This window comes from Leiobunum rupestre, chromosome 2 (genome assembly GCF_980474605.1).
Source record: "Leiobunum rupestre chromosome 2, qqLeiRupe1.1.hap1, whole genome shotgun sequence".
In the NCBI taxonomy this organism is placed as follows: domain Eukaryota; kingdom Metazoa; phylum Arthropoda; class Arachnida; order Opiliones; family Sclerosomatidae; genus Leiobunum; species Leiobunum rupestre.
The window spans coordinates 71,793,743-71,909,984 of record NC_143385.1 but is presented as its reverse complement, the minus strand read 5'-3'; the positions used below and the strand labels follow the sequence as shown (position 1 = coordinate 71,909,984).

The 116,242-nt window shown below is 31.4% G+C and overlaps 5 protein-coding genes and 5 non-coding genes across 15 annotated transcripts in view; 6 read left to right on the top strand and 4 right to left on the bottom strand.

The window, feature by feature from the left end:
- Positions 1-1,067, bottom strand: part of LOC149958950 (uncharacterized) — an 18,355-nt gene extending 17,288 nt beyond the window's left edge. The window contains exon 1 of the mRNA XM_090165098.1: positions 932-1,067. The gene's annotated coding sequence lies outside the window, so the exon portion shown is untranslated. The remainder of the gene's footprint in view (positions 1-931) is intronic.
- A 9,689-nt stretch (positions 1,068-10,756) lies between these two features.
- Positions 10,757-19,826, bottom strand: LOC149958949 (uncharacterized). The gene is made up of 4 exons (XM_090166320.1): positions 19,449-19,826; positions 13,237-13,628; positions 12,798-12,979; positions 10,757-12,207 (listed from the first exon to the last, which is right to left on the bottom strand). Exons 1-4 carry the CDS (start codon positions 19,698-19,700, stop codon positions 12,053-12,055), a joined length of 981 nt encoding a protein of 326 aa, XP_090022446.1. The 5' UTR covers positions 19,701-19,826; the 3' UTR covers positions 10,757-12,052.
- Positions 19,827-25,279: 5,453 nt separating this feature from the next.
- On the top strand, positions 25,280-31,432 carry LOC149958948 (nucleoside hydrolase-like). Of its 3 annotated transcripts, none has more exons than XM_090166307.1 (5): positions 25,280-25,516; positions 26,750-27,084; positions 28,873-29,284; positions 30,872-31,008; positions 31,068-31,432. In XM_090166307.1, exons 2-5 carry the CDS (start codon positions 26,902-26,904, stop codon positions 31,419-31,421), a joined length of 1,086 nt encoding a protein of 361 aa, XP_090022433.1. In that variant the 5' UTR covers positions 25,280-25,516; positions 26,750-26,901; the 3' UTR covers positions 31,422-31,432. The 3 variants fall into 3 exon arrangements, with proteins under 3 accessions (XP_090022433.1, XP_090022434.1, XP_090022435.1); XM_090166308.1 differs by having other exon boundaries at positions 25,280-25,554; positions 26,832-27,084; XM_090166309.1 differs by lacking the exon at positions 25,280-25,516 and having other exon boundaries at positions 26,756-27,084; positions 28,873-29,167.
- Positions 31,433-32,004: 572 nt separating this feature from the next.
- LOC149958947 (uncharacterized) lies at positions 32,005-39,065 on the bottom strand. The gene is made up of 4 exons (XM_090166310.1): positions 38,741-39,065; positions 34,474-34,913; positions 33,794-33,948; positions 32,005-32,255 (listed from the first exon to the last, which is right to left on the bottom strand). Exons 1-4 carry the CDS (start codon positions 39,023-39,025, stop codon positions 32,119-32,121), a joined length of 1,017 nt encoding a protein of 338 aa, XP_090022436.1. The 5' UTR covers positions 39,026-39,065; the 3' UTR covers positions 32,005-32,118.
- A 346-nt stretch (positions 39,066-39,411) lies between these two features.
- MESR3 (misexpression suppressor of ras 3) lies at positions 39,412-109,289 on the bottom strand. 4 transcript variants are annotated; one of them, XM_090166303.1, is made up of 4 exons: positions 109,092-109,289; positions 46,541-46,734; positions 42,784-43,016; positions 39,412-41,438 (listed from the first exon to the last, which is right to left on the bottom strand). In XM_090166303.1, exons 2-4 carry the CDS (start codon positions 46,587-46,589, stop codon positions 40,623-40,625), a joined length of 1,098 nt encoding a protein of 365 aa, XP_090022429.1. In that variant the 5' UTR covers positions 46,590-46,734; positions 109,092-109,289; the 3' UTR covers positions 39,412-40,622. The 4 variants fall into 4 exon arrangements, with proteins under 4 accessions (XP_090022429.1, XP_090022431.1, XP_090022430.1 ...); XM_090166305.1 differs by lacking the exon at positions 109,092-109,289 and adding an exon at positions 84,279-84,296; XM_090166304.1 differs by lacking the exon at positions 109,092-109,289 and adding an exon at positions 59,358-59,631.
- On the top strand, positions 71,396-71,467 carry TRNAQ-UUG (transfer RNA glutamine (anticodon UUG)). Its single transcript has one exon. It is a non-coding gene; the product is annotated as a tRNA-Gln (tRNA).
- On the top strand, positions 71,634-71,705 carry TRNAQ-CUG (transfer RNA glutamine (anticodon CUG)). The gene has a single exon. It is a non-coding gene; the product is annotated as a tRNA-Gln (tRNA).
- Positions 81,521-81,592, top strand: TRNAQ-UUG (transfer RNA glutamine (anticodon UUG)). The gene has a single exon. It is a non-coding gene; the product is annotated as a tRNA-Gln (tRNA).
- On the top strand, positions 82,107-82,178 carry TRNAQ-CUG (transfer RNA glutamine (anticodon CUG)). Its single transcript has one exon. It is a non-coding gene; the product is annotated as a tRNA-Gln (tRNA).
- TRNAQ-CUG (transfer RNA glutamine (anticodon CUG)) lies at positions 83,300-83,371 on the top strand. The gene has a single exon. It is a non-coding gene; the product is annotated as a tRNA-Gln (tRNA).
- Positions 109,290-116,242: the final 6,953 nt, after the last annotated feature.

Here is a 116,242-nt window from a genome sequence, read left to right as displayed (position 1 = left end):
AAACGTTTGTTCTGGAATAATTACCACTACAAACGTTAGTTTTAGAATAATTACAACAACCAACGTTAGTTTTAGATTAATTACCACTAGCAACGTTAGTTTTAGATTAATTACCACTAGCAACGTTAGTTTTAGAATAATTACCACTACAAACGTTAGTTTTATGAAAATTTTGAATAATTACCACTGCAAACGTTAGTTTTATGAAAATTTTGAATAATTACCACTACAAACGTTAGTTTTATGAAAATTTTGAATTATTACCACTACAAATGCTAGTTCTAGAATAATTACATCTACAAACGTTTGTTCTGGAATAATTACCACTACAAACGTTAGTTTTAGAATAATTACAACAACCAACGTTAGTTTTAGATTAATTACCACTAGCAACGTTAGTTTTAGATTAATTACCACTACAAACGTTAGTTTAAAAAAGAAATTACAACTACAAAAGTAAGTAAGCCCCAACTACTAAAGGTAGTTGTACAAAAGCACCAACTACAAAAGTTAGTTTTAGAAAAGCACCAACAACAAAAGTTAGTTTTAGAAAAGCACCAACTACAAAAGTAGGTTTCAGAAAAGCACCAACTACAAAAGGGAAAAAGCTACAAACATAAATAAATATAATAAATAAATATCAATTAAAATATTAATGAAATGAAATAATCCATGAAGTAGCAGTCTGTTTTCATGATTATTTGAATTTGTAAATTTACCATGCAACGAAATTTTTACATTTATAACGAGGAATATAAATTTAGACGATCAAAAGCTTTATATAATTCAAATTACATTTTTGGAATTACAAACAGTTACAATTTCGTACTATTATTATTTATAAATGTCGAATCAACATTTCTACTTTAGACCAACCTTAGTTTAAGGTTCTACTCTATCAAATAATTTAAAAAATTCGTTTAAAACGTACCAAAATTCCCAAATGTAGTCGAGAGCTAAGTGTCGAAACTCGTAAATACGCAACATAACCAGAATAAATTCTTACGCGCCTAATCGTACCACACAACTGCCGCGCAATTGACGAAGCATTCTTTTCGAACTGTACTCTGTCACGCCAAAGGAAAAATTGTGGAATATAAATTTCCTCACGGAGATATGTTTGGACTAGTCACTTCCGGTAATGAGATGGCTTAAGGGGGCCGTTCATTAATTAGGTAAGCCACTAAGATGGAGGTTGGGTTACTAAAATATGTGGCTTTACTGAAATATCTGACGTCGCTGAATCTAGGTGACGCCATTGTAATAAGTGTCGTCACTGAAATACGTAACAACGCTGAATCTAGAAGACATTTTTGTAATAGGTGACGTCACTGATGTATGTGACGTTGCTAAATCGAGTAGACGTTTTTGTAAAAGGTGACGTCACTGAAATAGTGACGTTGCTAAATCGAGTAGACGTTTTTGTAATAGGTGACGTCACTGATGTATGTGACGTTGCTAAATCGAGTAGACGTTTTTGTAATAGGTGACGTCGCTGAATCTAGGACTCTAGGTGCCGCCATTGTAATAGGTGACGTCACTGAAATATGTGACGTCACTGAATTAAGGTGACGCCATTGTAATAGGTGACGTCACTGAAATATGTGACGTCGCTGAATTAAGGTGACGCCATTGTAATAGGTGACGTCACTGAAATATGTGACGTCACTGAATTAAGGTGACGCCATTGTAATAGGTGACGTCACTGAAATATGTGACGTCGCTGAATTAAGGTGACGCCATTGTAATAGGTGACGTCACTGAAATATGTGACGTCGCTGAATTAAGGTGACGCCATTGTAATAGGTGACGTCACTGAAATATGTGACGTCACTGAATTAAGGTGACGCCATTGTAATAGGTGACGTCACTGAAATATGTGACGTCTCTGAATTAAGGTGACGCCATTGTAATAGGTGACGTCACTGAAATATGTGACGTCGCTGAATTAAGGTGACGCCATTGTAATAGATGACGTCACTGAAATATGTGACGTCGCTGAATTAAGGTGACGCCATTGTAATAGGTGACGTCACTGAAATATGTGACGTCGCTGAATTAAGGTGACGCCATTGTAATAGGTGACGTCACTGAAATATGTGACGTCGCTGAATTAAGGTGACGCCATTGTAATAGGTGACGTCACTGAAATATGTGACGTCGCTGAATTAAGGTGACGCCATTGTAATAGGTGACGTCACTGAAATATGTGACGTCGCTGAATTAAGGTGACGCCATTGTAATAGGTGACGTCACTGAAATATGTGACGTCGCTGAATTAAGGTGACGCCATTGTAATAGGTGACGTCACTGAAATATGTGACGTCGCTGAATTAAGGTGACGCCATTGTAATAGGTGACGTCACTGAAATATGTGACGTCGCTGAATTAAGGTGACGCCATTGTAATAGGTGACGTCACTGAAATATGTGACGTCGCTGAATTAAGGTGACGCCATTGTAATAGGTGACGACACTGAAATATGTGACGTCGCTGAATTAAGGTGACGCCATTGTAATAGGTGAGGTCACTGAAATATGTGACGTCGCTGAATTAAGGTGACGCCATTGTAATAGGTGACGACACTGAAATATGTGACGTCGCTGAATTAAGGTGACGCCATTGTAATAGGTGACGTCACTGAAATATGTGACGTCGCTGAATTAAGGTGACGCCATTGTAATAGGTGACGACACTGAAATATGTGACGTCGCTGAATTAAGGTGACGCCATTGTAATAGGTGACGACACTGAAATATGTGACGTCTCTGAATTAAGGTGACGCCATTGTAATAGGTGACGTCACTGAAATATGTGACGTCGCTGAATTAAGGTGACGCCATTGTAATAGGTGACGTCACTGAAATAATAACGTCACTGAATTTTGGTGAAGATGGCGCTACCCAACACTAGGGGTCTTTGCCGCTTCTTTTTTATAACGACACGCGACCCACGCTTGCTGTCACGTGAGCCGCGTTCGCACTAGACACTTTGGAAACGTTTTAAAACGATTTCGAAAGATCAAATAAAACATTTTCGACGACAACTGTATTTATAGGCATACGATAAATAAATTCGACACCAAAATTTAGCAATTTGATCTTTCGAAACTGTTTTAAAACGTTACCAAAGTGTCTAGTGTGAACACAGTTGTGTTAAGTGTAATTTGACACCGAACCCATGACGCGTGCCGTTATTTAATAAAAGCGGGAAAGTTCCCTAGTGTTGTTTAGCGCCATTTTAAGCATGGCGGGAGTTTTGGGAACCAATGAGAAACAAGGTTGATTTTATTTGCTTACTGCAACGCTAAGGAATCGACACTCACGTGTAGATATAATTTTTTTAATATTTATGGTTAATTTTCTCACGGCCAACTTTGATCTCGCGCTATAGCGGCCAAACCATTCGTTGAAGTTTCTACTAGCAAAAGATATCTGTATGAAATGAGCGCTCGTAGCGGAATATTATTTTTAGAATAGTTTTTGCATTGAAACAATATAAAAAACTGTGTGTGTTCAGCGCCACGCTCGTTACAGCGGAAAAATCCAGGCTCACGGAATTTCGGCGAATGGGTTGGCCGCTATAGCGTATTTGTGACGTAAAAAATAGGATGGGAGGGGCGTGTGTCGAAATATTCGACTTTGTTTACGTAATTTGTGAACGACCCCTGACGCCATTTGGAAGCAACAGTTTTTTGTTATATCCAAAATAACACGTACGCCTCCCCAACCGAATACAAAGGAATGACATTACTAATAAAATGTACCCCAGTACAGTTGTTCTTTTACAGACGCCAAATTGGCATTAACTAACCGTCAAGTTTTCAGCTACGATTGGTTGAAATATGACCCCCGCCAACAGCCCCGCCGTTGCAGGTGTTTTGCGAGGCGATAGCTGGTCGAAAAATAAACTCATATTCAGCGGATCATATTAAAAATTATCGTAACGTCCATTGTTATTGACGCACGGTTGCTAGGATGCTGAATTGTGATACCGACGCGACGGCTAGTAGCCGATCTTACGCCGGGATTTGCATAGCCATATTGTATTATTGCGTTTCTATATAATAATATTTCATATTATATATTACACTACATTAAATTATATTATATTGTACTGCATTGCATTGCATTATATTATGTTATGTAATGTTATGTTATGTTATATATTATATCACAATATTATACTATGTTATGTTATATATTATATCACAATATTATACTATGTTATGTTATATATTATATTATGTTATGTTATATATTATATTATATTATGTTATGTTATATATTATGTTATGTTATATATTATATTATATTATGTTATGTTATATATTATGTTATGTTATATATTATATTATATTATGTTATGTTATATATTATATTATATTATATTATATTATGTTATGTTATGTTATATATTATCTTACATTATATTATGTTATGTTATATATTATGTTATGTTATATATTATATTATATTATATTATATTATATTATATTATATATTATGTTATATATTATATTATGCTATGTTATATATTATATTATATTATATTATATTATATATTATATTATATTATGTTATATATTATATTATGTTATGTTATATATTATATGATATGATATGATATAATATGCTATGCTATGCTATAATAATCAGCTAGGCTAATACCCAAGGCACCACCTTAAGCCTAAGTCATCATGCGACTTTTACAATGCGTAGGAGGGTGGTGGCAAGACCTGCATGCCACGCGTTCAAGCAAACAGCTCCCTACACTAACTATTACCGTTAACCTCAACAAGTGTTTGTGGAAGGGGAAACCGAAGATGCTATGCTATGGTATGGTATGCTATGATATGCCATGATACACCATGATATGCCATTCCATGCTATTCTATGCTATGTCAGGCCATTCCGTGCTATTCCGTGCCATTCCATGCTATTCCATGCTATTCCATGCTATTAAATGCTATTCCATGCTATTCCATGCTATTCCATGGAAACATCTATTGAATTACGTTATAATATTATATTATATTATATAACATTATTTTACATTACATTACATTACATTAGATTACAGTACATTACAATACATTACACTGCAATACACTACACTACACTGCAATATACTGCAATACACTACACTGCAATATACTGCAATACACTACACGACACTATATTGCACTACACTACACTACACTATATTACACTACACTACACTATATTACAATACAACACTATATTACACTACACTACACTATATTATTATTATTAAATTATTATTATTTATTTTATTTTTTTGCTAAGTGGTGCTCCAAAAATAATTTACCAATCAATCCCCTTAAATCTGTGTTAATCTCTTTTAGTAGGAAAACGGAAATAATTCGGTACTTTTACAAAATTAACGGTGACACCGTCCCACGCCAGGACTCGGTTAAAGACCTCGGAGTGTACCTCGACCAAGGACTATACTTTAGAAAACATATTCAATACACTGTCAAAAAATTAATTCTAAATTCCACTATATTTTACTGTATAAAAGTCTTATCTTCTCGAAGGTCATGTACGGCTCTTTGGCCTGGGGAGGCTGTAGCACTTATCTTTTATTAAGTATCGAAGCTATTCAAAAGAAGTTTATCGAATATCTGCATACTAACTTCACTAAAAGTCATATTTACAATTATAATCTATTATTAGAAGACCTAAACATGGAAAAACTCAATGTAACTCGAGAGAAATCCGAGATTATCTTCCTATATAAATTGTTCCATAACTCAATCCCAAGTGAAGACTTACTGTATAATATCAATTTTACCGTCCCAAATTATTCTATTAGAAACGTAAATCTATTTAAAACTATTAAAAGCCCCTTAAATCCTATCTCTAGAATCTTAAAAACTTCGAACAAATACGGTAGAGATATTGATCTGTTCAGCTGTACAATAAGAGACATAAAAAATCTCCAACCTCACTAGCTTTAAGACACTCTCTAAACATTTGTAACTATTGTATATATTTTCATTCTAATTGTGTTTATAAAATCTTTTAACCTTCTCGTTTTTTCCTTATTTATTTTTCTTACATTGTGTATCAACTTGCTGATGCTGTAACTAGCATTGTTTTGGTGCACATTAAATTTAATTTCATTTCATTACAATACAGTACAATTTAATACACTACACTACATTACATCACATGAAACGTGGCGCCATCCCTAGATTCGTTGCTGAACTATTTATTAGAAACGGTCGTCTGCTAAAAAGTGATGGCGGTAGTGTAAGGACCAAATTTCGTCTGCTATGAAAGGAAATGACTAGTGTTTCCAACGAACTCTCAGCTAACAGTTGCGTTCTCAGATCCACAATAATGTTTTAATTCAACTTCAGTTGAATGCTGAGATGATTTTGAACGTTGCACCCAATCTCCCTCACGTTATAGCAGTAAGATCCTTCTCCCTAAAACTGACGTGTTCGGAAAATTAGTGGGGGCCTGTTTCAATAACACTAGTGCTCAGTATTGGGAAATGGATACTTCTGTGGTAAGAATTATATTATATACTTCTGATATAATATAAAAACACGTATCGTAGTTTTTCAGTCAATACGTTGCCTATGAAACCAAATATTAATACACATTTATGCGTTGTTTGGTCATTTTGTACAGCCTCTGGGGAACCATTACTACAAACTACTTATTACCTTTAACCAGAAGTAGGGCCTATATAATATATATCGTGATGTAAAAATAAAACATAATTATATTTATGGTTAATGCAGAAAAATATTAACTTTATAATGTATTTAATAGAAGATTATAATATATTTCTTAAATACTATAAATGTTTTATTAATAATAAAATAATATTATTTATTATGGTGTATGGAGATAAATATTAACATTTTAACGTACCTCAAAACGAAAGTTTCTAGTATATATTTTAATTATTATTAATAATAAATGATATTTTTTATTTTGGGGTATGCAGATAAATTTTAACATTTTAACGTACATCAAAACGGATGTTTCTAGTATATATTTTAATTATTATTAATAATAATAATAAATTAGGTTATTTATTATGGTGTTATATTAACGTACCTAAAAGCATAAGTTTTTAGTATATATTTAAATTATTATTAACGATAAAAGTAATATTATTTATTATGGTGTATGCAGAAAAATATTAACGTACCTAAAAGCATAAGTTTTTAGTATATATTTAAATTATTATTAACGATAAAAGTAATATTATTTATTATGGTGTATGCAGAAAAATATTAACGTACCGAAAAGCATAAGTTTTTAGTATATATTTAAAATATTATTAACGATAAAAGTAATATTATTTATTATGGTGTATGCAGAAAAATTATAACGTACCTAAAAGCATAAGTTTTTAGTATATATTTAAATTATTATTAACGATAAAAGTAATATTATTTATTATGGTGTATGCAGAAAATTATTAACGTGCCTAAAAGCATAAGTTTTTAGTATATATTTAAAATATTATTAACGATAAAAGTAATATTATTTATTATGGTGTATGCAGAAAAATTATAACGTACCTAAAAGCATAAGTTTTTAGTATATATTTAAATTATTATTAACGATAAAAGTAATATTATTTATTATGGTGTATGCAGAAAATTATTAACGTGCCTAAAAGCATAAGTTTTTAGTATATATTTAAAATATTATTAACGATAAAAGTAATATTATTTATTATGGTGTATGCAGAAAAATATTAACGTACCTAAAAGCATAAGATTTAAGTTTATATTTTAATTATTATTAATGATAAAAGTAATGTTATTTATTAAGGTGAATGCCGGAAAATATTAAAATTTTAAGGTACCTAAAAGCAAACGTTTCTAGTATATATTTTAATTTTTATTATTAATAATAAATTATATTACTTATTATAGTGTATGCAGAAAAATATTCACTTTTAATGAATCTAAAAGCAGGAGTTCATAGATTGTAAATATACATATGAACGAGAAACCCTAAGTTACTATCGATTAAATATTTTTTAAGGAAACCTTTGTATGTTGTGGCATAACGATGTCTCAATGTTGTGCTATTATTCCATTTCCAATATTCTAGTCACCATATAATATATCGACTTTCTGTTTAGCTATTATGAGCTAAGCATAGTAAAATTGACGAACCAGACAATGAGGTGGTTGAAAGCATGTACCCGATGCGTCATGAACTACGTCATTGGGACGTTTACCACAAAGCGCCGCGAATATGCCGAAATTCTTAAGAATTTTCTAAGCAGTTAGTGGGTTATGAAATTTTTATGAAAATAATGAAGTTTAAACTAGTAGATAAGCTTTTGAACATTGTAAGTGCTAAAATTATAATTTTGTATACGCAAGTCCTAGATTCTTCGTGGATTTTCTGGCTATAAAGGTGTGTAATATTGAATTAAAGCAAAACTTAACTAAGGCTTAGTAATCATGGGTTAAACTATAAAGCCTGGAGAAAAAATTTAATCGATATACTTGGTTAGCATTGATTAACTTTTTAAGTTCTAAATGTTGATCTTGGTGGAAATTAGACAAGTGAAAGGAATAATAATAATAATAATCAGCTAGGCTAATACCCAAGGCCTAAGTCATCAAGCGACTCTTAAAGCCATTAATTCAGGTCAGGGGCGTAGGAACCGGGGGTGGGGGGCAATGCCCCTCCCTAGAATTTTGCTGGGAGGGGCAACTAATGTTATTGCCCACTTCTAGTCAGATTTCAGTATTTTCCCGCCAATTTACATAGCAGTAAAAAGTACACGTGCATTCGGAGAAGCTACTCTCCATTAAAAATTCAAAACCATTCTACAGACCCCTTTTCGTTTCTCTTTGCCCCCTCCAACTTCTAGAACATTCCTACGCCCCTGATTGCCACGCGAGCCAACAGCTCTCTGCACTCACTATTACCGTTAACCTCAACAAGTTCTTATGGAAGGTGGAACTCGGGGGGAAGCCCCTTAAACCAGTGGGGAGAGAACTTGCAAACTCAACGCAGAAGGAGTTGTTCCGAGTTTTCACCCAGTGCTACAAGCTGAGATCGAACCCGGCTGCTCTTGCTGCGAGGCGAAAGGGCTAACCACTCCGCGAAGACCTACCAATTGTTGACAGTAGCGATGCCTGGATTTTTTCTGGGTGGGGGGGGGGGGGGGTGTAATGATAAGCGAAAAACGTTTTAAAAAGGCTTCGGTTATGCTTATTTTCTTCTTCCCCTGCTCACGGGCGGATTTAGGCATGGTCTTTATGGTCTGCAGCCTAGGGCCCCGTTCAATCAAAGGGCCCCCGTCACGGCCCAAAAATAAATAAAAACAATTTAAATTAAAAATTAAAAAGGGGTATAAAAAAAGAAATTTTTTACAAAATGGCGAATGAGTTGGGTAGGCTCCTAACAGTGTAAGTCCAGGGCCCTTCTGCCTTCCTGGGTACGCCACTGATTGTTGAAGCTAGCTATACATACGGTAACAACTATAAGTATCATAAACGTGAAGGTAGCTTCATTTAAATTTCTTCTACCTGAAAGCATAAGTTAATGGGCGAAATACTATAAAGTCCATGCGGGCTAAAACGATGGTGACTTTGTAGAGAACCGCAGCGCCATCTATCCTAAGATTTACGAACTATTATTCGTTTAAATTTTGATCAATTCATCTAAATTATCTAATTATTATTATTATTATATAAAACATCTTGTAATTATGTATAAAAATTAATTTAAAATACAAATATCATTACTTATAAAGTCAAATTTACGAACAACGATGCGGAAAAACGGCTTAGCAGGCGACGCTCCACCAGCTTATTAGCTTCTCGGGTTCACCGCTGCGTGACTCTATGCAAATTGAAAAGGCTAATTGCTATAACAACATTTAAACTCTCTTATAACCGATTGACGCGCAACAAAATTTAGTATGCCGATAAACATTTTTTTCGAAAACATTTCTTGATAGAGACGCTAACGCCATCTTCGGAAGAAATTAATATTTATGTGTAAAATATAATGACATCGGAATTTATGGGTCTTAATGTGGCTATACTTTAAAGCCATTATAACGGAGCTAGCGCCATCTAGGGGTTTAGTCGACAAATACAATTTTTTTGTAGAAATGTTATGGAATTATATATTAATTATATTGTGGAATGATAGGCTCTGGTGAGCTTTCCGAAACCATTGCCAGAAAAAAAGACCAAAGGCGCACTGGTCTACTGGAAAACAGACAATTTTATTAAATACTGGGACCAGTTAATACTTTAGAAAACACTGAGAGGGTAAATTTCTCCGCGAGACCACTCAGACCAGTTTATTAATTAGAGGTTAAAAACGAATACGATTAAAAGTTAAAGGCCTAGTATTTCTTCTGCCTATTTTCCTTTAAGTTTTTTTCCCGCCGCGCAAATATCCTGGTGGTAGGCCAACCGCAAAACACGTTGGCCTACCACCAGGATATTTGCGCGGCGGGAAGAAAACTTAAAGGAAAACAGGTAGAAGAAATCCTAGACCTTTAAGCCTTCTAAATATATATTTATTTTATTAGTGATAAAAATACTACACTTAAATTTATTCAATCCAATAAAATTATTTTATACGAAATCGTCCATTTTGTTGACGCGAAAATATACTACACTTTGATCTTAGCAAAAAGAAACTTACTATCCAAATTTTCCAATAAAATATTATATACTAACAATGTAAGTCGTCCATTTTGTTGGCGCCAATATATACTACACTATGATATTAGTCAGGCAATGTAAATTACACAAAAAATATATATATAAATATTAAATACATGTTTAATAACTGAAACGAAAAGATAGTACAGTTTGATCTGATCCAAACGAGGTAGAAGTTTATTATTCAATTTGTTAAACTAAATTATACTAACAGACTACCCGAGGTGGTTATCACCGATTTTGTTGAAACTTGGGGGTTAGACAGACCCTATGGTAGTATGAAAATTGCCAAAGGGAAAAGTTGCAATGGGCTTTAGTTTTCCTATGGCAATCGAAAATGTTTTTGACCTCACCATTTAAAAAAGCATGGCATTTTCTCGATTACCCTAATTTTGTTAAAATTTAACCAAAATCCTTGATCAATTTTACCCAAAATAGGTCAAATTCATAGGGCTGTGCGAGTACCCGACATATTTCTATGTCGGGTACCCGAACTCGTAACTCGCTTAAGAAAAATGCAATACTCGTCGATTATCGAGTATCGAAAATTTACATATTCGGGTACTCGAATACTCGAATAAGCTCCCTTGCTGAATTCGTCGGGTTATTATTTTCCCCATCAGGTTCGGCTACTCGACTATTCGACGAGTATTTTACAAAATTTTGTGTTTCCGCCGCAATAATTTCAACGCGACGCTCTGATAAGGTATCAATTTAGGAGTTTAAATGTTTAATAATAGAGTTAATCAGTCAACTTATCTATGAATTGGTAAGTTTTAAATTCGTTATCAAATTTAATACAGTTATGAATAATCAAGAATACCATTATTAATAATTAAAGAAAATTACCCGAAAAAACTCGATCGAGTACTCGAATAAAGAAATTTTTTCGCTTAATCGAGTACTCGATTACCTGACTCGATAAAAATACTACCCGACTCGACACTCAACGAAAAGGTTTTCAGATACTCGGTACCCGACTCGATTGCCTAAAACCACTACTCGCACAGCCCTACAAATTCATCTTTTTTTGTAAGTTTTGAAAATTTAATTTAATGTTATTAAAAACCCTGTGAAACCGAGAAAATCTCATGCTTTTTTAAATGGAGATTATTTGTTTTGAGATATCAAAAACATTTTCGGTTGCCATGGGAAAACTAAAGCCCATTGCAACTTTTCCCTTTGGCAATTTTGATACTACCGTAGGGTCTACCTAACCCCCGAGTTTCAACAAAACCTGTGATAACCACCTCGGGTAGTCTCCTTGTAAGTCATTTACACATAAATGTTTTTTATTAACGTTTTTTAAAAGGTGTGCTTCATAATGACACCAGATCGATTTCTAGTCTTCTATTGTCCGTCGTCCTCAGGGCAGTATTCCAAACTCTGTTCAAGAGACAACTGATCTCCATCGTCGTCAGTGCAGAATAAGCTGCTATGATCGAACCTCTGATTGTCTGTTATCCAAACGTAGTCGCATTTGCATTTGAAAACTTGAACGGGTCCTGTAGACAGAAATTGAGACAATTTTCAGGCTATATTTTTCTCTGTTGACCAGTGCCACGGTCACTAAGGGTTACGATGTCATTAGTGTTAAGGCCCTGACAACACATTTTTAAAATTGGAAAACAAAATAAGGGCAACAAACACAGATTTTTCCCTATTTCTAACTACTTCAAAGTTCTAATTATTCGCCCCCTTTGGTTCGCCATTAAAGGCTAGATAGGTTACAGGTAGCGGCTAAAGCAGAAGCAGACGCTATTAGTTTTCTCTCATCGTTTCAAATTCCCTGACTATTCCCTGACCATTTGGAATCATTTTCGAATTCCCTTACTTTTCCCTGACCTTTTGGAAACATTTTCAAATTCCCTGACTTTTCCAGGTATTCCAGGTCGTGTACGAACCCTGTGATAGAGCCGCCATTTGCCTTCCTGAATGAGTCTAGATCGCTTAAGATTGCAAAACTAACCCTATAAGTTTTATTTATTCGTTTTCAAAACTAAATAATGCAATTATAAATGATAAAAACAAGTACTTTTGGGGCTACTTAATTGGTTATGTACTCTCTATTTGTTTTTTTTTTTGTAATACCAACCTTGAAGGTCAATACGAATTTGCGTATTCGCTGATGTCGCTGCCAGAAGCGGCGTGAAAGTGGCCGGCTCTAGGACCGTAAGAGGATTCCCAGTTAGGAACAAAGTGAAACGATTTACATCGACAGCAAGTGTCTCCATATTGACGAATAAATCGCCAGGAAGTGATTCGATTTGGTTGTTCCTGTGGTGCGAATAATAACGCACAAATAATTAAATTTAATTTATTGTCAGGGTAGTTCAAAATGATTTTTTTTTAAAAGCAAAATATTTTCTTCATAACTCAAAATACAAAATGTAAAAGTGTTTTTGAATCTCAAATTAAAAATACAAAATTCATTTTGAAAATGGTTTTTTTAAAAGGAAAATGATTGAAATTATTAAAAAATGATTGAAATTATATAATAACCCAATTTGGCCAACCCAAACACTCAAAAGTACCTTAAATCTAATGTTGACAATTCCTCAAACTCTGCTCCGAAAACATCCTTTCTCAAGTGCTTAATTTCGTTGTTCGAAAGTGAAATTGTCTTGCATTTGGGACAGTTCAACGACCTGTCGTCCAGCCACCGAACTTGGCAATTTTCGACTGCAATTGATACGACGTCTTCACCATAGAAGGTACTTAACTCTGATGGTAAACGGCGCCAAAGACTGTTCTCAACTTCCAGATTCTCGATCCTAGCGAACTTGGCCACATCAGGCCAATTCCAGTTCTGTATTCCCTTCACACCACTCAGCTTCAAATAGTTCAAATGAAACCTCGATGTCAAATCTTCTTTGGCGATTGGAGATTGAAAGAATGGTAGTACGCCGTTTTTCAATGTTAGTACCTGCGGGTGAAGCCGGTCAATTGTTACTATTGGTTTGAATTTCTTATGTCCAAATCAAAAGTGTGGCAATGGAAACGTTTTTGAAATGACTGATTCTGAAAATTTTTGGAGGGAAAAAGTAACATACATAAGAAAAGCATGTCATTTTATAATTACCAAAAGTGTATCAAAAGTAGCAGCGCCATTTTAACCCATGGCAGGGACCCAAGGCTTCGAGCTTCTTTGGGGCCCTCGTCATCCCTCCTCTCCCTGGTGATCCATTGGCCCCTGCTCTTAGTAGGTCCCTAGTCTTTTACCTTCAATGGGGCCCTCAACATCCCTCCTTCCCCTTGTAATGCATAGTCCTTTGCTCTTCGTGGGCCTTTAGTCTTTGACCTGCTTTGGGGCTCTCGATATCCCTCCTCCCCCTGGTGATGCATGGGCCCCTGCTCTTGGTGGGTCCCTAGTCTTTTACCTTCAATGGGGCCCTCAACATCCCTCCTTCCCCTTGTAATGCATAGTCCTTTGCTCTTCGTGGGCCTTTAGTCTTTGACCTGCTTTGGGGCTCTCGATATCCCTCCTCCCCCTGGTGATGCATGGGCCCCTGCTGTTGGTGGGTCCCTAGTCTTTTACCTTCAATGGGGCCCTCAACATCCCTCCTTCCCCTTGTAATGCATAGTCCTTTGCTCTTCGTGGGCCTTTAGTCTTTGACCTGCTTTGGGGCTCTCGATATCCCTCCTCCCCCTGGTGATGCATGGGCCCCTGCTGTTGGTGGGTCCCTAGTCTTTTACCTTCAATGGGGCCCTCAACATCCCTCCTTCCCCTTGTAATGCATAGTCCTTTGCTCTTCGTGGGCCTTTAGTCTTTGACCTGCTTTGGGGCTCTCGATATCCCTCCTCCCCCTGGTGATGCATGGGCCCCTGCTCTTGGTGGGTCCCTAGTCTTTTACCTTCAATGGGGCCCTCAACATCCCTCCTTCCCCTTGTAATGCATAGTCCTTTGCTCTTCGTGGGCCTTTAGTCTTTGACCTGCTTTGGGGCTCTCGATATCCCTCCTCCCCCTGGTGATGCATGGGCCCCTGCTGTTGGTGGGTCCCTAGTCTTTTACCTTCAATGGGGCCCTCAACATCCCTCCTTCCCCTTGTAATGCATAGTCCTTTGCTCTTCGTGGGCCTTTAGTCTTTGACCTGCTTTGGGGCTCTCGATATCCCTCCTCCCCCTGGTGATGCATGGGCCCCTGCTCTTGGTGGGTCCCTAGTCTTTTACCTTCAATGGGGCCCTCAACATCCCTCCTTCCCCTTGTAATGCATAGTCCTTTGCTCTTCGTGGGCCTTTAGTCTTTGACCTGCTTTGGGGCTCTCGATATCCCTCCTCCCCCTGGTGATGCATGGGCCCCTGCTCTTGGTGGGTCCCTAGTCTTTTACCTTCAATGGGGCCCTCAACATCCCTCCTTCCCCTTGTAATGCATAGTCCTTTGCTCTTCGTGGGCCTTTAGTCTTTGACCTGCTTTGGGGCTCTCGATATCCCTCCTCCCCCTGGTGATGCATGGGCCCCTGCTGTTGGTGGGTCCCTAGTCTTTTACCTTCAATGGGGCCCTCAACATCCCTCCTTCCCCTTGTAATGCATAGTCCTTTGCTCTTCGTGGGCCTTTAGTCTTTGACCTGCTTTGGGGCTCTCGATATCCCTCCTCCCCCTGGTGATGCATGGGCCCCTGGTGATGCATGGGCCCCTGCTGTTGGTGGGTCCCTAGTCTTTTACCTTCAATGGGGCCCTCAACATCCCTCCTTCCCCTTGTAATGCATAGTCCTTTGCTCTTTGTGGGCCTTTAGTCTTTGACCTGCTTTGGGGCTCTCGATATCCCTCCTCCCCCTGGTGATGCATGGGCCCCTGCTGTTGGTGGGTCCCTAGTCTTTTACCTTCAATGGGGCCCTCAACATCCCTCCTTCCCCTTGTAATGCATAGTCCTTTGCTCTTCGTGGGCCTTTAGTCTTTGACCTGCTTTGGGGCTCTCGATATCCCTCCTCCCCCTGGTGATGCATGGGCCCCTGCTGTTGGTGGGTCCCTAGTCTTTTACCTTCAATGGGGCCCTCAACATCCCTCCTTCCCCTTGTAATGCATAGTCCTTTGCTCTTCGTGGGCCTTTAGTCTTTGACCTGCTTTGGGGCTCTCGATATCCCTCCTCCCCCTGGTGATGCATGGGCCCCTGCTCTTGGTGGGTCCCTAGTCTTTTACCTTCAATGGGGCCCTCAACATCCCTCCTTCCCCTTGTAATGCATAGTCCTTTGCTCTTCGTGGGCCTTTAGTCTTTGACCTGCTTTGGGGCTCTCGATATCCCTCCTCCCCCTGGTGATGCATGGGCCCCTGCTCTTGGTGGGTCCCTAGTCTTTTACCTTCAATGGGGCCCTCAACATCCCTCCTTCCCCTTGTAATGCATAGTCCTTTGCTCTTCGTGGGCCTTTAGTCTTTGACCTGCTTTGGGGCTCTCGATATCCCTCCTCCCCCTGGTGATGCATGGGCCCCTGCTCTTGGTGGGTCCCTAGTCTTTTAGCTTCAATGGGGCCCTCGACATCCCTCCTTTCTCTCTTAATGCATGGGCCCCTGCTCTTAGTGGGCCCCTAGACTTCTGCCTAGTCAGCCTTATAGATAATGTGGCTCTGAATCAAGCGTTTTTGTAAGTTTGGAGCGTATAGATTGGGGAGTTAATGAAGATCGAAAGTAGAAAGTGAGTCTTATTCGCGAGAGCAGTGTTCCTAAAAATTAACTTTTTTGTTGAAAGGTGCTGGCCAGTAGCAATAGTAAATGGTAAGCTTCTGGTAATTATATCACTTTTGCAATGATCATTTGTCCGCACTTTAAAAAAATGGATCAAATGTGCAAAATGAGGTTTTTAATGTCCCAAAATATTTACGTTTTTCACTACTTTCCACAATGCATCACTATGTATTATATATTGGTTACGATTGTCGAACAGGGACAATTACTTCATCTAGACAAGAATGATTTTCAAAACTATTTCACAATCATGGTTTGGTTCTCAGCACAGAGCCCCCTACTACTACCAAGGACTATTGAGTTCAGTCACCATTCCAAACTGGAGCTAGGTTAAAGTGTCAGTGTTGAAATAAGTCGCTTGATGACTTAGGCCTTAGGTGGTGCCTTGGGTATTAGCCTAGCTGATTATTATTATTATTTTATTATTATTATAAGGTTTGGTCAGAAAATCATCATTAAAACAATAGAAAGTAACTAGTGACCTTGTATCTTGTGACATCGTACCTAATGATATTTTCTTATTAGAACCTAAAAACCCAAGTTTCGTAAATAACAAACCAAGAATCTTGGAAACAGAGGCTTCAATTGAATAGGCCATTGAATACGAACATATTATTTTTTATATTCTGTTAAATAAATTTAGGAGATACATATGAATATATTTTTGAAGTGCCACCAATAAATGTTAATTGTTCTCGTTCGCTCTAGTTTAAACTCACTACTATTGTATTCCACGAATGAAGTGGCGAGAGTGATTGAAGTTAATGTGATTTTATTTAAAGGGGAACGGCCAAGCTTTTCCAAATATGGCCTTATTTCCGTATCAAAAGATTAACAAGACGTTCAATATACTAACACGTACCTTTTTTGTCTTGAAAAAATAGCTTTTGGCCCAAAAAGTTGAAACGAAAAATAACGCCAGGTGTTTGGGTTTGAATTTTCGCCGCCATCTTAGGGGCTGCCGCCAGCGCGCCTAACCCCGTATGAGCGATTTGCGAACTATCCTAACTTTTAAAATCGCGCAATTTAGGCTTAGGTCTCTTAAAACTGGAACGCGCCGCGCGTGCAAAACAAATTTTTCGCGTCTTCAGCAGCACGCGCTTCTACGTTGTTTTCCTGTCTCACCGACTTCTCACCAGGTGTCGCGGCGGACGCGCGCCTTTCGATTTCCCGAAATTTCTTTATTTTATTAAAAATTAACCACTCAATATTTTTTGATGTGGTTTTCGCCATAAATTTTATTTTTTAATGGGCTATAGGGCTATCTAACTGGTTAAAGCTTGACCGTTCCCCTTTAATGAATACTGATGTATCGGTTACATTTGGGACAGTTCAACAACCGGACTAGTCACTAGCGCTTCCAACCAATGCTCAGATCATAGTTCCGTTTTCCGAGTTAATAATTGCGATAGATCAGATTATCCTTATTTAGATCAGATAATTTAAAAGACTAACTATGTTAGAATATTTGCCAATTACAACCTGAATAACCTGGAAAATATTCGGAATACGATTAGTATACTCAGTTGCGGGTTAAGAAATGCAAAATATCTATAGTACATTTGGCGGGAGGACACTAGCACAGTAAATCGGCGAATTTGTCCGGTTTACGGTTGAATTTTTAAGTTATATAATTTTCGAAAATATCGTCTATTGCGTTGTATTTCAAAGTGATCATTAATTAATTAACATAGATAAGATATAAAATCAGTTGTAATAATTTATTTTTAGTGAGGCATACCTAAAAAAATCCGTTTTGGCGAGTCCAGGGTAAGTATAGAACGAGTAATACCGAGATTACCACGTTGACGTACATAATCGAGCGATTTGACGATTGTTTAGGAGCATAATACTAATAATACGCTATAGTGAAGCTTAAAAATAATCATCTGCATTAAATATTTATTGATCACTTCGAAAATTCTAAAATGAATTAATATAACACGCGTAGAAACCTTTAGGAATTCAACAGAAAATAGGCGAAATTCGAATTCCCGCAGCGAATTTACCGGAAATTCGAGCTAGTATCGTTCCGCCAAATGTACTAGATATTTTGCCGTTCTTAACCTGCAACTGACAGAGTACCCGAGGTGTTTATTGCCGATTTTGTTCAAAGTCGGGCGTGATGTAGAACTATATGAGACATGAAATTTCCCAAAAGGAGACGTTGCACTACCCATTCGATTTGCCATGGCAACCCTAAATATTTGGGACCACTTAAAAACAAAAAAAATCTCCATTTAAAAAAGCATGGAATTTTCTCGGTTTAACACCTACGAAATTTAAAAAAAAAATGAAGTCACGAAATGGGTCATTTGGACCACATTTACGTACATTTCATCAAGTTTGGGTAAATTGGAATTTTTCGAGTAGAATTGTAAGAATTTTTGGGTAAAATAAGGAAATAAAATTTATTTTTTGTTTTAAGTGGTCAAAATATTATCGGTTGCCATGGCAACTCGAATAGGTAGTGCAACGTCTCCTTTTGGGAAATTTAATATCACATATAGGTATAAATTACGGCCGACTTTGAACAAAATCGGAAACAAACACCTCGGGTACTCTCTATCCAGGGCCGGATTAAGACTTTATGGGGCCCTAGGCCCAAGTTAATTTTGGTGCCCCCTTTCAATAGCGAGCGAAGCGAGCTAGGCGCTTCTTCAATTTATAATTGAGAAATGGAAGGAAAATTGAATTTTGCTGTCAGATTTAGTATGTCGTCAGGGGCTAGACAGAGAATGTGACAATCAAACGTTTTGGTTCATAGGGGTGGACGCATTTACTAAAATTTATCAGGAAAATATTTTGTGAAAAGCAAATGATTAAAGTTTTGTACTTTTATTTTTTTTTCGATCCCGCTTGGTGCCCTAGGCCCAGGCCTATTCGGCCTATTGGTTAATCCGGCCCTGTCTCTATCACAATTAGGTACGCAAGATGTGTAGCACTAAACAAATTACAGAATCCATATCATTGTTTTATCTCAACAAAATAATTATTCCCTCGATCCAAAAATGACGGAAATCCTGACATTCGCGTTGTTAAACTTGTTTATGAGCAATAAAAATCTTACTTCTAACGTCACTCCGTCGAACTCCGAGCCTGGCGGTAAACAAGGCAATTCAGTAAAACCATCGAAAATTAATTCGCTCACTCCTTGGTATTCGGTTTGAAATTTCTTCAAGACGTCAATAATGGAATTACGGCCCTTCTGATTGTTACACGTTAATCGTATATTTTCGAGTTGACATTTCGCCTCTTGCGCGGTGGTCAACCGTCCGACTAACGCAAAGATGACCACCACGAATACGGTTAGCGCCCGCATGTTGTAAAAAACAGGCGAAAACTATTCTTCAAACCATCTCGAAAAAGGCCGCCGAAAATCGTATCTCAGGTTAAACGTCTGACGCAAATGCAATTGAAAAGTTCAATAAATGCGGTTTCCCCTTCACATTTTACCACCTGATAAGGGAACATAATTTGCTAACTGAATCAGAGAATGCAGTTGTAAAAGATTTGATTACTCGCGGAATTTCTGAAGTGGTTTACCGTGGATACGCGATATAATTGCACATAGTCATTTTCTAAAAGTATTAAAAAATAAATTCTTGTTTGTCCATAAAATGTCACTGATTTGGTGAAAATTAAAAAAATAAAACACCTTAAAAGGGGAGCTTTGATTTGCAAAGTGCATCGTAACTTTGATAAGATAATTAAGGGCTTTATCATAAGTGAATAATTATATATTTTACGTAAGTGTGTCAGGTATCTATGTTTCGAGCGTTAGATTTTCAATGAGAGCCAGTTTTAGAAACTTGTGGCTAAATAGTAGGTGGTTTCGTTTCGCTTGTCCCAGACGACTAAAAGTGTACTCTTTTTACCCTAAAACGTTTTATTCGCCTGTTCCGGGGATGAGAATTACTCCGCCCTATAAAATATTCGCTGGTTCCGGAGTATTAGGGCTACTCTTTTTACTCCTTCTGAAAAGGGGGTGTAAAGGTGTAAATCGGATTTTGGCGTCTGCTAGCCAGAATTTATCCGTTTAAAAGGCTACAGGCAGCCATTTTGGAAAAACGTTTTAACTCTGACTCAAACTATTCGCCACCATACAGAATCGGAGTAAAATGACGACAATTTTCATTGGTCAAAAACCTCTCGTAATCCAAAGCGACTTTTCGAGTCAAAAGCCTTAAATTATCTTATTTAACCTTAACTTCGTCACTACACACATAGCTATAAGTGGTTAAAAGGGTTTTACCCCAAGTTCTTCGGTTTTCTCTTTCCATAAAAACTTGTTGACTTGGTTAACTGTAATAGTGAGTCTAGGGATCGAGCTGAATTGTGGGCATTATAAGTCGAATGGTTTATGATGGTGCATTGATTATTACATATGTAACATAATTACTCATAAGTGTGCCTCTGTTTAACATCTCTGTATTAAAAATTAATATGAGACCTTGTTTCACAGCCACCAAAGAAAATACGGACTAACGTCGCGTAAAACCGTCGTCGACTGGGAAGTGACGTCAATTACGTCATATCCTTGCCACAAGGTCTCATTGAAAAAAGTTATTTTTGGCACACTTATGAGTGTGTTACATATGATTATAATAATAATAATTATTATTATTATTCATTATTTCAACTAACTGACATACTTATAGAACTTAATTATTGACTTATGGTAATATCGACTAAACATTTGGTTGTCGTTCTCCTATCACCTAGTAATATATTCGGATATCTAGATAAGAACAGAAATATATTTTATGACATCATTTATGACATAATTGGCGTTGGCCAGGTTTCATTATTACTGTATGTATATTTATGCAAATAAAAGTGTTGGTTTTGGCTTTAATTAAAAGTCTTGGAGTTGGCCTTGATTAATTAAGCAGGCTGTTACGTACCTTAAGTGTAAAGTTAACATATGTTTCGTTGAAAATGTTCTAGTAGTATAGTAGAGTTGATTCATCATCTATAAATTGCCACAAAATATTCCAACCATTTAATATGGGTTCGCAGAAGATGATTTAAAATTCGATTCCTAGCCATTGGTAAGCTGTACTGCTGGGCAGGAATATAGGACACTTCAACTTATTTGTAAACTTGATTGTTTACTGATTGTTCACTTGATTGTTCACTTGTTTCTCCACTTGATTGTTCACTTGTTTCTCCACTTGATTGTTCACTTGTTTCTCCACTTGATTGTTCACTTGTTTCTCCACTTGATTGTTCACTTGTTTCTCCACTTGATTGTTCACTTGTTTCTCCACTTGATTGTTCACTTGTTTCTCCACTTGATTGTTCACTTGTTTCTCCACTTGATTGTTCACTTGTTTCTCCACTTGATTGTTCACTTGTTTCTCCACTTGATTGTTCACTTGTTTCTCCACTTGATTGTTCACTTGTTTCTCCACTTGATTGTTCACTTGTTTCTCCACTTGATTGTTCACTTGTTTCTCCACTTGATTGTTCACTTGTTTCTCCACTTGATTGTTCACTTGTTTCTCCACTTGATTGTTCACTTGTTTCTCCACTTGATTGTTCACTTGTTTCTCCACTTGATTGTTCACTTGTTTCTCCACTTGATTGTTCACTTGTTTCTCCACTTGATTGTCATTGTTTGTCCATTTGATTGTGCACTTGATTGTTCCCTTGTTTGTGGAGTGGCTGAGTCAAGGTGTGGTGGCGGAGTGGTTAGCGCTTTCGCCTCGCCGCAAGAGGAACCGAGTTGTTCCAAGGTGGTGCCTTGGGCATTAGCCTAGCTGATTATTATTATTATTGTCAACATGTTTGTAAACCTAATGTTTTTGGTAGTGTTGTAAGTCGGAAAATTTTCCGCGGAAAATTACCGAGGCCTTTTTTCCGGAAAATTTTCCGTATTTTTCCGAATAATATTAAAAACGTTTTCATTCCATGATTTGTCTAATATATTGTTTGCAAATTTAAATAAAGCGGCATTTTCACCTCATTTTTTCTAATCTAAAAGTAAAACTAAACCTATAGACTAGTTTAAACTGGTTGAAATGTAACACTATTAATGTTTTGTAGTATTTTTACTGATATTAGTCATTTTAAATCGATAAAAAGTTTAAAACATTAAAAACCCTTGAAAAGTAATTTATGTTTCAATTTTTTATTTTTCCGATTTGCGGAAAATTTTCCGCAATTCGGAAAATTTTCTGGAAATTTTTCCGCATTTTATTTTTCCGGAAAATTAACAACCCTAGTTTTTGGCAATTATTCCGAGGAAAGTTAAAAATCGTAACAAAGGCAGACGGGATAACAAGATTTTTCTCTAATTTCTGCGCGCATGAACATAAGCGATTTTGGTGCGAGCTTTCGTCTCGTCAGCCAGCGTAAGCTGTTATAAACGCGTGGGTATTGGTACCAACTATTTTTATGGAATTAAAACGCTATGGCATGCCATCCAGGACAAAATTCTCAAATTAACCAATTTATATGTCGAAACGCCAAATCGAATTTTTTTTACATCGAAACCGTGAATCGCATTTATTTTTACATCGAAACCGCGAATCGCATTTATTTTTACATCGCAATGCCGAAGCTAATTTATTTTTACATCGAAACGTCGACGAATATAATTATCATTTCGAAGTTCACACACTCGCGTTACTCGAAGTTTACACTCGCTTTACACGAAGTTTACTCTGGCTCTACTCCATTATTTTCCCTATACAAGGACTGCCTACACTATAGATGGACTGCAAAGTTTCAACATCTTATGATGGATGGATTTATGAAAGGATAATGTTTGAAATCAATTTTATGTGGTCAATTTTATTGGAATACCGTGCTTCACCAGGGGTGGGCCCGGCTGATTGAGAAGTATCATAACGGCGGAGTCAAGGGTAGAAATCAGAGAAGTATCATAACGGTTATTTCCATGTGCAATAGATATAACATTTTTGAAAATCTAGGAGCACATAGAAAATACATCAAATTGATTCGTTTCTTTTATTTGTGGAGAAATAAGGTGGAGAGGAAATGATGGTATTTTCGTGCGTTGAGTTGAGACTCTTTTCACTCCTTCCGGCAGGTGAAGAAAATAAAGGACACGGCTCTTTCCTCGCATCGTGGAAACCGATAGCTCCGCCATAAAAGAGTCGCGCCCCCCTAGATAACAGAAGAAAAACTGAACAAATTGTACTGATTTACCTCGTAAAGAGCTTAAAAACAATCCACGACTTCAAGTATAATTAATTAATTAATTAACTATTAATTCATTCATTAGACAATATGATAGAGGCATTCACAAAAATGTCTAAAATTTCGGATCAAGATGGGGTGGTTAAAGTGACAATAATTTAAATATCGAGGGGGCAAATCTACAATTACACTTTAAAGTCTCAAATGGGGCTGAAAGTTTAAATCCCACCCGAAATAAGATCCTGGATACGCCCTTGTCAAATACCACCCAGTATGATGTTTATCGTAGTAATATAGTAATAGAAATCTTTTCGTTAAATAAAGTTTAATGTCTTCTGAAAAAAGGTGCGCGTTGGCTATGCTACAGCGCGAACCTCCGCACGCGCTCATTGTAATATCGGAAAGGAGGTCATGCATGGCTCGAGCTACCTAAAGCTCGGCCTGATTTTTTCAAAACGCCGATGAGGCCTTTTAAATGAGCCTGTTTTTGGCAGGTATTCCAATAAAATTGACCACATAAAATTGATTTCAAACATTATCCTTTCATGAATCCATCCATCATAAGATGTTGAAACTTTGCAGTCCATCTAAAGTGTATGCAGTCCTTGTATAGGGAAAATAATTGAGTAGAGCCAGAGTAAACTTCGTGTAAAGCGAGTGTAAACTTAGAGTAACGCGAGTGTAAACTTCGAAATGATGATTATATTCGTCGACGTTTCGATGTAAAAATAAATTCGCTTCGACGTTGCGACGTTTAGGGTTAGCTTTAATTTTCGGGTCAGATAGTCGCAAGCCAGATTCCCTGCGCGGTACCGATGAGGTAGCTCCAAATTTGGCGAAACCGGTCTACCGTTGGAAGTTCTGGCAATTTTAAAGGGGAATTGTCACCACCCTAAAATTGGTCGTCCGAAAATGGTTATACAAAAAATTTCATGTTCACATTTCCAGTATTTGATTTATTATTAGCAACCAAATTTCGTGTTTTATCTCCCCCGACTCGAGAATCACAGAACCACTTGGTTTAACCTACCTGCAGCGCCATCTCGTGAACGAAATATTATTTTCTCCGGTTGTATCGTTTTTGGGTCGGAGCTGTCGTCTGCTACGACATTCTCCTTGGCGTTTCAACCGAAGATAAGTCCAAGGATATTAATAATAAAATAACGTTTAAATTGTGATTAGATTGATTAAATCGTGATTAGATTTTAAATCTCGATTAATTTTTTTAATCTGGGATCACCCTGATTTAATCACGATTATCCTGATTAAATCATTTTTTTATGATTAAGACGCACCCAAAATGGAAGTGACCTGCCCCTCGCTTAATATGAATGTTTCGTTGGTTTGGGATAACTAGGGAATTTTAGGTCCGAAAAGGGAAATTTTAACGCGGTGAAAAGGAAACTTTATTTCCACGATCTGGCATCACTGCCAAAAAAAAGCAAATCTTAAAATCCAAAGTAGAGTCGTAGTTGCTAGTCCTACCGAAGTAGTGGTATATAGTCTTACGCGAAGGGATTTGGCGGCTTAGCTAGGAATTTAAAGAAGGAACTGTTGGAAGTAAATGAGCTAGATAAATTCCAAGCGTGGCCCAAAAGTAAACTAAGCTATTTTTAAATACGATTTCCCATTGGGTACCGAAATGTAGCTCAACCTAATAAAATCGCGAAAGGAAAACAACCTTAGATAAGCTTCGCGGGCGGATCTTCGTCAAACAGCTGACGAAAAATAATCAGAATATTATTTCACTTTCGCGTCCTGATACGCGAGTCAATTCGGATCTAGATACGCCTTGTGAGAGGCTAAACTATCTCCATGTTACCAACGGGAACGGCTACGGTTACTAGGTGCTTTAGTGGCGTTTGGTTAAGATAACTTTCCACTACTGCCAAAGTATTCTTAACTTGTACCCCGACTGTCATTGACGAATGTAAAGTAACCATTGACGGCTAAACCCTCAACTATCAGGTTTGCAACGTATACAGGGTGTTTTATTCCCTTGAAAAGTAGGTCGTAACATAAGTATATAAATTGATTTACAAAATAGAGTAAATAAGCTTGTTAGACCTAATAATGCAGAGGTAGAGCTTTTCGGAAACGTACTTTTGAAATTGGACAATTGTGCCCCCCCCCCCCCGAATTAGAATTCTTTAAATCTCAATGTACGCTGTGATTTTTCATTTTGTATCTTTACGATTTTGTTTTAACGTAACTAGCATCAGATAAACCTGGTGGCAAAAATGGAAAATTCGTTGATCTACCATAAATATCGTACTTCATACTCCCTTTAAGGCTTAGATTTATACTTCCATCGTAATACAAATATTATGCACTTCTGGTCGTAAAATATTGAATACTCCAATTTAGTATTTATTGTATTTATTGTATTTACTTATTTATTGTATTTACTTATTTATTGTATTTACTTATTTATTGTATTTACTTATTTATTGTATTTACTTATTTATTGTATTTACTTATTTATTGTATTTACTTATTTATTGTATTTACTTATTTATTGTATTTACTTATTTAATGTATTTACTTATTTATTGTATTTACTTATTTATTGTATTTACTTATTTATTGTATTTACTTATTTATTGTATTTACTTATTTAATGTATTTACTTATTTATTGTATTTACTTATTTATTGTATTTATTGTATTTACTTATTTATAGTATTTATTGTATTTACTTATTTATAGTATTTATTGTATTTACTTATTTATTTATTTACTTACTTATTTACTTATTTATGTATTTACTTACTTATTTATCTACTTATTTATTTACTCATTTACTCATTTACTTACTTACCTATTTATTTATTTATGTATCTAATTATTTATTTTTTACTTGTTTATTTACATATTTATTTACATATTTAGTTACTTATTTATTTACATATTTAGTTACTTATTTATTTACATATTTATTTAATATTTATGTATATATTTATTTATATATTTATTTACTTATTTATTTATTGTAATTATTTGAGATTAACGGTAATTGTAAGGATTTTGAGCTGTTTGCTCGCGTGGCGTGTAGGGCTGGCCACCACCCTCCAACGCGTTGTAACCCGGCCACCCGAATGACTTGGGCCATAGGTGGTGCCTTGGGTATTAGCCTAGCTGATAATTCTTAAACTTAAACCCTTGTCAAAGTTAAAATGGCTATTAATGTATTTTCTGCAGATGCAATCACCCTGTACGGACATTATCGCGTTGAAGGATTTTGGCAAAACTAATCGTAACGTTTCTACGGTTTGATTAAAAGATGGAACCCCAGCGACGGGGGCTGATATGAAGCGGTTGTAAACACCGAAGATGCAGGACTCTACGCAGACATGGACCAGAAGTTGTTGATCGTGGACACGGATTGCGGGGTTGACGACGCTCTGGCCATCTTGCTGGCGCTGTGGCCCGAAGATTGGCAGATTCTCGCCTTCACTTCCGTCTTCGGAAACACTACAGCGGCCAACGCGGCCAACAACGTCCTGAGACTGACCAACGCCACTAACCGCAAACAAGTAGGTTCTTCAATACTCTACACTTAAGGCGGGTTTTTTTCCATTTATTTTAATTATATTTTTAAAGAATACTTAAATATTATACAACATTCATTATAGATTAATTATTATATCATATATTATAAATTAATTATTATATCATATATTATAAATTAATTATTATATCATATATTATAAATTAATTATTATATCATATATTATAAATTAATTATTATATATCATATATTATAGGCTAAATATTATATATCATATATTATAGATTAAATGTTATAAATCATATAATATATAATAAATGTTATAAATCATATAATATATAATAAATATTATTTATCATATATTATAGGTTGAATATTATATATCATATAATAATATAGATTAAATATTATACATCATATATTATAGATTAAATATTATATATAATATATTATAGATTAAATATTATATATTATAGATTAAATATTATATATCATATTAAATATTATATATTATAGATTAAATATTATAGATCATATATTAGGGATTAAATATTATATATCATATATTATAGATTAATTATTATATCATATATTATAAATTAATTATTATATCATATATTATAAATTAATTATTATATCATATATTATAAATTAATTATTATATCATATATTATAAATTAATTATTATATCATATATTATAAATTAATTATTATATATCATATATTATAGGCTAAATATTATATATCATATATTATAGATTAAATGTTATAAATCATATAATATATAATAAATGTTATAAATCATATAATATATAATAAATATTATTTATCATATATTATAGGTTGAATATTATATATCATATAATAATATAGATTAAATATTATACATCATATATTATAGATTAAATATTATATATAATATATTATAGATTAAATATTATATATTATAGATTAAATATTATATATCATATTAAATATTATATATTATAGATTAAATATTATAGATCATATATTAGGGATTAAATATTATATATCATATATTATAGATTAATTATTATATCATATATTATAAATTAATTATTATATCATATATTATAAATTAATTATTATATCATATATTATAAATTAATTATTATATCATATATTATAAATTAATTATTATATCATATATTATAAATTAATTATTATATCATATATTATAAATTAATTATTATATATCATATATTATAGGCTAAATATTATATATCATATATTATAGATTAAATGTTATAAATCATATAATATATAATAAATATTATTTATCATATATTATAGGTTGAATATTATATATCATATAATAATATAGATTAAATATTATACATCATATATTATAGATTAAATATTATATATAATATATTATAGATTAAATATTATATATTATAGATTAAATATTATATATCATATTAAATATTATATATTATAGATTAAATATTATATATCATATATTATAGATTAAATATTATATATCATATATTATATATTAAATATTATATATAATATATTATAGATTAAATATTATAGATCAAATATTTTATTATGTATTAGATATTATAAAAAAGGTAATTATTTCTACGTCGGGAGATATACCATGTTGATATTATTTACTACTACCCTAAATTGTTATTTTGAATGAAGATGATAAGCTTAGTTTATGACAATAGATTTAGACCCAATTTGTCAACACCATAAACAATTAAAATTTATTCGCAAAGTAAATTGGTAACTTACGTTCGAAATACAATAATAAAATACAATTTGTTTCTCCTTCCTGCAGATACCAGTTTTCGTGGGTTGCAGTCAACCGTTGGTCGTGTCCAATTTGGAGGAGGAAAATTGGTGGGGTGACGACGGCTTCGGAGGGGTGTCCGAGCAGTACCCGACGGGAGAGGACAACCACGTCCAGAAGGAACCAGCCCCCGCGGCCCTGGTCCGCTTGGCCAGAGACCACCGAGGACAGGTCACCTTGATCGCCCTGGGACCCTGCACCAATTTGGCCGTGGCCCATCTACTGGACCCTGACTTCTCCTCCAACCTCAAGGAACTTTTCGTCATGGGCGGAAATGTGGAGGGTTCGAATTCGGAATATTTTTCTAAAAATAGGAATGTTATCGGGTTTACGGAAAATATGTTGCTTTGTTTTCGTGATTCCTGGAAGAGAGCTTACCATCTCCCTTACCGGCAGAATGGTAACCCGGATACCTGAATTGAAGGCACTAGATATCGCTAGATGACTTGGTCGTAGGGTGATGTTTTGGGTATTAGCCTAACCAAAAGTGACATAATTACCAAAAGTGTGACAATCCCTGTACTTTCGTATGCTAAAGGTTTCATGAATGCTCGACTCGAGATCGACCACATAAAAGACTATTGTCGCCTTTCTGGATCTTTTTTAGTCTATGGTATTAGCATCTCCACAGAACGACGAAAAATAAAAAATACACTACCTTTAACCAGTGCTACTTAGTTCCTCCGTTCCTCACTACGAGGCGTTATTTGTAGGTTTTAACTTCCTTCCCTCCCCAAGGCATACTTTCCCTTCTCCACTCCCAACTTGTATTTCGCTCATAACATTCATTCAGAAATAGGTCCGATTGACACACTTTTGATAATTATGTCACTTTTGGCCTAACTGATTAAAAATAATAATAATAATAATAATAATCAGGCACCACCTACGGCCCAAGTCATATAACGACTTATAATTCCTTTAAACAGGAAGGGCGTGGTTTTTCTTCAGGGTATCAAGAGGTGAACAGGATGTGCCAATCATATTCTCTGTTGAGCTGGATACATCCTGGTCACCGAGCAAGTAAGGTCTGCTAGTTAACTAGGAGCAAGAAAGCCTGATACTTAAATTGTGTGTCTGTTGGTTGAAACTTAATTTTTGTTTGAAACCCGACGCCATTTTGTAAATTTGGGTGAAACTGTTAGTATTGGTTGCACCTTGGAATGCTTGGATTAACAATAGTAGTTCCTACCTGGATATATCACTTGGAAAAAACCTGACAAGCAAATGGCTTTTGCGACAGCAGCGCCGCTTAGGCCAAGTTAGCGGAGAATTTCCGAAACTCCCGTAACACCTAGCCTTCTACAAGGCAGAACCCGTAACAAACACTTAGAAAATGCACGCGGAACGCTAGATCGAGGGGTAAGACAATTTGCGAACTCGATGTACACTGCCGTACCTTTGACCGTGCTAAATGGAACTCGCGAACTCTTGAAAATATGTACCTTTAACAGTGCTAAACGCACGAACTCGGTGTACAGATTATCCCTCGCGCTAGATGGATATATCCAGGTAGGCACTACTATTTTTAATCCAAGGTTGGACGTACCTAGCAGATTATTTTAATTGTTAAATTTCGGCTCCATCTTGAAAAATGGCGGATACAAAATATATCCCTTAAGCGATAACTGTTTTGTGTTCGTTAGTTTAAATCCAACGCCATCTTGGAAAATGTTGGATTCAAATTATATCCCTTAAGCGATAACTGTTTTGTGTTCGTTAGTTTAAATCCGACGCCATCTTGAAAAATGGCGGATACCAATTATACTTCTTAAGTGATAACTGTATTGTTTTGATTAGTTTAAATCGGATGCCATCTTGGAAAATGGCGGATACAAAATATATCCCTTAAGCGATAACTGTATTGTGTTGATTAGTTTAAATCGGACGCCATCTTGGAAAATGGCGGATCCAAATGTGTCGATCGATCCAGTAGTAGTATCGCGTGATTCAACTAAATCCTAGTTCAATATTATTTACGTTTCAGGGATAGGTAACATAACGGTCAGTGGCGAGTTCAACTTTTACTGTGACCCTGAAGCAGCCCAGAGGGTCATCGTAGACTTCAAATGTCCAACGACCATCATTCCGTGGGAACTATGTTTTCGACAAGCGGTTGAATGGGTAATTAATAGAAACGCTTTTGACAACCGTTTGAGTCGTTTCAATGATCATTTTTGAAGGATTGGTTCTCGACCTGGATCAAATATCCAAGCAAAGCGGCTAAGATCATCGGTGACGTCACCAGATTCGCCTTCGACAAGGAATGGCCCGAGTTGTACCCCCAGGGCATACCCTTGGCTGACCTTTCGGCTGTGGCTCTGGTTCTCTACCCCACTCTGGTCCTGGAGGAACTGAAGACGTGGGTCGACGTGGAAGTGACCGGGAAATTGACCCGAGGTCAGATGATAGTGGACAGGCGACCGGGAGGGGGCAATCCCAAATCTAGAAAGGGCGTTTCCATAATCACCAAATGTAATCTTTCCAAACTTCAAATCTACATAACCGAATTAACTCGAACCGAGTGGATTAAATGAAGTATTCAAAACCTGGGGCTATTTTTATTTCACCCGCAATAGTTATTCTTTTAAGAAATGTTAAGCATGAAGAACCAACTCAAAACTAGTGCTCGGAATTGTTTATTCATTATCCACAAATTTTCCGATTTATTTAAAAAACGTTGGTAAAAAGAATATCATTTTAACTTATTTAATTATGTTTTTTTACGCAACCAAGCATTTATTTGAATAAAAGTGGCATTTATTTAAATAATTGTTTGTTTTATTTAAATAATAGGCTTATTCACTTTCGATTATTTAAACATTTTACAATTTTTATTCAACTATTGCTCATTTAAATAAATATTATTTAAATATCGCCGAGCTTATTTTATTCATGGATAAAAATTAATCGAATGCCGAGCACTACTCAAAACCATACACATTTTGTCAATTTTTAAATCAATTTTTGTTTAAATGTCTAGTTAAATCTAGATTTGAATCATAATTTAAATCAAATTGATATAAATCAGCCAACCCTGGTAACTACAGCTAAATAAAGAAAATTAATATATATTTATATAATAATATAAGCAACTATTTTTTTTAAATGAATTATTTTAATTTAACTAGAACTTAAGTAACTTAATTTATAAAACAATGGAAAAAAATTATTTATAAATGCATTTTTTGTAAATTAATTTTAAGTAAAAGAGACTTTTGTCAAATGAAATGTCTAACATTTTTCTATTGTCCGTAAAGCTTTGATCAACGAGTCTTCGGGATATTTTTCGCATGAACCATAGATTCTGATTTGGTCGTTGTTATTCAGAATCCACTGCAGAGAATGGCAATCGCAATTTATTGGGTTATCTGCGATGAAATTAAAATATTAGTTATTAGTTATTTATTAGTTTTTAACTTAGGACAGAAGTACACTCTAAAAATGGTTGGGTTAAATATATATTTCGCTCTTATAATTTTTCAACTTTTTCAATCGACCCATATATTTGGGTATTTTAAACTACCAAGATATTTGGGTTAAATTAACAATTTAACTTTAAAATTTGGGCTATTTTGAATAATAACCATTTTTTGGGTTAATATTTTAGTACCCAAAATTTTGGTTAATTTTAGATTGACCCACATTTGGGTAATACTTTTTGCCCAATTTGGGTATTTTAAGGTTTGCTCAACTTTTTGGATAGGTGCAATAGTGACCATAGTATTGGGTAAAATTTGACCCAACCTTATTCATTTAGCTACCTTGCTAATGTCGATTTTTTTCAAAATATGATTTAAATATCCCTATATCCCAACGGGATGTAATATTTACAAATGACATCTTTAAGAAAAGTAATAATGACTTTCTTGTTTTAACTTCTACAATCCCAGCTCTCCAACCGAAGAGCGCATGAATTCATCCGTAGGCTTTGGCTGAACTATTTCAAGCCACGCATAAAATTAATTGAGAGGTCGTTGTTTAAAAAATGAACGCAGTCTTTATCAGGAAAACAAACAGTGCAATCAAAGATAATAAAACTACGTACCCTAGATTCGAAATCACGGCGTTTCTCGATAGCGCGTTTTCTCGTGAGGCTTTTACCATAGATATAAGAAATTTATATAAAGGTCTAGATAAATTTCGGGGCGTCTAAGCCTAACATAAAATACGGAATTGACACCTAGCAGACACCGAGGAACGCACGTGACCAAGAGCGCGAGCTCTCTTAGCATTTTAGTACTAAGCGCTTGACCTTTCCGCAGGCCGTAGTCTTTAGACACCATCTGTTGGTGACATTTAGAATAATTTTTAAGCAGGGAGGCATTGGCTCTCGCGACGATATCACGAGCTTTCTTACCGATAGATAGCGCTTTTTAGGGATAGCCTGCAGAAATTACGCGTTTCTGCTAGCTGTCACCTCCGTATTCACTCCCTTTGAAATATTTTATCTAGATATTTATATACGTTTCCTATATCTATGGCTTTTACTGAGTTCGCGCCGGAAGTCGGAAAAATCGGGCTCCATAGGCAGGGTGAGAAATAAGGAATTTCAAGAGATAACCCAAAATTATATTAGTCACCTTTAGTTTTCTTTCGTTGAGAAACATTTTTAGAGCTACAGGCATGATCCATTATTGTTTTAAAACAATATAACGCAAAAATATCTGGTATCTTGAAAACCGCGAGTCAAAAACCACGGCGCAATTTTCACTAAAACTTTAAGTTTTAACTAGATGTCGGTAGCCCTGCCAGCCCCATGAAGGCAGTTTTTTCCGACTTCCGCCGGGAACTCAGTAAGAGCCTGCGTTTACGTGCAACCAGCTTGATTTCGAATCTAGGGTACGTAGTTATATTATCTTTGGTGCAATGACAAGAAGTCACGTATTCAATTGAAAATTTTCATTACCGGAAATGTCAATAAAAATGCTTGTGATCGGTTTGGGAAGGGACAAAATGACCGCTTGATTGAAAGTGGTCAGTCGGTTTCCGGCCAAGAATACTTTACTCAGAAGTGCGAAATTGTCGAAGAGATTATCGGGCAGGTGACTGATTTCGTTGTACCTGTAGAAACGAAGAATTAATTAATTCACTGGGACTTTTCTTCGGTTTAAAATCTGTTTACTTATGTTCAGTCGTATTAAGATTGTACAAAGCGCAAACTTATTTTTTCTATATATAGCTGAAGTAGGCTACATGATGACAGTATATTTCAAAATATAACAATATTATGCATGGGATAGTTACGCAATCAACAAGATATCGTTATTAGACCGAATTCCATGGTTTGTTTAAACAGTTAATCGATAAATCGATTATTTATTATTATTAAAACAATTAACTAGGCTTGCGGGTTCGCCAGATAAGTGTCACTATGTTATCTTCTTTGCTAGCATTCCTGGTGCAATCTGAACAAATATTCAAACGGGGGTAAAACACTTGCAGATGAATACGACACTGAACCAACTGCGCAATTTCGGTGACTAACGGGAAATCTACTATCAGAAAACCAAGTTTCAGAAAAACCTCATTAGATGGCGCCACCATTGAAGGGTCAATTTCATCGATAGATTGTCCCCCCTGTTATACCTCAAATCTAGCACCTTCAATTTGATGCACGTCTCTCCATTCTTGACCTGTCGTTTGCAAACGGGCAGTGCCTCCCTCCTGAGTTTGGTCAGTTTGTTGCGACTAAGGTCCAAGATGGACAATTCGGTGAAAGTGGCCATCGAAAGATCGTCCAGACAACTGACGTTGCTATTGGTCAGTTGGAAAGACTTTAAGTAGGATCCATGGCCACCCGCGAAATTGGCCGTCATGGGCAAGGCCGGGAAGGGGCTTCGGTCGATGGTCAACTGGAACAGCGTCCAGAAACCCGCGAAGGCCCGGAACCAGTCCAAATGCTGCAGTCCTTCCACCGACTTCAATGCCAAGGATTGAACGCTGTTTTCCAAAGCTATTTCTTTGTCCAAGTGAAAAGTGTGGTCCACGTTAATTCGTTCCAGGGTCAGACTGACAGTTTCGATTCCCTGAAAATTCAATTTTTTAATTAGAAGTAAACCAAAATCTCTTTTACAAGATAAGTATTCAACTATGCCATCAAATCTAAAATATTTTCTTTAAATACCTTATGACATAGTATTACATAATATTTAACTTTGATTAAATTTAAAAAAATTAAACTTGAAATTTATTTAACTATTTAAATTAATAAGTAAAACTATGAAGTAACAGCTAGAATATACAAATAAAAAAATAGGTCATAAAAGTGCACCTTTGCCCGTTTGAATCAGCGAATTAGAACTCAATATATAGCGATACCTTCTAGGGCCTAAGAGTGCTGACCAGGGCCCTGCTAGACCGATAATTCCGGGCCCACGGTTTACCAATTTAGTATGTAAAAATTAAACTACGCAAGGGCATTTACTTATACAGGGTCTTTTTTTTTGCTCGGAAAAGTGTTTTTTTTCAAAAACTATTTATAGTACCGATTTCAAATTTGGAAGGTCAATTCTCTATACCGGGGGACATCAGTTTGAGAAATTTGAGCGTTTTCGGTAATGTTTTTCACCAATTTTGAAAAATTATTTTTCGACCACTAGGTGCGAGATAAAAAATTTCTATTATAAAGTTGTAGGCCGTCATCGAAAACCCTTAAAAATTGTTCACTCGACGAAAAACAATTTATTTATCAGTGAAAATTCGAGCTTGAAAAATTTACAAGTTGGTGAAGCCAAATTACGATTGTTTGAAACGATAATTGAAACCGAATTACCTAATCCAGTTGAAACTTTGGTTAAAAAAACGACCGGATTTAAAAAACACGAGGCTATAGGTCAATCCTAAACATGCATTGGGTATTTAAAGGAAAACTTTGGGAGATTATTATCAGTGTTTGATAATATTTCGAACAACGCCTCGTTATTCAGTAGCTGAGCGTACCGAGATAGTTGCCATTTACTATGGAGAAGCAGCGCAAAACCTTAGAAGAGTGACTGAAATCTTCGCAGAAAGACATCCAAATGGAGCACCATCTGTAAATACAGTAAGACGAGCAATTCACGATTTCAATCAATTTGGTCACTTGCAACCTAGGTTTCGCGGATTGGGTCAACCGGATTTAGACTTCGAGAACAATGTACTCGCGTACTTTGTGGCATATCCTCGTCACAGTTGCGCTAACGCCGCTGCTGATTTGGGTTGTTCTGCAAATCGTGTGTGGAAAATTCTTCGTAAGAATCGCTATCACCCATACAGAGCTACGCTCCACCAAGGACTAATTGACGGAGACCATCAAAGACGTTATGCTGTCCAAGAAGATAGACAATTTTTGCGCCATGTTTTGTTCTCCGACGAAGCGTCATTTTCTAGAGATGGGCCCTTTAATCATCAAAACAGCCATCTTTGGTCTGACATCAACCCACATTGGGGTTTTGAATATCATCACCAGGTTCAATTTGAACGGGTCAATGTTTGGGTTGGACTTGTTGGAAACCGTTTGATTGGTCCCTTTTTCCTGCCGACGAACCTCAACGGCCAAAGGTATTTACATTTTCTACAGAACGAACTGAGTGACGCAATCGACGACCTTCCATTGGCTGAAAGACGTCAGTTGTGGTTTCAGCAAGATGGCGCCACTCCGCATTTTTCCCGGCAAGTAACTGAGCACCTCAACAACGAGTTTCCTGAAAGGTGGATAGGGAGAAATGGTCCAGTGCATTGGCCAGCAAGGTCACCTGACCTAACACCGCTGGATTATTTTCTCTGGGGATTCGTTAAAGCAAAGGTATACGCCACGCCCATTGAAACTAGGGAGGAACTCATTAGACGAATAATCAGTGCTTGCCGAGACGTCACACCAGAAATGGTAGAGAAAGCGTTTGAGAACTTAATTGTCCGCGCACAAACCTGTGTTGCAGCCAATGGTGATATTATTGAAAATGTTTTGTAAAAATTTATGTGAATAAAATATCTGCATTTAAAAACCAAACGTGTACATTTTTTCAAGTGTGAAAACTCTACTACGTTTGTATTAGACTTGTTCCCTTTTCAATTATCGTTTCAAACAATCGTAATTTGGCTTCACCAACTTGTAAATTTTTCAAGCTCGAATTTTCACTGATAAATAAGTTGTTTTTCGTCGAGTGAACAATTTTTAAGGGTTTTCGATGACGGCCTACAACTTTATAATAGAAATTTTTTATCTCGCACCTAGTGGTCGAAAAATAATTTTTCAAAATTGATGAAAAACATTACCGAAAACGCTCAAATTTCTCAAACTGAAGTCCCCCGGTATAGAGAATTGACCTTCCAAATTTGAAATCGGTACTATAAATAGTTTTTGAAAAAAAACACTTTTCCGAGCAAAAAAAAAGACCCTGTATATAAACCATTGTATAATATTATATAGCATTATATTATATACGTATTTCGCCCTGCAATATTTGTATATTTATTTCTTTTTTATTTTTTTGTAAAACCCAAGGCACTACCTTAGGCCTAAGTCATCAAGCGACTTTTAAAGCCATTAATTCAGATGGCCGGGTTACAACGCGTAGGAGGGTGGGGGCAAGCCCTGCATGCCACGCGAGTCAACAGCTCCCTACCCTCACTATTACCTTTAACAGGGTAAATTCCCTGACATTTCCAGGTTTTCCTGACTAAATTGCCAAATTTCCCTGACCATTTTTGTAGAATAAATTTATGTTTTGAGGTAAAATCTTGAAAAATGTTATTTATGTATTTTTAATACATTTTTCAAAAATTTATTTGCCCGATTTGTTTTTGGGATCATTTTAAAATTCCCTTACTATTTCGGACCATTTTAAATTTCCCTAACTTTCTCCCTGACCATTGGGAATCATTTTCAAATTTCCTGACTTTTCCCTGACCTTTTGGAAACATTTTCCAATTCCCTGGCTTTTCCCTGACCTTTTGGAAACATTTTCCAATTCCCTGACTTTTCCAGGTTTTCCAGGTATTCCTGGTCGTGTACGAACCCTGTTTAACCTCAACAAGTTTTTAACTTCAGCGGGAACCAGAGAAGGTACATGCCAAAAGCGAATAACAATAACATTATTGTTGTTTCAGCGTTGCCAGACGTACGATAATGATCTTACATTTTCATATTTTCCAAGCAATTTTTTAGCCGTACGATAATTTTCAAATTTAGTCGAAAACCAGATAAAATTGTAACTATTAATATAATTTTTAAAAGTTTCCCCACTTGATTTAATCGTTGTTAAATATTTGATTTATTATAAATAATAATTTTCACTAATATTCCCCTCCAAATTTCAATTTACAGCAAATGTTTAATAATACGATAATTTTTTCCAGAAATAGATTATTTGGTGACTTTGGGCGATAATTTCATTTTCAGAATCTGGCAATGCTAAGTGGTTTAAAAAATACAATTAAGGATAAGCATTTAAAGCAACTCTCGGCTCTACGTGAACTAGATCTTTTTTCAACAGATGTCGCTAGCGTCGAAATTAAAACAAGATACTTAAGCTACATTTTGACACAAAAGGCGGGACATAAACGTACCCCTCGCGTTGATTGGTTGGCTTGTAAATTTGTCAATTAACCAATTTATGTTAAAGTCCACTAAGTAGAGTATAAGTTGTTATAATAATTATAAATGATTCTCTGACGACGTTATTGTTTCGCTATTTTGAGTTTTAGCTTATTTCACCATTAATAGATGGCACCACTCTCTCCAGTAAAGTCGCTTTTTTCGAAGAATCGGATAGATTCAAAACCATCTCTAATAATAAGGGCCTTATCATAATACAAGTGGCAATGATAGAGCCGACAGTTGCTTTAAAATAAAACAGGAGTAAATTTACAGTACCTTAAACAAGTTATCTGGATAGGGTATCAAGTGACCATCGCTGATGTCAATAGTAAAGAATGTTTGACCTCTAACAACGTCCAAAGCACTGACCAAACTTTGCACACTCTCGAAGGCGTTGCAGGTCAATCTCCTCGGGTCGCCGCTGTTGGCGCCTCCGAGACATCGACAAGGATGACCGTTCTTAAACAAATGACAGTTGTCCAGTTTGGTCTTCCATATGTTCTGACCATTGCATAAAATGGCCGAAATGACCAACGCTAAAAAACCCAACAGAAACGTCATACCTGTTGCTAAGATTACAACAAAACACTGCTTCAAATCAAATTTCACCACCTTTCTACTTATCTCGAGAAAAAACTATAAATTTGTACAGCATTGTCGAGAATGCTAACGTTAAAACGATATTTAGTGTAGCTCCTAGTCCACCGCAAGCTCTGACAGTAAGTTCTTCCCTTTCAGAGTCCATTGAGTTCTCATTGGTTGCCTAAACCCCCCCCCCTCATAGCGCTGGAAATCTCGACCATAAAACCCGCGGATTGATCGACCTAGGCATTCCTCTTAAAAGTACCAATTAATAGATTCTTGACAGCTCTAAGACGTTTAGCATACTCTAAAAAGACAATATCTTATCTTTAATATTTGATAAAACTTTATTACTTTAAAGCCGCGACAAAAACACATACACTTTGTCATACATAAAAAAGCACCTTTCGAATGACATATGATATTTTATACATCCAACAATGAATTCTTTTGATTGGTTCGGTTTTATCACGTGGGGTGTCGATAGTTAACCCAACTTATACGCGATTTATAAATTTATTAAAAAAAAAACACGGTGTTTCCATAGTTACGCGTTTAAATAAACGTCGTCATAGCAACGCGTTTTATATATATATATTTAAATAAAAGTCAAAATATACGCGTAGGGTTATAATACGCCACTTCCAGTAATACGACTCACTCGAACGCGGTGACTGGCGCGCCATCTGGTATCAGAAAAGTGAAATGCTTAGTATCAGAAGTATCTTTTACGAGAGAACAAACTATCTAGACCATTAAAATGAAACGCGTTTCTTTGAGGGTCCGAGGCACTTTCCAGCCAATTCGCGGATGTATACACCGCATCACGCGTGTATTACTCCGCATCGCGATGTAATAGTTTTAAGAAGGCACTAGATGATGTCATTCGTCCCGCACAACATTAATAATTGTTAATACAGCCGCCATGATATTAATCAACGTCACAGATTACGAAGCAAAACAACACGCACGATTTATGTTTGACAAATAATCACGTGACAACTAGGGGCGTCTTAAAGGCATGGCAACGAAAATAGTACACAGCCACGAGGAACATAATAATTAGGGTTGATGGATTCGTCTCTCGTAAGAAATATATCAGAGTTATTCAGGTTGAATTAAAGGCAGTCTATAAGTCAGGAAGCGCCATCTAGGTAACATATTTATTAACTGGTTAATTTCATTATTTTAAATACATATTTACTAAAAATAAAATACTTAATATTTTACGAATAAAAGTAAATGCATTTAATTAAATTATTTTCATAATTAATTCATGGTTTTCTTGTTTTTACGAGCTTCTATTTATCTACAATAGAGGGAGCAGTTAAAAACCAACATAAAATATCCCCTCCTTCTCCTAGGTAGAGGCAGAAAAGTCGTGACATTTTGTCGTTATAACGTACGTCGTAATCCAACCACTTCGAAGTCGAATAACCCTGAATATATAATATCTGCTTTCAAGAAACTGTCATAGATGGCGCCAGAATAAATACCGAAGTGACGTATTGCGTAAACTTTTTTTGTCACCCTGTTTAAGCGTGGCAATGTGGTGAAGGACTTGGGTAAGAATATCTTAATAAACGCCACTATGAAGATCCGAGGACGATTTCGTCCTGGAAGGACTGTTAGTTAAGGACGTAGCGTTCCTGGAAATTAAGGATATGTCGTTGGACATGGACATATCTCTGAGACCGTTGACCAAAGTGGCGATACTGAACAGTTTCTCTTTGTCCTTAAGTTCGACGCTGGTCACGTGTTGAAAGCAGCACGGCAACGAGATGTCGGCCTTTTTCGGTAAACTGGCCTTGGTCCGAGGAGAGTTCTGACCAGCGGACGCGGGTCTAGACGCCGGACCAACCGATTTACTACGCTTCGGGGCTTTCCGTTTGCTACTCCTACTTTTTGGCACAGAGAGACTGATATTTAATGGGTCGGAGGTCAATAGTTCGATGCGTCGGTAAAAGTCCGAGCTGGCCTTGACCCGATCGAAACTGAAACCGACCATTTGACGGTGGTCGCCCGAGTAGTGCATGGTCTGGAAGGTCGGAGCCACCGACCGGTAATCTGACAGATTGTCCACGACGTCGAACCACAGGGCGAACCCGGACCCTCGCTCGGCCAAGACGATCTGCAGGCGGCGTTTGTTGCGGGCCCTGGTTTGACCGCGGTCGAAGAGGAGGACGGGGATTCCGGTCAACGCCAAACGCCATTCCGGGTTGGACGCCAGGTGGGCGGAGTCCGTGCTGGAGTCGGAACGGCCGGAGCTCCAGCTCGAGGTGGACACGGCGCTGGGGCAGCGGTAGCCCACGCTGCCCTGGTGGTTGGACGCCTCGGAACTGGGACCCATAGTCATATGGTACAGGTTGGCCAGGCATTCGCAAACGTACACCTTTTAGTGGAAAGTAAGAATAATAATTAGATTTATTTTTGGTTTTCGGGTGTAAGCCTTTTCAATTAACTTAGAGCCACCTAGCCGCTAACGTAGTTATGTCAGCTTCTCGATTTCGCCACTAGGTGGCTCTGTGAAATAACTCTTTTTTCAACAGATTTCGCTACAGTCGAAATCAAAACAAGATACTTAAACTACATTTGGACCCAAAAGGCGGGACATAAAAATACCCGCCGCGTTGATTGGCTCGTTTGTAAATTAATCAATAACCTAAATTATAGTAATTTTTAATAAAATATTTTATACGTGAATTTTAATTTATGTTAAAGTCCACTAAGTAGAGTAGAAATTGTCTAATTATAATAATTATAAATGGTTCTCTGACGACACTATTGTTTCGCTATTTTGAATCTTAGCTTCCTTTGCCATTAATAGATGGCACCACGCTCTACAGGAAAGTCGCGTATGGAAAATGCGCTTAGTATGAGCAAAGAGTATAAAAACTACGTAACCTAGAGATATAATGACGGTCGAAAGCAGTAAAGGAAGTTGTAGCAACCGGGGGGGAAGTCACTCAGTGATTTTGCACTTCAAATTTCGGTACCGCAGCGCCACTACGGCAGTTTTAAGTGGCAATCATTTTGATTTAGTTCAACATTCTTGAAAATTCCTCAAGGAATTGGTTACCTTTAGGACTTGGCAACGTTAGAGAACAAACGCCTTATTCTTCACTTTTTGAAAATAAACACCGAAACAACGAATCCACAAATTCTAACTAAAAAAATCACGAAACAGTAACCAATTACTGTCACTTTTTTGAATTGACAGATATTAGACAATTAAATATCCAAAATGCCAAATTTAGCACCTTCGCAACACCGTAACTGCCATTTTTCTCCGGTTTTATTATTTATTGTACTAAATACTGCCGTAGTGGCGCTGCGGTACCGAAATTTGAAGTGCAAATTCACTGAGTGCCTTCCCCCCCGGTTGCTACAACTTCCTTTACTGCTTTCGACCGTCATTATATCTCTAGGTTACGTAGTTTTTATACTCTTTGGTATGAGAGATATAGCGGTCTGATAACTTCGATTCATTTACTTCTGCTTTTAGTAGAAATTAATAATTTTAAATGGACTTATTTTTCAGTAAAACGTTAAGGCAATGTTGTCAAAATTAGCCAAACTTTCAAGGAAATAAATGATAATCATAGAATTGGTCATGGATCTTGAGTCGATATAAAATTGAAATCCCTGACTTTTCCCTGATTTCCCTGACGTGTGGCAGCCCAATTTATGTCATTAAAGGTGGTAGAGAGGTGTGTGTGGTTTAAGGCGGTAATTACCTGTGTCTGTTGACTTCTGAAGAAGGACTCGACCTGCATTAGTTCTTCTTCGGTGATTTCGGCTTCGTCGTCGGAAACGACTGGCTCCGGTTCGTGGTACGATTGCACTCTGACTGTCTTCTTCGTGTCCTTCCTGGGAAGACCAATGATGGGGGTAATTGTGTCGTATTTGGCCGAGAATCGCTTCATGGCCTCGGTGGCCGGGTCAACCGCACCCTTACTGTTCTCGTCGTCTACAAATAGGTGCGAAAAATATCAGGAAAATTTGTAATTGAAACTGACAAATTAGTTTGGACTTGAATATGATTACACTGAAATGTTTTTTACGTTAATTTTACCCAAAATAGTCATTTTATATGAATTAACAAGCCATCGTAATTTATAAGGTCAACTTCAATTGCCAGGTCAACAAAATTGATCGGTCAACCAAGTTACCAGGTCCAACCATATTTCCAAGTGCAACAATATTGCCGGCCAAAACAAAATACCAGGCCAACTGTGTCGGCTCGACGTGAATTAGCTCTTTTTCCAACAGATGTCACTAGCGTCGAAATCAAAACAAGATAGTTAAGCTATATTTATACCCAAAAGGCGATAATTATAGGTAAATTTGTCAATAACCTAAATTACAGTAATTTTTAACAATATATTTTATATGGGATATATAATTTAGGTTAAAGTCCACAAAGTAGAGTATAAGTTGAGTAATTATAATAATTATAAATGGTTCTCTGACGACGTTATTGTTTCGCTATTTTGAATGTTAGCTTCCTTTGCCATTAATAGATGGCACCACGCTTTCCAGTATAGTCTTATTTTTCAAGAATTGGATTGATTAATTGCCATCTCTAATAACAAGGGCCTTATCATAATACAGGAGGCAATGATAGAGCCGGCAGTTGCTTTAAGAGTTAGTTAGAAGTGAGGTGGCGAAGTGGTTAGCAATGCCGCCTCGCAGCAAGAGGAGCCGGGTTCGACACTAGGTTATCTCCTTGCTGGGAATAGGGGTTTTCTCCGGAAATGTGTAGGGAGCTGTTGGTTCGCGTGGCATAAAGGGCTTTCCACCACCCTCCTACGCAATACCATGAATGTATTGAAGTGACTAAGAATATTGGACCACAGGATTCTGATTCCCATTCTCGCAGCCTTTGTAGCTTAAATTCGTCTGCTTTCCCATTCAAGTTTGCTTTATGGTATGACCTTGAATGCGCTTTAAATGCAGACGAACTTTCTCCACAAAAGCTGTGAGAATGGTACCAGGGGTTAATGCTATGCTGAAATAATCTTAGTAACTTCAATACATTCTTGCTAGTACCGTTAACCTCTACAAGTTTTTTATGGAAAGGGGAAACCGAAGAACTAGGGAGGAAACCCCTTAAACCAGTAGGGAGACAATTTGCAAACTCAACGCGGAAGATGTGGTTCCTAAAAACGCTCGTTAACAATTATTTGTTTAAGATTTTACCAGGAAATATATCGAAATCGTGAAATGGCTCATATCAAATCAAAAAGGGACTAAAGAATAAAGTAAATTGGTTCTTGGAGGAACAAACGTGAGTAAAAACGAAGGTGTTTTGCCGGTTTCAAGGCGGTCACGTCCGAAGGGACAACTCATTCAATCGTAGCAGAAGGGTCTCGTTCACTCGAGACAAAACTGGCCGTTTTTACAACAGAACAAACATTTTTGTTAATTATTTCGAAGAAATTACGAATTGGAACGTCTGATTTTTATAATTACGGTCCACGAAATATCGAAGTCGAGCTGCGTAAACTTTTGATTTTATTTTTACAATTAAAAGTATTCAAAGGGATGTTAAAGATCCTGTATTTTTAAAACTCTTTAAAAGGCTTACTTCTATATAGCTACGTCATTAATAAAATTTACCTGAGCCCATTTAATTATTTTCGTGGCTTAGGTGCTAACGAAATAAATAAAGTTATATCCGTATTTTATCGCTTTAGTTACATGGTAGCTAACTAATTAATTTATCCTATTTAATATTCGGGGTATTTGATTTATCCTATTTATTACTCGGGGTATTTAATTAATCCTATTTATTACTCGGGGTATTTAATTTATCCTATTTATTTCTCGGGGCATTGAATTTATCCAATTTATTACTCGGGGTATTTGATTTATCCTATTTATTACTCGGGGCATTTGATTTATCCTATTTATTACTCGGGGTATTTGATTTATCCTATTTATTACTCGGGGCATTTGATTTATCCTATTTATTACTCGGGGTATTTGATTTATCCTATTTATTACTCGGGGTATTTGATTTATCCTATTTATTACTCGGGGCATTTAATTTATCCTATTTATTACTCGGGGTATTTGATTTATCCTATTTATTACTCTGGGCATTTAAATTATCCAATTTATTACTCGGGGTATTTGATTTATCCTATTTATTACTCGGGGTATTTGATTTATCCTATTTATTGTTTCGAGACTTTATCCCATCAACCTAAGCTTTATTACATTAATTACACTTATAACCAAGCTTTATCCCATCAATCTAAGCTTAATTACATTAATTACACTTATATCCAGGCTTTATCCCATCAATCTAAACTTTATTACATTAATTACACTTATATCCAAGCTTTATCCCATCAATCTAAACTTTATTACATTAATTACACTTATATCCAAGCTTTATCCCATCAATCTAAGCTTAATTACATTAATTACACTTATATCCAGGCTTTATCCCATCAATCTAAGCTTAATTACATTAATTACACTTATATCCAGGCTTTATCCCATCAATCTAAACTTTATTACATTAATTACACTTATATCCAGGGTTTATCCCATCAATCTAAACTTTATTACATTAATTACACTTACACCCATATTCTACATCGTTAATTACAGTTATATTATATTATATTAATTACACTAACACCCATATCATTAATTAGTTATATTACATTAAATACACTAACTCCCAGATTCTATATCATTAATAACAGTTATATTACATTAAATGCACTAACTCCCAGATTCTATATCATTAATAACAGTTATATTACATTAAATACACTAACTCCCAGATTCTATATCATTAATAACAGTTATATTACATTAAATACACTAACTCCCAGATTATATATCATTAATAACAGTTATATTACATTAAATACACTAACTCCCAGATTATATATCATTAATAACAGTTATATTACTATTATTACATTTACAACCCCTTAATTACACTTACACCCTGGCGCTACCCTATTAATTACAGTTATATTAGCTCCATATTATAATTATTACACTTAAAGCCGAGCCGTACCCCATTAATTACACTTCCGGCTTGATGATATTTCTTACACTTACAACCGAGTTTTAAATTTACAATTAGATGCCTCCTGTACAAAACAACGTAACTCGACTTAGGCTATTTGCTTTTTTTCACGATTTTCAAACTTTATTAACACGATAAATTTTAAAATAGTGTAATTTGCCTTGTCAGTTCACATAAACTGCTGGAGTTTCGTCCGCTAATCAGACTGCTTAGACGAAAAATACTAATTACGACTTTAAACAATAACTAAATTTAAACCACATTTAAATACACTATCAGCGAGAGAATCTATGCGAATGAGAATTGTATCAGTCATTCAAACGTCGTGTTCCATAAAATGTGTCAGCTGGTTGTCCTTAACAAAATACAAGCAATGACTACGCCCACAAAAACACAGCCCACAAAAGAAAGAAAGGTTTGGCCCGTGTGGGTCTCACCCGCTCTATTGGCCCTGTGAGGCTTGGAGTAAATAGGGTTCGTTTCCATGGCAACGAATGACGCCTTTTTCGTGAATAGCCCAATTCGCTTCGATACGGTCCGCTCTCCCGAAATTTAAGCCGAGGTCATGGTCAGCGGCAGCGGCCTCCAGCGGGTCAACGGGCAATAGCAGTCCACCGGAAATACAAAGTCACTGAAACGGAAACCAGCAAGCGTTTTGTTAATAAAAAATCGGAATTAAAAAAAGTTTCGTGGTAACAATTGAGAAATTGAGCGTAGGAATTCATTGGCGACCAAATCGAGTTCAAGGGAGTATAAAGTAGTAAACGTTAAAAGGAACCACGGCTATGGACTGCATTGCAAAGGATGATAAAATTAGCGAATAAGTAGATTAGTCCATCATGAAAAGGGATAATAAAGCTAAACCCTAAACAAATTTGAAGAAATTTAAAAACTTACAAATAGCCCTACTCGGCTTTCCGTTGCTACGCAACTCGTTTTGAAATTTTTAATGTTTAGGCTTAGTTTCTCTTTTCGGTGTAACAGTTGCAAGCCAGATTTCCCGCACGGTACGGACGAATCCCAAATAGGACGAAACCGGTCTACCGTTGGAATTTCTGGATAATTTATTTAATTTAATTTAATTTTTCACTCGAAGATGTATTTGGTCCGAGTTTCGCGCCTTTTTGTTTGCTCGAAGACCTATCGGTACGAGCTATTTGAAAATTTTCAAATTTCTGCAAATGTGTTTAGAGTTTAGCTTTTTTATCCCTTTTCATTATGGACTAATCTACTTATTCGCTAATTTTATCAGTATATCATCGAGTTTGACGTTTTGGTCATTAGGAGCGCTGTTGATTGAAAAATATATACCTTTTTTGCAAGGTTGTTGATTTTTTTGAAAAATTTAAAAAAATCAATAAATAAAAAAAAACAATTAAATGAATCGATTTTTTTATGTTATTGATTTTTTTCACGTTTTTTTAAGGTTTTTTGACTGTTTTTCTTGAAAAATTGATTAATAATTTGACTGCAGCGATAACGTAAAGTATATTTTAAATTAATCTTTATTAAATATTATTATCAATTAATAATGAAATTTGATTATATTTTCAGAATTGGAATTTCTAAAGAACTTACTTTCGTACATTTTAATAAATACATAAATTAAGTTATTTAAATCAATGATTTTTTAAAAATCACTTGATTTAAATCGCGATATAAATAACTAATTTAAATTAGACAACCGTGCGTTTTTTATCGCTTGGAGCGCTGTTTATTGGCCTTTAGGGTGAAAAATCTGTAGGAGCCTCTGTTCCTACCATTTTATACTTAGTGGCCAAGACGATTCGTTCTAAAATTATGTTTAACTACTCACTGCGTAAATTTGAAGGGAAAACTACTAATATCTAATATGTGGTAGTGTGAAATGTTGATTTCTACAAATACTACCCCCAATTATCTAAAGGATGTATATTCACACTCACTCAAATGTACACTCCAATATACCTCGATAGTGAATTTCCCCCCAAGTATAGTAGCGAATTTAGCATATGGCGGTAGGAATAGAGGCTCCTACAGACTTTTCATCCTATACGTTAATCAAAAGTGCTCCTATTGGCAAAAAGTGAATCCAAAGAACGTCCTATACTTTATACTCCAAGAATTCAGACTGACAACAATAGAGATTTACAATGGCTATATTATAATAAATAAATACGCGATAACTGAAACCAGGATATAAATGTACAAGTATTAATTCAGTATATTTCCAAAACGTTTTGAATTATTGGTATTTCCTACTATTGCGTATTCCTAACGTCATATTAAATATTTCTATGATACGTGACCCCTGAATAATACATATTATTATAATGATTGATAACTGTTTTTTTTAAAAAGGTATTTTACCATATTTTTCGTTATTTATTATAGTTTATTCAGAAACCAAATATTATTAACTTATACTGTATCTAATGGCAAAAGCATATAATTTATCACTTAAAAGATAAGTTTTATTCCCAAACCTAATAGTTATTTTATTTATTTATTGTATTCAAATGTTGATTTTTTCTTTGGACTGAAGCATCTTAAGTTAATAAACAAAATATATTAGACTTAAAAAAAAGGTATTTTACCATATTTTTCTTTATTTATTATAGTTTATTCAGAAACCAAATATTATTAACTTATACTGTATCTAATGGCAAAAGCATATAATTTATAGAACAAAAATAATTTTATGGGTTATGCCGAAAAAATATAAATTTATAATGTATTTAATAGCATATGTATATAAATTATATCTAACGATAAAAGTATCCATCTAAGCATTAGAAGCAAGTGTCGGGTCGACGTGAAGTATTTTTTTTCTCAACAGATGTCGCTATCGTCGACATCAAAACAAGATAGTTAAGCTATATTTAGACCCAAAAAGTACCCCTCGCGTTGATTGGATCGTTTGTAAATTGGTCAATAACATAAATTACACCAATTATAAACAATGTTTTATATTAAATATATAATTTAGGTTAAAGTCCATTAAATAGAGTATAAGTTGTCTAACTATAACACTCTATAATGACTCCCTGACGACTTTATCATTGGGTTATTTTGAATTTAACTTCCTTTGCCAGAAATAGATGGCACCACGCTCTCCAGTGAAGTCGCTTTTTTTCGAAAAATTGGATAGATTCAAATCTCTAATAACAGTCGCCTCTTCATAATACAGGTGGCCCAACAAAGGCAAAATGTTAAATTACACTTTCAAGTTGTTAGTACAAATATTTTCTTATATAAAAATCATATATTGAAAATGTAGTTATATTAGAAAGTCAGAATAAATTATTGTTTACATTAAGACCAAAACGCCACAACAGCGAGCGTCGACGTAAAAAAAATGAATGGGCGCTCAACGTTGTGCTGTTTTGCTCTAATGAAAACCAGCATTTCAGGAATAATTTTTCTGGAAGAAGGAATTTAGAAACATGCATGATATATATTATATACTTTTGCTAATAGTAATTCAATTCAGCCCAGAAATACTGTTTCAAATCGCTGGATACTTCCCACACAAATTCAATAATTTTATTTAATATAATAAAACTAAAAACTTCTATCTCAAATATAAATTATATTATTCTGCTAAAAGTAATTCAATAAAGCCCAGAAATATTTCATTAAAACACTAGAAACTTCCCAAACAATTTCAGTAATTTTATTTAATATATAAAACTAAAAACATTTATCTTAAATATAATATAATTCTGCTAAAAGTGATTCAATTCAGCACAGAAATACTGTTTCAAATCTCTGGAAGCTTCCCACACGATTTCAGTAATTTTATTTAATAATTATAACACTAAAAACTTTTATCTCAAATATAATACTATTTTGCTAAAAGTAATTCGATTCAGCCAAGAAATACTTCATTAAAACGCTAGAAACTTCCCAAACAATTTCAGTAATTTAATTTAATATATAAAATAAAAACTTTTAACTCAAATATAATATTATTCTGCTAAAAGTAATTCAATTCAGCCAAGAAATACTCCATTAAAATACTAGAAAATGCCGAAGCAATTCGAGTAATTTTTTTTCAAATATATAATATTAAAAACTTATCAGACATAGAAATATTAGAACAAAGTAGAACTATTACGTATTATTCAGCCGAATAGCAAAATGTGGGCCGCCTAAAAAATTGTCTGCCAATTACTTTTTCACAAATACAAGAGCCCACCCTTTGATTAGCCCACATTTATCATTTTTCCTTCAATCAAAAAAAAAAAATTGAAATTATGACGAGATTCTGGTACGAAAAACTAATTGAACGCCATAAAACAAGGAAATATATCGAGAATTTACTGGAAAAATCATTAATTTCAGATAACACAATTTTTTTTACTCTCTCTCTTCAGTCAAAAACCATCAAAAATAATATTTTATAAATTTCTGAAATCCGGTTGCCTTTAATATTTATTTAAAAAAAATAATGTACTTTAAGCGATTCCATCAAAGAGAGTTGACCTCGAAAATAGAACTACTTTTATTTATTTCTTCCAGCTATAAAAATTCTGCAAACGAAATTCAGGTTCATAATTTTAAGTTTGACATGGTTTTATGTCGTTAATCTTTTATGGGAATTAAATATTTAATATATTAAAAAAATTGACCATTAATTACCATTTTTGAGGGGATAATAACTAATATTTTCTTTGTCCAGATAATTATGATTAAATGGTTAAATCATTAAAAACATGGTAAAAACGTTTAAACCGCGATTAAATAAGTACAATCAGGATATAATAAATTTAACAATGATTTAGGTAATTTCATCGCGATTTAATACATTTAATCATAATTTTATTAAATAACGGTTAAATTATTTCAATAACGATGAAATCATTTCAATAACGATGAAATCAGTTCAATAACGATGAAATCATTTCAATAACGATGAAATCATTTCAATAACGATGAAATCAGTTCAATAACGATGAAATCATTTCAATAATGATGAAATCATTTCAATAACGATGAAATCATTTCAATAACGATGAAATCAGTTCAATAACGATGAAATCATTTCAATAACGATGAAATCATTTCAATAACGATGAAATCAGTTCAATAACGATGAAATCATTTCAATAACGATGAAATCATTTGAATAACGATGAAATCATTTCAATAACGATGAAATCATTTCAATAACGATGAAATCATTTCAATAACGATGAAATCATTTCAATAACGATTAAGTCATTTAAATAACGATGGAATCATTTCAGTAACGATGAAATCATTTCACTAACGATTAAATAAATTCAGTAACTATTAAATCATTTATAACTACTTTTAAATAATTTCAAATCACCTTTAAATAATTTCAAATCACTATAAAATAATTTCAAATCACTATAAAATAATTTCAAATCACTATAAAATCATTTCAAATCACTTTAAAAATCATTTCAAAAATCAAATCCCTATGAAAACGTGACTAATGTTTTTAAATAACGACTTAATCGTTTTGATCAGGAGTAACCTCATGTCGATAACTATTTAATTAATTTAAAATGATTAAATCTTTAAATCACGATTAAATAATTTCATTCGTGATTAAATTTAAATCACGACTAACCCATTTAAATCACTATTTAATCCATTTAATAATAACGCTATTTTTAAACCTAGCGAAAGAAGCCCGAAAATTATATAAAATTAAGGAACCTAATTTATATAAAATTATATGTACGACACCAACATCCCGAATAAAACAATATCAAAATAGAATAAAAGATATAAAAAACAATGACACAAGATCCGCCCAACTTCTTTCAAATAGTCGAGAAAACATTCATTTCACGGTGAATGTCATGACATACATTATGGAGGAAGAATTTTTGAATGGAATTTTTTTTTGTACGGGCGATGGGGGAATTTAATCAAAAAATATAATTTATTTAACATGGTTTCTCTGGATGCTAGATAGGGACTGATTTTTGGAAAATTCTTAAAATTATAACCTTGGGCGCTGGCTCGATTTTTATCGGAAAATGTGTGCAACCATAATTTCTCCGGGTCTACTTAGCCTCGATAGACGAAAAAACTAGTTTTATTATTATTATTTAAAAGAGACAGTTGAATAAAATAGAGTTAAAAGAATAAAGCAATTTATAATCGAATTTTGAAAAACTAAAAATTACGACCTATATATTACATTTTTTATTGTTATCTTGGAGATTAAATATGTTATGTTTACCATTTCCAATTTGACCAGGACTAATAGTAGACTCGAAATTTAAAAGTATTTCTACTTTTTCCAGAAATTTTATTTAAAACTTAATTAATGGTTTATATACATTAATTTGATAAGACTTTTGTAAATCTAGATTTCTCTAAAAACGTTGTAGTTTTAGCAATGCGTCCATTGCAATACGGGCTTAGGTGAATTTTAAGTCCAATATTCGATTGATGATTAAGATAAATAAAAAAATCTTCGTCAAATTTGCATATTTAATTAAAATCAATCAATTAATTAATTAATCTGTAACATACATAACTAAAATCAATGTGTAGTATCTATTTGAATCAACTATGTCGTCATATCTAGCATTAAAATTCTATCGATCCATGGACTACGTTTTAAAAACTCAAATTAAGATTTACCTCTAAAATATTGGATTTTGTACAAATTTTTTTGGGAAATTTAATCAGAAGCTTTTCAATCAAATTGTGGTATCTTTTATCAGCAACAAAATACACGACTTGCTATAAAATAAGGATTTGTAAATTCCGTAATAAACTTCTTATGTTTGTCCAAGATCAACGTGTAGTATCTTTACTCATCAACAAAAAATTGTGAGTGCACAAAATATTTTGTTTTGAGAAATTTAATCATAAGCTGTAACATCGCTTGACTAAGATCAAAGTGTAGTATCATATAGCAGCAACGAAATACATGACTTGGTATAAAATAAGGTTTTGTAAATTCCATAATAAACTTCTTATGTTTGTCCAAGATCAAAGTGTAGTATCTTTACTCATCAACAAAAAAATGTGATTTAGTAAAAGTAAATCTTCGTTTGACTAAGATCAAAGAGTAGTATCTTTTAGCATCAACAAAATGGGTAACGTGGCATAAATTAATTCGATTGGAATCTAATAATTAGCTTTTTAATGGTTTGAATAAAATCAAAGTGCACTTCTTTAAAATATCGTTTAACAATAATCAGCTAGGCTAATACTCAAGGCACTTTTAAAGCCATTAATTCAGATGGCCGGGTTCCAATGCGTAGGACGGTGGTGGCCAGCCCTTCATGCCACGCGAGCCAACAGCTCTCTACACTAAATATTACCGTTAACCTCAACAAATTTGTATGGAAGGGAAACCAGAAGAGCTCGATGGAAAACCCCTTAAACCAGTGGGGAGATAACTTGCACAATGAACGCAGAAGGAGTTCCGAGTTTTCACACAGTACCGCAAGCTGGGATCGAACCCGGCTTCTCTAGCTGCGAGGCGAAAGTACTAACCACTCCGCCAACCCATAAGCTACTTGAGGTAAAAACGCGAACAAGTAATGAGACCAAAGAAGTGGGGGAGCTACTTCTTCGTTTTCTCCAAGAATAAAGTGTAGTACATTTTCGTAGATTCAACTAAACCATAGTTATATACTTTTGTTATCACAATTCACTAAAAACAAGGATCTTCCGATATTACTCAATTCTTGTCATATCTGGGGGAAAAGATTTTGGGAGGAAAGTTTAAAGAACAGAGACTGCTGATAAGTGGCCTTCGCGACGTCTTGAAGAAATTGTATAATTTAGGCGACACCCACGCGACGATTGCACCACCTTGCGGCCAATGAATCACTTACGATTCACTCTTCGGTGAGCAGTTTTGGGGAAATTTTCCGGCCGACCTCGATATTTCGAACGAAAATCAAAGGGAGCTTTTTGTTCCTCGTCTCGTAAAAACGAACAGGATTTATAAATCAATAAATAAATATCGCTTTTGTATTTTTTGGAATTATTATTAGATATTAATGTCGCAACGTTTGATAATTATTTCAAAAATTGGAATCGTTTTGATTTTACTTTTGAAAGGTAGTTTCGTCAGTTTTTTTTAATAAATTTCAACCTAGTAAATGTTAATAATTTAAAAACTGTACTCTCTGTAGTTTATTAGTTTTTATTTACATATACTTTAACAACAACTAACAATCTACTAATGTATCCAGAAATACGTTTAGTTCGTTTATTCAACTAATTATAAATTCAGAAATTAATGTAAAGCGAAATATTCAATGCATAAATGAATTAATTCGTGTTATCCAAAATACTCAACAAAAGATAGATTAATTAATTCATGTTAACGAAAATACTTAACGTAAGATAAATGAATTAATTCGTGTTAACCAAAATACTCAACGAAAAATAAATTAATTATTTTAACCCAAAATATTCACCAAATTAAAAATTAGTTAATTTTAACTAAAACGCTCAATGAATTAAATTGATTTATACCAAAATGTTCAAAACTTTATGTTAATATAAACAAATTTCTAAACCAATGATAAATTAAATAATGAATGTATACGAAAATAGTCAACCAATTATAAATAAAATAATGAATGTATACGAAAATAATCAACCAATTATAAATTAAATAATGAACGTAAACCAAAATAATAATTTCTTGATATATTAAATAATGAATGTAAATCAAAATAATCAACTAAACATAAATTAATAAATGTAAATCAAAATAATCTACTAATGATAAATTAATTAATGGAAACGAAACTAATGCGCTACTGATAAATTAATTAATGTACACCGAAATAATCAACTAATGATAAGTTAGTTAATTAATGTAATCCAAAAAAAATCAACTAATGATAAATTAGTTAATTAATGTAATCCAAAATAATCAACAAATGATAAATTAGTTAATTAATGTAATCCAAAATAATCAACAAATGATAAATTAGTTAATTAATGTAATCCAAAATAATCAACAAATGATAAATTAGTTAATTAATGTAATCCAAAATAATCAACTAATGATAAATTAGTTAATTAATGTAATCCAAAATAATCAACAAATGATAATTAATTAATTAATGTAATCCAAAATAATCAACTAATGATTAATTAATTAATTAATGTAAACCGAAATAATCAACTAATGATCAATTAATTAATGTAACCAAAATAATAAACAAATGATCAATTAATTAATTAATGTAAACCGAAATAATCAACTAATGATCAATTAATTAATGTAAACCAAAATACTTTTCAGAATTTAAATTAATTAAACAAAAGTCATTCTAAGTGAATTAAAATAACACGCCAATTAAAAATACCAATTATAAAATTAAGCGGAACAATTTTCAAAAATCTGATTTATAAGCCCGGTCCACCTACGCCTCAATTCCACGCATTCCTCGGAGAACAATAGTCAATTAAGTGATACCTGTAAAGGTCCCCGAAACAATACCTACTCCACACACCTTCGATTAAATTAACATTAAAGGGAAATGACTTCGGGAAAATGCCCACAGAAAGAAATAAAATGGAAATCCACGTGAATCGACTATAAACAGGCTAAAATTGATTTGGATTACGGCAGTCACATCCGGTCGCGAAAAATACACAATCAAAATTTCAAGGAAACCTCTCTCTCTCTTTGGAGTGGGCGGATTCAGCTTTTGGAAACTGTCCGGCATGACTTAAAATGTAGTACGCAATCGTAATAAAAAAATATAAAAATAAAAAATAAATAAAATTTGAGTCAAATTTCACGGTTTTTCTCGACATAATTTTCATTCCACTTAAAATAACGTTTTCGCCACCAAAACGGAAATGTGACGCACGAAATAAAACGGTTTTTTTTAAAAAAGATGTCCCTAATAGTGAGTTTAAGTCGACTCTAGGAATCGCGTACGGGGAACGTGTACGGGTGTAGACGCGCGTTGCTTTATTTTCAATCTGATTTAATTTAATACCGTAAGAAACGTAATAAGTATAAGTATGACCATAAGTAACGTAATAAGTATGTAAGTATGGTCATAAGTAACGTAATAAATATAACTATGACCATAAGTAACGTAATAAGAATAAGTATGACCATAAGTAACGTAATAAGTATAAGTAGGACCATAAGTAATATAATAAGTATAAGTAGGACCATAAGTAACGTAATAAGTCTGTAAGTATGACCATAAATAACGTAATGAGTATAACTATGACCATAAGTAACGTAATAAGAATAAGTATGACCATAAGTAACGTAATAAGTATAAGTATATGACCATAAGTAACGTAATAAGTATAAGTATGACCATAAGTAACGTATTCAGTATACGTATGACCATAAGTAACGTATTCAATATACGTATGACCATAAGTAACGCATTCAGTATACGTATGACCATAAGTAACGTATTCAGTATAAATATGACCATAAATAAAGTATTCAGTATAAGTATGACCATAAATAACATAAAAAGTATAAGTATGACCATAAGTAACATAATAAGTATGTAAGTATGACCATAAGTAACGTAATAAGTAAGTAAGTATGATCATAAATAACGTAAAAAGTATAAGTATGACCATAAGTAACGTATTAAGTTAGTAAGTATGACTATAAATAACGTAATAAGTATAACTATGACCATAATAAACGTAATAAGAATAAGTATGACCATAAGTAACGTAATAAGAGTAAGTATGACCATAAGTAACGTAATAAGTATAAGTATGACCATAAGTAACGTATTCAGTATAAGTATGACAAAAAATGTGTGGTCGTTCTAAAATTAGCTCTAAATGGCCTAATAGTTTGGCCATCAAAATGTCCAACTAATGGGCAGTTAAATAAGCAGTGTGAACAGCAAACGTCGGTTTACTTTTTGATGGACCAACAGACAAATATTTTCGGGTAGGTTACAGATTTTTTGGGTGTACAATTTGTTTGAGATATATAACTATTTTAAATTCAACAATTGAAATTAAGGTTTTCCATAACGTATCTAACGCGGGAACTTTCAAACCTTTGACCCATCGTCTGCGTACTATAATAATAATACTAATAATAATAATAATAATAATAATAATAATAATAATAATAATCAGCTAGGCACTACCTTAGGCCTAAGTTCTCTAAATTTCATACGGAACACAGTAGAACCGATAAAATAGCAGACGAAACTAAAAAAAAAGACTATTGAAGACATAGCAGACGATAATATGGATAATCCCATTGGAGGAACCCAAATCGTGAGCGGTGAACAATTGTCATACTATTTCGACCAAATTTTTTTTTAATATAATCCCATTTCTGGTGGAAAGGTGTTAGCAGCGTTCGGTGACCAATTGATTGGTACCAAGGATATTAACAGGGAATTGTCACACTTACGTCATAGATAGTCATAAACTTATGGTAGTGCGCGTTCTCTCAACTCGTTTTCAATCGCGGGTTTAACTCCGATTTTTAAAAATAAATTCGCAGGGTTTTCTTTGAGAGTTAATTTACGAATCAACAAAATTCTATTTTAAGAAAATTCTACGTTGATATTTTTGTTAGGACGAAATTAATATATTTGGTGGTTACCGTAGTCGTAATAGATAACTGATTACAATCGTAATATGTTACAATGTAACAAATTTGATATATAATTATGCTTAATAATATTAATTAAAAGTGTTAAATTTAGATTAGTATTGGAGACGTAACAGTTTCATTATAGTCGTTTTCGGGAGACGCTCAAAGATTTAAATTTTTAAAGATTCAATCGAATTTAATCATGATTAATGCTAATAAATATTGATTAAACGGGGATTAAAATCGAGAGAATAAATTCTGAATAGAATAAGTAAACCGTGAATGTAAGAGTTAAAGATCTAATCTAATTAATCCTGATTGTTTGGAATTTAATCCAGATTTATTTCATTGCATCTTGATTCAAATTATTTAAAATTAATTCGTACTATTTAATCCTGATTGTTTGGAATTTAATCCAGATTTATTTCATTGCACCTTGATTCAAATTATTTAAAATTAATTCGTACTATTTAATCCTGATTCAAAAGCTATAATACCGATTCAATACAGATTCAAATTATGTAATGCTTATTCAAACAAATTAATATCTTTTAAAATTATTTAATGCTTATTCAAACAAATTAATCTCTATTGAAATTATTTAATGCTTATTCAAACAAATTAATCTCTATTGAAATTATTTAATGCTTATTCAAACGAATTAATCTTGATTCAAATAATTTAATCCTGATTCAAATAATTTAATACTGATTCAAATAATTTAATACTGATTCAAATAATTTAATACTGATTCAAATAATTATTTAACCTTGAATCATAATATTTTACCCTAATACAAATTATTTAACCTTGATTCATAATATTTAATCCGGTTTCGGATTATTGAATCCTAATTCAAATAATGTTTAATTTGTTAATAATTTAATGATAATTGAGACAAAAAGATTATTTCATGCTTATTCAAAAGAATTAATCTTAATTCGAATAATTTAATACTGATTCAAAAGATTTAATCATCATTTAAATTATTTAATTTGTTAATAACTTAATGATAATTGAGACATTAAAGAGTACATTTAATGCTTATTCCAACGAATTAATCTGGATTCGAATAATTTAACACTGATTCAAAAGATTTAATCATAATTCAAATTATTTAACATGTTTTAAATTTAATGATAATTGAGATACCAAAATGTTAATTTAATGCTTATTCAAAAGAATTAATCTTGATTCGAATGATTAATCATGATTCAAAATATTTAATCATGATTCCAAATATTTAATCCCGATTCAAAATATTTAATCCAGATTCAAAATATTTGATCCCGATTCAAAATATTTAATCATGATTCAAAATATTTAATCATGATTCCAAATATTTAATCATGATTCCAAATATTTAATCCCGATTCAAAATATTTAATCACGATTCAAAATATTTAATCCCGATTCAAAATATTTGATCCCGATTCAAAATATTTAATCATGATTCAAAATATTTAATCATGATTCAAAATATTTAATACCGATTCAATATATTTATTTATGATACAAAATATTTAATCATGATACAAAATACTTAATCACGATTCAAATTATTTAATTTATTAATAATTTAATGATAATTTGGACACCCAAACGTTTAGTAATCTACCTCCCATTCACGCATCCAACGAGAGTTAGAATTGACTCTTCCTATAATGATTTAACCCAAAATTATGATAGAAACTTACCCAAGAGCAAAAAATATTTTGTAAATTATCACCAGCTAACAAATCGTTATTTCGAAATGACGCACGCACTTTTGAGAAACCCGCGCGTTTGGAGCACGTACAAAATCACCAAATAAAAATACAACCCTACACAAAGAACCGTAGTTAACGATTTCTTCCGCAAACTATAAAATTTAAAACCGTCAGAAATCGATGAATAGGCACGTTCAAAATCAAACGCCTTTCTGTAAACGCGCGATATTTTCATCCAGTTGAAAAGAGCGTTTCACCAGAGAGTATAACTTTCACTAGGATGCGATAGACTGAAGGAGTGCATTGTCTATTATATCTGTGATTTCCCCAAATGAAGTTCCTGGTGTTGAATTTCCGAAAGCGGAAATAAAAAAATGTTTTATTTTTACTCGAATTTATGTTTTGTAACTCGACTTTTTTTTTTCTAACGCCTCTCGACGATGGCCAATTTGAGCTGGAAGTATTTATATTTCGGGATATTATTTCAAAAGAGGGTTCTGAAAGCAATATTCACGTAACACGAGTTACTTAGTTTTTGCTTTAAAGTGTTATTTAAATTGTGATTAAAACAGAATGATATTTCTACTTGATCCAATGTCTAAATTTGTACCCTTTCAATTCTGTTTAGATCAAATCGGAATAATGTAATGTAATGTAATGTAATAAAATAAAATGTAATAAAATGAAATAAATGAAATATAATGTAATGTAATTTAATGTAATGTAATGTAATAAAATAAAATGTAATAAAATGAAATATAATATAATTAAATGTAATGCAATGAAATGAAATGAAATGAAATGTAATGAAATGAAATGTAATGTAATAAAATCAAATAAAATGTAATAAAATGAAATATAATGTAATGAAATGTAATGCAATTAAATGTAATGAAATGAAATGAAATGTAATGTAAAGTAATGAAATGAAATGAAATGTAATAAAATAAAATGTAATATAATGTAATGAAATGTAATAAAATAAAATGTAATAAAATGAAATATAATATAATTAAATGTAATGCAATGAAATGAAATGTAATGAAATGAAATGTAATGTAATAAAATCAAATAAAATGTAATAAAATGAAATATAATGTAATGAAATGTAATGCAATTAAATGTAATGAAATGAAATGTAATGTAAAGTAATGAAATGAAATGAAATGTAATAAAATAAAATGTAATATAATGTAATGAAATGTAATGCAATTAAATGTAATGAAATGAAATGTAATGTAAAGTAATGAAATGAAATGAAATGTAATAAAATAAAATGTAATAAAATGTAATAATCATGTCCCATATACTCCATGAAATATTGAAATGACCATTTTTCAAAATATCCGAGAAAACAAAGTTACGTGGTTTTCGCTTTCATGGGACGATACGCTTTTGCCGATGAGCGTCACGGCCGTTAACTCGACTCCGAAAAAATCTAAATGAGAACCTAAACGCTGGACTGTTCTCAAAGGGCCAGGTAAGCGTACAATGGTCGCCGCCATATTGGATTTATTGAGATTCGATAGCTTATTTTTAATTAGTAATATAGCCTACATCAAAGGCGAGCCGACCATGCTAACGGATGTTTATAAACAAAACGACACTGTTGTAAGCGATATTATTTTGCAGTCTAAATAAAGCTTCGAAACCCGTCTCATTTTGCTACAACAAAAGATATTACATTTGAGAAAAATAATTATTTAAATATTTAAAAAAGTGGCTACATTAATACTAAAAACAAATAGATTAATGCTAAAACAGGATTTCTCAAAAAATTAAATTTGAGAAAAACAATTATATAAATATTTAAAAAAATTTGTACATTAATACTAAAACCAGTTTTATAAAAAACAATCATTTGAAAAAAATTGACCACCTTTACTCTTAAAAAATAAAGAAAATGAAATTTAAGGAAAAAATTGATAACCTTAATTCTAAAAAAGTCTTAAAAATATAAATTTCAGAAAAAATTACGACATTAATTTTAAAACCGGGTACTCCCGAAAAATAAATTTGATAAAAATATTATTTGAATATTTAAAAAATATGCAATATTTAAAAAAATTGGTAAACAATGTAGATTGTTTAAATATTTTGAAAAGACTTGATTTTGTATATTAACAAAATTGAGTGAAAAGTTAGTTAATGGCGAAATCGTTGTGAAAAACATGACATTAACTAATCTGTTTGGATATTTCTCAGTGACGCACCCAATCTTAACTAGTTTTAGTTAATAATAATAATCAGCTAGGCTAATACCCAAGGCACTACCTTAGGCCTAAGCCATCAAGTGACTTTTAAAGCCATTACTTCAGGTGGCCGGGTTACAACGCGTGGTGGCAAGCCCTTCATGCCACGCGAGCCAACAGCTCCCTACACTCACTATTACCGTTAACCTATACATGTTTTTATGGAAGGGGAAACCGAAGAGCTCGGGGGAAAACCCCTTTACCCATGACCGCAGCTATCGCGATTATTCTGCCAAATCGGCTAAAAAATGTCTTTTCTCGTTTATTTTACTAACTAGTTGAATAGTTTTCCAGGGTTGCCACAGTTTTTTCACAATCAAATTCCCTGACTTTTCCAGGTTTTCCCTGACCATCTCCGGAGATTTTCCCTGCCAAGATTTTGCATTTTTAACCTATATTTTAGTAATAGTTTCCTATTTCCTATTTGCAACCGAAATTAAGTTCCCTGACATTTCCCTGATTGTTAGACTATTTTTTAAAATTCCCAGACTTTTCCCTGATTTTTATACCCATATTCAAATCCCTGACTTTTCCAGGAATTCCAAGTTTTCCAGGTACCGTGGCAACCCTGGTTTATTAATTTTCAATAGCGCGATTAACGGTGTTACTTTAAACGCGCTTAACCCATGCATTACAACCCCAATTTAGTTTCTAAATCGACCTATTTTTTCACCAAATAAATATAAAAATAAACGATACCAATACGAAATGGCGAGAGGTTACGAAATGGTCCGTGAATTTTAAATCGCGAGTTTTCAATTACTTTTTCGTGAATAATAACTTACACTTTATACAGTTCAAGTACGAAACACAAGAGATTCTACTATATTCCAGTTTTCAGACAACTTGAATTTTTTTAAAGTGAACCTGAAGTGATTATTGATTTAAAAGTGGAACGAACCAAACCAGTCCCGTTGTTCAAGTACTAGGCGGGGTCTCACTCTACAGTACGCCATTTAACTACGAAAATTGGCCACATCGGCTTTCAATTGGGTTGGCCAATTTCTAACGCGTTCAATAAGTAAAATTATATTCCATTGTTCTCTGAATGTAACAATTACCAGATTTGTTCCTTATAATGCAGATTTCAGAATTGTATTTACTTACAGCGTTGATTTTCTCACTTAAGTAATAAGGTAACAAACGATTGAGTATAAACGATTATTTGAGTACGGTATCTCACTTGGTTTTAAGTATTTTTCGTATTATTTCGGGTAGAACAGAGATTAGTAGTATTCAAAAGAAATCACCAATAATCAGTTATAATGGGTAAATATCAGGAATAATTATGAAGTAGTTACCAGTTATTACGATAATCAGTATTAATCTGTAATTATCAGTCATAACATATAATCAGTAATAATCATCAGGTACTCACTAGTATTAAAAAAATCATGAAGTAATCTCCAGTAACTACGAATAATCGGTTATAATCATCAGGTACTCACTAGTATTAAAAAAATCATGAAGTAATCTCCAGTAACTATGAATAATCGGTTATAATTACGTGGTATTCCCCGGTAACTACGAATAATCAGTTATAATCAAGTGGTATTCTCCATTAACTACGAATAATTGGTTTTAGTCACGTGGTATTCTCCACTATACTAATTTATGTTAACAATTTTTAAAGAAACCTTATTAGGTAATGAAATATCGACATGTCTTTGGTCGTGTTAATATTCAATTTGTACTTTACTGATATCAGGGTTCATACAATATTTCAAAAACCATTTTCACTGATATTTCCAGGTTTTCCAGAGTAGTTTTGAATATTTCCAGGTGTACTTTTTAAAACAATACGGGTCTCTAAGATGTTAAAAGCATTACTGTTACACTTTCTAAAATAATATAGTCAAGATTGAACGTATGAATTCAATACTAAGTAATAATTTCAAAAATACTAAAACAAATTGCACATAATTTGGAGTTATCATAGTTATTTTCCCTGATTTCCCTGATTTTTCAGGAAAATTTTCCTTTTCCCTGATATTTCCCTGACTTTTTTCCTTAAAATAAATTTCACTGATATTTCCAGGTTTTCACTGATTTCCATGTTTGTATGAACCCTGTTATATATTTAAATATACTATTTGCACGTAGGTTAACTTAACGACACACAAAAAATAGACTATGAGAATGCTCAAATTTAAGGAAGTATTTTTAATTTTCGGTGTAGCTAAATGCCTAGTAAATACGTTCACAATAACAGTTATAGTTTGTTCAGAATGGTGACGTCACGAAATGTAACCTATTACCTAAAGAACACAAAAATACCCCAGCCCAAAGAAAAATCCAAACACGAAAAACTAGCTTTTTCTTTAAAATCAAGTCCGGAATGACCCTGAGTATAAAAAAGGTTCCTAATTTCACGTCGACTTGAAAGAAAATATCCCGTATTAACTGGCGGCCACGTGTGCGCATTCAACCTTAAAAGATGACCACAATTTACTTCCGACAACATGCCGGAGAATGGGGATACGCGGACATTTCGAAACTAACCATTAAATACAGAAATCAAATTATTATTTTTTTCTCCTATGGATATAAAACACGTCATTAATCATGGTAGTATTATACAAATTTCGACATGCACGTTCGGCTGTGAGGTTCAATGTCCAGTTGCGAGTAAAGAGAAACCTACAATTTACCGTATAGAATGACGGGTCATCGGCTGAACAGAAATTGCTCGAGATTTTAAAAATAAACTGCTTTATAATAACTTCGCGATTAACTCATCACTAACGGGACTAATCGTAATTTAGTAGCTTGATAAATTTCAGATTTCATAAATTCAATAGTTTTACTTAATTAATTTAATAGTTTTGATTAATAAATTTAATAGTTTTGATTAATAAATTCAATAGTTTTACTTAATTAATTTAATAGTTTTGATTAATAAATTTAATAGTTTTGATTAATAAATTCAATAGTTTTGATTAATAAATTTAAAGTTTTGACTAATAAATTTAAAGTTTTGATTAATAATATGAATAGCTTTGATTAATAAATTTAAAGTTTTGATTAATAATATTAATAGTTTTGATTAATAAATTTAATACCTATGATTAATACATTTAATAGTTTTGATTAATACGTTTAATAGTTTTGATTAATAAAATTGATAGTTTTGATTAATAAAATTAATAGTTTTGATTAATAAATTTATTAGTTTTGATTTATAAATTAAAAGTTTTGATTAATAATATTAATAGTTTTGATTAATAAATTTAATACCTTTGATTAATACATTTAATAGTTTTGATTAATACGTTTAATAGTTTTGATTAATAAAATTAATAGTTTTGATTAATAAAATGAATAGTTTTGATTAATAAATTTATTAGTTTTGATTTATAAATTTAATAGTTTTGGTTAATAAATTTAATAGTTTTGATTAATAAAATTAATAGTTTTGATTAATAAATTTATTAGTTTTGATTTATAAATTTAATCGTTTTGGTTAAATTGATTTAATCGTTTTGGTTAAATTGATTTAATCGTTTTGGTTAAATTGATTTAATCGTTTTGGTTAAATTGATTTAATCGTTTTGGTTAAATTGATTTAATCGTTTTGGTTAAATTGATTTAATCGTTTTGGTTAAATTGATTTAATCGTTTTGGTTAAATTGATTTAATCGTTTTGGTTAAATTGATTTAATCGTTTTGGTTAAATTGATTTAATCGTTTTGGTTAAATTGATTTAATCGTTTTGGTTAAATTGATTTAATCGTTTTGGTTAAATTGATTTAATCGTTTTGGTTAAATTGATTTAATCGTTTTGGTTAAATTGATTTAATCGTTTTGGTTAAATTGATTTAATCGTTTTGGTTAAATTGATTTAATCGTTTTGGTTAAATTGATTTAATCGTTTTGGTTAAATTGATTTAATCGTTTTGGTTATATTGATTTAATCGTTTTGGTTATATTGATTTAATCGTTTTGGTTAAATTGATTTAATAGTTTTGGTTAAATTGATTAAAACATTGCAATTAAATAGATTAAAACATTTTAATTAAATAGATTAAAACATTTTAATTAAATAGATTAAAACATTTTAATTAAATAGATTAAAACATTTTAATTAAATAGATTAAAACATTTTGATAATAAAATGTTTTGATTAAACGATTAAATTGTGATTGCAAGATTGAATGGCGATTCAAGGACTGAATAAGGATGAAAATATTAAATAAATTTAATGCATAATAAGTTAATAACCTGATTTAAAACTGTAAATTATTTAATTCCTTATAAAAAAATTAATCCCTATTAAAATAATTTAATATCGTTAAAACCTTTAATATCGTAAAAAATATTTCATATCGTAAAAATAATTTAATATCGTAAAAAACATTTAATATCGTAAACATAATTTAAAATCATAAAAATAATTTAATATAAAAATAATTTAATATCATAAATAAAATTTAATATCATAAAAATAATTTAATATAAAAATAAATTAATATAAAAATAATTTAATATAAAAATAAATTAATATAAAAATAATTTAATATAAAAATAATTTAATATAAAAATAATTTAATATAAAAATAATTTAATATAAAAATAATTTAATATAAAAATAATTTAATATAAAAATAATTTAATATAAAAATAATTTAATATAAAAATAATTTAATATAAAAATAATTTAATATAAAAATAATTTAATATAAAAATAATTTAATATCATCAAAATAATTTAATATAAAAATAATTTAATATCATCAAAATAATTTAATATAAAAATAATTTAATATCATCAAAATAATTTAATATAAAAATAATTTAATATCATCAAAATAATTTAATATAAAAATAATTTAATATAAAAATAATTTAATATCATAAAAATAATTTTAATCGTAATTCTTAGAACACCCAACCTTTCGCTGAATAGTTTCATCTAGTCTGTTTATCACAAACGAGCCCTAAATCAGAAATCACAAAAGCGAAGTGATTTCCCCACGTCCTCTAAATAACTTCCTTCCATCATTGACAAATTAATAATTTAACACATCGTTTTATCCCGGCATATCGCGTCAACAATGTTTATTATCCTTTAAAATGATTTATCGCAATTGCTAATAAGCGTTACGGTGTTATTTTAAGTATTAAATAGCTAGAAACACCCCTTAGTAATATCTCGATACCATTACTCGAAGTAATGATAGGAAAATATATAAATATGTTCCTATAGCACCCCAAATTTTGAAATACCACAAATTACATCATTACGGTATATTTATAAGTACGAAAATTTAATAAAAAAAATAAGAAATATTTTCGGAATATAATAATAATTTTTACCCCAAAAAAGGGTATTAAATTGGATAAAAATTCGAAACACTATCGTTTTCAAAATCAAGGATATAAAAGTTGTATTTTTCCGGGTGTGGGGAGTTTTTTTTGTGGAGAAAACCACTATTAAACTTAGTTGCTTAATTGAGCGTACTATTTTCGCTGTTTATTACAATTTTTTCGATATGTTTATGTTATCATTAGTAAGATAATAACCGTAAGTATGACACTTTTCTCTCGGCGATAATTATTTTAATGATAGTCTATTTTTATGTTATCATAAGTAAGATAATAACCGTAAGTATGACACTTTTCTCCCGGCGATAATTATTTTAATGATAGTCTATTTCATCAATGGCCATATAATGGCTTTAAATGTAGCTGATTATTATAATTATAATAATTATTATTAAATCACCGCATGAGTATGGAGTGAAACTATCCACTAGTCTTTGGAACTGTCAGCCTATTTGTACGATCAGCAAAGGCTTTTTGAAAATTGAAACGCTTTTGAAAAGTGGAAGTAACGCTTACTTTGACAAAATAATGATGAGTTAAAAATGTTAAAATTCCGTCCCATGTTAAATTTACAAATTTAAATATTAATGAAAAAAGACTACTACTTCATGGATTATTTTATTTTTTTCTAAAAAATAGTGGGAGCTTTATATTTTAATGATGAGTTATTATAATATTATATATTATATTATATTATTATATTTTAATGATGAGTTATTGAATCGTAACGTAATGGCTTTAAAAGTCGCTTGATGACTTAGGTCTAAGGTGGTGCCTTGGGTATTAGCCTAGCTGATTATTATTATTATTATTATTAAAAAATTTAATATTGAAAACACTGTAAGGTTTTTATTTTCGAATTTAACACGAAAAACTTCCTAAATTAAAAAGAATTATAAATATTAAATTTTTTAATCAGCTAGGCTAATACCCAAGGCACCACCTTAGGCAAAGTCATCAAGCGACTTTTAAAGCCATTAATTCAGGGGGCCGGGTTACAATTCGTAGGAGGGTGGTGGCAAGCCCTTCATGCCACGCGAGCCAACAGCTCCCTACACTCACTATTACCGTTAACCTCAACAAGTTTTTATGGAAGGGGAATATATATATATATATTTTATCCTCTTAAACTTCCGATTTCACAATCACTCCACTCCAAAATATCGTTTCCACATGGTCGTTCTCCCTAAGTAGAATTCAATTCATTCTTGCGATCAATAACCGAAATTGTTGACTGTCATACTTATTTTGTTACGTTACTTAGTATATTATGGATTAAAAAAATCATCGTGTATTGAACTTCAATCGATATATTATAGCAAATAAGAAGAGGATAAGTATTTTGAAGGCCCTGTTAGTGTTTAGAAGGTTTTGGTACCCTCGAGGTGTTATTGTAGGAAACTATTTATTAGAAAATTGAAATCTTTCAAAATGCCACTACAGACATTTTACAAATTTTCCTAACAACCAGACATTTTACGAAATGACACGTTCCGTCTGTGGTTATGCGGCTTTCTATTTTGGATTAAATGCAACGTCACGATCTTCCGAATCGAAGATTCGCTCCATTGACTTTCGGATCAGGTGTGGGGGCTTTTTCGAAGGTATAAAAACTATAAATCTTGTTATAAATACTTAATTTTTATATTTTATCGTAAATGTTGTAAGTAATATAAAAAAATAGATGACACTTCTCATTCTACAAACGTTAAAATTTCTACCAATAATGTAATTATTTGTAGTTAGAATGACTAGGTTTAGACTATTTTTAGAGTTGTACCAAATCCACCTCTCACTTCGAACTAAAGGTTTTTTTTTTCCATTCTATTCGAATTTTATATAAGGGGGAAGACTGCAGTGGCCATTGTTTACTTTCGCGCTATAATAATAATAATAATAATAATAATAATAATAATAATATATAATAATAATAATAATAATATATAATAATAATAATAATAATAATAATCAGCTAGGCTAATATCCAAGGCACCACCTTAGGCCTAAGTCATCGAGCGACTTTTAAAGCCATTAATTAAGGTGGCCGGGTTACTCTTTTAATTTGGTATTTTAACTTATAAAATTAATATATAAGTGTAGAACAGCCTCTTGTTTAGTGACTAAAATAAATTTTACAATTTTAAATTTAAAAGTAATTAAGGTATTACTTTTTCATTCGGACCCCCGGAGCTAAACAAGTTTGGCAAGCGCCCAAACTACCCTTAAGTTAGGACCTTATAACTCGTTAACTAATTATATTAGAATTATCAAAATTATTTTAAGCACTAGAGGAAGATTCAGTCTAATATGAAAAATATAATTCAATTGTGTAATTGTTAAAACAAACGTTCAGCTTGAACGAAAAAGAGGCTTTTACTGTATTCTTCCCCCTTAAGAGTAAAAAAGTAAGGTCTGAATTTTTTTAGGGGCCCCAAATTATCCTTTGCACAGGGCTCCCAATAGTGTTAATCGAGCCCTGAGTAAAATGTAAAACGAAAAATCGTTATATGCCTTTCTTTTAAGAAACTAGCACTTGTTACCCATAGCTTCTGTTAAACCTGATTTCTGAAATGGAAAATTAGGTGATACACCACAATTTCCACAAATAGTTAACTTTACACTCTTTTAAATCGAAGTGAGGGGTAATTGGCACTAGTTACGTTAAAAAACCAATCGTACCGCGTGTTAATAACAATTTTTCGTTGCGCAGTAATTAAGTATCTGTGTTGCTTAAGGATGTACGAAAAATCTTCGATCCAATGACGGGATTTCACTCAATGTACTTCCCATTGAAATTGAAAATAGAAAATTTGCGAATTTGATAAAAGAAAGACTGGATTTTGGACAATACTACTGACCTAATGAATTTTGCATTGAAATCTTTTTACCTTAAAACAACGAATTAAATCGTCCCTATTGCAATTCATATTAAGAAATGTTAGTACTGTCTAAACACTAGCATTACGTCGGGTGGCCGGTTTTATCTCATACTTTTTCGTTTTAATGCAAGGAACAGCCTCGTATTTAAAGGTTTGGAATTTAAAAATCAAACGTTGTTGGCAGAAGAAATCGTAAAGTATTAAGAGACAGTAGTATTGTTTAATCCAAAGAACATTTCTTCGTCGGGTAACCTGTTGTATCTCATATATTTGCAAAGTTTTAAATACATTGCGACGGACGTAAGAACATCCTCTTATTTATAGGATCAGTTAAGTTAGAAGAGACCACCTATGGACTGTGAGAAGGATGATAAAATACGCGAAAAAGTAGATTAGTCCATAATTAAAAGGGATAATATATCTAAATCCTAAACAAATTTGAAATTAAAAAACTTACTATTAGTAAGTTTTTTAATTTCTTCAAATTTAGATATATTATCCCTTTTAATTATGGACTAATCTACTTTTTCGCGTATTTTATCATCCTTCTCACAGTCCATAGGTGGTCTCTTCTAACTTAACTTATCGTATATACTATTCTCCACCATACTCCCCCCTTTTCGGCTTTCCGTTGCTATGCAACGCGTTTTGAAATTTTTAATGTTTAGGCTTAGTTTCTCTTTTCGGTATAACAGTCGCCAGCCAGATTTCCCGCACGGTACTGATGAGTTCCAAATAGAACGAAACCGGTCTACCGTTGGAATTTCTGGCTATTTTATTTAGTTTTTATGTAGTTTATTACTCGAAGCTTTAATTTATAGGTTTGGAATTTGGAAATCAAACGTTGTTGGCAGAAGAAATCGTACCTTTTGCAAAGTATTAAGAGACCATAGTATTGTTCAAACAAAAGAACATTTCTTGGTCGGGTAACCTGTTGTATCTCATATATTTGCGAAGTTTAAAATTTGGAAATTAGAAATCAAACGTTGTTGACAGAAGAAACCGTAGCTATAGAGCGTTGTCGTCTGATTCGATTTTGAAAACTTGTAACGTCACAGCTGTAGTGTTAATAGTGGCCGCCATGACAGTTACCGTTTTTTATCAATAGGCAAATTACAATGGTGACGTCGCAGGGTTTCAGACGACAACACTCTATTGCAAAGTACTAGGAGACGGTAGTATTGTTTAAACAAAAGAACATTTCTTCGTCGGGTAGCCTGTTGTATCTCATATATTTCCTACTTTTAAATACTTTGCGACCGTCGTAAGAACACTAGAACAGCCTGTTATTTAAAGGTTTGGAATTTGGAAATCAAACGTTGTTGGCAGAAGGAAGACCAAGTCACGTGGAGGCACTTTAAAAATAGCTCTTGAAGAAATTCGCGCCTTACTCCCTTAACTTTCTTACACCAGATAAAAGGATTTGAATTTGAACGGGCTTAGAAATGCAAATTCAGCGGGACTTCAAAGATAAAACCTAAGACGGCGGGAAGGATTTACTGATTATATCTATGAGAATGCAAGCAAATGCTTTAGTAAATAGAAAAAGCTTTGATATCCTTTCGCCAGAGGTTCCATGGTGTAATGGTTAGCACTCTGGACTTTGAATCCAGCGATCCGAGTTCAAATCTCGGTGGAACCTTAAGTTTATTTTATTTAATTATAGTTAACAGTATAATGTATGTTATTATTAATAGGAATTATCTTACATTGTTTAACGATAAAATTATTGATAAATTATCATTTAATTCCTATGTATTTATATTATTTTGACGTATTTCTAGACAAGGTAAAACATGATCGACAGGGGTTCCATGGTGTAATGGTTAGCACTCTGGACTCTGAATCCAGCGATCCGAGTTCAAATCTCGGTGGAACCTTGATGAAATGTTTTTACTAAAGTTGCTCTAAAATAGCTTTAACAATAAATAAAATGTCGCTAAATTACTGTTCAACAATTCTATTATTTAATAATTATAATATGTTTCATTTTCATTTCATTTCATATTACAAATTCAATATTTAATAATTGTGATATTTAAGACTAGTATTTAACAATCCTAATATTTAATAACCCTGATGTCTAATTTTTCTAAAATGACTATTACTAATATCAAATATTACTAATGGTGATGTCTAATGTTACTAATATTACTGTTACTATTAGCTAATATTACTAATATTACTATTACTAATATCAAATATTACTAATGCTGATGTCTAATGTTACTAATATTACTAATACTGATGTCTAATGTTACTAATATTACTAATGCTGATGTCTAATGTTACTAATGCTGATGTCTAATGTTACTAATGCTGATGTCTAATGTTACTAATGCTGATGTCTAATGTTACTAATGCTGATGTCTAATGTTACTAATGCTGATGTCTAATGTTACTAATGCTGATGTCTAATGTTACTAATATTACTATTACTATTAGATAATATTACTAACATTACTATTACTATTAGCTAATATTACTCACATTACTATTACTATTAGCTAATATTACTAATATTACTATTACTATTAGCTAATATTACTATTACTATTAGCTAATATTACTATTACTATTAGCTCATATTACTATTACTATTAGTTCATATTACTACTACTATTAGCTAATATTACTATTACTATTAGCTCATATTACTATTACTATTATTTCATATTACTATTACTATTAGCTAATATTACTATTACTATTAGCTCATATTACTATTACTATTAGCTCATATTACTATTACTATTAGTTCATATTACTATTACTATTAGCTAATATTACTATTAGCTAATATTACTATTACTATTAGCTAATATTACTATTACTATTAGCTAATATTACTATTACTATTAACTAATATTACTATTACTATTAACTAATATTACTATTACTATTAGCTAATATTACTAATATTACTATTAGCTAATATTACTGATATCAAATATTACTAATACTGATGTCTAATTTTACTATTACTATTAGCTAATTATACTAATATCAAAAATTACTAATGCTGATGTCAAATATTACTAATATTACTATTACTAATAGCTAATATGACAAATACTAATAAAGAATGGTACTAATATTTTATAATATTATATATTATTATTTTATTACATAATAATAATATTAAGGAAGAAGATTTGGGCCTAGGGTGGTGCCTTGGGTATTAGCCTAGCTGATTATTATTATTATTATTATCTAAAATTTTATTTCAATATTAAATCTACGAAAACATAATATTAAATTATGGCGGAATATAAAAAAAATAACGTACAGAAACATTGAAATAATCGTGAATTCCTCAAAAAATACCAAAGTAAAAAAAGATCTCCCCCTTAAATACCCTCTTGTGCTAAATCGAAAATAAATTGTTTTTTTCCTATGGTTGGGACGCCCCCTGGAAGGCAGATGCGAAAACAGAAAATAAAGTACTTTCGCGAGCAAAAGACATAGTTCACTGTAGCCGCCCTCGCTGCAAATTACAAGCGGCTTCTTTCAATGGAAAAAAAGAATCAGGAGGTTTCAAAAGAGAAGGTATCATCACAGTGATCACAAAAAACGAAATCTACCTATCTTGTCAATCTACCGATTTTCCCACGAGAGGGCGCGGCCATTTTGTACATGTCAAAGCGGCAACGACGAGCGGGTATTTCAGGGAATCGTGAGAGACCAGGGTTGCCAGTTTGGAGGTTTTCCCGCCCAACTCGGCGAGATGGAAAATTCTTGGGCGGGAAGCTGGTTTTTTACAGCTGGTTTATAAGGGTATAATAATTGATAATTAAGCTAATTACATTATATTATTTTTATTTCGGGGTTGAAAATTAGTTTAATTTTCTTCATGTATCAAAAATTATATTACGTTCGAATATTTTTGTTGTTGTTAATTATAGTAACAAAATTATTTCGGCTACTTTAAAAGAGTCTAATTCGTTTCTTTAATATAATTTGGCTATTGAAATGTTTTAAATGAAATAAAAATATAATAAAACCTATAATATATAATTTAATAAACCTTTAACATATAATTTAATAAACCTTTAATATATAATTTAATAAACCTTTAATATATAATTTAATAAACCTTTCATATATAATTTAATAAACCTTTCATACATAATTTAATAAACCTTTTATATATAATTTAATAAACCTTTTATATATAATTTAATAAACCTTTCATATATAATTTAATAAACCTTTAATATATAATTGAATAAACCTTTAATATTTAATTTATTAAACCTTTAATATATAATTTAATAAACCTTTAATATATAATTTAATAAACCTTTAATATATAATTTAATAAACCTTTAATATTTAATTTAATAAACCTTTAATATATAATTATAAATAAATATATTTAATTGATTTAATATAAAATGGGGTTTTAACTTGCTTTAAGTATTTTTGGTTATTCAAATAAACATTTTTTAAATTTAATTTGTTTTGACTAGTTTTATTTCTATTTGAGCAGCTGGGATGACGTCACTTATACCTGGCAACTCTGTTTGAGACTTTAAACCCAATATGACCCAGAGATTTTAAGCCACTAATGGATGTTGCTCCCATAAGCAAAAGTTGGTAAAGAATACAAGATTACATCAGAGTTCATCAACTCAAGAGTATCAACCAAAAGTAACTTGAAAGTGCTGGCGAGGCCGAGGGCGAGTGTAGTCCTTTAGCATCTTTTCGATAGCCAGATCTTCGATAGAATGACCTGCTGAAAAATACCGATCATACCAAGAAACACCTGCGAAATCTACATGGAGCCATTACTCCGGCTTTGAATTTAAAGCTACGATAGGGTGAACTCTACACTCGCCAAATTCTACATATATCCCTCGATGAACGTTTTGAAGTGTCAATGCAAATTTTGAAGTGATAATTGGAATTTTGAAGTTATAATTTTAATTTGGAAGTGATAAATTGAATTTTGAAGTGTTAATTTTAATTTGGAAGCGATAATTTGAATTTGGAAGTGATTTATAAATTTTGAAAGGATTATTCGAATTTTGAAGTGATAATGCGAGTTTTGAAGTGATAATTTGAATTTTGAAGTGATCAATTGATTTTGGAAATTATTATTTGAATTTTGAAGTGATAATTTGAATTTTGAAGTGATTTTTTGAATTTTGAAGTTATTTATGAATTTTGAAATGATTATTTGAATTTTGAAGGGATTTTCGAAGTCATAATGCGAATTACGTAGTTCGAATTTTGAAATGGTTATGATAATTTTGAAGTGATAATACAGATTTTGAAGTGATAATGTGAATTTTGAAGTGATAGTGTGAATTTTGAATTGATAATTTTAATTTTGAAGTGATAATTTTAAATTTGAAGTGATAATTTTAATTTTGAACTGATAATTTTAAATTTGAAGTGATAATTTTAATTTTGAAGTGATAATTTTAAATTTGAAGTGATAATTTTAATTTTGAACTGATAATTTTAAATTTGAAGTGATAATTTTAATTTTGAACTGATAATTTTAAATTGGAAGTGATAATTTTAATTTTGAACTGATAATTTTAAATTTGAAGTGATAATTTTAATTTTGAACTGATAATAAAAAGGGGGCGGTTACCTCGTAAATCGCCTGAATGTGAAATATGTATTGTGAATGCGAATTTTGGTATTACAAATGTGAATTTTAAACGAGAGAATCTGAATTTTGTTTGATGGGTTGAAAGTTTGAATTTTCTAGCTGCTAATTTCCCGTACGCGGATTTTCCAGATTTTCGAGATTCAGAATAAAAACCACGATAAAAACCCTCAAAATAAAGAAAAAATACCTCTTTTGACCCTGTGGCGGTAAAGTTCAAATGGGAAGTTCGATACGAAAGTTGAAAAAAAAGCAACATTTCGGGGACATTTTTTTCTTGTTCTCTTTTTAGTTTTCGTTGAAACGAGAAAAACCTAATTTCCGACTGCTAGACAACTTAAATTTCCCAAAGCGACATTATTCAAGCTTAAGAAGATAAGCTGTTTTTTGCCCGTGACATTTCCTTAAAAGATTTTAAATCCTACAGTCGAACTTGAATCTACCAGGAAAAATACGTGATGCATATTTTTTTTTAATATAATAATTATTGTTGGTGTTGTCGAAACCGGCAGTGGATAATTTACAACTGATACACTTAAATGGCAATGCCGTGGTAATTCGTCTTGGCCAAATTTTACATTTGATTAAATTCTGGATTATTTTGATTTTAATCCTATTAATTTTATTTTTAATTTTTCCTGATTAATTAATTGATTAATTAATGTATCCAGGCCAAACTATAATTCATAAAATTCACATTTGATTTAATTTAAGATTTCCAATTCATTAATTTATCATATCTTATTTTAATCCGATAATTATACTTATTAATTTTCTGAGTAATTTATTGATAATTTACTTATATCGGATACGTAATCTAAGATTAAATTAAATTAATCATAGCATAAATTAGTAAAAAATAATACCCCACTTTGCTTTGAATTGTTATTATTACAGAAAGATTTTTTATATTTTAATCCATATAAATCAAATCAATGATTTAAAAAAATCATTTCATATTTAAACCAGTATTTAAAACAATGATAAAATGTTATTTTATTTGAAACACAATTTAAATAACTTGATTTGATTAAGGTTTATTATAAAAATTCGTTAAAATTATAAATAATTTGATAAATTCTATACACGCATTTCAACGGACAAAATTATGTTCAACTATAAAGATTAAATTTATTATTAAAAACCGTAAATTTTAAATTGAATATTGCGTATAAAGACATTTTCGAGTTCTTAAAATATATAATACATTTGCTCTCTTCTCAAGGGATAGAGAGGTTTATCCCCGAGCTCGTCTATAAAAACGTGTTAAGGTTAACGGTAATAGTTAGTAGTTAGTGTAAGGAACTTTCCACCAACCTCTAACATATTGTAAGTGGATAGATGACTTGTGAATAAGGTGGTGAATTGGGTATAAGCCTAACTGATTATTATTATTATATTTGAAATTTCACCAATTTAGAAATCTCGGTTTATTCTACAGGGTTCACACAATATTTCAAAAACCATTTTCACTGATATTTCCAGGTTTTCCAGAGTAGTTTTGAATAATTTGCAGGTGTACTTTTTAAAACAATACGGGTCTCTAAAATGTTAAAAGCATTACTGTTACACTTTTTAATATAATATAGTCAAGATTGAACTTATGAATTCAATACTAAGTAATAATTTCAAAAATACTAAAACAAATTGCACATATTTTGGAGTTATCATAGTTATTTTCCCTGATTTTTTAGGAAAATATTTATTTTTCCTGATATTTCCCTGACTTTTTTGATTTAAATAAATTTCACTGATATTTCCAGGTTTTCACTGATTTCCATGTTTGTATGAACCCTGTTCTATAGGGAAATATGATTCTTACCAAATTAGCATACAGCATAATTTATTAATAATTTATGACGTCGTAAAGATTACTCTGCGTTGTTATGTCGCAACTAAATGAGTATAATCAAGAATATATTCAATGTTACGTTGAATATGTGATCAGCATCTAACTCGGCTCGTGATTCCCCAAATAAAAATCACGCCCATCCACCTTTCCTAGTGTAATATCCTCCCCCCTATCGGGAGAAAGGGGGAAGGCACTCCGGTATGATCACGGTCTATCTCTCCGTGTAGGCGGGGTTTATCTCCCGGGAATCATATAAAACAGAGGTTATAATTTCGGTTACATATTTTCTGTTCCCCTGAATATATTCTTGGTAAAACATAAAAGGGAAAACGTTAATGTAAATTTACTCAAGGTGGAGGATATATTTCAGCAATAATAACATCACCGATAAATATTCTTTCGAATATATTATTTCACTCACTCGTATCGTAAGAAACCTAAATACCTTTGAACTAAAAATTGAGGACAAGCACGGAAGCGCCCCCATGCGACGAGGGTTGAGTAACAACGAAGTAAGAGTTTCGTATACCTGTTATTGAAGGTTTATCGGCTTTTCCCACCCACAACGTACAACCGGGTTTTGAGGAGATAAAAAATATATATTTTTTGTTTTTCAGGTTAATCTGAAAAACACGTTTCTCGAAATGTCAGAGAGGAAAAATTTATCAAAATACTTTTACCAAAGGATAAATTGAACAGTGGGTTTCAAAATTTTTAAACGTTTTTGAAAATTGATATTCGGCAGTTTTCAAAAAAAACGGTTGCCAGTAGATGGCGTGATATTATATCCAATTTAAATAACAAATTTTGGCTTTAAACCATGTCTGAGAAATTATTATTTCAATAATATTCTTAAAATTTGTTTTAAAAATTATAAATTTTATTAAAAGCGTTTTTATAGAAATTCTGCAAGAATAATTTTGAGCCCTATAGAATCTCTAATGCGGGGGCTCTATATTAAGTGAACACTTTAGAGAAAGTTATTCTTAATGGTTTCTATAGATAATAATACCTAAGTGATTCTGAAAAGTATAGAAAAAAAATAATCAGCTAGGCTAATACCCAAGTCACCACCATATTCCTAAGTCATCAAGCGACTTTTAAAACCATTAATTCCATAGATATTTTATTTTTTATAGATTTCTATACAAACATTAGGGACCTTTGGGATTTTTTTCTCTAGAGGTATGACTTAGAAAGTGTTTTAGAAAATATTTGTTCTCGTAACTCCAAACGTTTTAAGAAAAAAAATTAAAAATATATACCACACTGAAAAAAAATTAAAATGCTATAGAAATATTTTGGGTAATATTTTTTGGTAACTTTTTATTATAAAAGTCCATTACTTAAAAGCACCATCAAAAAATTTTATTTTAAAATACGAATTTATAACAAAATGAATTTAAAATCTTCGCAACGATTTTTCATGTTGAGTAATTAATAGTCAGAATTTTTAAATTTAATGCAGAAAGGCGTGTCATTTAAAATATTATTCGAAAGAAAAATTGTATTTTTATGATATATATTATATTATATATACTACGTAATAAATGTAATAAATGTAAAAAGCTTCTTTCAATATCAAAGAGAAAGTAGGCGACTGAAAGAACACCTGAACGATGTAAGGTCCGTAACCAGAAATTTGGAAATTAACCTCATTTCTTTGGTTGGATGTGTGTGTATAAAAATATGACTATTAATTGAGAAGGCAGACGAAAATGGGCGAAATTCTTAATAGCTCATCTTGTACCGAAAAAACTTCAATTACGTTTTTTCTAAAAGTGGGTCGTAGCGAAATTGAATTTTTATGGGATGCCGCGTGAGTCGAAAGGATTGTTTCACGCTCGGATGATTTACAACACCTTCTTATGGAAAGTGCCACCAGTTTTAAGTTTTACGTTAAAAGGTTATAAAATTTAATAAGAAATTTCAAATTGTTTTTAGGAAATACGATAGAAATTAAAATAGGTCTTTAAATGGTGGATTAAATAAAATCGTCATTTTGTCGCTAGCAGAGTTATTGGTTAGTTTATAATTAAACAATTTTTCGTTTTTTATGGAAAAAAATTACATTATCTGTTTAAAAGTTTTGTTATACTTACAAGGAGAGTACCCGAGGTGTTTATTGCCGATTTAGTTCAAAGTCGGCCGTAATGTGGACCTATATGAGATATGATATTTCCCAAAAGGAGACGTTGCACTACCCATTCGATTTGCCATGGCAACCGAAAATGTTTTTGACCACTTACAACCAAAATAAGATTTTCCCTTATTTTACCCAAAATTTGTTACAAATTTACCCTAAAAATGTTTCATTTTACCCAAACTTGATGAAATTTACCTAAATGTGGTCCAAATTACACATTTCGTGCTTTTCAAAATTTTTCAAAATTTTCGTAGCTAGGACCCTGTGAAACCGAGAAAATCCCATGCTTTTTTAAATGGAGATTTTATTGTTTTAAGTGATCAAAAACATTTTCGGTTGCTATAGCAAAACGAATGGGTAGTGCAACGTCTCCTTTTGGGAAATTTCATATTTCATATAGGTCTACATTACGCCCGACTTTGAACAAAATCGGCAATAAACACCTCGGGTACTCTCCTTGTTAGAACCAAGAATGTATTGAAGTTACTAAGAATATTGGACTACAGGATTCTGATTCCCATTTTCGCAGCCTTTGTAGCTTAAATTCGTCCGCTTTCCCATTCAAGTTTGCTATATGGTATGACCTTGAATGCGCCTTAAATGCAGACAAACTTTCTCCACAAAAGCTGTGAGGATGATACCAGGGGATAATGCTATGCTCAAATATTCTGTAGATAACATTTTTCGCTTTTCCGTTATAGGGTTTTAAATTTGATAAAGCAATTTCTTATATTTTATTTAAAGGGACACAGAATATTTGGAATGTTGAGGGTCGAGAAGCGGGAAGGGGAGGAGCTACGCGAAATTCGGCCCGAGTTGTTCAAGTAATTTTGTGTACCTTTGTAAAGTAGGGTGTTTGATAATGCATCAACTAATTTCATGTTTTTCCCGAGCTAGAAGCTCTAGTGATGTTTTTAGTGTGAAAAGTCTGTGGTATCCTCTATTCCTACTGCCTTACGATTTATTCGTAAGAGTGAGCCTCTCCCGCAGGCGTTCCTCCGAGGTTAGAGGTCAAGAAGATTCGTTCTAAGACGATTCTGCTAATGCCGTTTTCCAACGAAGCTTAAAGGGAATATAACCCGCCAAGCAATCTTTATGGAAGAAGCTTTCAATTTTACAAATTACCCTGTACAGTGGTGCCAAATATTTCTAAAGCCAAAGGCAGAAGCGGCCAGAGCTGCAAACGTTGGTGTTCCACACCAAATACCTGAGGTTATATTCCGTTTAAAGCCGGGTTTAGATTCCATTTAAAGGGAATATAACCAAAAGTCATTTTTTTATGCTTTTTATGTAAGCAATTTTGGCGGGAAGTCACTAAACAGCGCCAAAAATATCTAAAGTCATAGGCAGTGGCGGCTTAAGAAGGCTGGGTCCCCGGGGCGGCGGCAGTGTTTTGCGACACCCCCCAGGACCGATCAGACGTTTTCACGGGTCCGTCTTCTTCCAGTTTAATCGTTCTGATTTGCACCCCCCCCCCCTCGAGCTTCGCCGATGGCACCCCTGGCTACCCTGGTACCCGGGGTGGACCACCCCCTCGCCCCCCCCCCTCACGCCGCCACTGGTCATAGGAGGGAGCGGGAAATGGTCGACGTTTGGTATTCCACACCTAAAACCTTAGGTTCTATTCCCTTTAATAAAGCAAATATTATTTTTGAACTGAAGTGTACTATGGTTTATTAATCCCGGATTCATAGGCCTAGTCTGAAAGCTGTATAAGCAACTCACTGCGTATACCTAGGGAAAAACTGCTATCGTGAAATGTGGAATAGGAATTTAAAATTAAATTTATTTTCCCTACAATAACCGCCCCCTAAAATTTATCATAGCACTTTATAATCCCTTTAACCAGTTTGTTTAACTTGGTTATCAGTTTGTACGTCCTTCAGGGATCGGTTAGACTGTCTGTGAGTCTTGAAAATGTGTCTAGCAAATGTCTTGATAACGGAATGATAAGAATTTATGTCTGTTGGAAAGAATTCGTAGCACGTGTTTAAATACACATACAAGTAAACGTTTTATGTAGTTTTTTTTATTTTTCAGCAGAAAACGGTATATACTCAGACCCCGTGAAAGAGGTTCCATGGTGTAATGGTTAGCACTCTGGACTTTGAATCCAGCGATCCGAGTTCAAATCTCGGTGGAACCTTATTTTAAATTATTTTATAGAAAATAATTAACATTAACATTAACTGGTTTCAAATCTGTGTGAAACATTAAAATTAACATTAAATAACTTTAATTAGCTTTTTCATTTTACAGGAGCTTATGTTTCGGCTAAATTTGCTAATCAGGCGATTTTTCACGTATAAAACACAAAATGTGTGCTTAGCAGATGACAATTCAGTAGTTTATGAGTTAATTGCGTTGAACGATAAGTGGTTTTATGTAAATACTTATGGAAAATTATTTTAATTTTAAAGAGCATTTGCAAATAGCATATTGATCAAATGTATGCAAATATAACTATTCCGTTTGTTTTTAATATTTATTGATTAAATTAAAATTAAATAATTTAAATAATTTTATCGAGTGAAAAATAAAATCATAATTAAAAAAATGTATTCATTTTAATTTTGCCTGCGAATAAAAAGTTGTAAATTTGGTCCATTTGGTAGTTGAAATGAGTTTTTAATTTCTCAGTTAACCAGAATTTCCCATGAGGTTCCATGGTGTAATGGTTAGCACTCTGGACTCTGAATCCAGCGATCCGAGTTCAAATCTCGGTGGAACCTGAGAGCCATTTTATTTCTAATTCGTTAATAATTATATATTTGACTTAAATTTAACTTATTATTATTTAAAAAATAAAATTTTGTATATTTAATAGCAAATAAATTAAATATATTTTTTTATTTGGACACTAAGCCCGTAAATTGCACAGTGTTAACATTCTGGACCTCGAATTCTTATGACAGATCACCTAATTTTACATTTCTACCAACAGGTGGCGCTAGTTACGTTAAAAACCAGTCGTAGCGCAGACGATTTTTTGATTTAGATCATACTTCCTTTAAGGGATTATAACCTACAACGAATTCTTTTTGGAAGATACTTTTACAATTTCGCCAATTACCTGCGCAACAAACCACTAAGCAGAGCCGAAAATGATACAGGACATAGGAGGGAGCGGACAATATTGGAACCATTAGAGGATAACAGAAATACTAAGTGTTATATTCCCTTAAACTTTCCAGTGTTTGTGAAAACTTTATGATAGCCTATGATAAGAGTTTCTGATTTTAAAGTACAGTTGACTGTTCGTGGTTCCATGTTGTAATGGTTAGCATTTAAATCCAGTGATCTGAATTCAGATCTCGGTAGAACCTCTTTTTAAATTAATTTATGAAAATTTCAATTAATTTTAAGTTGAAGTTATATTAACTGACATTTTTTTATTTATGTATTCAATTCCTAAGATACCTAATAGTTGATTTTATAAAATGTCTTTACGCTTGGCCATCTTGTTGAAATGTTGCCCAGGAATAGTTCAGCCAATGCCTAAGAATGAGTTCATAAACTCCTTAGTGGGAGAGAAAACGGATCCGCAGCTGAAGCGGGGAGGCAACATTTCAACAAGATGGCCAAGGTTATTTTATAAAAAGAACTATTACTGAAGGGATACAAATTTAATATAATTTACCAAATGCTTTCAAATGTGTGCAAATATAACGAATATTATATTTTAATATTTGTTTCTAATTAAATAACTTCTTAATTTTAACTTAACGCCTGAAAAATTATTAAAATTATAATTTCAAAAAAATAAGTAAATTTTAATTTATTTAAGATTAAGATTTATTCAATTTTGAATTAGATGTTGGTTTGAATTTTTAACGAGCCTTAAAGATATCGTGGTTCCATGGTGTAATGGTTAGCACTCTGGACTCTGAATCCAGCGATCCGAGTTCAAATCTCGGTGGAACCTTGATGTCATTCTTTTGCTTATTAAATTACAAGGATCTTAATTTGTTTAAATAAAGAGGGATTTTTGAATTAAATTGAAGGCGATAACAATTCTAATTTACAGTGTCTTTAAAATGGGTCGTGATTAAAACCTGTGATAAGGATGACAGAAACTAATTTTCTAAAAGATGTTTCGTTACATTTGAACATAAATCATAATTAAATACTATATTTTCTACGGAAAGTCTATGATTATCTAAATGTTTGTAGAAAAAACTTCCAAATTTCTAGATTTTTTCTAATGCCTATAGAAAAATTAACCAAAATTTAGATAGAATTTATATAAATGTGTATTTTTTATACTATTTCTATAAAATTCCGATTAGAATTTTATACGATTTCTATAGAAAATTTCTTCATGTTTCTATAGGATTGCGATTATATTTCTACCTGATTTCTATGGAAAATTTCTTAATTTTTCTATAGGATTACGATTATAATTATCTACGATTTCTATGGAAAATTTCTTAATTTTTCTATATGATTACGATTATAATTATCTACGATTTCTATGGAAAATTTATTAATTTTTCTATAGGATTACGATTACAATTATTTACGATTTCTATGGAAAATTTCTTAATTTTTCTGTAGGATTACGATTATAATTATCTACGATTTCTGTGGAAAATTTCATAATTTTTCTATAGCATTCCGACAACAATTCCATACGATTCCTAAAGAAATTTTTTAAAGTTCATATTTTTCACGCGAATAACATCAACAAATTTTTAACAAGGAATACTTATCTCGAAAAGAGTTATATTATAAACTTCTGATAACAATACTGCATAACTTAACAGTTTCCTTTTCCCATTAACAGTTTCACGAGAAGACTAAAGTGTCTAAATAACACGTTAAACGAATACCTCATTAAATTCGAATCAATACGGCGGGAAAGTGAATAACACAACCTCCGAAATTGAAACACATCCTTCCATTGTAACGAGCCAGATATTTAACGAGAAGTTCAAAGTATATTAATTATCGGGGAAACTAACTATGTCCCAGACCTAGATACTAGGAAAGAAAAACAACTCGAAAATAAATATACCCTTTTTTCCGAAGAGTAAATATTTCTCAGGGTCAGTACCTCAGGGTCAAGAGGGAATATCTTTTGCGAAATTATTACAGGCCTCATTTCTCCACCCCCGTTAAGAAAACGGGCTTATTTTTGGCCCCCGTCGCAACTAGAGGTCCTCAGAGACGCTTCCAGAAGCTCGTCCTACAATTAATAAGTGTAGCGACATTCCTAACCCATTTAAAGTCGAGTGCGGTATAGTTAATAGACGTTGCCTGGCGACATTTCGTGCCACGGATAAAATATAAACTAGATCTTTCACCAATTGGTGTTAAGAATAAAACGAAAACTTTCGTAACAAAAGTAGTAGGGCTTCCATTGTTAAAAAAACACGCTCGTTAAGATTGGGAATAATCTATTACCCACATGCGAAAAGTCAGTACAATTTTTACAAGCGGCCCAGTTTTTTTAACGATGTGAAACGTTGCCGTAATATATGCGCGATATTGTTAAATCTATAATAAATATAAAAGTTATTATGGTCCTGTAAAGTTTTTAAATTTTAAAGAGACGAAATTTATAATAACTTAATTATTATTGATATTATAGTTATTATTTAATTCGAAATTAAGATTTCATTCAAATACCCGTACCAACTAGTATTTAAATATAATTTAAATAGAATAAGTTTCTAGTAACTTATAGATATTATTTATCAAAAAACAAAATTACAATTAATGTAATAATTTTGCAGTAATGTAAAGGTATTACTTAATTTAAAATTATTTTCTGATCTTCCCCACATTTATTGATCTACTGCATATTTATCGATCTACCCCACATTTATTGATCTACTGCATATTTATAGATCTACCCCACATTTATTGATCTACCCCACATTTATTGATCTACTGCATATTTATTGATCTACCCCACATTTATTGATCTACCGCCTATTTATTGATCTACCCCACATTTATTGTTGGAACCAACATTTATCGATCTACCGCACATTTATTGATCTACATCACATTCATTATGGGAACCAACATTTATCGATCTACCGCACATTTATTGATCTACATCACATTAATTATGGGAACCAACATTTATTGATCTACCTCACATTAATTATTGGAACCAACATTTATTGATCTACCTCACATTAATTATTGGAACCAACATTTATCGATCTACCCCACATTTATTGTTGAAATCATTATTTATCGATCTACCGCACATTTATTGATCTACCCCACATTTATCGATCTACCACACATTTATCGATCTACCTCACATTTATCGATCTACCCCACATTTATCTATCTACCCCACATTTGTTGGTCTTCTCCCATTTGTGGTTTTATTTTATATCGTTATAAGATAAGGAACGAACCGTTGAGAAAATGTACACGTACAAGAAACCCTAGTTTAAAAATATATAATTTTTTTTTATTATTATTTATTCGTTTCCTAGATGACGTAATCCGGTAGGGGGCGGGGGCGGCTGCACGCGCTAACCCTACTATCACTAGAACAAGAGGGAGCCCTTATGGCAGTCAGAGACCACTTCAAAGCGACGCCAGGAGGTCGCCTGCCAGAATGAGAACGACCGGCCGTTGCGTCATCAGCCTTGTTATCCGAATTGCACGAGACGATAAAATGGAATTTATTCCCAAATCAAATCCAAATGGCCGAGTTTGAAGGGATGTGGCATTTCGGTAGTATCATAAGTCTCTAAGTATTAATAATAAGTTTGTCGTATGTGGAATGAAGTGGAATTGACGTCGTACTCACAAGGAGACATCCCGAAGTGTAACCCACCGATTTTGTTCAAACTCGGGGGATTGGTAGACCTTCGTGTATCATGAAAAATCCTAATGGGAATTTATTCAATGGGCAACCGTTTTGCCATGGCAACGAAAAATGTTTTTGACAACAACCAATGGAAATTTTCCCATTGAAAACAACATGGGTTTTTGACCTCAAATTGAACAAAAGTTGATCAGTTTTGATGTTTTTTTGTCAATTTTTATCTATTTTTTCTATTTTTGGCATTTTAGAATTTTTGAAATTTGTTAAAATTTTTCACAGGGGTGTTATTTTCAATGGGAAAATTTAAATTTTTGTTGTCAAAAACATTTTTCGTTGCCATGGCAAAACGATTGCCCATTGAATAAATTCCCTTTAGGATTTTTCATGATACATGAAGGTCTACCAATCCCCCGAGTTTGAACAAAATCGGTGGTTTACACCTCGGGATGTCTCCTTGTCAGAAAGGTTAAACGAGAAAAAAACAGAATATCATAAGTCTATAAGTAATACCAGGAAACTATATAGGTATACAATTGGAATGTCTAAGGAAGATTTTTACGGCCGTGATGAAGCTCGAATCGTGTCTTAAAGCGGGAAAACTGACGATAAAAACTCTCGCGCCTCGCTACCCTCATTCGACGGAAACTCGTCATTAAGCCTAGTCATGGTTATTATATTATTAGCTTACCTGATGATCTCTTTTATAACCATGCAAATACCTGAAATTAGGTGTCACTACGCATCTTTCGCGAAGAAGATTATAATTACTTCAAAATATTAAGAACGATAACAAATTGAGGTTTTTAAATCCATTGTTTTATAAGCCTTTTTTTGCGCGGGAAGATCGCCTATTTGTTACCATGACGACGCATTCTTTAAACCTTCTGTTCCCCAAATTCAGTCCTTTCGTTAAGTGTTTAAGTACTTTTTACCTCTCCGAGGGGACAAAGTCCCCTAGGAGGGGTTATACAACGACCGTGTCTGTCTGTGGGTCTGTGGGTGGGTCTGTGGGTCTGTCTGTCTGTCAGGACTGCGAACGCGTTCGCATTTTCGGTGCAAAGTGTAATCACTGCGTACGCAGTTTCTCAAAGGGTTGGCAAAACCACCGGGTGACGGTGAGCGTTAACGGATGCATTTGCGGTTTGGTTTGGATGGTGTTTTTTCGCTCACCGTCGTGACGGATTGGTGTATTACGTTTTTGTAATGTTTATGCGTAGGTTGTGAGTGTTGAATTTGTTGTGTTTGTGTTCTGATGGTTGTGCATGTTGAGTCTGTTGAGTCTGTTGTGTTTATATGGGCGTTTTCTCTCCAACTTCTTCTTAATGACTTTGGGACGGACCGAGTGCTGAGTGTAATGCTACCTCTCAACGTCCAATGGCAGGGTTTCCACCAGTTGTACACGGTATTCGTCTTAGTATCAATTTGCGATCGCATCGGGCGGGATTTGAACCCGAGACCTCCTGATTGACAGGCGGACGTTCTACCACAGAACCACCGACACTTGTTACGCCTTATTGAAAATTAGACCTTCAGCTTTATCGGAAGCGTATTTAATAGAGTAGGAAATTTTGGTTTAATTGAAATAGAATTGAAATTGAAATTATTGCATCGAAGAAATTCTAATTTAGCGTTTCTCTATTGATTAAAAACAAATGCGCCACCCAGGTTTCGAACCCAGACCATTCGGCTTGGCAGTCGAGCGCTCTACCACAGAACCACCGATAGCTGCTTAGATTCACTGAAATTAAGACAGGCATCGTAAGCATAATAGGTAATAAAGTCTTTTTTTATTAATGAATTTATGAAGGCCTAATCTGGTATTTTTTAAAGGTTAAATCTTGTTTTAGCGCAGTCAGCCGAGATTAGAGGGTTAAAGGGTAGACCCTGTGGGTGGTCCACTTTCTTAACGACCTATATATAGTTCTGTTAATTCAAAGGAGATAATTTAACGGTAATTGCTTTAAGAGGTGGCGGTTAGTCAAGTGGCTCTCTGTGCTTTGTTGATGGTAAGGTTTTTGCTTCTTGTAAATACATTTGGTGTGGATATTTGGATATCTACGATTTCTAACGCAGTCAATGATTTCTTGGGTGTGCGAGTCATTATATGATATTGGAAATTGGACGGCATTGGTCTTTTTCATGTGGTATGCGTCACAACGTCAACAGGAAGTGAACGAGTCGTCCACTACCAGATATCTACCGTATCTTCATCAAGGGCGAGTGTTGAAATAAAATGAGCGTTAAAGATGCGGCAAGTATTTCGTAAGCGAGTAATTCCAAAAAGCCTCTGTAGATATTTATTTCATTAAAATTTGCTTCGTATTATATTTAACTGATAAACTTGTTCTGTAAAAGGGTTTAATTCAATTGTGCATTGTTATAATACGTCTAACTTACTGTTGTAACTACTTAACTTATGATATTCTGAATAAATTAAAATTGGTCGTTTCGTCTCAATTATTTTAATTATAATTAAAATTTTATACCGGGCGGGATAGAAATGGGTTAATATTTTTAACAAATAACTCTAAATTGCGGAGATATATCTTTAAGGGTTATCTCGAGAAATTAATATCACTAGGGACAATTCTTCCGAGGAGAGGTATATTTTGGCTTGCCAACTTGTTTTAAACTCTTTTATCCATTTTACTTCATAAACAGTAAGAAGTTAATCCTTTTTAACTTTATTTTCAGTCCTTTATAGGCCTTATTTCTTTTTTTTTATAATTCAATATATATTAGGCTGATTTTCGTTCGGGGAAAATAGCCGAATGAGCGTACCTGAAGTCGTTCAACGAAAGGAGTTTTTCACGTAAAGTATTTAATACTTAAAGTTTTTGATATACACACAGTAAAAATTCTTTAGTGCCGATATTTGGTTTATAATAGTTTGACACCTTAATCAATATCGCCTATATTTAAAATCTGTTATCAAATTTTTAAAGACTTAACCTTAGTTAAATATTCCTGGTGATTGGAATTTCTTCGCATTTTGGTATTTTAAAGAAACTATTCAAAAACGAAATAACGTAGTATTCAAATACTAGTCTCGAAATTGGTCCATATCATTTTTTTCTTCGTTTAAGGGAATTAAATGGGTATTCAAAAGGACTAAATGTGAGAACATAACTTTTTTATACCTTTACCACCAGGACTGGAAAAGGTTTATTCTTAGGGCTCGGTCCCTTTCAATACCCCAAAAGGTATTGTAATAAACATGAAAGAGTAAAATGGGTCTAAAATAATTGATTAGACCGTTTTTAGTAACCAAATGGTTTGAAATAAATTAAAAGTCCAATTTTGGTCGTTTTATAAACCTTTATTTTTAACAGTGTACAGTCAAAACTACAACACTTTGTAGCCCAAATGGAAAGGAATACTATCATAACGTTACGAAAAATTTTACAAGTTTTATGATAACAATTTAATTATTTAGTTAGAAAAAAGCGCAAGTGACGAAACTGCGAAACTTTCAACAAGAAAATAAAACACTGCAATAACTGTCTCCACGCATGGAACCGTACCCAATATAACCAACTGGTTAATGACAATATTAAATTATAAGTTGATTACATAATAATTTGCCTTTTATTATACGGCCTAGTGTCTATAGAACAAGGCTTTTAAAAACAATTGCAATAATTAACCTTTTTTCGTGTGTAAGCCTAAGGAATTAAGAAACTCGGTCTTTTGGCTAAGATCAAAGTGTAGTATCTTGTATATAGCGGATATACCTAATTATTAAATTAATTCAATTAATTAAAGTTGTTTTGCCGACCGTAACCGTCGAAAACCAGTCAGAGTACCATGAGATAGTATACCAAATGTGGTCGACCTAAGTTGAATACTGTAGATTCCTATAGCGGACAAACACGTATATATATATACAAACACCCATCTTTATATAAGATTTCAGAGACTCAGCGTCGCCATGATCAATCAAATTGCATTATTTTCACTCTCTGGATAATAACGCGTTCTTAAGGCGGCAATCCGGGTTGTGGTTTTTTTAATATCTCTTAACGTCAATCCTTTCGTTACAAGTTTTCTATAGCGGATAATTTCAAGGCTTCTCTTCTCCACCAAGAATATTTAATTAAACTTCGAGAGAATAACTAGGTTGAGGCGATTTCTTAGTAAGTTCCTTTCCCCTAAACAAAATCAAATCAGCCCGGTATCTCCATAGAGGAATAATTCGGCGTTTAATTTTTTCGGCGGCGCAAAGGGGCAAAAGTTTATCTCCCCTTTTGAAAATTTGGAAAAACAAAATTACAAAATGTTTTTTGAATGAAAAAAGTGACGTAGAAAATTTCAAAAATATTTCGGCGGCGGGATCAAACTTTATCGGCGGCGCGCTGAATAGTAAATGACTCGGCGGTGGCGGTTTGGCGCCGGATAAAATATCGGTGACGGCGGCGTTGGACCGGCGGCGCTAAGCTCTAGGTATCTCTCCAACCAAGCATTATGAATTCTATTTCACGCGGTTCAACTGTTCAAGGCTAGGATTCGGAGTGAGTTAGTCATTTTGTATGATAATCAAACTGAGTTCTCCCCCCCCCCGGGTGCTAAAGGGTGGGACGCTCCGAGGAGGGGGTGTTAGAAACCTGTATTGGCTCTCCCCTGCCACCCCCGCGTGAGTCATTAAGCTTAGTTTTCCAGGAACCAGTGCAGCGCACCTTATCCACTCTTAGAATTTCGCTTCCATAACGTGAATAACATTAATTTTTGAAAAATGTTTATGCTAATTTTCGAAAAAAATTCTTAAATGAAGTAGATTTTGGTGTGTTTGTTTTATTCTGGGCGGTAGCTTTTTATGAAATGGTTAGAATTTTTTGCAGTACACCAATTCGTAAAAATGAATGTAATAAAAGGGACTAAATCTAATTTATTTTAAAATTTTACTTCAGTTGGTGTTTAACAGTAGCCTGACAGAAAAAAAAGTTAAATATTTTAACCAATTCGGTTAGGTTTTTTTGGTGTAATTCCATAACGTGATTTTTTTAGAGTTGTTAATTTTCCGGAAAAATTTCCAGAAAATTTTCCGCAAATCGGAAAAATAAAAAAATGAAACATAAATTACTTTTTAAAGGTGTTTAATGTTTTATCGATATAAAATGTCTAATATCAGTAAACATACTATAAAACATTAATAGTGTTACATTGTTAATCAGATTAAAGCTAGTCTAGAGATTAAGTTTTACTTTTATATTCGAAAAAATGAGGCGAAAATGCTGCTTTATTTAAATTTGCAAACTATATTAGACTAATCATGGAATTAAAACTTTTTTTTTTCTTTTTTTCGGAAAAATACGGAAAATTTTCAGGAAAAAAGACCTCGGTCATTTTCCGGAAAATTTCCCGACTTACAACACTAGTTTTTTTTTAAACGTAAATTAATCATTTATGCGTAGATATAGACACATCTTAAAAGATTTTAATTACGAACAAAATGTATGATTTCGTATAAATTATTTGTTTTTGAAATTAAATAATCAGCTTTTCCGTCGTTTGGTTAGATAAAAGTGTAGTATCTTTTCGCATCAGCTGTTAAACAATAATTATAGTTATTTGAATAATTTTATGTTTTACAAACATCGTTTTAAAAAGTTTTTTTTAAACTTATTTTGGCTTTCGGCGGGTTAAAAAATGTATAGCATTTTTTATTGTTAATTGTAAAATTTGCTTGCACAATAATTCCATATGGAATTAAATCTATTTTAATTTTAAACTATTTGAACATTATTAAAAATAATACTCAACTTCTTCAAGTCATAAATGGAAATTTATAAATTTATTTCGCGCCATTTTCGCTTACTTAGCAATGATTGTTAGTGGCATAACTAACATAATAACATAAGTATGACACTGAACGATTTCGGTTAATGATAGTTAAAAAATCCTCTCATGTTCCTACATTCATAATACAGCTGCTTCTGTAGTAGTGTTTTATCCCTTTTGAGTCTTAAAGGGAATATAACCCGCAAAGCAATCTTTATGGAAGACCCCTTCAATTTTTCAAATGTCCCTGTACAGTGGCGCCAAACATTTTTAAAGCCAAAGGCATGAGCGGCCAGAGCTGCAAGCGTTGGTGTTCCACACCAAATACCTGAGGTTATATTCCCTTTAATAAGGTGGCCTGAAAGTTTCGACAGATGCGATTAATTTTTATAAAACAAACCGGTGTATGCATTGAAATACCAATATACTAATGTTGTTATATCATTCCATTTTTAATATTCTTATATTTTGAAAAAAGTTCTGTTCGCGTAGGTTACTTAAGCTATATTCAAAATATAGACGTTTTGGCGAGTTATTTGGATCATAAGAAATTAAAATCCTACTGTTCTGACAATGCCAAATATATCAAGATAAGTTAGATAACTTGATTGCCGGTCGTGGTTTGAACAAAATAGTGGCAGACACAATGTGGTGCCCACGGGCGTAGGAACAGGGAGGGCTGGCAAGGTGGGGGGGGGCAATGCCCCACCCTAGAATTTTGCTGGAAGGAGCAACTAATGTTATTGCCCCCTCCAACTTTTTGGTCAGTTGAAATCTTCGCAAGGCTTAAATTCTCATTTTAAAAGCATATAAAGCTTAAGAACCTGTGTTTAAATTTCAGTCTGTTCCCGCCAATTTACATAGTAGTAAAGAGAACACACGCATCCGGAGAAGCTACACCCAATTGAAAATTCAAACCCATTCTCCAGACCCCTTTTCGTTTCTCTTTGCCCCCTCTAACTTCTTGAACGTTCCTACGCCCCTGTTGATGCAAACAATGATGGGCACTTTTGTTAAAGAACCGCTCAGCTCGCGCTTTCCAGCTTTGACGCAACGAAATTATCGATATCGCTCTTTTTAGAGCGGTAGAAATTTAGCTCTTCTCTTTAAATTTTTTTAGAGCGGCGAAAGTTTCGCTTAGACTCTCATTTCCGTTTTGCGCTCTTATAAAAATATATTATACCGCTCTATTTCGCACAAAATGACAAAAATCGCTCAAAATGTGAGAAGCTCTCAAATCAAAGTCCATACCTGTACGATTCTAGTGAAACCTTTAACATAAAACTGGCACATCAAAACGCCTCCGCAAAATACATAAAATAAAAGTTTTAAACCCCCCCGATGTGGCATAATTTAGCGTGTTCCTTCGGGCAAACGAAAGATGGTGAGCTCATCTCCGATTTTAATCGTTTCCGAAATCAAGGTTGTTAGCCCACTTTGATTTCGCGACATCATGCCCCGCGGACATCATGATGCGGTAAGAGAGACTTCTACTTGTTTTTACGAGAGGAAATTTATGAGAAAATTGAAACACGCGCCGTCTTCGGGGCAACACACACCTATTTACGTCCTAATTGGATTGAGATTTAATTAATATTTAAAAGTATCAAATATCTACTGGATTTCTATTAATATTATTAAGAATCCAAAAAAAAATTATTTTATTAAATGTAAGTTTTTATCAAATTATTTTATTAAAAAAAAATAAGACCGCCTCCCCCCCCCCTTATCGTGACGGGGTTAGGGCCTCAACGTGTCCGTCGATAGTCTCGACATATTCATTCTCCCTGAGTATAAATAAATACATTCTTGATTAAATGTAAGTTTTTATCAAATTATTTAATTAAATGTAATTTTTTATCAAATTATTTAATTAAATGTAATTTTTTATCAAATTATTTAATTAAATGTAATTTTTTATCAAATTATTTAATTAAATGTAATTTTTTATCAAATTATTTAATTAAATGTAATTTTTTATCAAATTATTATATTCTTGTTTTTCCTTTTTATATTCATATGATTAGCAATATTACTTTTTTTATAATTATTCTTTTCAATGAAACTTTTTATTAAATTATTTTTTATTATTCTTTCTCAGGAATCCATACCTCTACTTGGAATGCTTATCCTGGCGTATGGTAAGATCACTCTGACGGCTTTGGCCCCGCCTACCAGAGAAAAACATCCGCTCTGCGCACGCTCCCCTCTCACGTTGTTGTTTGTTACGTTAACATAGTGACGTCAAAAAAACCGTCAGCCCGCGTCAGCCACATCGAGACGAAAATCTGCCGCGATAAGCATTCCAAGTAAAAGTATGGATTCCTGTCATTCTTTATATTAATATCAATAACAATATTCATATAATAATCATAAAAATAATAATAATAATGTTTTATTTGACTTCTTTATATATATATATATATATATATATATATATATATATATATATATATATATATATATAATTATTATTTTATTAAAATCTTTTGTTAGTAACCGTGAACAAATATTTGTTTACAAATATATCTAAGCCATTTTGAAAAGATAGGGTTACTTTAATTTAGAATTCGAATTTAAAACGAACTGAACAACGTTGTAAACCGTAGACCACGCCCCGTATACGAGCGCCACCTAGTCACACTTCAAAACGTCATTTCCCTAAAAAATACCTTTTTAATTTTATTCCATACGAGTATACAAATAAAACACACCATTTAGGAATATAAAAACCAATTAAATAACTCAATTTTAAGATCAATTATGTTAGAACGTAAACTGTACAACATTGTTAAGAGTTCACCACGCCCTATATACGAGCGCCATCTAGGCACACTTGAATAAAGTATGTGAATTTGTCCTTCATACTAACATATAAATAAAACACACCATTTTAGAATATATAAAAACCTCTAACTAACTCAATTCTAATATCAATTACGTAACAACATTTTATAACTCTACCACGTTTGTAAACAGTAGACAACGCCCCATATAACAGCGCCACCTAGAAACACTTCAAAACACCATTCCCTTTTTAAAAATATTTTTAATTATCCTTCCATAATACTAATACGAATAATATTAAATTAAAACAAATAATCTTAGAAAATATAAAAGCAATTAAATAACACAATTTTTTTAACAAAGACACTTCATCAAAACATACCGACGTGGATTACCGCCCCCAAAACACCAGGAAACAATAATGGTAGCATCAGTCATATTTTCACTTGTACTCCGCGGCGCAAAAATGTCTCCCATCAGCTCTAAATTAGTTCCAATTTAATTTGCTTTTTTACTCTCAATTCCAAGTCCCCCTCATCGGAAAATGTAACTACAGTAAGAAAGTCTGGCGCGTAGGGCGTACTCCACTGACACCAATTTCCACTTAGTGGGTCCAGTCGCCAATATGTTAAAAGTAATAATTCCTTTTTGTTTGCATTAATGGCTCTATTGGGGCTGTAAAAAATGGGCAAAACAACGGATATATATTTATTAATAATACAAACGGGACTTCTCAGTCCAAATATTTGGCCAAAACGATGTTTCGCCTCATACGCGCAGGGGATTACTGACTGATAAAAACGATGCCAATGTTCGCTTATTTTTTCATATTATATCAGAAGTATATAAATACATCCCTTTAATGAGAAGTATTCAACTAGGCATAATGATAAGCGTTATTCAAACCAGTGCCTTCGCAGACTTGAGATTATTTTTAATATTATATCAGAAGTATACCAGGGTTGTTGATTTATTTGATTTTGAAATAAAATTGATTTATTTAATTTTGAAATAAAATTGATTTATTTGATTTTGAAATAAAATTGATTTATTTAATTTTGAAATAAAATAGATTTATTTGATTTTGAAATAAAATTGATTTATTTAATTTTGAAATAAAATAGATTTATTTGATTTTGAAATAAAATTGATTTATTTAATTTTGAAATAAAATAGATTTATTTGATTTTGAAATAAAATTGATTTATTTAATTTTGAAATAAAATAGATTTATTTGATTTTGAAATAAAATTGATTTATTTAATTTTGAAATAAAATTGATTTATTTGATTTTGAAATAAAATTGATTTATTTAATTTTGAAATAAAATAGATTTATTTGATTTTGAAATAAAATTGATTTATTTAATTTTGAAATAAAATTGATTTATTTAATTTTGAAATAAAATAGATTTATTTGATTTTGAAATAAAATTGATTTATTTAATTTTGAAATAAAATTGATTTATTTAATTTTGAAATAAAATTGATTTATTTGATTTTGAAATAAAATTGATTTATTTAATTTTGAAATAAAATAGATTTATTTGATTTTGAAATAAAATTGATTTATTTAATTTTGAAATAAAATAGATTTATTTGATTTTGAAATAAAATTGATTTATTTAATTTTGAAATAAAATTGATTTATTTAATTTTGAAATAAAATTGATTTATTTGATTTTGAAATAAAATTGATTTATTTAATTTTGAAATAAAATTGATTTATTTAATTTTGAAATAAAATTGATTTATTTGATTTTGAAATAAAATTGATTTATTTAATTTTGAAATAAAATAGATTTATTTGATTTTGAAATAAAATTGATTTATTTAATTTTGAAATAAAATAGATTTATTTGATTTTGAAATAAAATTGATTTATTTAATTTTGAAATAAAATTGATTTATTTAATTTTGAAATAAAATTGATTTATTTGATTTTGAAATAAAATTGATTTATTTAATTTTGAAATAAAATTGATTTATTTAATTTTGAAATAAAATTGATTTATTTGATTTTGAAATAAAATTGATTTATTTAATTTTGAAATAAAATAGATTTATTTGATTTTGAAATAAAATTGATTTATTTAATTTTGAAATAAAATAGATTTATTTGATTTTGAAATAAAATTGATTTATTTAATTTTGAAATAAAATTGATTTATTTAATTTTGAAATAAAATTGATTTATTTGATTTTGAAATAAAATTGATTTATTTAATTTTGAAATAAAATAGATTTATTTGATTTTGAAATAAAATTGATTTATTTAATTTTGAAATAAAATAGATTTATTTGATTTTGAAATAAAATTGATTTATTTAATTTTGAAATAAAATAGATTTATTTGATTTTGAAATAAAATTGATTTATTTAATTTTGAAATAAAATTGATTTATTTAATTTTGAAATAAAATTGATTTATTTGATTTTGAAATAAAATTGATTTATTTAATTTTGAAATAAAATAGATTTATTTGATTTTGAAATAAAATTGATTTATTTAATTTTGAAATAAAATTGATTTATTTAATTTTGAAATAAAATTGATTTATTTGATTTTGAAATAAAATTGATTTATTTAATTTTGAAATAAAATAGATTTATTTGATTTTGAAATAAAATTGATTTATTTAATTTTGAAATAAAATTGATTTATTTGATTTTGAAATAAAATTGATTTATTTAATTTTGAAATAAAATTGATTTATTTAATTTTGAAATAAAATAGATTTATTTGATTTTGAAATAAAATTGATTTATTTAATTTTGAAATAAAATTGATTTATTTAATTTTGAAATAAAATTGATTTATTTGATTTTGAAATAAAATTGATTTATTTAATTTTGAAATAAAATAGATTTATTTGATTTTGAAATAAAATTGATTTATTTAATTTTGAAATAAAATAGATTTATTTGATTTTGAAATAAAATTGATTTATTTAATTTTGAAATAAAATAGATTTATTTAATTTTGAAATAAAATTGATTTATTTGATTTTGAAATAAAATTGATTTATTTAATTTTGAAATAAAATTGATTTATTTAATTTTGAAATAAAATTGATTTATTTGATTTTGAAATAAAATTGATTTATTTAATTTTGAAATAAAATAGATTTATTTGATTTTGAAATAAAATTGATTTGGTTGATTTTGAAATAAAATTGATTTATTTAATTTTGAAATAAAATAGATTTATTTGATTTTGAAATAAAATTGATTTATTTAATTTTGAAATAAAATAGATTTATTTGATTTTGAAATAAAATTGATTTATTTAATTTTGAAATAAAATAGATTTATTTGATTTTGAAATAAAATTGATTTATTTAATTTTGAAATAAAATTGATTTATTTAATTTTGAAATAAAATTGATTTATTTGATTTTGAAATAAAATTGATTTATTTAATTTTGAAATAAAATAGATTTATTTGATTTTGAAATAAAATTGATTTATTTAATTTTGAAATAAAATTGATTTATTTAATTTTGAAATAAAATTGATTTATTTGATTTTGAAATAAAATTGATTTATTTAATTTTGAAATAAAATAGATTTATTTGATTTTGAAATAAAATTGATTTATTTAATTTTGAAATAAAATTGATTTATTTGATTTTGAAATAAAATTGATTTATTTAATTTTGAAATAAAATTGATTTATTTAATTTTGAAATAAAATAGATTTATTTGATTTTGAAATAAAATTGATTTATTTAATTTTGAAATAAAATTGATTTATTTAATTTTGAAATAAAATTGATTTATTTGATTTTGAAATAAAATTGATTTATTTAATTTTGAAATAAAATAGATTTATTTGATTTTGAAATAAAATTGATTTATTTAATTTTGAAATAAAATAGATTTATTTGATTTTGAAATAAAATTGATTTATTTAATTTTGAAATAAAATTGATTTATTTAATTTTGAAATAAAATTGATTTATTTGATTTTGAAATAAAATTGATTTATTTAATTTTGAAATAAAATTGATTTATTTAATTTTGAAATAAAATTGATTTATTTGATTTTGAAATAAAATTGATTTATTTAATTTTGAAATAAAATTGATTTATTTGATTTTGAAATAAAATTGATTTATTTAATTTTGAAATAAAATTGATTTATTTGATTTTGAAATAAAATTGATTTATTTAATTTTGAAATAAAATTGATTTATTTAATTTTGAAATAAAATAGATTTATTTGATTTTGAAATAAAATTGATTTATTTAATTTTGAAATAAAATTGATTTATTTAATTTTGAAATAAAATTGATTTATTTGATTTTGAAATAAAATTGATTTATTTAATTTTGAAATAAAATAGATTTATTTGATTTTGAAATAAAATTGATTTATTTAATTTTGAAATAAAATTGATTTATTTGATTTTGAAATAAAATTGATTTATTTAATTTTGAAATAAAATTGATTTATTTAATTTTGAAATAAAATAGATTTATTTGATTTTGAAATAAAATTGATTTATTTAATTTTGAAATAAAATTGATTTATTTAATTTTGAAATAAAATTGATTTATTTGATTTTGAAATAAAATTGATTTATTTAATTTTGAAATAAAATAGATTTATTTGATTTTGAAATAAAATTGATTTATTTAATTTTGAAATAAAATAGATTTATTTGATTTTGAAATAAAATTGATTTATTTAATTTTGAAATAAAATTGATTTATTTGATTTTGAAATAAAATTGATTTATTTAATTTTGAAATAAAATAGATTTATTTGATTTTGAAATAAAATTGATTTATTTAATTTTGAAATAAAATTGATTTGGTTGATTTTGAAATAAAATTGATTTGGTTGATTTTGAAATAAAATTGATTTATTTAATTTTGAAATAAAATAGATTTATTTGATTTTGAAATAAAATTGATTTATTTAATTTTGAAATAAAATTGATTTATTTGATTTTGAAATAAAATAGATTTATTTGATTTTGAAATAAAATTGATTTATTTAATTTTGAAATAAAATTGATTTATTTGATTTTGAAATAAAATTGATTTATTTAATTTTGAAATAAAATTGATTTATTTGATTTTGAAATAAAATTGATTTATTTAATTTTGAAATAAAATTGATTTGGTTGATTTTGAAATAAAATTGATTTGGTTGATTTTGAAATAAAATTGATTTATTTAATTTTGAAATAAAATAGATTTATTTGATTTTGAAATAAAATTGATTTATTTAATTTTGAAATAAAATTGATTTATTTGATTTTGAAATAAAATTGATTTATTTAATTTTGAAATAAAATAGATTTATTTGATTTTGAAATAAAATTGATTTATTTAATTTTGAAATAAAATAGATTTATTTGATTTTGAAATAAAATTGATTTATTTAATTTTGAAATAAAATTGATTTATTTGATTTTGAAATAAAATTGATTTATTTAATTTTGAAATAAAATAGATTTATTTGATTTTGAAATAAAATTGATTTATTTAATTTTGAAATAAAATTGATTTGGTTGATTTTGAAATAAAATTGATTTGGTTGATTTTGAAATAAAATAGATTTATTTGATTTTGAAATAAAATTGATTTATTTAATTTTGAAATAAAATTGATTTATTTGATCTTTAAATAAAATTGATTTATTTGATTTTGAAATAAAATTGATTTATTTAATTTTGAAATAAAATAGATTTATTTGATTTTGAAATAAAATTGATTTATTTAATTTTGAAATAAAATTGATTTATTTGATTTTGAAATAAAATTGATTTATTTAATTTTGAAATAAAATTGATTTATTTAATTTTGAAATAAAATTGATTTATTTGATTTTGAAATAAAATTGATTTATTTAATTTTGAAATAAAATTGATTTATTTGATTTTGAAATAAAATTGATTTATTTAATTTTGAAATAAAATTGATTTGGTTGATTTTGAAATAAAATTGATTTGGTTGATTTTGAAATAAAATTGATTTATTTAATTTTGAAATAAAATAGATTTATTTGATTTTGAAATAAAATTGATTTATTTAATTTTGAAATAAAATTGATTTATTTGATTTTGAAATAAAATTGATTTATTTAATTTTGAAATAAAATAGATTTATTTGATTTTGAAATAAAATTGATTTATTTAATTTTGAAATAAAATAGATTTATTTGATTTTGAAATAAAATTGATTTATTTAATTTTGAAATAAAATTGATTTATTTGATTTTGAAATAAAATTGATTTATTTAATTTTGAAATAAAATAGATTTATTTGATTTTGAAATAAAATTGATTTATTTAATTTTGAAATAAAATTGATTTGGTTGATTTTGAAATAAAATTGATTTGGTTGATTTTGAAATAAAATTGATTTATTTAATTTTGAAATAAAATAGATTTATTTGATTTTGAAATAAAATTGATTTATTTAATTTTGAAATAAAATTGATTTATTTGATTTTGAAATAAAATAGATTTATTTGATTTTGAAATAAAATTGATTTATTTAATTTTGAAATAAAATTGATTTATTTGATTTTGAAATAAAATTGATTTATTTAATTTTGAAATAAAATTGATTTATTTGATTTTGAAATAAAATTGATTTATTTAATTTTGAAATAAAATTGATTTGGTTGATTTTGAAATAAAATTGATTTGGTTGATTTTGAAATAAAATTGATTTATTTAATTTTGAAATAAAATAGATTTATTTGATTTTGAAATAAAATTGATTTATTTAATTTTGAAATAAAATTGATTTATTTGATTTTGAAATAAAATAGATTTATTTGATTTTGAAATAAAATTGATTTATTTAATTTTGAAATAAAATTGATTTATTTGATTTTGAAATAAAATTGATTTATTTAATTTTGAAATAAAATTGATTTATTTGATTTTGAAATAAAATAGATTTATTTAATTTTGAAATAAAATTGATTTGGTTGATTTTGAAATAAAATTGATTTGGTTGATTTTGAAATAAAATTGATTTATTTAATTTTGAAATAAAATAGATTTATTTGATTTTGAAATAAAATTGATTTATTTAATTTTGAAATAAAATTGATTTATTTGATTTTGAAATAAAATAGATTTATTTGATTTTGAAATAAAATTGATTTATTTAATTTTGAAATAAAATTGATTTATTTGATCTTTAAATAAAATTGATTTATTTAATTTTGAAATAAAATTGATTTATTTGATCTTTAAATAAAATTGATTTATTTGATTTATTAATTATTGATTCTAATTAATATTTTGTTTTTTTACTGATTTATTTAACGGTTTATGCCTCTTTGTCTTGACAAATTGATTAAAAATGTGAGTGCTGTAGTCATTTTTCTATACGATTCTACAGAATATCTATGGAATATTTGTAAATGTAGAATCCTTATGAAATGCTGCTTTTACACTTACAATTGTTAAATCATCAGCCGTGATGCTGTGAGCGAATACACATGTTTCATTTTTATGTTCAAGTTACTTAATTTACTTATTTCGTAAGAATTATTTCATATACTTCTGATATACTCATATTAATATTTTATCTAAATTAAGACTTAAATTTATATTATCGATTTCATGTCGTTCTTTCGATACTTCTCTCTTATGAATATTTTATTTACTTCTGATACATGATCATATTAATATTTTATCTAAATGCGTACGGAGTTTTCCGAATCTTGTTTTATCAGTTTTGTGTCGATTTTCTTCCTTATTTTCCTTTTTGGCAATTAGCAAATCTTTTATGAGGGGGGCCCCTCAGGATCTATTCACACGAGTCCACAATTTTGTGCAACACGCGTTGCTACGCGTGAATGGTGAAAATTTTCCACACTAAGAATTGAAGAGCTGCAAATATATAAATTTTAGGCGACTTTTAAAGCCATTAATTCAGGTAGCCGGGTTCCAATGCGTAGGAGGGTGGTGCCAAGTCCTGCATGCCACGCGAGCCAACAGCTCCCTACACTCACTATTACCGTTAAACTCAACAAATGTTTATGGAAAGGGGAAACCGACGAACTCTGAGGAAAACCCCTTAAACCAGTGGGGAGAGAACTTGCAAACGCAACGCAGAAGGAGTTGTTCCGAATTTCCATGCAGTGTTACAAGTTGGAATCGAACCCGGGTCTTCTGGCTGCGAGGCGAAAGGGGTAATCAATCCGACACCCCACCTAATCCTTTTATTTGCACAAAAAACAATGATAATATTATTAATGAATACTTTATTGATGAATACTTTATTGATGTAAACAAAAACTCTCGACTAGTGTATACGAAGTAATTAAAAATAGGTTTACAACAATTACCGGGACGCTATAAAATTTTATTAGACTTTGTGAAGCGTTTGAAAACGGCGGCGTACACGCGATTTTAATTTTTATTAAAATTTTATGGTGTACCGGTAATCGTTGTAATTTATTATTAATTAATTAAATACCTTTATCAATATAACATTAATATCACATTTTCTAGAAGAACATGCACCGTGTTTTACGAAAACAAAGTTGAGCGAAAATGTAGGCTAGTGTGAATATAACTTCGAAGGGAATTAAATCACGCGTCACAAGGGTCAAGGGCATTGTTACACAAACATTTATATTTGGCGAAAAACCAGTTCATCTTAGAAAAAAGAACCATAACAGAAAAGTTGAAAAACATAACTTTCATGGACACACTTTTACAAAAATTCCGTTTAATTAATAAAAATAAAAATTTCATTGCTCGTATCGCGTTGCGTAATGGAATTATTATCATTATCCAAACACTGAGAACTGGTTAGATGACGTCACAAAAGCAGCTCTTCAAACTCAGGCCGTTAGAAAAATCCTCATCAAGGATGTATTTATTTCAACTTGCGGATAATGACTATTTTGGGACGATATTTTGGCGTCGATTTCAATCCCTCTCACGCTGTAGCAGTAAATTCCTTTCCTCCTAAACAAAATCCAATCACACTGGTATCTAATTGGTTCCCTACCGTGTTCCAAAGTGGTAAATGTCAGGTGTCAAATAATGTGGCCAAAAGTGGTAAATACCGACATGGCGAATAATACTTTTACTGGCTAATGTGCCAAAAAGTGCGAAATAATAAATTTTAATAAAAATAAAAAAGCATGCAAAAGGAAATTATTTGTGCTATTTTAGACAAATGTACTGGATTATTTGCCAGGTTTTGGGCTAGAAACTCAATTGTAGCCCAATCTAGTTATTTCTTTTGGCTATTTTTCAACGATTTTTCCCGAGTTTGAATTCGTCTGCTATAAATCTTTAAGGTGTTTTAAAAGGTTCTTTTGTGAAAAACAAAACATTATCTCACATCATTTAAATGCATTGACTGATTAGTCACTATTTGCCACTTTTGGCCACTTTTTTCTAGGGCTGTAAAAAATGGCCAAAACAACGGATATATATTTATTAATAATACAAACGGGACTTCTCAGCCCAAATATTGCGAGCCGTTCACCGAGTCCTAAAAATTACTCGCGAGTCCAATTTTTTTAAGACGAGTCCGTTATTTTCCACCGAGTCCGTCATTTTTATTTGTTTATTTTTTTGTTAAAGTCCCGTATTGGCGCTGCGGTAGCGTTAACGCAGTTTGTTTAGTCAGAGGTCACATCACTCACATGGATAGTTTGAGCTACGCTTTTAGTTTTGGTTATACTTTTAGTTTCGGTCCTGCAGAAGTGGAGGGAAGACCAAGTCAGATCTTTGGAAGAAGTACTCCGGGCTCCCGCTTTAAGTTTATTCTTTATTCAGATTTTCAGTGGAAAACATGAGTAAAACATCGAAGAAGAAACGTTTTAATAATACTTTTCAAGAAGAAATTTTAGCTCCTGATGAATATTCCAATTCTTCTGAAGAAAATTATCAGTCCCAATTTCCAATTGACGTTGAACAACTTCAACTTGACGAAATTGACAATTCTAATGGACTCGTTCCGTAATTTAAGACTCGAATATTGCTCGTGGCTAATTCTTAGGGACTCGAAGACTCGAATGAAAATGGGACTCGCAAATTGGTGAGTCCAATTTTTTGGGACTCGGACTCGACTCGAAATCCAAAAAAGAGGACTCGCACAGCCCTACTTTTTTCCACTGACATGGACTTAATTCTAAAAAAGTGGCATTTCCCTGGGCAAATATTCGACCATAATGAACGCGCAACGTCTAAACATGGTCATTTTTCCAAAGTAAAAATAAATATATTCTTGCCTTCATAAAAACCCGAAACTGAGACCTTGAGATTAAAATTTTTATTGATAATGCACTTACAATTTTAAATATTACGAAACCTTTAAAGCAAATTTAAAGATGATAAAAAATACTTTAAATATGCGGTTTATTTTAAAAGCGTTGGCATTTAACAGAAAAAAAAACGTGGTTAATAATCGTGTTTTATAAAGTTAAACAAGTGGAAAATATGGTACCTAGATAAGGGTAATTTATACATTACCAATAATTATTTACAAACATAAATTAAAATCTTTTTTCAACACAAGAAGTTGGTAAATAATTGATGCTAATTGCTATATTACCATCAATTAAGATTTAATCGATATTTGAATAACTATTTCGATATTTGAATGACTATATCGATAATTGAATGATTAGTCATTATATCGACAAATAAATGATTCAATTGATATTAGAATGATTAAATCGATTATAGAATGATTAAATAGTTATTTTAATAATTATATCGATATTCAAATGATTCAATCGATATTCGAATGATTCAATCGATATTTGAAAGATTTAATCGATATTTGAATGATTCAATCGATATTCGAATGATACAATCGATATTTGAAATATTATATCGATATTTCAATGATAATAGTGATATTTCAATGATTATAGCGATATTTCAATGAATATAGCGATATTTCAATGAATATATCTATATATGAATGATTATATCGATATTTCAATGATTATAGTGATATTTCAATGATTTTATCGATATTTCAATGATTATATCGATATTTCAATGATTAAATCGATATTTCAATGATTAAATCGATATTTCAATGATTATATCGATATTTCAATGATTAAATCGATATAGAATGATTAAATCGATATTTCAATGATTAAATCGATATAGAATGATTAAATCGATATTTCAATGATTAAATCGATATTTCAATGATTAAATCGATATAGAATGATTAAATCGATATTTCAATGATTAAATCGATATTTCAATGATTAAATCGATATTTCAATGATTAAATCGATATTTCAATGATTAAATCGATATTTCAATGATTAAATCGATATAAGAATGATTAAATCGATATAAGAATGATTAAATCGATATAGAATGATTAAATCGATATTTCAATGATTGAATCGATATTTCAATGATTAAATCGATATAGAATGATTAAATCGATATTTCAATGATTAAATCGATATAAGAATGATTAAATCGATATAAGAATGATTAAAGCGATATAGGAATGATAAAATGGATATAAGAATGATTAAATCGATAATTGAACGATTGTCCAGATGACCCCTATTTGTGGGCATTACACGACTTCAGGCTATTGATACTTATAATAATTGTCCAAATCGGCGCGTGCCGTAGAAATGGTAGTTGATATAAAACCTGTATCAAAAGTTCGCCCAAGTTCGAGTTTGGAAGGAATGGATCCGGAGGCGAAAATATTTAATTTCAAAATGGGCAGAAAAACAAGATTTTTGAAGATATTCTCCATGGTTTAATAAAGGGTAATATGGAAAACAAATTAAAAACGATTTAAAAAAAATAAAGGGTAATATGGAAAACCAATTAAAAAAAATTTTAAAAAATATATATACTATCCACGCTCAACTAATTATTAAAAATATAGTTTTCCTCCTTGATGCTGATATGGTTAGATATAATTAGTATATGTAAAGTTAATGTCCACGGAGATTCGAAGTGGAGTCAGTGTGGAGTCAATGAAGAATCGACGTCAATGTGAGTCAATGAAGATTAGTAATTCGACGTCGAGTCAATGAAGATAAAGGATTTAACATCGAGTCAATAAGAATCAGGGATTCAACGTGAAGGATTAAGTATGCAACATCGATTCAATTAGGGTTCGGGATTCAACGTGGAGTCGACGTGAATAAAGGATTCAACGTGGAGTCAACAAAGATTATGAATTTAACGAGAAATCAATAAGGATAAGAGATTCAACTTGATGTCAATGAGGATAAGGGATTCGACTGGAAGTCAATGAGGATAAGGGATTCAACGGGACGTCAATGAGGATAGGGGATTCAACGGAATGTCAATGAGGATAGGGGATTCAACGGAATGTCAATGAGGATAGCGGAGTCAACGGGATGTCAATGAGGATAACGGATTAAACGCGGAGTCAACAAAGATTATGAATTTAATGTGAAATCAATAAGGATAAGGTCCAAGGGATTCAACTTGATTTCAATGGTGATTATAGATTCAAAGATAAGTCAATGAGGATAAGGGATTCGATCATTCGACACGAAGTCGATGAGGATAAGGGATTCAATTTAACATCGATGGGAAGTGAATACGTGCAAACCCCCACTATCATTGAATAATGATCAATAAACTTCTATTAACTTCACAGTTTTTCCGAAACGGCACCCACCAAACTGAAAAGAATGCAGACACTTCATCAAAGTGGAGCTAAATATATATTTATAGCAATCGGCGCTGCGTGAAAAGAATACGCTTTTCCAACGGTAGAGGGCGTGGAAAGGCATGCAACCGAAACTAACATAAAACAAATATAAATTTATTTATATAATAAGAAATAAGGAAGTGAATTCAAAGCAGAATCGGAATAAATGAGTTTCCACCAACGCGCGAATAAAAATGGGTTAATAGACTATTTCAATAACGTAATAACGCTATGGCGTTCAATGATTTTAGCGGTGTAAAATGATATCTCAACGCCATTTTGTTTACTAACGTTTCCATAGCAACTACTATATCGTTAATAAAGTTTCGTCCTTAACTTTCTGAGGCCGTTCGAGAGAGAGTTTGGAATAAGGGTAATGATGTCGCGTTTAAATAATTCCAAAATACGGGGCCTTTTTTGTCGATGCAAAACTTCGCGTTATATTGATTATTTGTGACTTATTCCCCGGTGTAATTTTCTGTGCATTGAACCCACGCGAAATTAATTATTTACTATAGAGAGTTTATATGTATTGCTGATTTTCAATAGATTTTGATTGGGCCTTATTCTTTATAGAAACAGCCACTTTCTAACCGTATTTTAAGGTTGGCAGTTCAAATTATTTAGCGGAAATGTTTAGTATTTTGACTGTCAATATAGAGAAAAATTTACACTGGTAAAAATAAATAAAATTAATTTCAAATACATTATTTTAGACGAATAAAAACAATTTTAAAATTCACTGATACTGAAATTATAATATTAAAATTCACATATACCCATATTTTAATATTCAAAGGAATTATAGGTTGAAATTCAAAAAATAAAATTAAGCCTAAAATAATTAAAATTTTGGAAATAACCCAAAATGAAAATGTATGTATTAAAACTGACCAAAAATCTGAAATTCAAATATTCAAACTGAGCCCAAAACTGAAATTCAAATATTCAAACTGAACCCAAAACTGAAATTCAAACATTCAAACTGAACCCAAAACTGAAATTTTAATATTCAAACTGAACCCAAAACTGAAATTCAAACATTCAAACTAATCAAATACTAAAAAACTATTATTTTAATTTAATCTTAACTGAAACTGAAATGTAAGTCAATTTTGTAGCTATATTCCTAAAACTGTAATTTATTTATCGTGTTAAATCTAAATTTAATGCTTAGGGAGGCAAACCACAATCTAAATACTGCTATGTATACCAGTGGGGCATCTGCAAGGGGGGGGGGTTAATCGGGGTTGTGTGCCCCCTCCCCGAAAAACAATCCGGCCTACGCCACTGAGATATACCAACTGCCTTGCAGATAAAATTGTTGGTGGTTTAAATAAAATTTTATACTGTTTGATATGTTATAAATATATTTTTTATAAGTAATATAAAATATATAATATATAATAATAATAATAATAATAATAATAATAATAAATAATATATAATTATAATATATAATATTAGAATTATGTATGCATAATTATAAGATAGCCCCCAAATCATTGCCAAAATTGACGATTTCACTAAAAATAGAAATCAAGCCAGCCCACTATAAAAACAAATTATCCAAATAAAAGCACCGCAAAAAGTGTACTTACAATTTCAGCTTATGGCGAGTTGTATAAAAGTTTGATTTTAATCCATTCACAATGTGGGAAGCAAAATAAAAAGGTTTTTTTTTCACAGTGACAACAATGCGAAACGCCACACAACAATATACAATATATGGAACTTTTTCTAACGTCCGTGCTGTCAAACGAACTGCCTTGTTATGAGAGCGGACTTCGTAAGTTCGTTTCGCCAATGTTACGGCGACTGAATCTGGAGTTCCCCCTTACCAAAGTTTCCCCTTCGTTTCACCCCGAAAATTCTGCCCCTTCTTCGCTTCCCCCTCTCAGCCGAGTTTGACCCTCCCGGAGTCCCCTCCTTGGAATTAAGTTCTATTCCATAGCGTGGTCCACCCATCAACTCCTCGCGTTTGAGTTTTCTCACGGCGGCGATTCCCGCGTGGGGGCGTTAGTCGCGTCGTGGCACCGTGAAGGGGAAGGGGGAACGGAGGGTAAGGTTCATCCTGACGTCACGGGGAGACGACGTCCGAGTCCCCCTTCCCGCCGGAAACGCTAGACCGGGTAGCAGACAGAACGGGCTGTGTTCAAAGGGGTAATTTTTTCAAACATTTCAGTCTCATCCCATAGGATGATAATATGTTACGCTTATCTACGGTCATGTATTTGAATTCTAATCATGGGCTGGTACGGTTGGGTTCGAAGTTAAAAGTACGTTTACAGTTCGTACAACTTGGCCGGTAATTGTTGCGTAGTTGTGATTAGAATTTTAGTTGTTACGTAGTTGTGATTATAATTTAAGTTGTTGCGTAGTTGTGATTATATTTTTAGTTGTTGCGTAGTTGTGATTAGAATTTTAGTTGTTGCGTAGTTGTGATTAGAATTTTAGTTGTTGCATAATTGTGATTAGAATTTTTGTTGTTGCGTAGTTGTGATTAGAATTTTAGTTGTGTAGTTGTGATTAGAATTTTAGCTGTTGCGTAGTTGTGATTAGAATTTTAGTTGTTGCGTAGTTGTGATTAGAATTTTAGTTGTGTAGTTGTGATTAGAATTTTAGCTGTTGCGTAGTTGTGATTAGAATTTTAGTTGTTGCGTAGTTGTGATTATAATTTTAGTTGTTGCGTTGTTGTGATTAGAATTTTAGTTGTTGTGTTGTTGTGATTAGAATTTTAGTTGTTGCGTTGTTGTGATTAGAATTTTAGTTGTGGCGTAGTCCTGATTAGAATTTTAGTTGTTGCGTAGTTGTGAATAGAATTTTAGTTGTTGCAATTTGAAAAAATTTTAATGGCTTAAGCAAGAATTTTTAATCTTAAAATTTTTAGAATATCCGAGGCTCGAAAAACTCGAATATTCATATTTGTGAATTCATGTGAATAATTGAATACCTTCGAAATTTGGTGACTTATTTGCATGGCCCTAAAATTCTTTGTCTCGAATGTTAATATTGGAAATATAATTTGTCGAAATTGAAAACTTCAGGTGTTCAAATTGGAATAATTTCGAAATTGAATAAAATGGAAACTGTCAAATTTACTATAATCGAAATGATTTGACTCGAATCTAAAATACGTCGAAAGTCAAAAGCATCGACAGCCATGTGTTTAAATGGAATAATCTAAATTAGATCGAAATGAAGTCATTTTCGATCTTACTCAGATTCAAGACCAAGTCATTTTCCGGCTTAGTAACTTACGATATTATACCGATTCGAGACAAAATATTTCCTAGCTGAATAAATTTCGGTTTATATCAGATTCGGGACTAGTCATATTCAAGCTTAGTAATTTACGATATTATACAGATTCGGAACAAGTCATATTCGAGCTTCGTAATTTACGAAATTATACAGATTCGAGACAAAATATTTTCTAGCTGAATAAATTTCGGTTTAAATCAGATTTGGGACTAGTCATCAGGCCCGTCTTAAGACCTTTTGGGGCCCTGGGCTAAATTATTTCTTAAGACCTTTTTGATCCCCAGCGGTCAGCCTTTGTATGTTCGTTGTCTAAATTCAACTACACAACAATCAAACCAAAACTTATAATTTCAAAAGTATAACATAGGCCTACTGAAAATAAGATTTTTACTGACAGTGACTATTTGTTAGGTTTTAGCAATTGTTGGTACCGTAGGATACGCGATGTGGCGATGAGTCAAATTACTTTAGACGTAACTAAAAGATACGCAATATTAAATTAGCATAAATAATATTTAACCAACTAAAACGTTATCCCTAGAGTAGACACTGTATGGCAGGCCTTTCCGGGGCCCTAAAACTGGCTGGGGGCCCTGGGCTGTAGCCCATTTAGCCCATGCCTTAAGACGGCCCTGCTAGTCATATCCAAGCTTAGTAATTTACGATATTATACAGATCCTGCACAAGTCATATTCCAGCTTAGTAAATTACGATATTATACAGATTCGGAACAAGTCATATTCGAGCTTAGTAATTTACGATATTATACAGATCCGGAACATGTCATATTCCAGCTTAGTAAATTACGATATTATACAGATTCGGAACAAGTAATATTCGAGCTTATTAATTTACGATGTTATACAGATCCGGAACAAATTAAGTCATATTCAAGCTTAGTAATTTACGATATTATACAGATTCGGAACAAGTCATATTCAAGTTTAGTAATTTACGATATTATACAGATTCGGAACAAATAAGTCATATTCAAGCTTAAATAGTAATTTACGATATTATACAAATTCGAGACAAAATATTTTCTAGCATAATAAATTTTAATTTTTATCAGATTCGGGACCAGTCATATTCGAGCTTAGTAATTTTAGATCCTTTTTAAATTCGGAACAATTCATATTCGAGCTTCATATTTTACGAAATTATACAGATTCGAGACAAAATATTTTCTAGGTTAATAAATTTCGGTTTAAATCAGATTCGAGACTAGTCATATTCGAGGTTAGTAATTTTCGGTTTTATTAAAATTCAGCACAAGTCATATTCGAACTTAGTAATTTACGATATTATTTAGATTCGCGACGAAATATCTTCTAGCTTAGTAAATATTCGACCTTATTCAAATCTGAGACCAGTCATTTTGGAGCTTTGGAATTTTCGATCTTATTCAGATTCGTAATTCCCATACAAAAGGAAATTTGTGTTTTCTCAGTGGGGAATACTCAGCGTGTTTTTCGAGTTTAATCTGAAATTAACGTAGAATATACTTTCTTGAAAACTAAAGAAGATACTTTTTCTGAAAAATAACCTTGAAAATGCTTTTCTGAAAAATAACATAGATGATACTTTTTCTGAAAAATAACCCAAAAAATAGTTTTCTGAAAATTAATATAGATGATACTTTTTCTCAAAATTAACATAGATTATGTTTTTTCTGAAAACTAACGTAAATGGATATACTTCTTTTGAAACCTAATATAGAAAATTCTTTCTATCCAAAGTAGTTTTCTGAAAATTAACGTGGAAAGTACTTTTTCTAAAAACTAAAGTAGAAGATACTATTTCAAAAAGTTAACGTAGAAGATACTTTTTCTCAAAACTAACGTAGAAGATACTATTTCAAAAAGTTAACGTAGAAGATACTTTTTCTCAAAACTAACTTAGAAGATACTTTTTCTCAAAACTAACGTAGAAGATACTATTTCTAAAAGTTAACGTAGAAGATACTTTATCTCAAAACTAACGTAGAAGATACTTTATCTCAAATCTAACGTAGAAGATAATATTTCTCAAAACTAACGTAGAAGATACTTTTTCTCAAAACTAAAGTAGAAGATACTATTTCAAAAAGTTAACGTAGAAGATACTTTTTCTCAAAACTAACTTAGAAGATACTTTATCTTAAAACTAACGTAGAAGATAATTTTTCTCAAAACTAACTTAGAAGATACTTTATCTCAAAACTAACGTAGAAGATACTATTTCAAAAAGTTAACGTAGAAGATACTTTTTCTCAAAACTAACGTAGAAGATAATTTTTCTCAAAACTAACTTAGAAGATACTTTATCTCAAAACTAACGTAGAAGATAATTTTTCTCAAAACTAACTTAGAAGATACTTTATCTCAAAACTAACGTAGAAGATACTTTTTCTCTAAACTAACTTAGAAGATACTTTATCTCAAAACTAACGTAGAAGATAATTATTCTCAAAACTAACTTAGAAGATACTTTATCTCAAAACTAACGTAGAAGATACTTTTTCTCAAAACTAACGTAGAAGATACTTTTTCTCAAAACTAAAGTAGAAGATACTATTTCTCAAAACTAACTTAGAAGATACTTTATCTCAAAACTAACGTAGAAGATAATTTTTCTCAAAACTAACTTAGAAGATACTTTATCTCAAAACTAACGTAGAAGATACTTTTTCTCTAAACTAACTTAGAAGATACTTTATCTCAAAACTAACGTAGAAGATAATTATTCTCAAAACTAACGTAGAAGATACTTTATCTCAAAAGTAACGTAGAAGATACTTTTTCTCAAAACTAACGTAGAAGATACTTTTTCTCAAAACTAAAGTAGAAGATACTATTTCTCAAAACTAACTTAGAAGATACTTTATCTCAAAACTAACGTAGAAGATAATTTTTCTCAAAACTAACTTAGAAGATACTTTATCTCAAAACTGACGTAGAAGATACTTTTTCTCAAAACTAACTTTGAAGATACTTTATCTCAAAACTAACGAAGAAGATAATTTTTCTCAAAACTAACGAAGAAGATAATTTTTCTCAAAACTAACTTAGAAGATACTTTATCTCAAAACTAACGTAGAAGATACTTTTTCTCAAAACTAACGTAGAAGATACTATTTCTAAAAGTTAACGTAGAAGATACTTTATCTCAAAACTAACGTAGAAGATACTTTATCTCAAAACTAACGTAGAAGATAATATTTCTCAAAACTAACTTAGAAGATACTTTTTCTCAAAACTAACGTAGAAGATACTATTTCTAAAAGTTAACGTAGAAGATACTTTATCTCAAAACTAACGTAGAAGATACTTTATCTCAAATCTAACGTAGAAGATAATATTTCTCAAAACTAACTTAGAAGATACTTTATCTAAAAACTAACGTAGAAGATAATTTTTCTCAAAACTAACTTAGAAGATACTTTATCTCAAAACTAACGTAGAAGATACTATTTCAAAAAGTTAACGTAGAAGATACTTTTTCTCAAAACTAACTTAGAAGATACTTTATCTTAAAACTAACTTAGAAGATAATTTTTCTCAAAACTAACTTAGAAGATACTTTATCTCAAAACTAACGTAGAAGATAATTTTTCTCAAAACTAACTTAGAAGATACTTTATCTCAAAACTAACGTAGAAGATACTTTTTCTCAAAACTAACGTAGAAGATACTTTATCTCAAAACTAACGTAGAAGATACTTTATCTCAAAAGTAACGTAGAAGATACTTTTTCTCAAAACTAACGTAGAAGATACTTTTTCTCAAAACTAAAGTAGAAGATACTATTTCTCAAAACTAACTTAGAAGATACTTTATCTCAAAACTAACGTAGAAGATAATTTTTCTCAAAACTAACTTAGAAGATACTTTATCTCAAAACTGACGTAGAAGATACTTTTTCTCAAAACTAACTTTGAAGATACTTTATCTCAAAACTAACGAAGAAGATAATTTTTCTCAAAACTAACGAAGAAGATAATTTTTCTCAAAACTAACTTAGAAGATACTTTTTCTCAAAACTAACGTAGAAGATACTATTTCTAAAAGTTAACGTAGAAGATACTTTATCTCAAAACTAACGTAGAAGATACTTTATCTCAAAACTAACGTAGAAGATAATATTTCTCAAAACTAACTTAGAAGATACTTTTTCTCAAAACTAACGTAGAAGATACTATTTCTAAAAGTTAACGTAGAAGATACTTTATCTCAAAACTAACGTAGAAGATACTTTATCTCAAATCTAACGTAGAAGATAATATTTCTCAAAACTAACGTAGAAGATACTTTTTCTCAAAACTAAAGTAGAAGATACTATTTCAAAAAGTTAACGTAGAAGATACTTTATCTCAAAACTAACGTAGAAGATACTTTATCTCAAATCTAACGTAGAAGATAATATTTCTCAAAACTAACGTAGAAGATACTTTATCTCAAAACTAACGTAGAAGATAATATTTCTCAAAACTAACTTAGAAGATACTTTTTCTCAAAACTAACGTAGAAGATACTATTTCTAAAAGTTAACGTAGAAGATACTTTATCTCAAAACTAACGTAGAAGATACTTTATCTCAAATCTAACGTAGAAGATAATTTTTCTCAAAACTAACTTAGAAGATACTTTATCTCAAAACTAACGTAGAAGATAATTTTTCTCAAAACTAACTTAGAAGATACTTTATCTCAAAACTAACGTAGAAGATACTTTTTCTCTAAACTAACTTAGAAGATACTTTATCTCAAAACTAACGTAGAAGATAATTATTCTCAAAACTAACTTAGAAGATACTTTATCTCAAAACTAACGTAGAAGATACTTTATCTCAAAAGTAACGTAGAAGATACTTTTTCTCAAAACTAACGTAGAAGATACTTTTTCTCAAAACTAACTTAGAAGATACTTTATCTCAAAACTGACGTAGAAGATACTATTTCTCAAAACTAACTTAGAAGATACTTTATCTCAAAACTAACGTAGAAGATAATTTTTCTCAAAACTAACTTAGAAGATACTTTATCTCAAAACTGACGTAGAAGATACTTTTTCTCAAAACTAACTTTGAAGATACTTTATCTCAAAACTAACGAAGAAGATAATTTTTCTCAAAACTAACGAAGAAGATAATTTTTCTCAAAACTAACTTAGAAGATACTTTATCTCAAAACTAACGTAGAAGATACTTTTTCTCAAAACTAACGTAGAAGATACTATTTCTAAAAGTTAACGTAGAAGATACTTTTTCTCAAAACTAACGTAGAAGGTACTATTTCAAAAAGTTAACGTAGAAGATACTTTTTCTCAAAACTAACGTAGAAAGTACTATTTCTCAAAACTAACGTAGAAGATACTTTTTCTCTAAACTAACTTAGAAGATACTTTATCTCAAAACTAACGTAGAAGATAATTATTCTCAAAACTAACTTAGAAGATACTTTATCTCAAAACTAACGTAGAAGATACTTTTTCTCAAAACTAACGTAGAA

Bases quoted from the DNA above. Each gene is read 5' to 3' on its own strand.
- LOC149958948 (XM_090166307.1), top strand. From the start codon at position 26,902: ATGGACCAGAAGTTGTTGATCGTGGACACGGATTGCGGGGTTGACGAC. The intron at 29,285-30,871 runs GTAACCCGGATA...TTTACGTTTCAG, and splicing joins TCTCCCTTACCGGCAGAATG to GGATAGGTAACATAACGGTC. The intron at 31,009-31,067 runs GTAATTAATAGA...TCATTTTTGAAG, and splicing joins TTCGACAAGCGGTTGAATGG to GATTGGTTCTCGACCTGGAT.
- LOC149958947 (XM_090166310.1), bottom strand. From the start codon at position 39,025: ATGACGTTTCTGTTGGGTTTTTTAGCGTTGGTCATTTCGGCCATTTTA. The intron at 34,914-38,740 runs GTACTGTAAATT...TTGAATTTTCAG, and splicing joins ATCCAGATAACTTGTTTAAG to GGAATCGAAACTGTCAGTCT. The intron at 32,256-33,793 runs GTAATGAAAATT...ATTTCATCGCAG, and splicing joins CATTTTTATTGACATTTCCG to ATAACCCAATAAATTGCGAT.
- LOC149958949 (XM_090166320.1), bottom strand. From the start codon at position 19,700: ATGCGGGCGCTAACCGTATTCGTGGTGGTCATCTTTGCGTTAGTCGGA. The intron at 12,980-13,236 runs GTACTTTTGAGT...TTCGCACCACAG, and splicing joins TTGTCAACATTAGATTTAAG to GAACAACCAAATCGAATCAC. The intron at 12,208-12,797 runs GTTGGTATTACA...TTCTGTCTACAG, and splicing joins AATTCGTATTGACCTTCAAG to GACCCGTTCAAGTTTTCAAA.
- MESR3 (XM_090166303.1), bottom strand. From the start codon at position 46,589: ATGGAAACGAACCCTATTTACTCCAAGCCTCACAGGGCCAATAGAGCG. The intron at 43,017-46,540 runs GTGAGACCCACA...ACCTATTTGTAG, and splicing joins TCACAGGGCCAATAGAGCGG to ACGACGAGAACAGTAAGGGT. The intron at 41,439-42,783 runs GTAATTACCGCC...TTCCACTAAAAG, and splicing joins TCAGAAGTCAACAGACACAG to GTGTACGTTTGCGAATGCCT.